At 36.8% G+C, this 144,179-nt stretch overlaps 8 protein-coding genes, 2 long non-coding RNA genes and 1 pseudogene across 26 annotated transcripts in view; 6 read left to right on the forward strand and 5 right to left on the reverse strand.

Annotated features, from left to right (window-relative positions):
* The first annotated feature begins 15,790 nt into the window (after nt 1-15,790).
* LOC142529788 (histidine--tRNA ligase, chloroplastic/mitochondrial-like) lies at nt 15,791-18,462 on the forward strand (annotated as a pseudogene).
* Nucleotides 18,463-19,836: 1,374 nt separating this feature from the next.
* LOC142529796 (uncharacterized) lies at nt 19,837-20,369 on the forward strand. Its single transcript, XR_012815965.1, has 2 exons — nt 19,837-19,909; nt 20,027-20,369. It is a non-coding gene; the product is annotated as an uncharacterized LOC142529796 (long non-coding RNA).
* Nucleotides 20,370-58,257: 37,888 nt separating this feature from the next.
* On the reverse strand, nt 58,258-62,712 carry LOC142537473 (uncharacterized). The gene is made up of 10 exons (XM_075642985.1): nt 61,953-62,712; nt 61,651-61,901; nt 61,400-61,503; nt 61,044-61,339; nt 60,561-60,875; nt 60,267-60,360; nt 59,759-60,075; nt 59,469-59,564; nt 59,114-59,327; nt 58,258-58,843 (listed from the first exon to the last, which is right to left on the reverse strand). The coding sequence occupies exons 1-10, from the start codon at nt 62,710-62,712 to the stop codon at nt 58,258-58,260; spliced, it is 3,033 nt and encodes a 1,010-aa protein (XP_075499100.1).
* Nucleotides 62,713-67,544: 4,832 nt separating this feature from the next.
* LOC142529804 (transcription factor HBP-1b(c38)-like) lies at nt 67,545-72,489 on the forward strand. 6 transcript variants are annotated; one of them, XM_075635487.1, is made up of 12 exons: nt 67,545-67,688; nt 67,787-68,205; nt 68,897-69,127; nt 69,215-69,318; nt 69,853-69,923; nt 70,023-70,214; nt 70,333-70,410; nt 70,484-70,543; nt 70,649-70,778; nt 70,928-71,199; nt 71,358-71,606; nt 72,002-72,489. In XM_075635487.1, exons 3-12 carry the CDS (start codon nt 69,105-69,107, stop codon nt 72,149-72,151), a joined length of 1,329 nt encoding a protein of 442 aa, XP_075491602.1. In that variant the 5' UTR covers nt 67,545-67,688; nt 67,787-68,205; nt 68,897-69,104; the 3' UTR covers nt 72,152-72,489. The 6 variants fall into 6 exon arrangements, with proteins under 6 accessions (XP_075491602.1, XP_075491580.1, XP_075491563.1 ...); XM_075635465.1 differs by lacking the exon at nt 68,897-69,127 and having other exon boundaries at nt 67,787-67,925; nt 68,041-68,205; XM_075635471.1 differs by lacking the exon at nt 68,897-69,127 and having other exon boundaries at nt 67,554-67,688; nt 67,787-67,824; nt 68,041-68,205.
* A 3,420-nt stretch (nt 72,490-75,909) lies between these two features.
* LOC142529847 (microtubule-associated protein 70-1-like) lies at nt 75,910-83,975 on the forward strand. The gene is made up of 11 exons (XM_075635520.1): nt 75,910-76,293; nt 80,697-80,782; nt 81,122-81,187; nt 81,315-81,485; nt 81,607-81,777; nt 81,873-82,028; nt 82,144-82,290; nt 82,706-82,777; nt 82,872-83,405; nt 83,555-83,697; nt 83,829-83,975. The coding sequence occupies exons 1-11, from the start codon at nt 76,095-76,097 to the stop codon at nt 83,839-83,841; spliced, it is 1,758 nt and encodes a 585-aa protein (XP_075491635.1). The 5' UTR covers nt 75,910-76,094; the 3' UTR covers nt 83,842-83,975.
* Nucleotides 83,976-84,039: 64 nt separating this feature from the next.
* LOC142529838 (pentatricopeptide repeat-containing protein At1g80270, mitochondrial-like) lies at nt 84,040-87,496 on the reverse strand. Of its 2 annotated transcripts, none has more exons than XM_075635498.1 (3): nt 87,343-87,496; nt 85,883-86,465; nt 84,040-85,386 (listed from the first exon to the last, which is right to left on the reverse strand). In XM_075635498.1, the coding sequence occupies exons 1-3, from the start codon at nt 87,375-87,377 to the stop codon at nt 84,136-84,138; spliced, it is 1,869 nt and encodes a 622-aa protein (XP_075491613.1). In that variant the 5' UTR covers nt 87,378-87,496; the 3' UTR covers nt 84,040-84,135. The 2 variants fall into 2 exon arrangements, with proteins under 2 accessions (XP_075491613.1, XP_075491621.1); XM_075635506.1 differs by having other exon boundaries at nt 85,883-86,296; nt 87,343-87,439.
* A 2,014-nt stretch (nt 87,497-89,510) lies between these two features.
* On the forward strand, nt 89,511-93,794 carry LOC142529856 (uncharacterized). 6 transcript variants are annotated; one of them, XR_012815977.1, is made up of 8 exons: nt 89,511-89,708; nt 89,828-89,967; nt 90,993-91,844; nt 92,068-92,145; nt 92,307-92,392; nt 92,538-92,629; nt 93,146-93,214; nt 93,367-93,516. XR_012815977.1 is itself a non-coding variant. In XM_075635531.1 (7 exons), exons 2-7 carry the CDS (start codon nt 89,844-89,846, stop codon nt 93,645-93,647), a joined length of 1,533 nt encoding a protein of 510 aa, XP_075491646.1. In that variant the 5' UTR covers nt 89,511-89,708; nt 89,828-89,843; the 3' UTR covers nt 93,648-93,794. The 6 variants fall into 6 exon arrangements, 5 of the variants coding, with proteins under 5 accessions (XP_075491646.1, XP_075491664.1, XP_075491681.1 ...); XM_075635531.1 differs by lacking the exon at nt 92,307-92,392 and having other exon boundaries at nt 93,330-93,794; XM_075635549.1 differs by lacking the exon at nt 92,307-92,392 and having other exon boundaries at nt 89,511-89,630; nt 93,330-93,794.
* LOC142529886 (uncharacterized) lies at nt 93,552-93,849 on the reverse strand. The gene is made up of 2 exons (XR_012815981.1): nt 93,719-93,849; nt 93,552-93,679 (listed from the first exon to the last, which is right to left on the reverse strand). It is a non-coding gene; the product is annotated as an uncharacterized LOC142529886 (long non-coding RNA).
* An 11,085-nt stretch (nt 93,850-104,934) lies between these two features.
* LOC142529912 (F-box protein At2g26850-like) lies at nt 104,935-107,976 on the forward strand. 4 transcript variants are annotated; one of them, XM_075635636.1, is made up of 6 exons: nt 104,935-105,495; nt 105,577-105,693; nt 105,870-105,949; nt 106,150-106,322; nt 107,043-107,123; nt 107,777-107,976. In XM_075635636.1, the coding sequence occupies exons 1-6, from the start codon at nt 105,070-105,072 to the stop codon at nt 107,962-107,964; spliced, it is 1,065 nt and encodes a 354-aa protein (XP_075491751.1). In that variant the 5' UTR covers nt 104,935-105,069; the 3' UTR covers nt 107,965-107,976. The 4 variants fall into 4 exon arrangements, with proteins under 4 accessions (XP_075491751.1, XP_075491746.1, XP_075491731.1 ...); XM_075635631.1 differs by having other exon boundaries at nt 104,938-105,495; nt 105,864-105,949; XM_075635616.1 differs by having other exon boundaries at nt 104,939-105,693; nt 105,864-105,949.
* Nucleotides 107,977-108,285: 309 nt separating this feature from the next.
* LOC142529894 (uncharacterized) lies at nt 108,286-111,843 on the reverse strand. Of its 3 annotated transcripts, none has more exons than XM_075635588.1 (6): nt 111,457-111,843; nt 110,262-110,354; nt 109,755-109,988; nt 109,406-109,508; nt 108,810-109,039; nt 108,286-108,524 (listed from the first exon to the last, which is right to left on the reverse strand). In XM_075635588.1, the coding sequence occupies exons 1-6, from the start codon at nt 111,777-111,779 to the stop codon at nt 108,302-108,304; spliced, it is 1,206 nt and encodes a 401-aa protein (XP_075491703.1). In that variant the 5' UTR covers nt 111,780-111,843; the 3' UTR covers nt 108,286-108,301. The 3 variants fall into 3 exon arrangements, with proteins under 3 accessions (XP_075491703.1, XP_075491711.1, XP_075491720.1); XM_075635596.1 differs by having other exon boundaries at nt 110,262-110,392; nt 111,457-111,595; XM_075635605.1 differs by lacking the exon at nt 111,457-111,843 and adding an exon at nt 111,296-111,433.
* Nucleotides 111,844-143,558: 31,715 nt separating this feature from the next.
* LOC142529931 (putative auxin efflux carrier component 1b) overlaps nt 143,559-144,179 on the reverse strand; it is a 3,129-nt gene continuing 2,508 nt past the window's right edge. Inside the window, exons 4-5 of the mRNA XM_075635651.1 lie at nt 143,871-144,105; nt 143,559-143,784 (exon numbers count right to left, since the gene is read on the reverse strand). Of these exons, the coding sequence (XP_075491766.1) occupies nt 143,718-143,784; nt 143,871-144,105 (302 nt within the window). The 3' untranslated portion in view covers nt 143,559-143,717. The remainder of the gene's footprint in view (nt 143,785-143,870; nt 144,106-144,179) is intronic.

Raw genomic sequence — 144,179 nt, forward strand, 5'->3', positions numbered from 1 at the left:
TGCCCGGTTATCTATCAGATTGACCCAAAACTTCTCATAAACTGATCCATGACCCGGGATCATCTGATACCCATGACCCGACAATTTTTAAGATTATCCGACCATCCTTTTATCTTTAGATCAACGATTGAGATCACTTTCCTTCGCTTATATAAAACGATGAACCCTCATCACTTGTCACTATTTCGCTATTGTATTCTTTCCGCTTTCTTCTCATATTTCCGGCGTACTGTGCGCTTCGGCTCCAGCGATTTCCAATCTTCAACTAATCAACCTTCACACGACTCGTAAGTTTTTCCGCCTCCCTTCTTTATTTCGAAAATGTCCCATTCCACCTCCTCTACCTCAGGAGCAAATGCGCGAGGCTCGTCTGGTTATGAGTCTACCGTGATGCACTCTGATTCCCCTTCTGCTTCTTCTTCCCACAAAAAAATGCTATTCCACCCACCTTTTCACCAAACCTAAAAAACTAATAATCAAACCCTCTGCTTCCAGCCCCTCCTGAGCTCTGAAAAAGGGCAAGGGTAAGGCTCGGGATTCTAGCCCTTCTCACTCTGAGATTGCTGGAGTTATTTGTTTCTCTTCCATGAGTAGCACTCTACGCTTGGGAGTCGACGAAGAACTCCGGGCTCTTGGTTCTATCCATTCTTCTTTTCTTATTTTGATTCCAGGCCCCTCTGATAGGGGCCGATCACCCTCCCCTTGGTTTCACTAATTTCTTTCGGGACTAGGTTAGAAATGGTGTTCGATTCCCTATTCCCTCTTTTTACATCGAGGTAGCCAAATTCTTTGGTATCCCTGTGAACCAATTACATCCGAATTACTTCATGATTATGGCGACTTATGTACTCTTTAGGATGCACAATCTTCTCATCACCTCTCTCATTTTACATTATTTCTTTGTTTACCAGATGGAGATAATGCATTCTCATTATCTGCCCGGTTAAAAGCTTGCTTTCTTGATGATATCCCTTCTTCCCAGAAGGGATGGAAAGGACACTTCTTCTATATTCGCCTCACAGCTCCTCTCTCTTGTTTGACCGATTTCCTCCCTAATCTTCCTTCACAACCCCCTCTTCTCCGATCTTACAAATTTGAGGAGCCTTACACCCGAAACCAAGAGTTGGTGGAGGGAAAAAAGTTTTCTTCTTCTTCTCTCCTCTCGGAGGAAAATTTGTTAGCTTACAGGTTGAGTACCCGGGTTGAGGACCCTATTGACCAGGTGATTGAAGAAGTAGCTGGCTCGGGGTGCTCAACATAGTAATTTATTATCTCCGTTCTCTTCCTTTATTTTTTCTTATTTTTCACCTTGTACTTGGTTCTTAATAGCTTCGCTTTTCTCTTTACCCTGTTTTTTGACAGATAAATCGGAAATGCAAGATGCTTTTGCGAGTAGGTGTGCGGCTAAGAAAGCGGCAAAAGAGAAAAAACTAGCGGCCCGGAAAGCTGCTGCTGAGAAGAAGAAAATGGTCCATCCAACCCTTCCCGTAAATCAATCGTCTGCCGCGGCCGAGGAGGAGGCGGCCAGGCGAGACAACTCCACCCGGGCCGAAAATACAAAGGAGGGGGATACGGTTCGGGCTGATTCTCCAGAGGATTCAGCGGATCACGTTCCTCTTATCCAGAGGAAAAGAAAGGCGGTGGCAGGCCCGGAGCTGATCTTCTTCGAGGGAAATAAAGGCGAAGATCAAGGCACATCCCGAGCAACTCAATCCACTTCTTCTCCTCCGACTCAACCTCTCATCGAGCCTCTTCATTCCACCTCGCAAGAGCCCGAGGCAACCTTTTCTCGGAGGAAGCCTCCCCACCAGGGTTAGGTTCCTCAAGCAGATGCTTCTTCCTACTGAGGAGGCCCATGAAGGATCTAAGCAGGTCCTTTCTGTAAGTTATAATTTTGCTCTCTATCTTCTTTATTTTAGTGCTAACTCCTGCTGAACAGGTGTTCAAATGCTGATCTCGGCCTTCAAAGAAGTAGCCGCAGTGGCCACAAAGGAAGGCGGTCGAGCCCGGGCCGCCAAAGAGCTTTACGAGGAACTTCATGGGGAACTGTCCCGGGTTCGATCAGCTCATGAAGAAATGGTCACCGTCCTTTGCGCTGATTTGGACACGGCCAATCAGCAACTATCAGTGGCCCAGGTAGATCTGGTTAAAACCAGAGAGGACGTGGATACCAGCTTCGCCCGAGAGGAGACTTTACAGGGGCGTATCTCTGTCTTGGAATCAGATAATTGTTCTTTATCCGAGGAGATAGAAAACCAAAAATCCCGGGCAGCTGCTGCTGAGAGTGCCCTAGCGGCATCTACGTACTCTCAGGAGAAGTGGCGAACTTCTTTCCTCCAGTCTCCTGAGTTCAAGGCGACAGTTGAGGATCGGTCTTACTCTTTCTTCCGATCCGGCTTTGACAAATGCCAAGAGCAATTTGAAGAGGCCGGGCTTCTCCCGTAGGATAGGGAAGACTTTCTCAATTTTGATCGAGCCATATTGTCTCTTCCCAAGGAGGTTGAAGAAGAGAACCAGGAGGCTGGAGGACAGCCAGGCCCGATAGATTTAGAATAACTTTGTAATTTTTCTTTTCATTTTTTTTCGTTTTTTTCCATGTAATTTTGGCCTTAGACCTTTCATTTAATGAAATATTCTTTCGCCTGTCTTTTTTTTTTTGTAGATATACTCCATAATGAAAAAATATTTTGAACTTAAAAAAGAATTCAAAAATACTTCAAGTCCTGAATAATAACCTGGTTTTTTTTCCACCGACTGTTAAATCCTCAGAAATTTTTCTATGTGTTAGATAATAACCGGGATTGAATAGAATATCGGGCCTCATGCCTCTCGGGTTTAAAAATTTACCGGGGCCTCATGACTCCCGGGTAAAATACAAATCCCTGGTCTTATCGGATAACCGGGGTATTGAGCCCTGGGCCAGGGTACAGAGCCCTGGACTTATCGGATGACCAGGGTACGGATCCCTGGATTTAGTGTATAACCAAGCTATGTAACCCTGGGCCAGGGTTCGGGTTCGAGGGCTTACTGTATAACCAAGGTACGGAGCCCTGGGCTGGGGTACGGGTCCTTGGACTTATGCCAAGTCTTTCTGAATCATTCTTTAATTCTATTGAATTGTAGATACCAGTACAATACTCTATCAAACATAATACTTCTTTAAATGAAAAACATTCCACGGTCTCTTAAGAGAGCGTCCCTGATCATCTTCTAAGTAGAATGCTCCCGAGCTAACTTTTAAAAATTTTGAATGGACCCTCCCAGCGAGCTTCTAACTTCCCCACATCACTGGCTGGATTTACTTTCTTCATAACTAAATCCACAATTTGAAAATCTCGTACTTGGACGCGCCTATTATACGAATTCATGACCCGGCTCCGGTAAGCCTCTATCCAGATCACTTCTCATTCTCTCTTTTCTTCCACAAAATCTAACTTCATTGCCCTGGTTTGATCATTATTGTCCGGGTAAGACTCTACCCGGGCAGAACATTGCCCAATCTCCACAAGTAATACTGCCTCAGAACCATAAACAAGATTGATGGGCCACCAGAATTCAGCCAACATTGCTTTTCGAGCCAACGTAGTTCCCCCGAGATGCTCCCCACAACATCCTTCATGTATTTCCCGGAAGACATACTCTACTTCTTCCTTGACTAAACATTTTAAAAAGGGCCCTTGGTACGTTCTCCTATACAGAATATTATTCTAAATAACAAACCTAGGAGCTTGTTTTTTATCTTCCGAGCTTGGGCTCGGTCTTCAAGTAATTTGTCATGAGTTGTGAATTTATCAAAGGTGTCATCCATGAACTTTCCCGGGTTGGTGGCACATCTTCATCGATAGAAAGAACCAGCCGGGTGAAATGTAATACCTCCCGGGTATTGACATCTGACAAGGAATCAACCATTTTTGCCAGGGCATCTACCTCACCATTCTCGTCTCGAGGTATCTGTTCAATGCTCCAATCAACTAGGGATGTTGCCTGGGTTGTAATGAATTTCAAATATATGAGCATCTTTTCATCATTTGTTTCATAGATTCCTTTTATTTGTTGAGTGACCAATTGTGAGTTAGAGTAAAGAATGACTCGGTAGGCTAGCGATCTCCCGGGTAGCTCATATGCCAGCGAGGATAGCCTCGTATTCAACTTCGTTGTTGGTGACCCGTGAATCGATTCTTTGGGCCAACATGATATTTTCTCCTGAGGGTGCTATCAACACCATCCTGACTCCTCATCCAGCCAGACTTGCTGCTCCATCCACGAAAATTTTCCATACTTCTTCTTCGCCCCTCTGAATCATTTTTGAAAGAAAATCCGACAGGGCTTGTGCTTTAATGGCAATCCGGGGATTATATTCAATATCACACTCCCCTAGCTCCAGTGTCCACTTTACCATCCTGCCATAGACCTCAGGGTGAGTCATGATCCTTCCCAGAGGGCTGTTGGTAAGAACAATGATTGGATGAGAGAGAAAATAGAGCTTCAACTTTCGAACAGTCATTATCAAAGCTAGAGCTATCTTCTCCGCCTCACTATAATTGAGCTCAGCTCCTCTGAGAGCGTGGCTGACATAATATACAGGCTTCTGGTCGGAAACCTGATCTCGGATAAGCACATAACTCACAAGATACTCCGTGGTGGATAAATAAACAAATAATTTCTCCCCGGGCTCGAACTTAACCGAAATTGGAAGCTCTGCTAGATGATTCTTTAGATCCCGGAATGCTTTTTTGCACTTTTCATCCCAGCCAAATTTTTGAGCCTTCCGCAAGAGCTAAAGAAAGGATAACTCCTGTGCGCAGACCGGGAGATGAATCGGGAAAGAGCAGCAATTATCCCAGTTAATTTTTTACATCTCGGATAGATCGATGAGAGGGCATATCGAGTACCGACTTGATTTTTTCATGGTTCACCTCAATTCCTCGATCTGTAACTAGAAACCCAAAAACTTGCCACTTTTTACCCCAAAGATGCACTTGGCCGGGTTGAGCTTAATCCCATAGGGCACAAGCATAGCAAATGTCTTCTCCAAGTCGGGGATGAAACAAGAAATCTACCGGGACTTGGCCAGGATATCATCCACATATACTTCAACATTCTTTCCCAACTGCTTCATGAAGCCCCGGTTCATTAAGCGCTGATATGTGGCTCCGGAATTCTTCAATCCAAAAAACATTACCACATAGCAAAATATGCCTCCAGACGTAACAAAACTGGCCTTTTCTTGATCGGCCTTGGCCAGGGGGATTTGGAGGTACCCCTGATAGTCGTCCATAAAACTGAGCAATTCAAAACCAGAAGTGGAATCCACCAACTTATCAATCTGGAGGAGAGGATAAAAATCATCGGCAAAAGCTTTATTGAGATCCCTGAAATCCACGCACTTCTCCATTTCCCCGTAGCTTTTGGAACCAATACCACATTTGAGAGCCATGTAGGGAACTGTACATCTCGAATGTGCCCGGCTTGCAAAACTTCCCGGACTTGTGCATCAATCACCTTGTCTTTCTCCGGACCAAAGTGTCTCCTTTTCTGCTTCACAGGTCGGGCTCCCGAGATGATGTTCAATCTATGTTCTGCCACCAAGGCTGAAATCCCGACCAATTTCTATTGTGACCCTGAAAAAACATTAATTTTAGCCTTTAAATATTTTAATAGACTAACCCGAGTGGATAAGTCAAGGTCTCGGGCCACCCGAATTTCCTTTCCTGGCATGATCTCCACAGTTTCCTGTTGTTCTTCTGCCACAAAATGCACTTCTCCCTTCTCCAACTCCTCCCCCTCCTCCCGAGCCTTACTCTTCCCTTTCTCTTCCCTTCTCGCCTTCTTCTGATCCACCCTGACCATCTTCACATAGCATTTTCGGGAAGATGTTGATCTCCCCTTACTTATCCAACCCGATTCCAGATTGGGAATTGATCTTTTGATGGTAGGTGGAAGCTACGAATTTCAATTCATTCATAGCTGGCCGACCCAAGATAATATTGTATGATGACGGGGAATCCACAACAGTGAAAGTAGTCATGACAGTTTTTCGTATTTCCCCGGTGCCCAAGGTTAATGGCAAAATTATCTCTCCTTCCGGGTACACGACATGACCAGCGAAACCAAAAAGGGCTGTTTCTACTGACTCCAACTGGCACCCTTGTAAATCCATCTGTACCAGGGCTTCATTGAATATGACGTTAACAGAGCTGATTCTCATTACGTCATAGATAGCAACATGGGACTGGATCATCAGAGCATCATTATGGGGAAGGCTGACTCCTCAGAGATCATCGGGGCCAAAGCTGATGGTCAACTCATTCCTCTTTTCTCCTTCCACTTCCAAACAATCTCTCCTGTCTCATTCCTTCTGGGCCCAATTAGAATCACCATCCGTGGAACCATCGGAAATCATTTTTATTACACCTAAGGTAGGAGATGAGGCATTCTTCTGTTCTGGCTCCTGGTTTCTTCTTCCACTTGAGGCACCCCACGAACCAACATGTGAGCTAGGCCCTGGACGTTGAGTTGACCAGGGTGGCAATCTTACTCTTCTGTTTGATGGGTTATGCTCTGGTTTGGAGGGGCGATTGTATTCCTTCTTCAAAATTCGACACTCACTTGTGTCATGAGAACATGCCTTGTGAAGGGTGCATAATCTCTTCTTCTCGGACCTAGCAAATTGTGAACTCGTGTTTAGATCCCGTGATTTATCCGAGCTGCACTCCTGTACATCCCTGTCCCGCGCAATCTTCAAATGCACATGATGGGAAAAATGCCCTACATTCAGCCTCTTCTGACCACCCGGTCACCTCTCTCTCATTTCAAAGCATCTCGCTTCTGCTTCTGAGCTTCTTCCATGTTAATATACTTTTCTGCCGGGGCCAAAAGATCCTGAAAGTCCCGGGGGGAGTTTCTTGGTTAATGAGTGAAAAAACTCCCCCTCCCGTAGTCCCTGTGTGAATGTGGTGGTTTTCGTCTCTGGGGCGCAGGAAGGGACATCCAAAGCGACTTGATTGAATCTCCTGATATATGCCCTTAGAGTTTCTTCAGGGATCTGGTTTACCTCGAATAGGCTAAAAGTGGTTTTCTTGTATTTCTTGCTACTGCTAAAATGGTGTAAGAATAATTTCTAGAAATCTTCGAAAGACTGAATTCTCCGAGGGGACAGTCCTTCAAACCATCTTTGGCCGAGTCAACTAGAGTAGTCAAGAACACTTTGCACTTGATCCTGTATTCATAACAGTGCAACATAGCCATATTTTCGAACCGGGCGAGGTGCTCTTCCGGGTAAGAACTCCCGTCATAGTCTTTTATCTTTGCAGATTTGAAATGCCCTAGCAGAGACTCCCGGATGATGACATCAGAAAAAGGACATCCCTTATCCATCGCCCGAGTACTGTCCCGAGCCCCAAATTGCCTCTCCAAGACCTTCACTTTCCTCCTTAACTATTCCAGTTCTTCCGCTACAGTAGGGGATTTAGAACCAACACTCGACTCCTTTCCCTCCGTCCCTCCATCCTCTCCTCTGCCTCCTTTCTCCCTCTCCTGCTCACGTTCTGGCTGAGTAGAATGATGGGAGGAGGCCCTCTTTACCATGGCCGTCCCTCCATCCTCTCCTCTGCCTCCTTTCTCCCTCTCCTGCTCACGCTCTGGCTGAGTAGAATGATGGGAGGAGGCCCTCTTTACCATGGCTTTCTCGACGGCGTCGGATACAATCCAGACCAATTCTTCGGGTGATAAGGTAATTGTAGGCTGAGGGCCAGTGAGTGGCGGGCCACCTTGACCAGAGAGAGGTGGGTTGCCTCCAGGAACCTGAGAGCTTTCTTGGTTTCTTCTTCTGGTAGGAGCCATATCCATGTCTTGAACTCAAATTCCCACAGATGGCGCCAATGATGATGTGATCAGGTGAAAATGGGTGTGAGATGCGTGGGCAATTTCACCGGGTCGGGTTGTGAAAATGATAAGGAATAAGAGCCTAGTGAGATGTGTCCAAACCAGAGGTTTCTTCTTCCCAGAAAAACCAGTATTGACCTGTAAACACGGAGATAACCACATGAATGGCGTCGGAGGGATGTCCGACGTGACCACTCTAATGTTAAAGTCAGCAGGTGGGTGAGAAAAAGTTATGTAGCAAAGAGAAAAATGATGTAGGAATGGTGTGGGCAAGATATATATGTGAATGAATGCTTTAAATTTGAGCAAACCTGATATTTATAGCAAGAAAGTCAATGATGACATTGTTTTCAGTGCCCACTTACTAATTATGACAAGATGATTGTCTATGCCTTATTTTCTGACAACTTTTCTGACACGCCAAATCCCTACGATTCTAACAGTAATGATTACCAAAATAAGGTATCTAATACTTGCGCACTCGAGTGCGGTGCTAGTAACGAGGTAACCCGGATAGAAAGCCATTATCCGGGAACTTTTCTGGAAACTCGGGCTTCTGGTAGCTTGAGGTATATGCCCGGCTGCTAATAGCCCGGGGAGATGATGTCTCGGGCATATATTTGCCCGGTTACCTGTCAGATTGTTCCAAAACTTCTCATTACATGATCCATGACCAGAGATCATCTGATACCCATGACCCGGGCCTCCCCAAGGGTATCACCACCCCTTAGAGGCCAAGCCCGATATGATGGCTTGCTTGGCTTCATAAAAGATCCAGCTCTTCCCATATATTGGAAAATTTCAACCTTATCTTGGGATCGAAGCAACCCATGCGAAGTGGCTAGACCAGTGCTTAGCTTGCGCTTGAGTTTGAGCTAGTTTGAGTGGTCTTGAAATGCTCAAGATTGGGCAAAACACATTTTGTTTTTAATTTATTCACGATATGATTTAAATTTACTTTAAATTTTCTAATCAAATCTCATATTTTTGCAACAACTACTTTTATAAAAATGAATGTTCTCAATCGAGTGACAGATTCTTGAAAAATGGAGTTGAACTTGAAAATGTTTCCTCGAACGATCTCAGGCTCGAACACTACTGTTTTTCGACATGTCCGAATAAGATCAAGCTGAACTCGACTCTATTGCTCCCACAAGCTTAGTGGGAATAGGGTGCTTGTTAGGGTTCTATTCAATTCTCTTGATCGTTCTTTAGCTTCCTAGATGACCATGCATGCACCACAAGCTACTCTCACTACATGCAATCTACGTAAATGCAAGAGTATTTACGTGGTTCGGCGGAAATCACCTACATCCACGGGAGGGCAACAAATCTTTATTGATCAAGATGAATTACAAGTACAGAGCCTTTGAAACCAAAAAGAATTCAAAGAGAATAAGCTCCAAAACAATTATCTAAGAAAGCTGCAGTTCCTTCCTCTATGATCTCTCCTTTTTCGAGTCCCTCTGTTCCTTCTTATATATCTGAAGTCACTTTTGTGTTCTCTCTTCTGCCTTTTATTTAACCGTCTTGACTTCCATTGGTTGATTCCCAAGTTTGTTCTCCTTGGTAGTTAGGCTCCAACCAACCAATCAATTACCCGGTAGTTGTGCTGGGCCCTTTTCCATGTGCCAACTTGAGAGACACACCTTCACAATTCTCCACCTTGTCTCCAAGATTGGCTACTCTCCTTTTTCACCATTTATTATTCCTGTGGTACTGCATTGATCAGGTTCGAGCAATGTCTGAACTTGACCAAAGGCAGTGGTTTTGTTAGCATGTCTGCAGGGTTGTCTTCCGTTGCAATCTTTTTAAGTTTTATCTCTCCCTTAGAGATGATATCCCTTACATAATGCAACTTGACATCAATATGCTTTGAACGTTCATGGAATACCTGGTGCTTAGATAAGTGTATGGCACTTCGGTTATCACAGTTTACCACTACCTGTCCTTGATGAACTCCCAACTCTGCTATCAGGCCTTTTAACCAGATTGCCTCCTTAACAACCTATGTGACAGCTATGAACTCTGCCTCACTTGTTGATAGGGCTACCACCTATTGAAGCGACGCTTTCCAGCTGATGGCAGTGCCATATAATGTAAAAATATATCCTGTTATGGATTTTTTGGTATCTAAGTTTCCGGAAAAGTCTGAGTCCACATATCCTTCAAGTGGTTGTGATGAGATATCTTTTTGTCCTTGGAACATCAATCCAAGCTTAGAGGTTCCTCTCAAGTGCCTCAATGTCCACTTTAATGCCTCCCAATGATTTTCTCCAGGATCAGCCATAAACCTGGAAATTTGGTTTATTGAGTGTGCCAGGTCTGGTCGACTGCACACCATTCCATACATGATACTTCCCACCCCGTTTGCATACGGGATATGCATCATTCTTTCCTTTTCCTCTGTACCTGATGGTGACTGTGCCATAGAGAGTTTAAAGTGTTGTCCTAGAGGTGTGCTTAGTGTTTTAGCCTCATGCCTTGCATCGTTTTAGCACTTTCTTTATGTATGATTCTTGGCACAAGAACAGGCTTTTACATTCCCTTTTCCTTGTAATCTCCATTCCTAGGATTCTTTTTGCCTTCCCCAAATCCTTCATTTCGAATTCTGAGCCAAGCTGGTGTTTTAATGCTTGTATCTCCGACTTGCTCACGCTTGCTATGAGCATATCATCAACATACAGCAGAAGGTAGGTCATCACACCATTTTCTTTCCTTTTAAAGTAGACATAGCTGTCATAGCTGCTACTTTTAAAGTTTATTCTAATCATGAATTCATCGAATCGTTTATACCATTGCCTTGGGCTTTGTTTTAGTCCATAGAGTCATTTTTTCAGTAGACACACTTTCTGTTCAGGCCCTTCTCCTTCTAATCTCTTCGGTTTATCCATATAGATGGTCTCTTCAAGCTCTCCATGTAGAAACACTGTCTTTACATCAAGTTTCTCAAGTTCCATATCCACTTGAGTTATTAGAGCAAGTATAATCCTTATGGAACAATGCTTGACCACTCGGGAAAAGATCTCATTGAAGTCTAGTCCTTCCATTTGAGTGTATCCCTTTGCAACTAGCCTGGCTTTGTACTTGAATTTTTCTTTCCCTTGCAAGCCTTCCTTTAGTTTGTATATCCATTTACACCCAAGCACTCTTTGCCCTTTTGGTCTATCCACTAGCTGCCATGTTTTATTCTTCATGAGTGAATTTAGTTCCTCATCCATAGTAGCTTGCCAACTTCCCCTTTCTTTGCATGTGACAGATTCCTCATAGCTTGATGGTTCAATAAACTCCACCTCTTCAGCTACAGTGAGAGCATACCATGTTAGGTCTGCATGTGCATACCTTTGTGGGGGTCTCACTTCTCTTCTTGCTCTGTCTTTGGCTAGAGTGTATGTTTGAAGATCATGATTGGGTGGATCATGTTCTACAATCTCCTCTTGGGTTTCAGTGTGTCCGTCAATGTGCGATCCATTCTTTCTGCTACCCCGTTCTGTTGTGGATTTCCTGCAGCTGTTCTATGTCTTGTAATCCCCTTCACCCTACAAGTTTCCTTGAATGATTCTGAGAAGAATTCCAGCCCATTATCTGTGCGAAGGTGCTTGAGTTTTAGGTCCATTTTGTTTTCAGTGGCTTGCAACCATTCCTTAAATCTCACAGCAACTTCATCCTTTGACTTTAGTACATACACCCAAAGCCTCTTTGAGTAATCATCTACTATGGACATGAAATACTTGCATCCTCCATGTGTTGCTGTTTTTGATGGCCCCCACAGGTCTGAATGGACATATTCTAGGGGCTTGGTTGTCGTATGTTTTCCTTGGCCGAACTGTACTTTCTTAGCCTTCCCTAATATGCAATTCTCACAAAATTCCAGACCTTGAATTTTGTCTCCACACAACAAGTTTTCCTTGGACAATTTCATCAGCCCCTTTTCACTCACATGACCTAGCCTTTGGTGCCAAAGGCTTGCTTGGTTTTCTTCCTGTTGTGCCATAGCAGTCCCTCCAACTACTGTATTTCCTTGGAGTACATACAGGGAGTTCTTCTTGATGGCTTTCATGACAGCTTGTGATCCCTTCATTACTCTCATGGTCCCATTCTCGGATTTGAACATGAAACCATCACTGTTAAGTGTTCCTAGAGATATTAAATTTCTCTTTAATTCGGGAACATACCTTACTTGAGTGAGAAGTCTATCTTGTCCATCGTACATTCTTAATCTGATGGAACCTGAGCCTTTTATTCTGCATGGTTTGTTGTTTCCCAGTATCACTAGCCCTTCATCAGCCTCAATCAAATTTTCGAACCATGATTTAGTTGGACACATATGGAAAGTGCATCCCGAGTCAAGAATCCAGTCAGTATTAGGATCTTGATCCGAGATCATGAGGGCTTCAGCTGATTCATAACCATCTAATGCTATCGCTGCTTCACCACTGGTGTTTGATCTGTCTTGAGGCTTCCTTTGCTTTCCAGGGCAATTTCTTTTAAAGTGTCCTTCTCGATGGCAATTGAAGCACTTGTATTTGACCTGATTCTTGGATCTTGATATGTTCCTTGGACCCTTTTGCGTTCTTTTTTCTATCCTTCCTCGAACATGAAGCATTTCACCTTGGGGTTCTGTAGATATTTGATGTTTCTTTTGAAGTTCCTTAGCTTGGATTGCCGATAAGAGTTCATCCAGTGAGATTGATCTCTATCTACCATATAACATTGCTTCCACTTTCATATGTTTGAGGGAGGGCATTCAACAAAAATAGAGCTTTGTCCTCTTCTTCAAGTTTGATATCAAGATTGTCCAAGTCATCCAAGATCTTGTTGAATTCATCAATCTGGTCTAAGATGTTTTTCTCCACTCTGATTTTGAAAGAGTACAACCGCTGCTTCATGTATAGACGATTGGCTAAAGATTTTGTCATATACAACTTTTCTAACTTGTTCCATATTGCTTCTGCCGACTTCTCCTTCGAGACTTCTCGAAGAACTTTATCCCCAAGGCTGGGAATTATCGTGCTGTGAGCCTTCTCCAATATTGATGCCTTTTCTGTATCCTTTAGGATTGCTGACATATTCGCTTCACCTCCCAACGCTTCAATCAATCTTTGTTGCACCAAGATTGCACGCATCTTGATCCCCCGCAAGCCAAAGTCGTTTTTCCCAAAGAATTTCTCAATGTCAAATTTCATCGAACCCATTCTTCCCGACGTTTTCCACGGACGGCGCCACTTGTTAAGGTTCTATTCAATTCTCTTGATCGTTCTTTAGCTTCCTAGATGACCATGCATGCACTACAAGCTACTCACACCACACGCAATCTATGTAAATGCAAGAGTATTTACGTGGTTCGGCGGAAATCGCCTACATCCACGGGAGGGTAACAAATCTTTATTGATCAAGATGGATTACAAGTACATAGCCTTTAAAACCAAAAAGAATTCAAAGAGAATAAGCTCCAAAACAATTAGCTAAGAAATCTGCAGTTCATTCCTCTATTATCTCTCCTTTTTCGAGTCCCTCTGTTCCTTCTTAATTGTATATTTGAAGTCAATTTTGTGTTCTCTCTTCTGCCTTTAATTTAACCTGTCTTGACTTCCATTGATTGATTCCCAAGTTTGTTCTCCTTGATAGTTAGACTTCAATCAACCCATCAATTGCCCGTAGCTGTGCCGGGCATTTTTCTTGTGCCAACTTGAGAGACCCACCTTCACAGTGCTAAATGTTGATTTGTTTCATTTATGAAATTAGGAGAGGCATAAAACCAAAAGGTAATGAGAAAATAGCCACCACCACCCCGCCGCCGTCCTCCGTTCCCTCCGCCACCGATTCCTTTCCTCGATACTTTTCCTTAACTCCTATAGTCAGAGACCAGTTCACTTCGGAATCATCAGCAGAATTGGATATTGCTGGAACCGGCCACTCCGCTTCAGTCGCTTCCCCTCCTTCGAACTTGGGTACTTCGCAGAAAATTGATCTCAACCCACCAAAAGGGACCCGGGAGTTGCCCCCGGAAGAAATGCGGCTCCGCGATTGGCTTTTTCAAAACTTCAGAGAGGTAAAGATTGAGACTTTAAAAAACAAATTATTCTGTAACCTGTGTAATAGTTCAGTGGAGAGAGTATCAAGATCGCTTCTTCATAGTCTTGCGGGGTGGGGTTGATTCCCTTTTTATTGAATGATTCAACTTATATTTAGATTTCGTAAAAGTGTAAGTTTGGCTCCCAAAATACATTAGGACGCGTGCTAGATTTGACCAAACTAATTTACTTGGTTTGCCTTCAGGTTAGTGTAACTTGTGCTTTGATTGTGCATTTTTAGTTTCCTGAGAAAAATAATTTTAGCTGGTTTTGGCAGTCGATATCTAAGTTATTGATACTTTCTGGATTGAAAGGTATTACATTGGTTGAGTAGTGATTGAGGGAAGCTTTGATCGTGAATTATGGCATGAGGCCAATGAATAAGTTCTCGGGCATTGTACACGGTTGGATTTTTTGATTTCGTGGTCCAATGGTTGTACCTAACTGTTAGTGCTCATTGCAAGAGTTTCCAGCGTAAAGCCAACAGTGCTAGTTAGTAATTAGAAATAAAAAGCTTTGGCATGGCTGGCAATAGGGAATTATTCATTGTAATCCATATGAACTGTAAGATTGTAACACAATTGGGGAACGGAAATATGATAATTTCCCCTATATAATCTTTACTCTCTCTTTCTCCTGCACAATTATCTAAAATACCAGAATTTCACAAGGTTGAATTAGTTTGATATAAATTGAGTTCATAGCATATGGTGATAGGTGTTCTGGCTCTATAAATTTTGCCTAATGTTTTGGAAGCTTGTCTGTGTTCAGTTCAATGGTGGAAATGTGATTTGTGGTTATTTGGTACTTTAAACAGCTACTTAACTGGAGAAAGGAAGTAGTGATCGGTCTAGTACATAGGTTAAGGTACACGAAACTAAGCCAAAATATATTTAGAACTTTTGGGATAATGTATTGCACTTTAGAGCCTGTTGTATTGTCCACTGTTTTTCTTGCATTGGCTTTTGCCCTTGAATTTCCGTAGAAGCACAGAATATCTTTGCATACAAAAGAATTTCAGTTAACGTAGCATGCATAAAACCATAAAAACAAATTATGTTCTTCTAGGTGGTTGAAGCATGCATTAGCAGGGAATAGATAGCTTATTTTTTCTTGTTTGTCTATCAGCGATAACTCTATAATGCATGGATATGGATGAATGGACATGGATATGACAAATATGAATTTGGGGAGGAGGCAATATTTTTTTTGTGTATATATATATATATTTGTGTATGTGTGTATGAATAATGAAAAAACATCATGAAAAGAAACAATTAAAATGAAACAAAATGTTGTGAATGCATATAAATTAAAGTATATTACGATTTATGAATATTAATCCAATATTCACAAATAATTTTTTTGCATCATATATTATATGAAGTGCAATATTCCTTTTTTAATTGTATAAGAAACCCTTAAGTTATTTGAAAATTTAGAAAATGGCCCACGTTTTTGCCTTATAAAATTACAAAATGGTCCCTGCCCTATCTGATAGAGCCAGATAAGCCTGTATATTAATTCTTGCAGAAAAAAAATGATACTTTGCTCACAATATCTATCCCTTGTACACACCATATCCGTATCCATATCTAATGAGTACTAGACACGACACATGGCCATCTTCATACTATCATAAACGTAGCAATAACAAGGAGAAACGTAGTTTGAAAAACAGCCTTATAGAACATTTTATCACTTCAGCAGTTTCCTTTGTATGCAATCTTTGGTACATGCTCGTTTATGGTTTGTAAAAAAGATAAGAAACTTTGTTTCTAATTGTAATTGTTGCCTCAAAGTGGTAATGGATTGTTGGATGTTTTCAGTTTCACGATCATTTGGTTTCGAAGAGATTCATTTTCCAGTTCTAGAATCAGTAGCAGTGTTCATAAGGAAAGCTGGGGAGGAGATCAGAGACCAGGTATAGTTTTTGTTTGTGCATTTATTGTGCACCATTCATTTTATAGAAAGATGTGGATATGAAATGGAGCAATTATGACCAAATGCAAGTAAAACTGGAAGGTGACACTCAAGTATCTTACTTTTCTTATTGTATGATTAAGCTTTACTGCTTTGAAGATCGGGGAAACCGCAGAGTTGCATTAAGGTCTGAACTTACTCCTTCTTTGGCAAGGCTTGTGTTACAGAAAGGTAAGTTATAATACAACTATATTTAGCAAATCTAAGTTTTTGGTACCGCGACTAATTTTTAACTTGTATGTAAACTGTCCGAAGAATATTTGTGTATATTCTGATTTTTTTTATCCAGGTACAGATTCCAGATTTTGATCTCCATCTTTTTTTATGTTCAGAAAATCTGTTTCCCTTTGGCTAAAATGGTTTACTATTGGACAGTGCTGGTGGTATGAACGAATGACCAAAGGTCACCGTCGCGATTATTATCAATGGAACATGGATATTATCGGTGTTCCAGATGTCACAGTGTATGTCTATTGAATTTATTGTGTTTTCTATGGTTTTCCTTTTCATTGAAATTCACATACTCACATCGTCAAATCCTTACCTTCAGAGCCTTGAAGAAAATTTGGACTTACAATTTTTTGTGTCGTACTTTATTCGGTTGGCTGCTCAAAATAACTCTGATTCTGTTAACTTGTCAATCTCTTTCAAGAAGTTTCCAAGCACCTATTGTCATTTCTACAAGCTTTTTTTCATCATGTTGTAAAGTAAATCTAGCATCATTGCTTGATAAGTCTGTCGACTGTCAATGTGGTTAGTTTTGAAGTGCATGTGGATAGGTTGAGCCTCACTACAGCTAACAGTTTTGGCTGAATTAAGCCTAATTTCTGAAATATGATTGAGCTAACTTTGAGCTGTACTCGATTTCTAACTTGCAAAATGTGGGAGTATATAAGGAGGATTACTCTTTTTTATTCCGACGTGATATGCTTTTTATTATGAAAGTACCACAATATATTCTTTTGAACAATTTAGCTTAAAACTATCCTATGTTTTAAGAACAGTTTCTTCTGTTCCGACTTCGTGTTACAATCACAAATTTCATTCACACTTCTTATCATTTTGAGATAGAGATGAAGGTATCGCCATACCTTTTTACTACTTCATAATTGCTTTTACCTACAGTTTTTATCTGTATGAAACCTGTGAAATGGTGACCATGTGGCATGTACATATACATGTTGGCAGTTCTACACCTTAATTTTCATGTTATTGAATTGGATAAGTTTGTAATTATGCGAGTGCTGTTTTAGGCTGAAGCTGAGCTGATTTCTTCTATAGTCACCTTTTTCAAGCGCATTGGCATCATAGCATCAGATGGGCTTAAAGTTTCTAGTCGAAAGGTGTGAAATACTTTATAATTTGTATGCTTGTTTTATCATACTAGCAGTTCATGATATTGAAATCAAGGGAAGTTGCTAATATAATGTTACAACTTTAGTTAGTACATGGGGGAGCATTGATGTATGTTCTCTATTTTGTCATTTGTTTGGCTATCTATAGGTTTTGCAAGAAGTACTGAGACGCTATTCCATACCAGAAAGTTCGTTTGGTAGGGTTTGTGTTATTATAGATAAGGTTAACTCGACAATGTGTCATTTAATCATCATTTGTAGCAATTTACCATTTATAATAATCTGTACCAATGCTTCATTCTTCCTCCTGTCTTGATCTGTCCACTTGATCTCTCTCATTTGACGTTTATGCTAAATTATGTTCCTTTGTTTTCTCTGGTTTATGTTTCTTCTTATTGGTTTAATATTTTTTGGTTATATCAGATTGAAAAGATTTCAATTGATGATATCGAGAGGGAGTGGAGATCTACTGAGTTCTCAGACGAGGTTTTTGAGGAACTATTGGAAATCCTCTCAGAAATCTTTTCCAAATTTGGAAGGTTATCATTGCTTATGAACTCTATCGCTATAGCGACTTTTGATAATTTGTGGTTGGGAAAGTTTGTTGCCAATAAATCAGAGTAGGAAAGAGGAAGAAAATCTCTAATTTATATATTTTCTGGCTATGTTATACTAACGATGACCACATCATCAGACTTGAAATGGATTTTTTTATAATTTTGAAAAGAGAGAATCTTTTCAATGAAATGTTCTGAGAATCCTATACTTTATATAAGAATGTGATGCTAGTCTCCTTATTTAGGTGCTATGACTATCGATGTCATGTTTTGACTGGTACAAGTTTACTTGAATTAATATATTTTCTTTGTATGTTTGTGTAGAGCATGCACACTTAATTTTCATTTTTCAGTTATTCTTCAAAGAAGAATCGTCAACAAATTATTAAATATCTTCTCATCATGGTACAACTGCTGCAGAGAAACTTGGGGATTCAGTGGAAGCAATTGCTGAACTGAAGAAACTATTTTCACTTGCTGAGAACTATGTTTTCTCTGAGTGGATTCAATTTGATGCGTCCTGTTGCTTGTTTTTTTGAATGCTCGCAAGCGCATGATGTCAAGTTATAGTAAAATGTAATTTTGAGCACAAGTGTCGATCCCACGAGGAGTGTGTATAAAAATGTATATCAGTTCTTGTAATTAAAATAGTCTCAATTTTATTTAGAATAATCAATTAAAAGGTTGATTTGCTTAATCGAATTAATTGAAAACAAAAGATTAATCTAATCACCGAATTGAGAAATAACAATGAGAGAAAATATCTAGAGAAATGATTTTATTAAGCTTCTACGAAAATTCTTCTGGGTGTATTTAACTTCATGAATTCCTCTTATTTAATGGCTAAGAACATTTACGTGTTTTATTCCCCCTTTCCTAAGTGACGAATAAAATGTATCAATCAAACTTCGATTCAATTATTCCTAATAAAAATCTAAGTTTAACTGATAAATGCAACCAATGTTCTTACCTAAGCCTCGCTAAAGTTATACGCCTTCCGAACGATATAAACATTCAACGATGTGTCTCTAACGATCTATAATCCTAGTCCCTCTCTCGAGTTGTAGAATTAATCAGACAACGCACAATTTATGGCCAGTAAATTGCAGTGAAATAAGTATAGAGAACACAATTAAACAAAAACGGAATTCAATCATCAAAATATCAACGTCAAATCATCTTATAGACAAAGCTACGTCAACCTCTAGAATGGAAATTTAGTTCATCACGGAATCCAAGCGAAAATAAGACATGTTCACAGTTCTAGATATCACTACACAATAAAGTAAAGAAGCGAAGGAAAAGATAGCAAATCCAAAGTGTCGTATCTGTCCCCAGATCCGTCGTTCTTCGTATTTCGTGATCTCTCTTCGTCCGTCTTTCCAGTTGTGCGTGTGTTCTGTTCTCCCACGGCGGCTGATTTTTCTCGTGTGTTTCTTTCCCAAGGCGGCTCCCCTCGTTCTGACCTAACTCGCGCATTTTATAAGTTTTCTAAACGCCGCGCGCGCGGTTGCGCGAGAAATGGCGCGGCTGCTTCTGCTCGCTGGCCCGTGCATGTGTGCGCGCGGTCGCGCATGAAGTCGCGCGGCCGCGCGTAAGTGTCTGGTCATTCGTCTGTATTGGTGCGCACGCGCCTGCGCGTGATGTGGCGCGGCCGCGCGCAAGTCTCTGGCCGATTCTTTCATGTATGTGCGCGCGGCTGCGCGTTAAGTGGCGCGGCCGCGCGAGAACTTCTGTCGATCCTCTTGCGTATCATTGCGCGCGGCTGCGCGTGATCTCGCGCAGCTGCGCGCGAGGTTCTATCCGATAGTGTGTTGGTTGTGCACTTGTTTTCTTGGCTCACTTGGCTTCGTGTCCGCTTTTTCTCCATTCCTGAAATGACAACAAAAACCAACCAAAAACGCATAATTCTGTTCGAAACAAGCATAATTCAAACTGGATTCTAATATAAGTTAAGTGCAAATCTTGCATTTATCACGTCCATTGTACGTGTCTTGGCCTACTATACTGGAATTTGTTTGAGGTAAAATTCCACAGATTCCACATATGTTCATAGGTAAACGCAGGGCTGTAGATATTCCATCGTAAATATTTGTTTAACTTTCTGTATCTGGTTTATGTTAGTACAACACTTAGTTATAGAGATTTTCTTGTTCCCTTGATAATTTTGCAGTGTGTTCAAACGGGCAGCAAGAATAAATGCTCGAAGGCTTGTACTGGTAGGGAACGATGAGTGGCAAAAGGGAATGGTTAAAGTAAAGATTCTGGGGAACAGTTCGAGGTTAAAGTCAATGAACTTGAGTGACATAGGTTGGTTTCACTTAAATGATCAGTTATTAACCAAACAAGAGGATCCCCTCATGGATTGTGGACATGTTTTCAACGTTTTGTCTGTTAAGCACATGTAGTGAACATACAAGTTTTATGAGGAACATGGAACTGACATTGTAATGGAGGATTTGATATCCTTTGATTCACGAATCTTTCTTGTGTGCATCAATTAGTATTGCCTTCAAGACATGGCTGCACGCTCCAGCAAAAGGCGTGAGGGGTGGGCTGCCTTGGCCCACACCACATGGCACTTTATATATATTTTTATTTAGTTTTAATTTTTTTAAAAAATAATTCAAATATTTTAGTTTATATTTTTAAAAAAAATAAAAAAAAATTGTTTGAACGAATATTTAACAACTAATTGACGTTTATTTTACTAAAAAAATCAGTTATTAATCTATAATATTCACACATTCCACAATAAATAAATGAAACTCATGTTTATTTATATGTTTTATTCTTTCATTTCAAATTTATAATAAAATTTTAGTTTTAAATAAATGACATTCATAAAATAAGATAAAATAATTTTACGTAATAAATATATATAAAAATAATATCATTATTCCTATTAAATAATAATAATTTAAATTGTGCAAATAAATTTGAAATTATATTTATTTAATGTAAAATAAAAATAAAAATGAATGAATGAACAAAGAGACCCACAAATAATGAATGTTAATGTTAAAATGAACGTGAGACAATAGATGGTTAATATAATGTGTATGTGACATGTGGACTTCATGATTTTTGATGAAATTGTAAATATTATAACTTGAACTAATGCGAATATCTTTGTACTATTAAAGTCAAAACTTCTTAGACTAACTATCTTGTGATATATGGTGAAAATTTTTTATCTTATATATTTTACCTGTCTCTAACTTCATATTCCACAATTTTGCTCATCACATTTTCTCACCAACATTTTAATTCAAAAAATTTATTACTTTTATTTTAATTTTTTTAAAATAACTATTTTCTTCTCTATTTTTTTGGGGACCTTACACATCTTGTATGCCACAATCGGCTATTTTATATCAAAATTAAACCTCTTAATTGTATGTTGGTGAAAGATTCAATTTTTATTATCTATAATATTCTCTCTTCAACCATAATTTTCTAACTTTCCAATTTACCAACCAAATAATAAAAGTTATTTAATGGTTATATAGTTATAAATAAAAAGACAAAAACTTGTGTGAGACGGTCTCACGGGTCGTATTTTGCGAGACGAGTCTCTTATTTGGGTCATCCATGAAAAAATATTACTTTTTATGCTAAGAGTATTACTTTTTATTGTGAATATCGGTAGGATTGACCCGTCTCACAGATAAAGATTCGTGAGACCGTCTCACAAGAGAGCTACTCTAGAAAAAATCCCTTTTGTCCTTTTTTAGTCTTCGGTATTGGAAAATATTTGGAGCTTTAAATGAGTTTGTTTGGCACAAAATCATGTTTGGACAAACAAAATGCATAAAACATGAAAAATAGTCACCAAAATATGTGCCTCCTCTTATTTTAGAACTCAAACTATTTTTGGTGAGTGTGAGCTGAATCATCTAAATTGGGTAACAAAGGGTGAATAAATTCTTAAATGATTTTCAAAACTTTGAATTATTTATTACAGTTTTTTAGGTTATTAAGAAATATGATTGAACGACTAGTTTTGCTAGATCACTGAAAATTAATTAAATCCGGAAATGGTTCGACTTGAGTAGTGATAAAATATATATAAAACAATTAACAAAAAACGGCTTGAAACTAATATGCAAGAATATAAAATGCGTGATGAAATGAGACAAATACTTTATGAATGTGTTAGATCTAAATTTATTGTGGCGATGAAAATCAAAAACAGTAGATAGCTCGTTAAAACAGCAGATAACAAAAAAACAGAATCAGTAGCGGAGAAAAGCAGAAGAAATACCTAAACGGATATAGAATCAGAAGCAGAAGAAAGGACTTTATTAGACTCGACATCTTAACGTTATCAGCTTTAAATGTTACCGTTACCTTTTTCTAGTACAAGTATTAATTGCAGCCTTAATCACTGTACGAAGACATTTAATTCACTTTGCCGATTTTAGTATAAAACAGGACTGATTGTTTTATAGCTTTTCTGCAGGAACCTATTTCGGTAATAAAGCTGATTATATCAGAAGTCAGAAGACAGTTTCTGATTAAAGACGTTGAACTCAGTCACCTATATATATGGAACAAACCCATATAGAAGATAGTGCGAAACATCTCTCAAAATCAATCTGTATTTCACGAAACGAGAATCCTTAATATCTTCGAGTTCAACATAAAGAAAAGTAGCACACGCTTCATAGCAGATATCTGATCTATTGAGATCATTCTGTGCTACTGTTTCTTACACTCTTCACAATTATTCAATGCCCTCATATTTTATCAAGAAGAGTTTGTAATCTGAAAAGAGTCTTTTTAGAACTTTGTTGTATCGTATTTTCACTGTGTTGAGGAACTAAGAGTTTCATTAGGCAAAGGGTAAGCCCTGCTGAAGTGGGTGTGTACACGAGTTGTACTGTAAAATCCAAAGTCTTTTAGTGATATCTTCTGGAAACAGAAGAAGGGGAGACGTAGAAGATTTTAACTTCGAACTTCCATAAACAACTACTGTCTACTGATATTACTATTTCCATTCACTCAATCAGATTATTTCCACACTTAATATTGTAATTTGTTGGAAGTATTCACGACAAGATAAGCTACTATCTCTAACAGGATTTTAGCATATTCTTTATCCAAGAAAGAAAGAAGAAATTGGAGAAGAGTTCATTCACCCCCCCTCTAAACTCTTCCTCGATCCCCAACAATTGGTATCAGAGCAGGTTATTCTTGTCCCGAAAATACATACAGATGGCACACTTCAGCAAGGTTCTCATGTTCTCGAAAGAAGATTTTGATGATTGGAAGATCCGTATGCAAGCTCACCTTGCAGCACAGGATGATGACATGTGGTATGTCATCACAAACGGACCATTAAAGATCTTAAAGCCAAATACAGCTATTGCTGTTACTGAAGGTGCACCTCAAATGGTTGAAAAACCACGAAAAGAATGAACTGGCGAAGATAAGAAGAAAGCCAATCTTGATAATGTCGCTAAGGACATTCTTTACAAAACTCTTGATAAGAACACATTCAGCAAAATCAAGATGTGTTCTACTGCTAAAGAGATCTGGGAAAAGCTCATTCAGATATGTGAAGGAAATGAGCAAACAAAAGAAAATAAACTGTCTGTAGCAATGCAGAAGTTTGAAAATTTAAAGATGAAGGCTGGTGAAACTCTAAATGATTTTGATGAACGTTTTAGTAGCCTAGTCAATGAGCTAGCAGCTCTGGACAAAGAGCACGGCAATCGAGAAATAGCGCTCAAAGTAATGAGAGCATTACCCAGAGAATGGGACGTAAAAGCAATGGCTATGAGAGTCTCCAAAGATCTAAACAAGTTGGAATTATATGACTTGTTTGCCGACTTAAAAGCCTACGAGTTCGAACTAGAAGTAAGAGGTGGAGAAGAGTCCTCAACAAATCTGCCAACCAAGGCCCTTGCTGCTACTACTGCTATTACTTCTACTGATGCTGCTGCAGTCATTCCACAAGCAGTACCTGTTACCCTTACTGAAAGTATTTCTGAAAAGACTGCTGAAAAAATCAGCAATGAAGCTATGTCCTTATTTGTGAAAAAGTTCTCTAGATTCATGAGAAAGAATCACCGAGCCTACCAAAACCCTAATCGTAACTTCAAGAAAGATTCACCATCTGGTGATATGACATGCTTCAACTGTGGAAAGATTGGTCATTTTATTGCTGACTGTCCAAAGCCCAAGAAAGATGACCAGAAGAAGAAAGGTACAAAAGGAATGACAAAAAGTTCAGAAAAGACCGCAAAGCAATGATTGCTGAAGAAAAAAAAATCTAAATGGGCGGATTCCAGCTCTGAGTCATCTGATTCAGAAAGTCATTCTAGTGAAAGTGATGCAGAAGAGATTAAATGTCTTATGGCAGATGTTGAATCAAACTCAACATCTGAAGAGGTATTCGACTTCGACTCTGACGAATTTACACAAACTGATTTAATTAAGGCATTACATGACATGGTAAGTGAGTACTCAAGACTTTCTCAATCATTCGAGGAAGTTAAGATTGAAAATCTAAGCTTAAGAAATCAAGTCAGTAAGTTCACTTGCTTGCAAGAGAATAGCTGCGATGATTTGAAAGTGGAGATGAGTAAGTTGAAAACCGAGAATGAGAAAGTAAAAGCAGATTACTAGACAATGTAATCTGAAAATCAGAAGTTGTCTGTTCTGGTAAATGCTTGGAATAAGTCTTCCATTTCATTGGAAAAGATGCAAGAATTGCAGAAGCAATCCGGATATAGAAGTGGTCTCGGATTCAGCAATAATGAAAGCGCTTCTGAAATCAGTACTCAGCCAGAACTGGATATCAGCAAAACAAAATACATTCGATTTGTTAAATCCAGTGTGGCATATGAACCGGAAGTACCGACTGTTCAAGTTGAAAGAAATGTAAATCAGATGAACAGAAGAAAGAATTATGGTCTTGGTTATATTGAACCTAAGGGAAGAGTTGACCAAAATTCTGGATCCTGTAGAGGATTCAACTCAGGAAGACAACCCCCTATGAAGGTTAAAAACTATCAGTACTATAATTCTAGACCTATTCAGAAGAGATACATGCTAGACAACAGGAACAGAAGGGAAGAACAACATTCTGAGATACATAGAAATAATAGACCCTCTGCTGCACACACCTCTATGGATACCCGAAGTACAAAATCACCAAATATTGTACAAATGTGGGTTCCTAAGGGACTAATAAGGTTGGACCCAAGTAGATTGGGTACCAAATACTAAAATTTGTGTTTGCAGAAACAGGTAAAGAAAGCTAAAGTAAGCAGCTCCACATGGTATCTGGACAGTGGATGTTCCAGACACATGACTGGACAGAAGAATCTACTTTCAGAAGTAATGAGTTGTACTGGACCAAAAATAACGTTTGGGGATAACTCAAAAGGTAAAACCGTGGGTAAGGGTAAGATTATCCATGGTAACATAACTATCAATGACGTACTACTGGTTGAGAATCTCTGTTATAATTTAATCAGCATTAGTCAACTGTGTGATAATGGTTACTCTGTAATTTTTCAGAAGCACACATGCATAGTTAAAGATTCTGTTGAGTCTACTGTGTTAACTGGAAAGAGAGAAGGCAACACTTACAAAGTTTCTTGGAACTTAGATCATTTTAATGCTCCTACATGTTTAGTTGCCTCTCTTACTGATAAACATTGGCTCTGGCACAAGAGATTGAATCATATGAATTTCAAATCAATCAATAATCTCAAAAAGCAGAATTTAGTTGATGGTTTGCCTTATATTAAATTTGTTAAGAATCATGTTTGTTCTGCATGTCAGCTTGGGAAACAGGTCAGATTCAGCTTTAAGAACAAAGGAAGCAAATCAACTTCAAGATGTTTGGAATTACTGCATATGGACTTATTTGGTCTAATCTCTATCATGAGCTTAGGGGGAATGAAATATACCCTTGTTGTTATTGATGATTTTTCTAGATTCACTTGGGTAATATTTCTTGCTGGAAAAGATCAAACCAGTAGCCTCCTGATCAAGCTTCTGAAAAAGATTCAAAATGAAAAATCCTCTTCTATAATTAAAATCAGAAGTGATCGGGGTACTGAGTTCACTAACAGAATTCTTGAGCTGTACTTAGATGAACAGGGGATTCATCATGAATATTCAGCTGCAAGAACGCCTCAACAAAACGGAGTAGCTGAGAGGAGAAACAGAACCCTCAAAGAAGCTGCTAGAACAATGCTAGCAGATGCAGACATCTCTCAGCGCTTCTGGGCAGAAGCAATCAACACTGCATGTTATATGCAAAACAGAACAATGATCAACAAAAGGCATAACCAGAATCCTTATGAGATATGGAAAGGGAGTTAGACAAAATTCACTTGGAACTGGATAGTGAAGATGATACAGAAGCCAGTATAAAAGATGTTCAAAATCCAGAACCAGACATAGCAGAACCAGAAGTAAAAATATTAGACATACCAGTACCAGCAGCTGATAATCCAGAACCTGCTACTGGTTCAGATGAGATCAATCCAAATATATCAAACCAGGAAGAAATTCCTTTAAACCCTTTTATTTGGAGAAAATCTCATCCTCCCTCTTTGGTTATTGGAAATCCAGTAGCACCTTTGAGAACCAGAAGACAAATGATTAATGAATATATGCACGCTGCTTTCATTTCTCAGGATGAACCAAAGAAAATTGAAGAAGCCCTTCTGGATCCTAGTTGGATTGAAGCTATGCAAGAAGAGCTGAATCAATTCAAAAGAAACGAAGTTTGGTTTCTAGTACCTAGACCATCTCACCAAGCTGTCATTGGAACCCGGTGGGTATTCAGAAACAAACTAAATGAAGAAGGCACAATGATCAGAAATAAAGCAAGACTGGTGGCTCAAGGCTTTAGACAAGAAGAAGGAATAGACTATGATGAAACCTACGCACCAGTAGCAAGGCTTGAAGCTATTAGAATATTTTTGGCCTTTGCTGCTTTAAAAAATTTCAAAGTCTATCAAATGGACGTGAAGAGTGCTTTTCTAAATGGTCTACTACAAGAAGAGGTCTACGTCGAACAACCTCCAGGTTTTATTGATCATTTCTTACCTCATCATGTATTCAAATTACACAAAGCCTTGTATGGTCTAAAACAGGCGCCTAGAGCATGGTATGATACTCTATCACAATTTCTTGTCAATCATGATTTTACAATTGGGACAATAGACAAAACTCTGTTCACTCTAATCAAAAATAAACATATCCTATTAGTGCAGATTTACGTTGACGATATTATTTTTGGGTCAACTAACCCCAAACTATGTGCAAAGTTTGCTACGTTGATGCAGGATCAATTCGAAATGAGCATGATGGGAGAATTAACATTCTTCCTAGGATTACAGATCAAACAACTTGGTACTGAAATTTTCATAAATCAAGCCAAGTATACTAAGGAGCTTCTAAAAAAGTTTGGTATGGAAGCATGCTCTGCTGCTTCCACTCCAATGAGCTCATCTATCAAACTTGATAAAGATGAAAGTGGAATTCCAGTAGAGGTAACTCAGTATCGTGGTCTTATTGGCTCATTGTTATATCTTACTGCCAGTAGACCAGATATTATGTTTGTTGTTTGTGTTAGTGCGAGATTTCAATCAAACCCTAAACAATCTCATTATATTGCTGCTAAACATATTTTGAAATACTTGAAAGGAACTCAAAATGTCGGTTTATGGTATCCTAATGATTCATCGTTCAATCTTATTGGATATTCAGATGCTGATTATGCAGGTTGCAAATTAGACAGGAAAAGCACAAGTGGTTTCTGTCAATTCCTTGGTGATAGGCTAATCTCCTGGTTTAGTAAAAAGCAGACTTCTATAGCTACATCTACTGCAGAAGCAGAATATCTGGCTGCTGGAAGCTGCTGTTCTCAAATACTATGGATGCAACAACAATTAAAAGACTACGGAATTCAGGCCTCCGAATCACCTATCTTCTGTGACAATACCAGTGCTATTGCAATTACACAAAATCCAGTACTTCATTCCAGAACGAAGCACATAGATATCAAACATCATTTCATCAGAGATCACGTGCAGAAGAAGGACATTCGTCTGGAATATGTCCCTACTGATCAACAAACAGCAGATATCTTTACGAAACCTTTGCCTGAGAATAAGTTTTCTTATTTTTGAAATACACTTGGATTGATAGACTTAAATTAATTGTCTGTTATCTTCATTCCATTGATATATTGTGACTTAATCTTCTCTTGTGATTGTTCAGTTTTAGTTTGCAGAAAATAAAAGCTGAGCGAAAGAGACAATCAGTAAACAAAATATAAAAACTTCATTAATAATAGAAGCGGGGGCGTACATTCTTTATTTCATTTTTAACGTACTCTCTCCAGATTGCCAACCAGGTGGTCAGCTCTCCGGTGGAGGTACGCAGAAACTCCTCTGAAAAAGCAATCTGCAATCTTTTTCAGAGTCCTCTGCTCCTTTAAGAGCATGAGGAGGTAGACGCCATCTTCAGAGAAAAAATCTGCGCTGTCAGCACTATGGAGATGTCAATATTACTTCTTCATTGCTATCAAATCCCTGGTAGAAGACACCAGCCCACCTTCAAAGGAGGACTGAAGCTCCTGGACCTTAGTCCAAGTAGCAAGTGCCTTCTCCAGCACCTTGCCCTCTATTGCCTCCTTCCTTGCAGCTATCACTTCCTTCATGAACTCCTCGGCCAAATCAGAACCATTCTTTCCTGTCATATTCTTTTTGTTTGAAAGTGACTATATGGCTAACCTCTATGCCTGTATTTATAGATGACAAACCAGGTACCAAAGATCGAGGTAATTATGACTGCTTTAAAGAATGTGAAGCGTTCTGTGTCAAGCTATCGACGGCTCAATTACCAAGAATTATTATTTAATTATTGCATTAATTTAAGGGGAACTTTACTCTGACTATACTTGATTTCATGTCAGATACAGAAGGCGATTTGTCTTTTTGATAAAACAAGGCACTCTTTATCTTCCAGTAGAAGCTATCACAAGACGACAAACTCCCTTCTGGATTTATTTTATCATTTATCAGTTATTCAGTTGACATTGAGTTATTTGTAGAAAAATAAAGAGACATCATGTACTTCAACTGAAATTTTATTAAGGAACCATTTCAGTACATTAAACGATGAAGAAGTGAAAAGTCTCAAGTCAACCGAAACGTCTTCTGATTTACCAGACTAAGCTTTTCTTACTCAAACTATTTTATTATTCAATGAAATCAGTAGATAAGCAATGTCAAAATTTTCTTTAACCAGAAGCTTTACATTGAGTTTATCTACTACATTTGTTGATATCAGCAGCTTGAAGAACTATTCTTGTTGCAAAGTACTTCAGCAAGAAAAGGATGGTCTTCTTCAAAAAGATTCCAGCAAGCTTGGGTCTTGTAAGACTCTGGCAAGCTTGGGTCTTGTCAGCACTAATGTATTGGAAAAAGATGTCTTCAAACATCTGCTTACTAGAGACTGAAAATTGTCTTTGGAATTCCTCTGCTGATTCTGACTCTGGAGAAGACTCCGAGATATCATTTGCACCTATCATGTGTATTGGTTTGATAAAAGAACTCTTGAATGAATTAGTCTCTAAACTTGCAGGCACTTATATAGAGTCTCAGAAAGATGAAGAGACGGCAATTTGGTTACACGAATACCAAGATTCATCCCTCTTGTCCTCAGATATCACATCTCAGCATTTATTGGTTGCATTTATCGAGGGGGAACAGTCTTTTAGTCAGACTAAGATTTTCATATCTTTTTCCGAAAACAGATAGAATGTCTGTCCTTTTTGATAAAACAACAAGTCTACTGGTTTTATCAAAGTGCTCAATTATTTCAGTACTTTAAAACTTCCAGTAGACGTTATCATAAAACGACAACTTATCTTCTGATTATTTCAAAAGTAACCGCTTGGATAGCCCGTTCTTATCACTAAATTTCAAAATTTAAAATCATTAGTCTATCTGACACGCTCTAAATTTTTTTTAAAAAAAATAATAATAACTCAACCATAAACATATTGACACGTGTCCTTGTGTTTACAATGACGGGTGTAAATTTTCTTTTAATATTAACTTCCTTTGTCTCTTATATTCATTTTTACGTTTCCAGAACCTTATTCTCTAACTACTGCTTTCTTTTGAAATCGTGATTACTCAATCTCTTTGAAGTTACTTTCTTTAAAGGAAACAAATGGCCGGAGCTTACACCCTGAATGCTTACCAGGTTAACTTTTCCTCTGTTCTTATCATCAAGAATGAGAATCTTCCGCAGATGTTTCGAGCCCTAGAAAAATCAGGACTCCGAAAATTCTTGGAAGCACCTGCTACGATATACAAAACTGCTCTTCTGGATTTCTATGCTAGGGCAACTATTCAAGAAGGAAAGATCATTCACTCTCAAGGAGACGCATCCATCTCCATTGATGCAGCACTATTGGGATCAACCTTCTTCCTCCCATGCTCAAGTACTTCTGAACTCTCCGATATTTCTAAGCAAGAGATGCATACTGCTCTCAGCACCTTCTCAGCTTCTGAAGAAGAATTATCTCCATCTTGCTTCAAGAAGTTTCTCAAAATAGAGTATCAAGTGCTTGCTGACAATGTGGCAAAGGCCTTATTGGTCAAAGCTGGCACATTTGATAAGCTGACTAAGGAGAAAAACCAAGTGATGGTTGCCATCACTTCAGAAATTAAAATGGATTGGAGTCATTTCTTGTTTCGAATGATGAAAGACATGATTTCAAGGAAAAGCACTGGATTTGTTGTTCAGATCAGCACAATGCTAAAAGATGCTGGTTTTGCCCTCACTTCTGAATCGGACGCATCATATGTCACTATGATAGACACTACCAACGTGCTTGCTCTTCGACCTAAGCCAACTATGGCTGAGTTTATTTCTATGAAAAAGGAAGAAGGCGATGATCAAACTAAGGCTGTGGCACTTCAGAAGAAAGATAAAATAAAGAGAGTGGTCATCTCTACTGATTCTGGCAAAACAGTATCAGAGGAGTCTGCTGCTCCTACCATACCCTCTCAGCCACCCACCCCCCTCAAAAAGAAGGCTCGAACTGTTCTTCGGATCAAGAAGACAGCAGCAATCTCTGAATTGGAAACTGTTCCTTTGAGGCAAGTGTTCCCAAAAGCTGTTTCCTCTACTTGACCAACTGTCTCTGCCTCTACACCAACCACTACTGTTGTTATTCCAACAACATCTACTGGGTCAACTTTTAGACCCGTGTCTGGAATTGTCTTTCGAGAATCTACTGCAGGGTCTTCTGCGTTTCGACCGGTGCCGACTGTATCTGTTTCAGAAAAGAGAAACTTGTGGAACAACCAAATTTTCAGACTACCCAATCATTTGTCTCGACTGGTGTTGATCTTCATCTCGAAGAAATCGAAAATTTTGCAAATGAGGAAATGGAGTTCTTTGATGAATGGCAAAAGGTCAGGGCATTTCATCCCCTCACCTTTTTCTAAACTAAGGGTTCATTTGGACGACTAGTACGGCATGAGTTAAAATCTTTGATCTTGCAAATACAGAGAATGTGATTGAAGCGATGCGCCGTCGGAGCTTCATTGTTGAGCAGATTAAACGAAACAAACTTGACTCAATCTTAAAGACTCTTCAGTCGAATTTTGATGCATTAATCCCAACTGCTGCTCAAGATCAAGAAGTGATCCTTGTACTGACAGAACGTCTGAGAATGATGGATGAGCAACTCAGTGCTCAAGAACAAAAGTTTGGAGAGACTGAACCGTATTCAATAGGCCTTATTCCGGATCTTGCTCAGATTCAGTCAGTTGAGGAACAATCTATAGCTATTCCAGAAGCTATAGTTTCTAGTACTCCTGCATTTTCCAAGGTGCCTATTCCGTCCTCTTCACTTGTATATGTTCGTGAATTGGCTTCAGTAGAGGAAGTCATTCAATCTATCACTCGGGACTCCCCTGCGGTATCGGATACCGTTCCAGCTGATGATTCCGGCAACCCAACTGTCCAAACAGCAGAACCAACTCAGGAAGAATCGCATGCTGACCAGTCTTCTTCCTTGCCGAATTTGGCGATTTTCTCTACTGAACATCAAGAGGAGATGGTCCTGATTTTGAATTATTCAATTCAACCTGATCAACAATCGAACGCCATGGCAGTAGCTCAACCAGCAGAAAGCACACTTCCTACACCTTCTACTGTTTTTGAACCTGCTGCTGTTGAACCCGTGGCTACTGAACAATCTGCTGGTCAGGAAGGCCTCACTACTGCATTATCTACTACTCTCGTTCCTATTTCTTCTGCTCAAGCAGAAGCCCAACCCTCTACTGCATTGGCATTATCCACAATTGCCCGAACTGCTCGTGATGATCAAATTGAAGAAATGAAGCGTCATATGCGTGAAAGAACTCCGTCACCAGAACCATTCGATATCGAACATGAGATAAATATTTTACAGAATAATCTCAACAATCTCTCCGATATAGTTCGGAAGCTATCTCATGAACATGCTGCAGAAGTCAGTGGTTCTAAGTTCTTTCAAGACCGCATTACAAGGGAAATCTTCAACACGGCAGAATCTGTGAACAGGATGCATGTTGAAACCATTTCCTTCAGACAAACAATTTCCAAAGGATACGGTACCTTAGTGCTTGGTCAGAATGATATTTTGCAACGTCTCACTGATCATGATGCACTTATCCGCTCATTCTCTAACACCATGGAATCTTTGGATGCCAAGATTGATTCCCAATCTCAATCTCTCACTACTCTTCATGACCGAGTTTCTACTCAGGCCCCTTATCTGGAAATGGTTACGAATGGGATTCAAAACTTGTCTGGACGCATGGATGACTTACTTGCTCGGGTCATTGCCCATGATGCCAAAAAGGGGGAAGAAGAAGAACAAAGAGAAAGAGTTCTAACAGTAGAAGAACAAAGGAGAAACAGAGATAACGCAGAATCCTCAGTCAGACAAAGAGACCAAGATGACCAGAATGAAGAAATCATTTACAGGGATATTGAAACCAATAATTAAAATTCGTGCTAAAACTCTTACTGCTTTCTTATATTTATGTTTTGCATTTATCTTATATTTATTATCGTTCTAACATTATCTAGGTTTTGGCATCACCACAAAAGGGAAAATTGTTAGATCTAAATTTATTGTGGCGATGAAAATCAAAACCAGTAGATCACTCGTTAAAACAGCAGATAACTAAAAAGCAGAATCAGTAGTGGAGAAAAGCGGAAGAAGTACCTAAACGGATATAGAATCAGAAGCAGAAGAAAGGACTTTATTAGACTCGACATCTTAACGTTATCAGCTTTAAATGTTACCATTACCTTTTTCTAGTACAAGTATTAATTGCAGCATTAATCACTGTACGAAGACATTTAATTCACTTTGCCGATTTTAGTATAAAACAGGACTGATTGTTTTATAGCTTTTCTGCAGGAACCTATTTCGGTACTAAAGCTGATTATATCAGAAGTCAGAAGACAGTTTCTGATTAATGACGTTGAACTCAGTCACCTATATATATGGAACAAACTCATATAGAAGATAGTGCGAAACATCTCTCAAAATCAATCTGTATTTCACGAAACGAGAATCCTTAATATCTTCGAGTTCAACATAAAGAAAAGTAGCACACGCTTCATAGCAGATATCTGATCTATTGAGATCATTCTGTGCTACTGTTTCTTACACTCTTCACAATTATTCACTGCACTTATATTTTATCAAGAAGAGTTTGTAATCTGAAAAGAGTCTTTTTAGAACTTTGTTGTATCGTATTTTCACTGTGTTGAGTAACTAAGAGTTTCAGTAGGCAAAGGGTAAGCCCTACTGAAGTGGGTGTGTACAAGAGTTGTACTGTAAAATCCAAAGTCTTTTAGTGATATCTTCTGGAAACAGAAGAAGGAGAGACGTAGAAGACTTTATCTTCGAACTTCCATAAACAACTACTGTCTACTGATATTACTATTTCCATTCACTCCAGCAGATTGTTTCCGCACTTAATATTGTAATCTGTTGGAAGTATTCACGACAAGATAAGCTACTATCTCTAACAGGATTTTAGCATCTTCTTTATCCAAGAAAGAAAAGAAGAAATTGGAGAAGAGCTCATTCACCCCCCTCTAAACTCTTCCTCGATCCCCAACAGAATGTTTAGAGATAATACTAATATGTCACTCTTTCTTCCATTTATGAAAATTTCTCCTAAAAAACTTTAATTTTACAATGTCTCGTAATAACTAACTTTAGCTATGACATATCAATGCCTAAATCGAAACTCTTAGTGACTACTCTCTTAGTGATCACTTTACAAATCCAGGATGTTTAAGAACATTCAGTTCACAAGAAAACAATACAAATAACCCAACGGCCAGTTTCACAACTTGAGTTGGTAATATGCATCATGTACAAATTGATCATTGATGATATGATATATTCTGAGATGCGTGTGCTATGTAAGCAGGTTGAAATATGAATTCTTAAATGTGCTCGAAGATCTTAGAAGTATGGAGGTTTATTAGTTCTATAGTTTTATTCTCTTTAAAGTTTGTATATTTTGAAAAACTGTAACGGTAGGATTTGTTTTTCAACGATCATTTGTACTTATTCCTGACAAAATGTTCTTTTTACTATCATTACCGTACATTGCAATAAATTTCATTTAATGTCCCTTTGTTTTTCGGTCTTTAGCTCCTGCAGCCTTTGAAAAGTTGGTTGACTTATTAAATATTTGGAAACATTTGTCATAATACTTTATCAGAAATGACTTGATTTGCTTACTTTGAATTTAGTCAAATCTCACCGTTTGCATTTCAGTTGGAGTTGGTTTGAACACGTGTACTGCATATAGAACTTTGATGCGGTTAGATTGACAAATGATCTCTTACAACTAGAGCTCAAAAAGTAATGTGGCTTGATTTCCTTGCATTAACGGCTTGAACTCTTGATGTTTTGTCTAAAGACTTGAAAAGATCCAGCTATCCGAAAACCTAAATTTACACTTAAAGTACTGTAAGAAGCGGTCTATGGAACTCAACATTCTACACTTGCAAATACTCTGCAAAATTTCAGTTTTCATCTTCAAATTTTTTTCATCTTTTTACTCTATTTTCAAGTATTTTATTATGTTTTGTCAATTCTTTGTGATTTGTAAATACATAACCATGTCATAAGTTTAATTCTTCAAATTTCAAACTATTTTCATTTGTTTTTAGCATAATACTTTCTTATGAGAACCAACAATCAAATTTAGAACCCGTTGTAGTTTGATTGATAGAAGTTATACTTTATTTTTATTAGTAACATTGGTGGTTTTTCACTACAACACATGACACACTCGTATCATAAATACAAATTTTGTGCAAACGAAATTATATGAAAAACATGCTATTAAAAAAAATTATAGTCATCTTGTGAAATGTCATATAAAATTATGAAGAATGTTCTTCAGAAAGAGAAAAAAAATAACAGCATTAAATTAATGTGTTAAAAGTTATAATTTAAGTAAAAATGTGATTATGTTTATTTCTACAATGAAAGCGCAAAGATGCACAAATAGTTGTAGGTGGACAACATCGGTTGTCAATAAGTTAGGCAATAGAATAATCGATATACCATACCTCACTTACTCTCAACAAATAAAAAAGAAAGAATGACACGTTCTTTGATATTTTTTTATTCATTATTTTTTCTTATTTTAGATTTTGGTCCACTAATTTTTCAAAATTCAGTTTTGATATACTAATTTTATATATTTTTTTGGATTTCATTCTTATTTTACCGTAGCGTTGACCGTAGCGTTAGTTTGTCATCATAAAATGTTTATGTGACACCAAAAAATGCTGACATGATATTGAAAATTACTGATTTGTTTAACGTCACGTCAACAAAAAATAATTAATTGTATAATATTTTTTTATAAAAATAAAATATTTTTCTTACTCCAAAATAAATTATAGTTGTTAGCGAAGATGTGATCATTATCTTTCTTTCTACCATGGAACTGGAAAAGGCAAACCTGGTGATAGGTGGGCAAGAGACTGGTATTTCGTACGCACATCGGTGTCAATAAGCTACGCTTGATATACCATAAATATTTCATCATACAATCACGTGAATAATGGCATGATCGTAGAAAAATGGAGAAAGAAGTATTTCAAATAATTAAAATGAAAATAATTATTTTTTGAAATTGAAATGACGAGATAAAAACATGATGCAAAGTGAAATGTGAAATATGGATGATTGAACCGAATATTATAAATCATAAAAAAAATTCACTAACATACCAAAATTTAATTATTCTGAAGAGTTTTGTCTATGATACATCGGAGTATTACTCATAGATCATCGTTTTATATGAGATGCTCGTACAAACATTTGAATTTTTTTTTTAAAAAAAATTGTATTGATAGACCCATATATTTTGTTTGAATTCAGATGTTTGCACAAACATCTTGTATAAAAATGATCTCAATATAGTATAGAATGAGTCACTCGAATATGTTTAGCAGTAATAAATAGTATAAATATGAGATCGGGGCGTAGGTATATTAGGGGCTTGAATGGGCTCAATCGCAGCCAAGGCCCCAAGTTTTTTTTTAAAAAATATATACAGGTATATTTTAAAATGTAATTAGTTATATTTTATAAATATATTTAAAATTAACACTTATTTTCATCTTCCAAAAAAAAAAAACGTAGATGATTTAGAAATAAAAATAAGTTCTATTGCAAATTTGAAAAATGGTTATGTTAAATCTTAAGTATTAAAGTTAAAATTTTAAAAATTAATTTTTCTCAAATCTTCTTTTGTTATACTTTTTTTTATTTATTCCGTTAGATTCCTTAGTTTTAGTGATAAGAAACAATAATTTATTATATTAGATCAATCTTCATTTGCATGTGATTACAGGTACTCGACCGCTCTACTGAAGATTCAAAAGAAATCATTCAACCAGTCTCAAGATGCAAAGTCATTCAACCAGTCTCAAGATGCAAAGTTATCCAACCGTTTCAGTCTTAACAGATTATCTGATCTACTCGACTCTTTAGATGTTTTCTCCGGCACTAGCTTTTCATTGAGAATGTGACCGAAGATTAGGTTCCACCGGGGGAATAACATCTTGCTAATAGTAAATGAAAGGCCTTTCTTTAAGCTAAAGATAAAAAAAGGGGTAATAGTAACGGTAAGCTCACATAAGGTATGAGCTCATATGTCGTACTTATTGGCATCGATTCATTCGATTATGTTTTTACAAAGATCTCACCTAATTTATCAGAAAATTTAACTATCTGATCTTGCATTAAAAAAATAGAAATCAGAAGATCATAAAGTTTTCTGAAAAAGTCAGAGCACATAGCTGATTACTTTTTGCTGTTAGCAACCGTTTCTTTCCGTATTTGGAAAAATGTCAAATTTCTCATTAATTGAAATATAATGTCATTCAAGAAAGACGGCGAGATCAGTGATTTTTTTTATTAATGCCCATTTATTGAGTTACAGTAAAATATTGAACGAGCAAAAATGCCAAAGAACACCGTAAGATATGAAGTTACAGAAATTACAAGAACATGCATTTAAAGCAATTTTTCAAGCTTGCATTCTCCCAAAGATTTCTCGGCACTCTTCATTGTGATACTCACTATGTTCAATTGTCCTCGCTTCAAAGATCATATATTACATCATTAAGGATTATCAAGTGCAATCTGAGCATTCATTAATTTATTTCATTTATGTTGTATTGGTTGTTTGACTGTGTGTCAAAAGAGTTAACTAGGAGTTTATCTTAGGCAATAGATAAGTCCTAAAGTTGAAGCGAATTGTTACAAAGAATTGTAAAATCAAAGTTTTCATGAAACGTCTACTACTTAAAATACTACTAGAAATTTTTTGTGTAAACTTATTTTCGAAAATATACATCTTTATGCATGCATGCGATAAAAGCTGAAAATTTCATATTTTAAAAATAAAAGTATTTAACTATCAGTAAAAACATTGCAATAAAAAATATGACGAACGTCAGACTCTAGACTGTCGAGCAAAATAATTCAAAAGCGAAGCATACAAAAATCTTAAAAACCATCAACATATAAAACAAAAGCGTATAAAAATATCCAATTCACTCTTATCTCATAACCATGATATGCGCAAAATACGGTTATCGGGTTCGCATGCGCACAACCAACTCTGCCTACTCAATCTTCTGCACCTCCAATCTCCTGATCAATAGACTCACCCACATCATTCACACCTAGTGAGTCTAAAGACTCAATACACCTGTAGCGTTATAGCAATTACATATACATAGCTGGCAATAGTGAAAAGTACCGTAATAAAAATAAATTTAATGATCTTTAAAGCGTAAACGTAAACATACTAAAGCATACGTGTCAAAGCATGTCTCAACATATCATCATATACGTGTTCATTTTCTTTAATTGAATTCTGTTAATTAGTTGTGGCTTTCGTATCAGCTCTATTCGATGGATCCATCTACGTATAATTGTTGTACCCGGCGGCGGTGACATCAGCGACAGTATTACCCATCCATTGAGCATTTGCCTTACACCTCATCGTATACATGTATTAGTCACAACCAAATCTTTTCCTTCAAAACATGTCATCATTTTCATCACTCAGGAAAATCATGAATATACGTAAATTTTTCTTTAAATCAAGCATGCAACGTATTTTTCATAATTTCATAAAAAGTTATATACATGATAACATAAACATTTAAAACATGTCAAAATCGTGTTTAGGGCGCTGCCATTACTAAAACTCGACCCGCGTGCAAAATAACCATTTTGCCCCTTGAAATCCTAATTGACCATTTTACCCCTGGACCTCAAAATTTCGACCGAAGCCTACCAAACTCCTTAAAACTAGGGCTGGCAAAAATCAGAAAATTCCCGATCCTTCCCGACTTCCGACCCGGGCCCGACCCGAGTGTCCCGACCCGCTCAGAATCGGGAAAGGGATCGGGAATATAGGATATACCCGACGGGATTCCCGACCCGAATATATTAATAATTTTTTTATTAGATTTAAATAAAATAAGAAATCCCCACTTTCAGTACAAGGAAATCCCCACTTTTCATTTCGTTTCAGGCTTTCAGACAAATACATATGCGTACGCACCATTCTTTCTAAAAGCCCTAAACCCAACCCACCGCCCCTCTTCCTTCTCCCAAATCCGACCGCCGCGTCGTCGTGAATCGGTGCTCGACCGCTGTGGGTTACAGGTGAGGTCCAGACGTCTCCTGTAGTGGCCTGAATCGAGAGAACCTTGCTCCATTTGAGCAGCCCCGAGCCGATTACACGAGCCCTGTTTTTTGCGTGAGTCTTGGCTATCTTCCTCGTGAATTCTTGCTTGTTTTTTTGTTAGTTTTTCTTTGATTTTTTGCGTGAGTCTTGGCTGTCTTCCTCATGATTTACAGTTACTGTAATGGAAGTGATTTCGTCTCAAATTCAGTAGCTTCTGATTTTAAAGATGCAGTTGATTGGTAGTAAAGGAGTTTTGAGTTACGTAAATTTTACTTTCTCCGTTTTTATTACTGTTCCAACGTTGGCGATTATGTTTGCATAGCCAATGGACTCAACCCTCTTGAAGCTTCTCATCCCTATTGCTGTATGCCATGCCCTCGGCCTTGTAACAAGCAACGTGTCGTTTGCTGCAGTTGCGACAGGATAGCCTTTGTTAAATGGTTATTCAATGCAGCTAGTCTTGATTGTGATGTAATAACCTCTTTTGTCCATTCTCATAATACCGAACACTTTGAGTGCTGCACGTGGCTTGTGTCCTGAAAGTTACATGTTAATAGTTCTTGCTTTGCATTCCCAATTATTTTTATAAACTATAAAGTGGATTAAGTTTTTGGAATGTACGTTGTGAGCTCATTCTCGCCAGCAGATGTACACCAGGGCCACTAACACCTCGTTGTCATAATTGGACAGATTTTTAATTAGTTCCTCGATTCAGATTTATGTTTCTTCTAGCTTAGATTTTATTTTTCAAGAATGTTGTGTTGTATTTTACTAGAACGTTGTTTCTGTGTAAGCTTCTGAAATTGTTATATTTCGGTTTATTTATAATTTATTAGAAATATGATTTAATTTATAATACTTATGTACATACTACACACTATGTCATGATGTTCAATGAATTTTTTAAAAAATATTTATCGGGATTTTGTCTCCTTTCCCGTTCGGGATCCCGAACATTCGGGTCCCGATATTTGTCGGGTACGGGATCGGGAATCTTTTTTTATTCTCAATTCTTATCGGGACGGGGATCGGGTTAGGGGGTTACGGGACGGGTCCCTACCCGATCCCAGCCCTACTTAAAACATCTCAAAACATAATAATAAGCATCATAAATTCGAGCCCATGCAAGAACTTCTATAATTCGTTTTAAAACTTGGAAACATAGCTTAATACCATAAAATCGTACTTAAAAATCCTCTAATTCGAGCCACCTAAGGTCATCAATACCTTGCTGCAGCTTATGGAATTTTCCAACACATGCCCTCAGAAACCCTAGCTACCAACTCGCTGCCCTAGCTCAATCACCAGTCCTGACCAGACCAGAACCAGCCCACATAGGACTAAGACCAGACCCTACTGGACTCAACTAACCACGACTTGCAGCCCCACGCATGCAGCCGTGTGACCCACACCCTAAAAACGCGAACCCGATGAATTCTAGGCTAGCGACCTGTCCAAGGACCACTACCAACTATGCACCGACCACCTAAGACCACGACTCAGACCTTCCTTGGTCTGAACCACGACCTAGAGTAGGCCTGCACACAGCCATGAACCCATACACACCGTTCGAACCCTAATGTGCCCAAGAACCGTAACACTCGATCGGCTCTTTCACCATCCCGTCCAGACTTGTTTCTAACACTTCAAATCACTCCCAACCTGCTGTAAAACATGCTGGAACCCTCAAGTCCGGCAGCCCTTTGAACCGAGAACAAAAAGTGGGTTAAAATAGGATAAAAAAATTCGGTTATTTCATGTACATGCATTCAAACCCGTGTAAAACATCAAACCAGCAACATGTCATGCATAAACAATCAAAAATGTGTAATATGGTATGAAAGATGAGAAAAGAAAAGAATCGGGTGTGACTTAGCATTTATGTGCTCAAAAACTTGAAGATCCTTGCGTAGAACGCGAATCGGAGAATCGAGGAAGAAGATTTCTTGAAAATCTATGGAGAACTCGAAGGAGGCTGCTGGTTTTTCTTTTCAAAAGCTGCCGAATGAGAGGGAGGGGGCGGCCGTGGGGTAGGTTTAGGGTTAGGGTTTGATGGGGTGGAGTTTAAGTAGAAAATTAACACACTAATGAGCCTTTAATTAAAATTTAAAAGGATTAAAAGAGTTTTAGACCCATTAAGCACTAAAATAAACCCATCAAGCCCAATAACACTCACGAAAAATAATTCTTTTAGGTATGTTTTTGAAAATATTGCCCGAACCCTCAAAAAGTCTTTTGAATCGTTAAAATTTGCATACCGATAAAAAATATGACCCGGCGAGTAGAAATACCCAATCACGGCCCATTTTCAGAAATCACACTTAAATACATCATATATTAAATAATTAAAAATAATTATTTAATAAAAATATTTTTCCTGATTATTCTCGGTCTCCGTTACTCGTTCGAGCGCGAAACGCAACTTAAAATCCTAATGCATGAAACTTTAAAATAGCCTTGAAATAAACACCTAGACATGCCATATTCATGCATTAAATGCATAAAAATCATTAAACACATATTTTAAATAAAAATCCTAGATTACATGCAGTCAGGTTACGTAGTTCGAATTTCCTATACCTTACATTTCAAGTAAAAATCATTCCTAAGTGGAAGAAAAGGTGACGTTGGAGTTTGAGTCCGAACATCCATAAAATATTTGTGTTGGGTTAAGCGTGTATGAGTGAGAGTAGTACTGGGATGTGTGACCTCCTGAGAAATTCTCATACGTCAAGCTGCTGAGTTGCCTGCTGGATCTGGTTGGCTAAGCGGGTCGTAAAAGAGTGAAAACAAATCTTAACGGGTAATACTATTTTTGCTGGGGACAAGGCCGATGGTAGGTAAAGGGTAAGACTGATCTCTTAGAGATATGAGACAACACCATCAGATAGACGTGCACCTCCCCGAACTCATGGACCTAACAGCCGACCCATTAGCACTCAAATAGGTGCACTCTACGCTGCCATAAGTATAAGGAAATAATTGCGTCTTGGCTAACAGCTATAGCTTTTGGCCTAATGGTAAGTGCTTGATCCTAACACTCTGTGTTATTTCTTTACTGCACATATTTACTTTGTTGACTTGCTATATTTGAGTATGACTGTTTCATAAAAAACCATCAAACTTTTTTCCGCACTATTTGTGGTCATACCTTTTTTAAGAGTTGAGAAAATTAGGTCTTGTTAACTAACCCTATCAAGACCGGTCTCATTATTTGATAGTATTTTAGTGAAATTTTTAAATAGTTTATTTACCCCCTCTAAATTCTAACTTGGTCCTAACAAGTGGTATTAGAGCTTTTCTCGACCTCTGATATACATATACTCAAATGGCATATTTGAACAAGATTCAAATGTTCTCTAAAAAAGATTATGTCAATTGTAAAATTTGTATGCAGGCACATTTATCTGCAAAGGATGATAACATATGGTATGTCATCACTGATGGTCCAATGAAGATCGTAAATGCAAACACAGTTGTTGCAGTATCTGAAGGTGCTCCACAGATGGTGGAGAAGCACCGTCCGAGTGGACACTGAGGACAAAAAGAAGGTCAACCTGGACAATGTGGCCAAGAATATTCTTTATAAAACTTTAGATAAAATATGTTTATTAACGTTTCTGCTTCTCCGGTTGAATTTGGGATTTGAATTGAAGAAGAGTCATCTGCATCCCAACCAACCAAAGCTCTAGTTGCAACATTTCTGCTATTCCAGTCAAAGAGATTTCAAGCAAGAAGTTTGTTGAGCAATTGAGAAATGAGTCCATGTCGCTGTTCGTTAAAAAGTATGGTAAATTTATTAGTAAAAATTAATCTAAAATTTACTAAATATTATCATAAAAAGAACAAGAAATAAGATGATCAAACTTGTTTTAATTGTGGCAAGAAATAATACTCTAGTGTAGATTGTAACATGCCCAAAAAAGATAACAAGAAACTGTTCTAGAGGAGACGGTCAAAGGATGATAAAATATCTTTCAAGAAGAAGAAATTTTGGAAGATACTTGTTGTTGAGGGGAACAAGAGCAAGTGGGCAGACTTGGAGAGTGAATATTTTGAATCAGACACAAGTTCAAGTGAAAGTGATGATGAGCCGATCTAGTTCCTGATGAAAGATTCTGAACCAGAAGAATATGACGACGAGATACTTGATTTCGGATCTAGTGAATTTAGACGAGAAAAAACTTGTTACTGCACTTCATGATATGTCTAAAGAGTAAAGGATTTTGTCTCAATCATTTGAGTAAGTGAAGGCAGAAAAAATAAGCCTAAGAGATAAGTCGAATAAATTTAGCTACTTGCAGCGAAAGGTACTCGACGGTCTCAAGGTAAAACTAGGTCTACTAGCCAATGAAAATGATAATATGCAGAGAATATTCAAAACCAATGTGAATGAAAATCAAAAGTTGATAAAAGTAATCAACAATTTGAAGCAATCATTAGTTTCCTTAAGTAAGACACATGCAAAGCAAAAGCTAGCCGGTGATAGAACTTGCCTAGGATTTGGAAATGATGATTGCAATCTTACTGAAACAAGTACTTAGTCGCATCTGAACAAAGAAAAGTCTAACATAATAAAATTTGTTCATCCTAGTGCGATATATGAGCACGATAAGCCTAAAATCCAAGTAGATTAGAAAGTACTCTATGAGAACAAGGCAAAGCACAAAGGACTGTGATATGTTGAACTTCAGGTCTCTGAGTCTAGAAAGACCTAGCTAATGCCAAGATCAAATGAGACTGGACAGGGTAATTGGCCGAGTTACAACGGTCTTGGAAGAAGCAATTTTAATCTAGACAGAGTGTTCCAAAGGGGAAACCAAGACAATATTTTAATTGCAGTCCAGTTCAAAAGATGTACAATCTAGATAGAAAATATAAATGGCCTAAACAACATCTTGTTAAATTTAAAACACTGCATAACACAATACACAACTTTACTCGACCGCTTGAGTTTTTGGACACACACACGAGTAAGCCCGTAAGGGTAATTCAAGTGTGGGTCATGATCAGATTAGTCTGATCTGGACCCAATTGGACGTGGGTACCAAACTTGTTTTATGTTGTTGACAGGTACATAAAGCAAAAACAGTCGAAGAATCAACCTAGTACATTGATAGTGGATGCTCAAGGCATATGAACGGAAACAAAAAGCTTCTGTCAGAAGTGATAGAATGCACATGACCAAGAATCACATTTGGTGATAATTCAAAAAGCATAACCGTGGGTAAGTACAAGATCATTCATGGTAAAGTTATTATTAAATATGTCATGTTAGTTGAAAATATGTGCTATAACTTGATTAACATTAGCCAGTTGTGTGATAATGATTATTCTGTTGAACTTCACTAACACACTTGTACTATGAAATCTAGCATCGGTGATATAATTATAACTGGACTAAGAGAACAAAACACCTATAGCATAAATTTCCCCTACCTGTTTTGTCACGTAGAATAGTGAAAGAATTGGTTGTAGCACAAGCAGCTGAATCACTTAAATTTCAAATCAAATTACAATATGAGTTGTAACATTCAAAAAAAATATCAACCTACGTAAACCGTATTCATGCAAACGATTTAAATTGCATATTTATTTTAAATACTTAATGGATATATTTCACATGCTTAAATGTTTAAAGTACATGATTTCATGAAATTGAAGGATTTTACCAGAATATTCGATAATAGGCTGGAGAAAGGAGATCGGGGATGACCAAGACAAAATAAATACTTTTCAATAAATATTTTCAAGGCTTATTAATATGCTTAAAAATGATTATTTTTTTCTAAAAATGATAGAGTTCAAATTATTTTATGAGACGAGCTCGATTTTATTCGGGAAGTCAGTTTTGGGCAAACGAGAGACTTTTAAAATATCAAATGCATTATTTTTGAAAACTAATTTTTATAAACTTTTATTTTTCAATTAAATAAGTGGGCCTAATTTACCTAGGATAAGTAGGCCTAATTGCTCATAAACTTGAAAGCCCAAAACTCAAGCTCATTATCATGCAAATTAAAATCTGTAAAATAGAAAACCTAGGTCTTTTACACTCTAATCAGCCGAACTCAACACACACAACACACATTGAAATTTTAGAGACTCTGAGGGAAGGAAACAAGGAGTCTTCGTCGCCCGTTCATTCTTCCTCGCACCCGACACCGACGATCGTATTTTCGAGCATTCTAAAACGCAAAAGAACGCTTCTAAGCTCCCTTGACGCATCGTTCAATCCATAATATCCATGTTTTGTTTATTCTGCATGAAAAATATCGGTGTTTAAATTGCGTAACATTTTGACGATTATTTTTGAAGTTTTGAATGTTTTTACGTATATATGAACGTGACATGATTTCCAACGAGTAAGTTGTCAACCTAGGATGTTTTATGTATAGAACGAGGATGATTTAAGGAGGAAACGAGAGGCTATAATCGATTTGGCTAAGGATGGGAAAGAACCTAGTGTTCCTACGTGTGCTAGGTGATCATGGGCTTTGGCTAGGAGGGACAGCCGCTTGTGGCTCGGTCAGAGCTCTAGTAGGGACCGTGTTGGACGTGTTCAGGTGTTAGGAAGAGTCCTGGCAATGTACCGTGGCTAGGGAAGAGTCCACGCGAGGTAGAACTCTTCCCATGCACTCCCGCGGTCGGCTGCTGCGTGGGGGAGTCACAGCTCGGTTGGGGGCTGGCTAGGGTTGGTCTAGGCTGGTCTAGTAGAGTCCTAGTTAGGGTCCTAGGCTGCTGGTTCACGGTGGCTTGAAGAAACAAAAAAAAAGGACGAAAGGCCGCGATTAGGGCCGCGCATGGTGCGTGCGGCTTGGCTGAGGGCTGGGGGGCTCGGTGATGGTCCAGGAGGGTTCATTAGGGTTCATAAGAGGTCTGGTCAAGGGATGGCTCGAGGTGGCTCAGCCATGGTTCAAGAAAAACGAAATGTGGTTTGATGGGTGTATCTTAGGGTTCGGTTTTGTTTAAAAAGAAAACGGGGCTCGAACCCGGGGTCCATGGGGGTGGCTCATGGCTCACGGGGTTATTTTAGATATAAAAAGGCTATGTTTAAAATTTGAGAATAAAATATTAAAGTTTGATTTAATTCGGAAATTAAACGCTCTTCGAATTAGTAAATAAGAAATTAAATCGAAAGCCATGAATTTAAGTTAAATTAAAATATTAAAAATTAAAATTAAGCTTAAATAATTAATTGAGATGGTCTACTGTCGATTAAATAAAGAAAAAGTCAAAACGATAAATTTTACTTCTAGGGGCAAAAACGATCATTTTGCACCTGGGTAGTACGAAAAGATTTGGCAGCGTCCCGAAGGATCATAACACATGTTAAAAGATATATATTGATGATTTTGAAGAAAATAAGATATTTTATTATTTATGGTAAATTTATACAATTTTTACTATAAAATTCTATTTTTGGAAAGTCGTGATATTTATGAAATAAAAAGGAAAGGAAAAATGTTTTGAAGGATCTGAATTGATTGTGACAAAGAGGATATATGATTTTTGAAAATATCGTGAGGGAAAAGGCCCCAGAGGAGGCCCGTTTACTGAAAAAGGCCCAGAGGGAGCCCAACGATCGTATTTCCATTATTTTTATGTCGGTGCCTAATGCCCGTCCCCATGCGCAATGGTGAGCTAAGACTGATCAGTCGATCAGAGGATAAAAGGCTAGTCACTTTTAAGGATCAAATTTCACCCAAAATAATAAATGACTGACATCTTTACGATTTTACGATTTATGATCTATTTATGATAAAAATGTTATTTTAAGTAAAAGTATTATTTTAATGCATGTGCTTATATATGTATTATTTGTTACTCTTGTTTAGAACGTGCTGAGTCATTAGATTCACTAAGGTTGAATGCTGCAGGTGATGATATTGAGAGAGGCGCCGACGCTTGAGTGGATCGAGGCAGACAGTACACTTCCGATGGACATTTATTTCTGCATTAGCTTGATAGTTAAAGGATTTTAAAGATTTTTGTTAATGATTTATTAGAAATATTCTTTTATGCTTTATTATGATGTTAGTTGATCTTGTTAAAGGTCGACGTAAGATTTTTGGCTAATTGACGATTTAGGGATTGACATGCATTTGAGATTTTTAAATGTTAAATTATTTTGATTTATGGAAATGTTTAATTATTTAAAGTGTGGATTTTCAAAATCAAGCTTATAAAAAAAATTTAGTAGAATTTTAAAGTAAAAAGTGAGGGTCATTTTATGACTAAACAAAATTTGGTGACCGATCTGCCCAAAAAAAATTTCATCAAAAATAAGATTTGCACTACATGCCTGTTAGGCAAACAAGTGAGATTTACTTTTAAAAGTAAAGAGTGTAACTCTTTCACTAAGCGCTTGGATTTACTGCATGTGGACCTTTTTGGTCCTATACCAAAAAATAGCATATGGAAATGAGATATACACTAGTGATAGAGGATTATTACTCTAGATATACTTGATAATCTTCCTACCATCCAAAGGTATAAAACTAATTTAGATTTGATCGAAGTTTTAAAACGATTGCAAAATGAAAAATCTATTGTGACATATTATGATAAGGAATGACAAGGGTACTGAGTTTACCAAAAAAAAAACCCTTGGATTCTATCTAAATGATCGGGGAATCAAACATTAGTTCTTAGCTGCCCGGTCTCCTCAAATAAAAGGTGTTTCTGAGAGAAGGAACTGGACTTTAAAAGAAGCGGCTAGAAAAATTATTGCTAATTCAAATGTTTCTCAAAAAATTTAGGCAGAATCAATCAATACAGTATGTTACACTCAAAACAAATCGATGATTAACAAAAGACATAATAAAACTCCTTATGAGATCTGTAATAGCATGAAACCGGATATTTCTTATTTCAAAATCTTTGGCCGTAAGTGTTTCATTCACAAAAATGGAAAATCTCACTTATCTACCTTCGATGCTAAATCTGATAGATGATTATTGATCTGTTATTCATCGGTCAGTAACACTTAGAAAGTCTTTAACAATAGGTCTCTAATCGTTGAAGAAATAATTCATATTATCTTTGATAAATCTATTGTTTGTGCAGATTAAGAACATGTGAATAAAAATGAGCTAAGTAAAACATTGGAAAATAAAAATATCATCTATGAAATGACAGTGAGATTGAGCTCAGGAGATACAATGAAGAGACTCCTGAAACTGTTCTAGTAATAAAAGAAAACAATCTTACCGGACCAGATCAAGAGCTCGTGGAGCCGGCCATGGAAAATAGTCCAGGAATAGGAGAAGAATAAGTTATCATTGAAGAAGAAGATCAACCCCAACAAGATCCTTATCTTCTGGTATCAAACTACTGTTGTAGTAGAAATCATCTACCCAATTTGGTTATCGGTAACCCTTCTGCACCTCTTAAAACTAGGAAGCAAATGATTGATCAGTTTTTGCATGCAACTTTTATCTCTCATATTAAGCCAAAGAAGGTTGATGAAGCATTAGCAGATGCTAGATGGATAAAAACCATGCAAGAGGAACTCAACTAGTTTGATTGCAACAAAGTTTGGTATATAGTTCCCCGACCGGACAAGAAAAATGTCATCGTGACTAGATGGGTTTTTAGGAAAAAAAGCTAGATGATAATGGAATGGTTTAAGTAACAAGGCTCGTCTGATAGCCCAAGAGTACAGAGAAGAAGAATGTATTAACTTTATGAGTCATTTGCATCAGTTGCATGACTTGAGTCCATCCAAATCTTCCTTGCATATAATGTTTTGTAAGGACTTCAATGTTTATCAAATGATTGTAAAGTTAACATTCTTAAATGGTCTATAGGTACAAGAATTTTATGTTGAACAACCTCCAGTTTTTATCAATCCTGCTTGTTCTAACTATGTTTTTAAATTAGATAAAGATTTGTACAGACTTAAACAGACGCTTAAAGCTTGGTATCTGCAGCGTCCTTATCCGAGCCAATACTAAGTAGACTAATAAACATACATAATTAAACTTGATGACAACAATTAAATAGTTGAAATCAAATAAATTAATTATCTTACAACCCAAATGAAAATAGAACAATAATCTTAGTCTTAAACATTAATACAACCAATATCGAAATCATAATACTGCACGAGAATACGATAAACCAAATAAAACATCCACTGGATCACCACCAAAAAACCAACTGCTCTACGCATTGTCTTAGTCGTACGGACCATCCAACCTAAGACATGCCCGTGGAATGAGGTGTCCAAGATGAAAACAAAGACATGATGGACAATCATCCAATATAAAAATGTACTAGTATACAAATTGATATGATGCATATGAAATTCAATATGCTCAGATATCAAGGATCAAGTCAAGAATCTCATGTTAAGTTTAGAGGCACATGAGTGTGTAATCTTTGATATGTCATATGCATATTTTGGCTCCCGCACTCATCATCAAGATGTGTACTACAATACTCAGGGCCATCAGAGCTCTCGGGTCCAGTCGAACAATGTCGCTCTCGATACCCCACCGTCCACAATACAGAACAGGGCTGAGCAGCCTCAACAAATGAGATATATCTCAAAAGATTCAGACACAACGTGATATGTTATGCATAATATTTCAAAGCAGTTGAACAGGTATTATGCAATAGATAAATATGCATCAAATAAATGTGTATATTACGCTTGGATATCTCAGTCAGTACATCATGTACCTCACTAAAACATCTGATAGAAAGTCTGCTCGTCTAAACCTAGACAATACCAACATGCTGAAATCAATATCAAGTAAGATCCAGAATCACTAAACATGGTTCAAAGTTCTTCTTAATGATCTTTAAATCATTATTTAAGGCCTTAAGATTATACCTACATCCGTCGTCAGTTCGATGATGATGTCTCGATCTGTGTGTCCTGTTTCATCGACCCCTCCTCGAGTCGACACTAGCTCCGAAGCTTTCCGACACTAAACCACCCTAGAAAATAGCTAAAAACATATGGTATATGGCTATAAATCAAGGGAGAGAAACAGAGGGAAAGCGATGCAGAAAACAAATGAAATCAACTTCTGTTTATAGGTTGTATCTGCACTAAATCAGAATCTCTGAACTCAATCTTATATGTGACATGTCATAATCTCATTCGTATAGTTGAATTTATCTGGATAATTTAATATGAAGCAGATTGGGTGGTCCATTTTAAATTTGGAAGATCCCAAAATATTGATCTTCAATTAATCAATTCCTTAATAATGCCTAATTAATAATTATTTAATCATGTCTTAATTAATACTTCTTTCAAATAAGGATTTCGGTCATTACAGTATGATTAACTCCTCGGGTTCTTACTTGATCACGATTTTGTGATAAGAAAGGTCGATAAGACCTTGTTAAATTCACCAAGTATGATCATATTTTGCTAGTATAAATATATGTTGATGATATCATATTTGGTTCTACTAACCTCAAATTATGCGAAAAATTCTCTAAGCTTGTACATGAGAAGTTTGAGATGAATATGATGGGCGAGCATACTTTTTTCATTGGATTGCAAGTGAAACAACTTGAAAAATTAATTTTCATCAATCAATCCAAGTAGACCAAAGAGGTCATCAAGAAATTTGAAATTACAAGTGCTTTATTGCTTCAACCCCCACGAGCGCATCAATCAAGTTAGATAAAGATGAAGGGGGATTACGGTCGAGGTAACAATGTATTGCGGTCTCATAGGATCATTGTTATATCTAACAACTAGTCGACCAAATATCATGTTTACAGTATATCTTTGTGCTATATTCCAAGACGCTCCCAAGCAATCCCATTACACTGCAACTGAGTGTATTCTTAAATACCTTAAAGACACTATGAATGTGGGTTTTTGGTATCCCAAAGACTCAAGATTTAACCTTATTGGATATTCTGATGCAAATCACGCTTGTTGCAAGATAGACAGGAAAAACACTAGTGAATCATGTCAATTTCTTAGAGATATATTGATCTCTTGGTTCAGCAAGAAGCATACATAAATAGCCACTTCAACCACTGGAACAAATATCTCGTAGTCGGAAGTTGTTGTGGACAAATCCTATAGATTCAATAACAACTCAGAGACTATGGGATCTGATCGAGTGGAGCTCCCATCTTCTGTGACGACACTAGTGCTATTGCCATAACATGCAATCCTGTTATGCATTCCAAATCAAAGAATTTTGACATATGACATCACTTCATATGAGATCATGTCATGAAAAAGGAGATTTGACTGTAATATATATCAAATTATCAACAGACAACAAATATTATTATCAAACCGCTATCAGGAGTTAAGTTTTCTTACTTTTTAAATATTCTTCGTTTTGTAGATTTATTTTAGTGCATAGTTTTAGAGGGAATACTCCTTGACATTTAATTACATTATAATAGACTAAAAATGTGTCAAGCTTGATAAAATAATTATCCAGCTGGTACATAATTTTTCAATCAAAATGATTGAATAGCTTTTGGAAGATGTTACTTTATCCAACCGCTGACACAATGTCTTCATTATTATGTTTAAATTGATTTGAGATAAACACTTGATATAAATTTTCATTTTTATATTTTACCAACAATCATTTTTATGTATTAATCACGTGATAAAGACCCTTAAACACGTGATTATGTGCAATTGTTTCAGGTGTCGTTTCATATGCTTTTCTAAATTTGAAAACCACAATTGTGCTAACATGTGTTCCTTTGTGGTTGTCCTATCAAAACATATATATATATATATATATATATTCAACTCTTCAAACACTTTACACTCACAAATTTCCAGAGATCTATGCACTTATATTCTCTCAAAAACATTCGTGCTTTCATTTGTTATTAGAAATTTCTTCACAGTTCGAAGATGTCAATCCAGAAGGCTTGTATCATCATCAATTTTGAAGCCATTCTCTCATTGAAGAACAAGTCTATTTTTTCTATCCTAGAGATGCTTGAGGCTTTTGGTCTGAGGAAGTTTCTCACATGCAGTTCTGCTCTCAATCTCTCTGTAGTCAAACAGTTCTTCGCCTTTGGTAGGATGGAGCATGACAAAATCATATGCACCATAGGTGGGTCAAACTACATCATCTCCCAACAATTCTTCGGAGATGCACTTGAACTGCCTACAACCGGACCGACAAAAGTTTCAGATCTTCCAGGAGGGAACGCTGATATGTGGAGTGTTGGGTTCTCTCTGGCCAGTAGTACTATTTATATTCTGGTAGAGAAACATGTAGAATTTCAATTTCTAGCCACCAGCATAGCCAAAGCCCTAATGGCCAAAGCATGGGTTTACGACAAAATCACACAAGAGAAGTTTCAGTATATGGCAGTGATTGCTTCAAATATTGGTTTCAACTGGTCTAACATTCTGTTTGGGACCCTCTATGAGTTGATCAAGGTAAAAGGTCAATCTGAAGGGTTTGGACTGTAGATTTGCTATTTTCTTATATTTATGAAGGTGAATTTTGACATTTTTGAGCCGATGCATCCAAAGAAATAGTTCAACGTTGTGACCGTTTATGAGTCTATTAAAATGAACAATACCATTGTTGAAGAATCACTGCACGTCAAGATAGGTTCTGAGCAAGATGCTCAAAAGCAGAAGAAAGCACCGACTAGGACACCGGTAAAGAGAAATATCGTCTATTCTAAACCGATAAAGTCACCCTTAAACAAGTTTTCGCTAAGTCTTCGACTGCTGCATCTAAACGGCCGGATACTGCTGATCCAAAGCGGTCAAAGGGAGAAAGCAGCCCAAGAAGAAGAAGATCAAGTTGACATCCAAGGTGACTGAATCGAGATGGTTCCAGAAGTCCAGCCTACTCGACAGACGGCTAACATTTTCATTTCTGATGGTTATATCCCTTTTACCACTACTTTCCCACCGTCGAAGCCCAAGGACAAAGGCAAGGGGAACATGCACCGCAAATCAAGCCTTCAGCAATTTCTACTGCGGTCCAGACAAATGTCAATTTGAGATTGTCTAAAGTATTGAAGGTCCTGACCAGGAAAATGAAGTTGTACGACAAATGATTTGAAAACTTCACCTTTTTCACGTTTAAAACATCATTCTGAGGGACTTCTACGTCTTATAATTATTAAAAAGCAGAACAATTTTGATCCCACAAGCCTCACAACTCCCGAAGATGATGCGGTCATCTCACAGTTGGAGTTCGATGTTCTGACCATCGCCTTCAAGATTCGGAATGATTGGAAGGTGTTTTAGATGTCCAAGCAACTGCTTGCCAAGACAATCAAAGTTTACGCCAGTGAAGCACTTGCCATGCTCAATGAGATGGGTATGCAAGAAGAAGAAGCGACTGAGGAAGAAGGGAAAGCCAAAGGGGTGAAACAATTGTCCAAGATCATACTCCTTTCAACCAGTTGCATACTGACGGTTGACCTTCCATTGCTGATTTGGTGGAAAAATCCACTGTCTCTGAGACTGAACAAGCGTCACTTAAAAAACCCTCTTCAACCACTACAGACCATGCAACCACTAATCTTACTTCAACCATTGGGGAAACCCAACCGTATACATCTCTCTCGTCCCTTTATTTGAATAACCCTGAAATAGGTCATTCCTCTATCGATGATATGGATACATCACTAATTGAGCTCCCTCTGACCTCAGTGGATGACATGATGAAGTCAATGATAGATTTAGATATCTTTTGTGGCCAGTCCACTCACATTGACAATGATCAAGACACTGGTCCCAATAGTGCATCTCCTGAACAATCTTTGAAGAAAAGGTTCCGAAGTCACATATACTTAGACAATCGCTGATCAAGAAAATTTTCTTTTTTTTCTTCTTCATTGGTCGAGTATGATATTCAAAAATATGTCTCTCCCATTCTTCCCAACCACGAGAGCACCTGTGGAGCCGATAATATGGAGCGTGTGGATATGGGTTGTAAGGATTATTTTGTCCGACAGATACGTAAATTAATGAGAATATCAGTATAGGATGTAAAACAGAAAATTTGTGTTTTGTCAGAATTAGATGTTGTGCCAGATGTTACAACATCTCGGACAACGTCTACATGCAGCGGAAAATTAACTTTTATAACACAAATTGACTTGAAATAAATAGATGGACGCGATTAAATATGCACAATTATAAATATTTGTACGGTGCCTTATGGCAAAAATTAATCACTAGAAAACTCAATCGTTTACAAAAAAAACTTAACACTAGTGATTGTACCAAAATCAATTTCCTCAACAATTTGAGAAAATAAAGTTTTCTAAAATAAATAACCAAAACAAAATAAACGTAATCAAGAAAGCAAAACTTGATCCCGGAAACCACTATCAACTAGATGCAATCTTTAGTCAACACCGTTACGGATGTTGTCTGTAGATGTTGGCAACATTCAGCTTAACACGAGAATCACCACTCCAAACAGCAACGGCTTTGTGAATAATTTTTCTCTGCAAATCTCTGCAACGTGTGTGTTTGTATGGTCGATATCGAAGCCACCTTCATCAGTGAGCTTTACCTCTTATTTATAGGTGAAGAATCATATTTCCTCAAGGAAACCTAAAATACAAGGAAAGTGAGAGTTTTATTTGGAATAAACTCTTTTTAAACACTAATACCATATCTCTTGAATTAAGATCTCATTATCTAAGGAAGACAAAATCATATTAAATTTTTGCTTAAACAAATCAAGAAGGAAAACTCTATTAGGGAAATAAATAAAATATACCATTTAAAATCGAAATCTTATTTCCCTTCAATCTCCCCCTTTTTGTCTTTCTTGGACAAAATGATATCAAACCCATTTATCCTTGTTAAGATCAAATCAACTCCCCCTGAGTTTTAGATTTTCTCTCCCTGAATAAAATACTGTTAGTACGGGGTGTTGTTAGAATTGTTGGCAACACTTAACACAACACCTGCAACAGTTCCATTAACAGTTAGAGATATTAGCCAAGACAATAATACAAACAGAAATATTAATAGACAATTAAGAGCAGAAATAGAAACATTTAAGCCAACAAAATCTAAACATCATCATCTTCATCCTCCTCATCCTCAGTTTCTTCATCCTCACTGTCCTCTTCCTCTTCATCATCCTTGGTCCCTGACGGACCAGCACCAGTTTGATCATCTCCCCCTTTTTGTCCATGAACGGCCATTTCTAACATGACACTGATAGCAGCAGCCAAACTCTCATAGTAGGCCAAGTCGGCCTTAGCCTGGGCAATTTTCTTAAGAGCATGATCGAGATGGGTCTGGGCACCCGCTACGGTAATCTTCACATAACCAGGTTTAGGTGGTCTAGAGGTAGACGCAGTAGTTGGTCCAGTAGCAGAAGGTGCTTTGGATGAGTCTTTCCATGGAAGGTCAACTCTGCGGTTTCCTTTGAACAGGGCCTTGGCAATTTTGATTGATTCGCGGGAATCAGACAGACCCTCATCAACATTTCGAACAAACCCCTGGGACACCAGTATCCCATAGATCAGACTGGGAAACGGGAGCTTGGTTGACTTTAATCCCCCATCAGCATACTGCATCACAGTGGAAAATACCATACGCCCAAAATTAAGAGTGCCATTGCCAATGGAAAACAGAGTCAGTGCTTGAGATTTGGTAACCACTGTGGTGTTTGTGGACGGCGTCCAATTCCGGGTGGCAACCTTGTGCAGGACAGAGTATAGGGTCGTGAGTTTTGCAGCTGAGACCTTGTGTGGATGGGCAGGGAATTTTCCAATCAATCCACCAGTTAGTACAGAGACTACCTCATCAAGATCTGGTGGAGGGCCTTCAGGAACAGATGGGGTGCTGTAGTAATCATTAATGATTTGCGGGTCAAAGTTATATATCTTGTTCCGTACAAAAACCTTGCCAAATTTGACCGATCTTGGATCACTGACCCCCGATAAGAGGTTGCCATAGAATTCAGCCACAGCTTTATGGCAATAGATGAGATGGTAGAGAGCAGACCATGAGTATTAAGAAACTCGATCAAATTGTTTCTGGAGAAGGCTGCCATATCAGCGTTGCGTTCTTCAATAAATTCCCTGTTGGTATAGAGATCCCAGTTGGAGAATGACTTCTCAGTATAAAACTTGGAGTTGTAGCAACCATCTAGGTCATACTCGCTAAAATCAGTGTTGTCAGAGGTGTGGGCAACATCGTTGACAGCATTCTCGTCCACTGCCTCGTTTGTTTCAGGGGCTTCATTGACTGCAGCAGGAGTATCAGCAGAACTGCTAGAACCAGTGGACTTTTCAGTTTCGGGGGAAGCAACAGGAGCGTCAGAGGCTTCACTCTTCTGATTTTTCAGGGTGGCCATAAATTGGGCCAACGTGATTTCTTCTTCAGTCGAGGGAGAGGGCTCTTGTGGAGGAACAGGGGTTGTTTTCTCAGAAGAGTCACTGGCGTTGCTGGAGGTAGACTTGCCTTCCTTAGGCGGAGGATTACTCTTCTTGCGGGCCACAAACTCGTAATTGGCATCATCAGAATCATCACTCGAGGTTTCTGCCGGATCAATCAGTGATGGGCGAGTGGATGGCTGACCCTTATATCGGAAACGTTTGCTCGGCGTGAGATCTGGATTATACCCAGCCTGTCGTTTGGAGCGTCGAACTTGCTGGCGCGGAGGATTGAACACTGGAATTATTGGGGGGTTATCAAGATCATGTGGATTTCCGGGCTCACCTGGTTCAATAATCTCCAGGGGCACTGGTTCTTCAACAGCAGGTACCAACGGTAGGGGCGGCTCAACAGTGGGTGTTGCAGCAGATGTTGTCTTGTTGAGAGCAACATCGTCTGCGTGTCTCATTTCACTTCGAATATCGTGGGGATCAAAGCCCTTTCCTGCCATTGTTTGTAAATCTAATATAAGTGATAACAACAGGAGAAAATTGCAGAGAGTAATTCAAATTTTCAGGAAAATGATGCGAGGGTTTGCAAAATAGTGAAAATGCATATGGTCGAAGGCAGGCGGTGTAAAAATAGGAGGATAATCATGAAATTACAGTGCAACGGTAACATCCCAAATTAGTAACCGATCAATGCTAACGGTAAAAAAATAACGGGTAAAAAAAATAGTCGTTACTCCCTTCAGAGTTTATCGCAATAATTTTGTGCAATATCATTTCAAAAGTAATTCCAAACATAAAACCCACATCGGATTATAGCTCCACTTACCATCAAGGTGCACATTAATTCAATTTCCTGTAAAGATTGGATTTGTCACAAAACGTCTTTGTTGTAATACAAATAACCTCATGACCCAATTCACACTGTTATGTTTATGCATGACTTATGGATGCCTAAAAACAGAATGGAACATAGATAAAAACATGATAGCAAATATGAGATATGTTTACAGATGAAGTGTTGTCACAAATGTTAGCAACATCTCCAGTCAACACCCACAGTTCCTGAAAACAAAATTTGATAATCTTCACACTCAATATTTTTAACCTAGAAGTGGTAGCTCCCACACTAGAAGAACAGTGTTCATTGGACTCCTCTAGGTAGTTTTTTCCATTTTCTTCTATTTCTGTGTTAATTTTAGAAGGGGTAGCTCCCACACTAAAAGCACAGCCTTCATTGGGCTCTTTTAGGTAGCTTTTTTCATCTTTCCTTCTAATCACAGACCCATCACTTGATTTTTCAATTTTACTTCGTTTACTTGTCACATTGGTTAGAGTCAAGTGACCACACTTCAAATCTTTCTGTGACTAAGTTCACATGTAAAGGTGTGAAGTTTGAAAAGATAACAAGGAATTGTAGGTGCAACAGAGAATTATGCTGCACATGTTCAACACATCATATCACTGTATGAATGCAATGCAGAATGTCTAAGCCATAGAAATGTATATGCAAATGAGATGTTGTCCGAGATGTTGTAACATCTGAGACAACATCCAAGAATGATTAGGCAGAACACATGCTGAGAGATTTCCGAAGGTTGGAAAATCTCTCAAAATCCAATGCTTTGGTGAATATATCGGCCAGTTGGTTATTTGTATCAACAAACTCCATTTGGATAAATCCTTTCTCTACAAGATCTCGAATAAAATGATGTCTTATGTCAATGTGCTTTGTTCGAGAGTGTTGTACTGGATTTTTTTAAATGTTAATTGCACTAGAATTATCACAATACACGACTAAGGATTCACTTTTAAGCCCATAATCTTCTATCATTTGATTCATCCATAAAAGTTGGGTGCACGCATTTCCAACTGCCACATATTCTAATTCAGCAGTGGAGAGTGAAACACAATTCTGTTTTCGACTATGCCAAGAAATCAGATTATTGCCAAGATAGAAACACCCCCCAGAAGTGCTTTTTCTATCATCTAAATCCCCAGCCCAATCAGCATCAGAAAATCCTACCAGGTTTGAGTTGGTTTCGTGTGTATACCATAATCCTAATTCAATTGTTCCTGCTATGTAACGTAAAATACGTTTAACAGCTTTCAAATGAGAAATTTTAGGATTGGATTGATATCTAGCATATAAGCAAACACTAAACATGATGTCAGGGCGACTGGCAGTCAAATACAGGAGGCTACCTATGATGCTACGATATAAGGTGTTGTCAACATTTTCGGCAACATCTTCTTTGCACAATTTGTCACTCGATCCGATAGGAGTTTTCATGTGTTTTGGGTTTTCATTTGCAAATTTCTTAATCAAATTCTTAGCATACTTGCTTTGACACAAAAAGATGTCATCATGCATTTGTTTAATTTGCAAACCAAGAAAGAAATTTAGCTCACCAACCATGCTCATTTCAAATATAGATGACATGCACTCAACGAAATCATCAGCATGCTTTTGAGAGGAAGAACCAAAGATTATATCATCAACATATACTTGACAAATAAGAATCTCACCTTTGGACTTTTGAATAAAAAGAGTTTTGTCTACCTCACCTCGTTTGAAGCCAATTTCGAGTAGGTATTCAGTCAATCTCCCATACCATGCACGTGGTGCTTGCTTCAAGCCATAAAGTGTCTTCTTCGACTTGTATACATGATCCAAATTGTGTGGATCCTCAAAACCCTTAGGATGTCTAACATACACTTCCTCACTCAAAATACCATTTAAAAATGTACTTTTGACATCCATTTGAAAAGGTTTGATTTTCATGTAGCATGCAACGGCTAGTAGTAGTCTGACTGACTCAATACGGGCTACAGGAGCAAAGGTCTCATCAAAATCAACCACCTCAACCTGTGTGTACCCTTGAGCAACCAATCTTGCTTTGTTTTTAATGATGTTTCCAGACTCATCGGTTTTATTTTTGAAAATCCATTTTGTACCAATTATGTTACCATGGTCAGGAGGTGGAACCAAGTCCCACACATCATTTCGAACAAATTGCTCAAGCTCATCATGCATAGCATTAATCCAAAACTCATCTTTCAAAGCTTCATCAACATTTTTAGGCTCAATATTGGATATAAAACATGAAAATCTAACATGTGAGTATGTAGAACTCATGCAAATCAGTCCAGCCATTTTTCGGTAATCAATCTTTTATTTCTTCCGATTTGAACATCTCCACGCATGTTTCCAATTATTTGAGATGATGGATGATTTTTCTGAATTTTGCTTGGAATACACGATCCATCATCTACTGTATCATCATTGCAATGCGGTTCTTCAGATTCAGTGTCTTCAGCGTCACATGTTGTGCCAGATGTTGCAACATCTGGGGCAACATCTGCATTTTCCAGTGAGATTGGATTTTCCAGAAGATCTTCAACGTCATCTTCAGCAGTTTTCCTCTTGAGATCTGCACAATCATCAAACACCACATTAATGGATTCCATAATAGTCCTAGTTCTTAGATTAAACATGCGATAAGCTCGACTATTTGTGGCATAGCCCAAAAACAAACACTTGTCGCTCTTTGAATCAAACTTTGCAAGTTGATCCCTGTCATTCAAAGTGTAGCAAACACAACCAAACACATGAAAATATTTAAGGTTAGGCTTCTATCCCATAATGATTTCATAAGAAGTCATGGATGAACCACTTCTTAAATAGACTCTATTCGATATATGGCATGCTGTATTAAGGGCTTCAGCCCAAAAACGCTTTGAAATATTCTTTGAGGCTAGCATCACCCTTGCCATTTCTTGCAGAGTCCTGTTCTTGCGTTCGGCAATGCCATTTTGCTGTGGGGTTTTTGGTGCTGAAAATTCGTGTGAAATGCCTTTCCTGTCACAGAAGGATGAGAAGGATATGTTTTCAAATTCTTTACCGTGATCAGTTCTGACCCTTCTCACTTTTAAATTGTGGAAGTTTGAGATTCTTGTGAGCAATTGTTTAAACACATCATAAGTGTCCGATTTCTCCCTAATGAAGCTCACCCATGAAAACCGTGAGAAATTATCAACACACAAAAGAGTACTTCTTACCTCCAATGCTTTCTACTTCCACGGGACCCATAAGATCCATGTGCAGTAATTCCAGACAGCATGTTGTCCCAGATGTTGGCAACACTGGGTGCGACACGCGCGTCTGTTTTCCCTTTTGACAATCTCCGCACACATATGATATTCCAGATGAAAGATTAGGCATACCTCTAACTGCATCGTACTTACTCAAGTTCTTCAAGGTTTTGAAATTTGCATGTCCGAGTTTTTGATGCCAAAGGTCAAGTTCGGTGATTTGCACATGTTTGCACGAAAGTTCCTCACTTATTTGATAGCAATTATCCGAAGACCTTGTACCTGTCATTATGCACTTGTTAGATTCATCAAAAACTTCACAAGTATGTTTATCAAACTTAACAAGCAAATTATCATCACACAGTTGGCTTATGCTTATCAAATTTGAATTTAATTCTTCAACATGAAGCACATTGTGGAGTTTTGGTAGTCCTTCAACTTTCAAAGTACCCTTTCCAACAATTTTTCCCTTAGCTCCCCTTCCATATGTAACTTTGCCACCTTTTTGCTCAACATAATCGGTGAGACATTCTCGTGATCCAGTCATGTGACGGGAGCTTCCATTATCAAAGTACCAATGACCTGCAGTGTTAGTTTCTAACGAGGTATAAACAACTTTACAGTGAGTTTTTACCTTTGAGACCCAAATTTGTCTTACTGTAGGTCGATGGTGGAAGGTGTTGCAGAAAGTGTTGGACAACATTCGGGGCAACATCCGACTCAACTTTTGATTCTTGCGATCATCCCTGAGTTTAAAACAGTAGAGCCTGATATGACCAGGCTTAAAGCAGTGATGACATACATACCTGCGTTTTCGTTTCTTAGCGATTGGTGCAGCAGGTTGTCTTTTTGATGAAGAGCTTTTGATTGGTGAATTGGATTGTGGTTGTGGAGATGTATCAGCTTTTCCCTTTACAAAAACAGTAGACTTGGAAGATTCACCTATTTCACACACACTGTCTTTGAACCCTAAGTCTTTCTTGTCATCTCTTCCCATCAAAAGTATGGATTCAAGCTTGGATGTGCTTCAATTAAACTTGGACAAGGTTTCAGTTGCCTTTTGAAGTTCTTCTTTGGTCTTACCAAGTTCCAAATCCTTTTTGCTCAAAATTACTTCAAGTTTGGCAACTACGGCTTTTAGTTCAACGTTCTCCTTCATGAGACTTGAGTTCAACTTGTTTCTTTTGGTCCAATCTTCAAACAGCTCTTCATAAAGCTTTTGCACACTCTCAAGAGTGAGTTCTTCATAATCAGCTTCTGATTCATCATCTCCACTCAAATTTCCAGAAGTTGTGGATTTCAAACATACTGAATTTTTGCAGATGTTGCGGCCAGGTGTGGCAACACCTAGGGCAACACCTAAAGGATTCACCTGCAGCCAGCGATTTTCTGAAAATAGTGCAGTCAAGGAGGTTTGACTTTCTTCATCAGTGGATTTCTCCTCAGCATCGGATTCTTCATCGCTTAGAGACACATTGTAGCCTTTGTTTTTTCGCAATCGGTTAGCACATTCATTGGCATAGTGTCCAAATCCCTTGCACTCTCTACACTGCACCGAATCATACCTTTTTGAATTGTATTGTCCCTTGCCTTCATTCCTTGGATGAATTTGTTGCTTGGCAGGGTACTTTTGTGACTTTTCAGGTGCAGGAAGGCTAGGAAATTTAGATGGTTGTGCATCCTTCTTTTTATCTCGGATCCTTTTCAAGTAATCACCAAATTTTTTTGTGATAAAGGAGATAGAATCCTCGCAGAGATCAGAATCATTGACTTCTTGAGATATTTGAAGGAGTTCATTATAGGAGTCATTTGAAGCTTGGAGTGCGATTGTCTTCCCTTTATCCTTCTTCTTCATGTCCAAGTTCATCTCGAAAGTACGTAATGAACTGATAAGGTCTTCCAATGCCATCTTAGAAGTGTCCTTAGCCTCATCTATTGCGCAAATTTTTATGTTGAATCTTTCGGGCAGAGAACGGAGGACTTTGCTAACTAGGCGCTCATTTGAGATAGCTTCTCCAACACTGAATGCCTCATTAGCAATTTCTCGTAGGCGACGATCATACTCAAGTATGTTCTCAGATTCTTCCATCCTCATCATCTCGAATTTGGAAGTAAGCATCCTTAATCTGGTTCATCGCACACTCTCAGACCCTTCACAGTGACTTTGGAGAATATCCCATGCACTTTTAGCCGAAGTACAGTTTGTGATTAAATTGAACATGTTCATGTCAACCGATGTGAATATAGCATTCAAAGCCTTTGAGTTGTGGTTCGAATTTTGCACTTCATCAGCAGTCCAGTCAGTTTCAGGCTTTGGCCGTTTGTCACCCTCTTGATCTATCATGACTGGTGGAGTCCATCCATTGATGACACGTTGTCATGCCCGTTCATCTAGAGATTTTATATAGTATCTTATTTTGACCTTCCATAGGCTGTAATTGGTACCATCTAGAACTGGTGGTCGAAGTGCTGCGCTTGCAAATGAATTGTCCATCGGATTAGTTCTGTCAAACAAAAACAAAAACCAGAATCAGCACTTAGTATATCAAGAACTCGCTCTGATACCACTTGTAAGGATTATTTTGTCCGACAGATACGTAAATTAATGAGAATATCAGTATATGATGTAAAACAGAAAATTTGTGTTTTGTCAGAATTAGATGTTGTGTCAGATGTTACAACATCTCGGACAACATCTACATGCAGCGGAAAATTAACTTTTATAACACAAATTGACTTGAAATAAATAGATGGACGCGATTAAATATGCACAAGTATAAATACTTGTGCGGTGCCTTATGGCAAAAATTAATCACTAGAAAACTCAATCGTTTACAAAAAAAACTTAACACTAGTGATTGTACCAAAATCAATTTCCTCAACAATTTGAGAAAATAAAGCTTTCTAAAATAAATAACCAAAACAAAAATAAACGTAATCAAGAAAGCAAAACTTGATCCCGGAAACCACTATCAACTAGATGCAATCTTTAGTCAACACCGTTACGGATGTTGTCTGTAGATTTTGGCAACATTCAGCTTAACACGAGAATCACCACTCCAAACAGCAACGGCTTTGTGAATAATTTTTCTCTGCAAATTTCTGCAACGTGTGTGTTTGTATGGTCGATATCGAAGCCAACTTCATCAGTGAGCTTTACCTTTTATTTATAGGTGAATAATCATATCTCCTCAAGGAAACCTAAAATACAAGGAAAATGAGAGTTTTATTTGGAATAAACTCTTTTTAAACACTAATATCATATCTCTTGAATTAAAATCTCATTATCTAAGGAAGACAAAATCATATTAAATATTTGCTCAATCAAATCAACAAGGAAAACTCTATTAAGGAAATAAATAAAATATATCATTTAAAATCGAAATCTTATTTCCCTTCATGGGTACTGAAAGTGAAGATGAGCGGTCGGAGCCAAATGACAATGAAGCTGACCCTTCGTACACAAATGATCATATTGCGGACGATGTATACTTCATAGAGGTCATTTTCCATTTTGAGAATGTTTGTTGTCTCATGTTTGACTTTGATGCTCGTCTGATAGCCTTTGATGTTGATATTTCCCATCTTTACCAAGCTATAACACGAAATGTGTCTAAACTCAAATCAGACATCAAATTTTCATGAATGAGTTTAAGATTTCAAAGAAACACACCAACGATGTCACGATCACTTTGTCTAGATAGTTAACCCAAACTGAATAAAGACTTGGGGCTTGTATTGACGGTCTTCAGGCTAGCCTTGGCACCCAAATAGAATAAATGCTGGATCATTTTCAGAAAGGTGATGCCAAAAAAGGAGAAGAATAGCGTAGGTAACAAGAAGCAGCAAGACGGACGCGAGATGAAGCTAGAAGAAGAGCAGCTGAAGAAGATAAGAAAAATAATTATCAATCTAAGAGACACGGTGGATCAAGAGTGGCGGAAGCTCTTGGTTAGGAGGTAGTATAAGTTTTTTTTATGCGTGTAGGTGTATTAGGTTTTTCTACCTTATGTTACATTGTAACAATGAATTCAATATATCAATGAAATTCATTTCTCCTTAAAACAATTGAGTTTCTGTAGCTTAGGTTTTTTCATCACTAAAATGAGAGAAATTGTTAGATCTCTTAGTTTTCGTGATAACAAATAATAACTTATTGTATTAGATCAAGATGTATTTGCATATTTTTTAAAGAACATCGACCAAATTTCTGAACACTACTTTCTTATTCGTATGACCGTAAAATTTGAGATATATAAGTTGTATGGAGCAAAAACCGACCAAATTAAATTACAAAAAAAAAATTATGATAAATTAAACAATATTACCCTTAAACAATCTGGAATTCGATAAATCAAGAAAATAAATATTGTGTAAATCTACCATAATATATCCAACTCAGTTCAACTTCAGATTAACCCATTGTAATTGTCTTGTTGTAACCCTAACCTTTCAAATGATAACACCGATTTTATGTTATAAATATTGTAATTGAGAAAATGTTGCTGTAACCTGATATTTTTAATGATAAAAATGGTTTTATTTTATGTTATAAATATAGGGACATACAATAATAAATTTGGTAAATGTTATTTTTTTGTAGGAAAGTCAGATCACTTGCGCATTCAATGCTTGTTAATGAACATCAACAGTGCTGTTTGACCACAGAATGCTCACAATTATTGGATGAACATCAACAGTGCTGCTTGACCACAGAATGCTCACAATTATTGGTAATTTAAATTGTAATTTATATGATATAGGACCGAGTAATATCGTAGGACGTAGTGTTTGTCGTTTTACCAAAAAATATAGTTTGTGGTAATAGTGTAACTCAAATCTTTTAAAACGCATATAAGTCAAAGTGACATGGTTCAATCGCTCTACTCAGCAGGGATAATTATTGCACATCAACAATCTATCTCCCAATAATTTCACTCCTTAATGAGAATCGATCTGATGACATAGGCTCTGATACCAATTGTAAGACCAAACGCTTACTGTTTTACCAAAAATTATAGTTAGTGATGATTGTGCAACTCAAATATTTTAAACATATAACAGACTAAACGTCATAATCCGATCGCTTTACTTAAAAGAAGAATAATTATTGTACCTCAAGATATGATTTAATCAGTTCCCAATTTATATATACAAATACAAAAAAAAAATGTTCACAAGATGTTTTTTTTTTTTTAAAAATGTTTATGAGGGAATCCAAGACGGAAGTTCTTTTTTAAAAAAATTGTTTATAAGATGAGGGAATCCAAGACAGAATGGAAATTGATGTCGCGACATTGATCCGCAATAAAAAAATATTTCCTTGTGTTAATAAATACAATACTTCCAAATGATACAAGTGACAGATTTATTTATTTTTTCTATTTTCTTGAACTGATAAACTCCAGTTCATTGGTTGCGTATATGCAAGTTATCAAATACTCTTTTCAAAAAAAAAAAAATTATCAAATACTCCTACTAAAAAAATTATTATACTTTATAATAATACATAAGAAAATAATTATTCACTAAAATAACTGAAATATCATCATTATTCATTTAAAATATCCAATATATCCTAATATAACAATTATTCATAAGCAAAAACTTGTTTGAGACGATCTCACGGGTCGTATTTTGTGAGACGGATCTCTTATTTGGGTCATTCCATGAAAAAGTATTACTTCTTTATGCTAAAAATATTACTTTTTATTGTGAATATCGATAGGGTTAACCCATCTCTCATATGAAGATTCGTGACACCGTCTCACAAGAGACCTGCTCTTATTCTAATTAATAATAATTAATGAATAGGTGCAAACTACAATTAATGACCTAAATACCTATGACAAAAACTTGAGTGAGACGATCTCACGTATCGTATTTTGTGAGACGGATTTCTTATTTGAGTCATCCATATAAAAATATTACTTTTTACGCTAAGAATATTACTTTTTATTGTGAATATCAGCAGGGTTGATCTGTCTCACATATAAAGATTCGTGAGACCGTCTCACAATAGACCTACTCAATACTATATATAAAAGTTATTTTAACCAGAAACAAACTTATGAAAATAACCTCTGAAAATAACTAAATCTAATATAAAGTCACAATCATTTTTGTATTAAGTAACATTTATGTGGTTAATGTCTCACATCAACTGGATTATGTGTTGCACTGCCCTATGACCCCCGATAATGTCATGTAAACTTCACGCTTCAATTGTTCATTTTTGGGCGTGGGTATGTGTCAAATTCTTACATTGGCAGGATTAATTTATTGAGAGTTGTAAATATAGAATTTGACAATCATCTCTCATTGAACAACTTTTGAGATTGAGTTAGATTCAAGCTTCAATTTTAACGACATAAAATTATTAGTTATATGGTACCAAACAAAATTATTGGTTATATATTATATATCAGAATGCTCTTTTTGGCTTTTTTTTCCTAGAACAACCTGATGAAACCAAAAAATCTCGTACATATAAGAAATCATAATAATAAAAACAACTTTTTATCAAAATTAAAATCATAAAAAAAAATTCAAGTACATATTTATATTTAGTTTATATAATTGCTTAATATACAAAGTAATGTTGCAAAAATAAATCATGAATGTTCCCGAGTTACTATTATCTGTAATTCAATATAAGTAAGTTTCTTATAAACATATCTTCAAAAAAAAAGTTTCTTACAAACATATTAAATTATTTCACCAAATTTATAGAAAAAAATTAGACTAAAAGAAAAAGAAAAATCGGAGAATGACCCTTAAAGTAAAGAGCACAAACATGGGTTGTAAACTACTTTTTACCAGAATTATACTGCGACAAATACAATTTAAAGTAAGTACAGGGGGATTTCTGCAATCTTCCATTGTGGCTGGAAAAGGCTATTGACAAAAGGAGGATGCTTTCAAAAGTGGATAAATGCATGGACGAAAATGACGCATTGCTTGGAACAATCTGAAAGCCACGTCTCCAAATAATACGTAAATACATTTAAAAAAATAAGAATCTTAAAGGTCCCTTGAATATTGTGCTTGACAAGAAAGTCTTCTTGGTGCGGGAGAAATTTCCAGATAAAAATGGTAAATTTTTTAAATCGGATTCTATATTTAGAGCAATCCAACGAGCTTTTTATTAATTTTTTGGAAGCTGAAAAGATCAAATCTTTTTTGTCTTTTAGCTCCCAGAACACTTGATCTTTGCCTGAAAATACCAGCTGTAAGCATCAGGTCTCGGTATCCCTTCTAACTTTTTAACATGTTTTCGAGGCCTTGCGGGAAGGGTTTACACTCCACAGCGTTATGTTTATGGCGACATTGGTGCGTTTGGAAAGTTTGATTTTGCGTGTTTGATTTGTGTACTAACTGGGATTTGGTCTTTGTGACGATTTTCCTGTTGACTTTCAAATACTTGCAACTTTCTTGGCCAAAGAAGATTGGAGATTTTCATCTTGTTTCTCGGGTTTGAGAATTGGAGGAGGTGGTGATGATTTATGGCTGGTACAAAGGTAAAAATTGGTGCAGACGATAATAATAATAGAAGAAGTGCCAGTTCTGTGATGCCAAGCTTCTTTTCTCAGACGCCAGTTTCAAATCCCATGTAATATTGTTTGCACTTCGTTCTCTCTCTCTCTCTCTGATCTTTTTTCCTTTCCAGCCCACTTTTGGTGCGTGAATACTCGAACATGTGGTGATTATGTGTAATTTATTGTTGCAACAAGTTCTTGCGAATACTTTATTATAAATTATCGTTGTATAATTTGCATTAATTGTTTTTACGGTTCAGTTTCTTGTATTTTCTTTTCCGTCGGTAAGCACTGAAAACGGGAATCCGGTGAAATTTGAAACCAAAATAATTCTTAAACATGATGATGCGGCATCTCACTTTGTGTTATTAGCATAGGAAAAATTATAAGGTTTAGGGATGCGAAAATATGTTTTTTTTCCCCTTTATCAAAATCGTTTATTTGTTATAGTAAGATTGAAGAGAGACGGGACTACCTTTTTCTTCTTTTTTTGATAAATAAATCATTAATTTGAGTTCTAATGAACTGCGGATGCTATGAATCTAATATAGTTGAAAATTTTCAAGATTAGACAAATCTTTAATTTTTGTACAATAACAATTGAATTGAGTTAAAAAGTTATTGAAAACGGGAAAAGTAGTTGCAAGGATGTAGTTTTAGTTGTATATTTTCAATTATTATTGAAACATTTAATGCTGATTAGTGCTTATATTGAATTTCATGTAGCATAGTTACACCGCTAAGCTTTTGTTGTGCTTGTACCAGCATTTAGTTGTTGGAGTTGGTTCACTAAAAAAGCAGTTCGAGTTACCCAAAGGAGGCCCAAATGCATGTAAAAAGTAAAACAAAGAAGACATCTTCTTCGTGGATAGCTAATTGTGATGACCTCCTTTTTAGGCTATTAGTCCGAAAGAGGAGCCTAAATGAACTTACTAATCAGTCCCATAGTTTCTCACAGAGCTAGTGCTCGATTATGACATTTTCCATGCTGATGATGTACGAAAAATCGTTTTTGAATTCCCTATGTTTGAGTATATGTTCATTAGCTTACATCTTATGAGAAGCGTACCTTGTGGGTTGCAGGGGTACAGAAGCTAATGCAACACAATCTTCACGACTTTCAGATTATGGGGTCCTCGAGCAATACATGGGATTTCGTGTCGGAGATCCCAGTGGTATCAGCCAAAGTAAGTATAATGAATTTAGTTATCTTTGTAGTTTGTTACTTGGTTTTTGTCAAGTTTGTTCAATTTTATTTGGATCACAATCATGTTTCCGAACTTATACACTGTGCATTTGCTACCTGTAATACATTGAAGTTGGTTGATCCTTTGCTTTATTATCTTTTGATATTCTAAAAATACTTTTAGCTATGGGAAAGATGAAGGTGCCAGTATTTATAAGTTCGAACTAATCCGAAGTATAATCTGGCTTCACTCGATGCTCATAATTCATAAACTAGCGGAATGTATTCTCACAAGCATTTTCTCAATGCCATAATCTGTAAATCAGGGCTTTTTAAAAGAAGCAAACACTGCCTTATGTTTTGACGTAGCAGGGAAATTGTGCGTTTTTAAGTGGTTTTTTGAAGTAAAACCCAACCAAAAGCCACATTTTTTCAAAACCTGCAGTTTTAAAAAGATATTTTTAAAAAAAAGTCCAGATGTTTTTCTGTTGTCAGAATTTTGTCTTCATCCAAGAAAATGTTGTTTCGTTGATAGGTTCGAGATTTACTTCAGCTGCGGATGGCCGACTATCAGGCGCTGATCTCCATTCTCAAGCATTCAATATGGTAACTATCACTTATCTAATGGCTTTGTACCTTAATTGCTTTATTATTTATGGGATTGATTGTTGAGATTGTGATAAGTTTTAAATGTCTAATATGTAGACTCGTCCTTCAACTAGCACGCTTTTCCCGGGATCTCAAGTAATACAGTTTCATAAGTCGCTGGCACCAATGCCGAATATAGTTTCTGCATCTAATGCTCAGCATGAGAACTGGGGAGATTCCAACATGGCTGATTCCAGCTCCCGTACGGATACTTCAACAGATGCGGAACCTGGTGATAAAAATCTACAGGTGAGTTTGTCTTCATGTAATCTCCTAATTAACGTACAAGAAATTTGAGAGTGTGGCTTTAGGTTCATTCATTTCTTTTCACTGCATTTGTGATCGCACATTCATACTTGTGGTGCAGTTTGAAATGGGTCAATCTGCAGCTGTGGTGATCTCCGATTCCACTGATAAATCGAAAGAAAGAAACCAAGATCAAAAGGTGTTGCATTTTCATAAGAGTTTTTATTTTAGTAAGTGCTTATTTGATTCTTATAATATTCTGTAATGTTCAGACACTGCGAAGGCTTGCACAAAATCGTGAAGCTGCAAGAAAGAGCAGATTGAGGAAGAAAGTATGTTTATAATTTTTAGCTCGTTCTTGGTGTTTCATCACTTAAGAATCGAGGTATCGTAATGGAAATCCTAGATCAATGAAGTTATGATTGTTATGGCTCTAGGCATATGTTCAGCAGCTGGAGAATAGTCGCATGAAGTTAACCCAACTAGAGCAGGAAGTGCAGCGAGCACGTCAGCAGGGTGTGTACATTACAAGCACGGCAGATCAATCTCATACGGGGAGTGCCAATGGTACGATTCTTTGGGCTAACTTACAGGGATACCCTCTAAAGAAGATCAACACCTTGAAAGCTTCCTACGACAGAGGGGGTGTAAATGTAATATTAGCTAATTATCATCGAGTAATTAAAACCAAATCTTAACGTTGTTTTGTTCTCCAGGGGTATTGGCATTTGATGCAGAATACGCACGGTGGATGGAAGAGCAGAATCGGCTCATAAATGAGCTGCGAACTGCAGTCAGTTCACACACAAATGATGTGGAGCTTCGGAATATTGTCAGTAATGCGATAACACACTTCAACGATGTTTTCAGGCTGAAAGGTAACGGTGCCAAGGCCGATGTATTTCACATCTTATTAGGAATGTGGAAGACGCCGGCGGAAAGGTGTTTTATGTGGATTGGTGGATTCCGTCCATCAGAACTCCTCAAGGTATATTAAAATTTGATGCTAACAGAAGTATCTATTGATGCAATAAAACAAGGGTATTATTATGTGATAAAAATCGTGAGTGATGTTAATGTTCAGGTTTTTTTTTTTTTAATGTTAATGTTCAGATTCTGATACTGGCTTGTGATGTGATGTTGCAGCTTCTTGTGAACCAACTCGAGCCACTTTCAGAGCAGCAATTGACGGGTATATTCAATTTGCAGCAATCATCTCATCAAGCCGAAGATGCTCTTTCGCAAGGTATGGATGCGTTGCAGCAATCTTTAGGCGAGACGTTGGCCACTGGTTCCTCTGGATCCGAAGGTTCGTCTGGAAACGTTGCTAATTATATGGGGCAGATGGCAATGGCCATGGGGAAGTTGGGAACTCTGGAAGGTTTTATTCGACAGGTAATATATCTTCCCCATAAATATGTGTACATTCTTGGGATATCGGACCGTATGTTGTATAAAATAATATAACGGATTATGAGGATGTAATACCAAATGCCAAAGTTCATTCGTCCCCTGATCAACAAAAACTCATGTGAACCGAATGCGCAATGATGCTCCAACACAAACTGTTGTATTGTATTCTTATGTCTACCATCGTGCCGAAAATAATAGGTGGGGTAATTTTGTCACTCAATTTTTTTGAACCAAGTAGGACCCGAAGCTGTACAATTCGATCATGGTGTCACACAGGCAGCCACGTAGGACTGTGATAGACAATGGTCGTTGCTACACAATGTATCCTTGTACAACATTTTATTTCTACTGACGATGCATCTTCTTTTTCTCACTAGGCTGACAACCTGCGGCAGCAAACTCTACAACAAATGCATCGTATACTAACAACCAAACAATCAGCCCGGGCACTTCTCTTGATAAATGACTATTTTTCAAGGCTTCGTGCCCTCAGCTCTCTTTGGCTCGCTAGGCCACAAGAATCATAATCGAGGTAGGCTTCAGTCATGCCCATAATGTCGTTAGCACGTGAAAGAAGGTGATCGAAAGGCAAAACACTCTTCTAGTATTACGATGCCATGGTGATTGCAAGGGAAGTCGATTGGCAGATGCTTTATTGCTTTGTAAAATATGATGTAAGATCGTTCCAATGCCTAGCCTCGATCATATCATGTCAAATTACTGGTTAGGTGTTGTATTCAGATTCTAGTGTTGGTAGAACAAGAAGCAATGTTTAGTAGAGGCATTTAGCAGGAAGATTAGGTGACATATGTTACAAAGAAAATTAAATAATTCAAATTCAAAATAACGTTCTGGTTTCGCAATATGTTTGGCTTTATATTTCCGCTCCACCAAATGTCACTTGTATGGATCCACTTATCCTAACGTTTGATGGTCACTCCTGTTAAAAGTTTTTGGATTGAAACGAGAAGTTGGTACCTTGTCTTTGTCCGATTGCGTGGCATGTTGAATTTTATTCGTCTTTTTTTATGACGTTATATTTTCATCCAAATTATATTTATTCTGTACAAACAATTCTTAAGTTTTTATCGGACAACACCGAAGAATACAAACTAGCTTATGCGTACTTCCAAAAACATTTCAGAAGGAAAAAGTTTCAATGGATCTTTTCCTATTATCTTTGTGATGAAAGTTGTTCCTGTTTTCTGGTATCAGTCACACTATGGTATATGTGGTTGAAGAACTGCAGCAAATTACTGTTGGTTGAAGAGTGAACATTTAGTTGATAGACTGTAAATATTCAACTCTGAATTGTAATTGTATACTTCTGATTCATTTTCCATAGCGGAATAATACTTGCTGGTGTTGGCTGCTATTGAAACACAGCCACGTGAATACTCGTGTCAATTTCTTATGTTTTCAATCTTTCAATTCTCGTGCACTTTGATTTCTGGAAATCTATTCACAATTCAAGCTTAAACTTTAATGTGTTCTTAAGTAATTGAATTTGGGAGTGGTAGGATATTATTATAAGTTGGGTACAACCAGGATTTCATTCTTGAATCATCTAACCACAAGTGGTATCAAGAGCCAAGGCTGACCACGGAATGACGGCCACAAAGTTCGATATTGACAAGTTCTCACGGACCAACGATTTTAGCCTGTGGAGGATCAAGATGAAGGCCTTGTTCGTACACCATGGATTAGCAGATGTGATCAACAAAGAGGCTTTGGCCTCCAGTACATATACCAAGAAAATGACGGGAATTGATTCAAAGGCCAACAGTGCGATATTGCTATGTTTGGCAGATGAAGTATGAATTGTCATGTAAGTCTGGAACAAACTTGAGATATTGTACTTCAAGAAATATTTATACTCAATAGTCAATCCATATGGTGGAAGGAAAGAACCTAAGGAAAGAATCTAAGAAAACATATGGATGATTTCAACAAGATTACTCTTGATCTCAAGAATATCGAAATGAAGAAGACCAAGGAATCTTGCTGCTGAGTTCATTGTCGAAGGAATTATGTGCATTTTATGGACACCATGCTATATGGGAAATAAGCTCTAACCATGGCAGAACTAAAGTCATCCCTTATGTCTAAAAAATTAGAAGAAACACGAGTCAAAGGAAGAGGTGAATGGCGATGGACTCATGGCAAGAGGAAGAACAGTAAAGAGGGATTAAAAAAAGAGAGTCGAAAATCGAAGTAAATCTCGATCAAAGACCATCTGTCACAAAGAAATGGTTATTAATTGTTGCATCAGATTGACCAAGATTTCATTCTTGAATCATCTAACCACAACACATTGCAATAAAAATCGTGGTGCAGTGGAAATTTTTATTTCTGCCTAACAATTTAATGTGTCGTTATTTCATCAAATATCACGTCGTGAGATTAATTGCATGATTTTCTACCTAACAATTTAATATGTCGTTATTTCGTTAAATATCACGTCGTGAGATTAATTGCATATCATGCAATACTTCATCTCATGTGGATAGGAATTGGATGTTTAAATGATTTTATAATGAAATATAATATATTCATATAACAATTTGGATTAATATTTCATTTTCGTAAAAATTATGACATTTACTTATAATTGTTATAGATGCTCATTGTATAAGTATATACTTAAGTCGGACTATGACAAAATGATAATAGATACGGTTATCTATAAAAACATTATGACATAAGTCCAATGCTAGGCAAAGTGCTACGTGTAAGAGTTGATCGATTGTGATTATCCATCCACATGAATAAAAGTTGGATGTTTAAATGAGTTTAATAATGATGTACAATAAATTTCTTTAGCAACTTAAAATAATCATTTTCATTAAAGAGATAACAGAGACGAAGTAGTTATAATAAGAGCTTATCATATTTTCTTAATGTAATTATACTCTAAATCACCTCAAATCACTCCCTCAAATTGTATGTAACTATCAACCATGTGTATACACACACATACAAAAAAAAGACGTACTAGAAAGAAAAAAAATTTCGAGTGGTATTGCTTTTGGGGAATAAATGGATGAGTATCTTTGGTATTTGGGATTCACGCTTTGTTGTTCTAAAGGAATCGCATGTGCAATATGCGTTATCTGATGTCCCACATCACATTTCTTACTTTCTTTAGCCGCATCTCCTCTTTGTGAAATTCCTATGCCTAACTATAATGAAATGATTAGGACGAACATAATATGTATTCACTTTCTTCAAATAATTTGTTCGGTGTGTGTATGCTGTTAATGTAAATAGATATTTATTTTGAGTTGTGAGATATTTATTTTGAGTTGCATAACTTTATTGGGGAGATTGTTTCTTTATGTTGTCGAACCCTGCTTATATGGGTAGCGTCCCAAACTATTGAGATGTTGACATGCGTCGATTCCATGCAATGAAGAGTTTACATGTATCAAAAATTGGCACATGTCAACTACTCAATGATTTTAGTACATTACCCATATGGATAAGGTCGAACAAATCCGATTTGTCCATATTCTGATTTGGAAACTACTATTTTTGCACTGTAAAAAGCAAAAAATAGTGGTTGTTATGAACTTAACTTTCTCAAATGTGGATGTGATTGGATTTCATGTCTTTTTGGACTACTACAAAAGTGCTTACAACCTCTTAAAAATATTATTGAATTTTCATTTGAAAATGCTTAGCTCGTTAATGGAACTGGTGATATGAAGTGAGAAAAATGTTTAATTTTTTGAAAGAAAATTAAAAAGATAACGTTTATATCCGTGTGTACATATATATTGGAAGATACATAATTCAACTATTTTAATTTGTGTGAATTTTATCTTTGAGATGCATCACGTTTTTTGTATGAGTGGTGAGCCTAAATTAATTTTATGTTAAAATATCTGATTTTTTTGGACAACAAAAACAAAATTTACACTGCTAAATCCCCAAGACATTACTAACATTTACTCAAAAAAAAAAAGAGACATATTAATATAATATAAATTTATAGATTAATATATTCAAGTGTTATTGTTTCACCAAATAATTTTGTGTGATAAATTTTTTATCCGATTCAATTTATAAAAAAAATCATATTTTATATTAAAATATTATTTTTCATGATATATATATATATATATATATATGAATAAGTTAACCTGCTTTTTTTAAATATATATATACCATTAAAATATTGGTTTCAAAGTAAAATTTATTTTTATGTGTGGGTATAAAATCCTTAATTTACCGTTTATTAAAGCCCCGCCTAAACGGCTAGTCCCCTCTCCCTGTATAAATCCCAGCCACCAGTTTCTCTCTCTACTGCGAATCCAATCCCACTGACCTTTCAATTCTCTCTCTATCTATACATACATAAATTTCCCGTTATATAAGCGTTCTTCTGCGTGCATTCCGACCAGAAGAAGGGGAATTGGTGTGAACTCTCTTCTATATACTGTTTTAGGTGTTCAGATTGGTGATTTCATGGGGACTTATTATCAGAATTGCGGTGATGGAGAACAGGGGATACAGAACCTGACGTCACCGGTTTCTTTCAAGGCTAAGAAGAAGCCGGTCGTGGCTCACTTCCGAGCTGCTCCCGAGGTGGATGACATTGTTACGATGCTTCATGGCTCTGATCCAGTGCGCGTGGAGCTCACTCGCCTTGAGAACGAATGCCGAGGTATGTTATTTTGCCATGTGCGTCAGATTGTGCTTACTCCTGGGAACTTGTCGGGTTTTTTTTTGGAAGAAAGATGTTTTGTTTGCTCGGAAATGGGAAATTTTAAAATTTTTCTCCAAAATTTCGGTAAAGTTTGCTTCACGGCTAATATGTAGGCCTCCGGCTGAAATCGGAGGCCCAGCTAGAACTTTTAGTGCAAGTTATAATTTTTAATGGAGCTTCAATTTTAAATTGGGTAGCTCCTTTACTATATTAATTTGCTACCTACTGTTCTATTATTTTACTTTTTTATGAGGAAAAAACCGCAATAACTATCTTCAGGTTGCATCCGGCGAACCGTAAACCCGCTAACGCTGTAGCCGGCAAACCAAAAAAAGAAAAGCTACTATTCTAGCTATTAGTATCAGTGGTGAATTATTTTATAATAATTATAGACTGTGGTTCGTGATTTGTCCTTTTCGAAATTCAAATTTGAAGGGGTCTATATAATATATGGACGTTTGTTTATGAAGGTCTTCCGTGTTTTGTGTTCTTGTCGTTTATAGAAAGACATAAGATCAATCATGCTATTTTGAAATCCAAAAGCTAAAAATGTGGTCCATGCCTCCATGCTAGCTTTCAATTTTCACAAGCAGAACTTTGTGAATGGTGGAATAATTCAATGGGATTTCGGAATAATTTTTGTATTGAAACTCTGAAAATTTAAAGAAGATGGAATAATGTTCACATTCTTGTGGAAAGAATCGTTGATGAGTGAAGGTAAAGTTAATTTTGAAGGCTCCACGTCGTTTTGCCGTTGTATCTTCCTTTATACATTATTTGCAGCTCTTATATTGATTATTTCCCCTGTGTAGTTTATATTCCTAATCGTGGGAGATTATCTCTGATTCAGTGAAAAGTGAAAATTTCTGATTGTGAAAAATTAGTTTTCCCATGCTTTTACAGAGGAATACAAGTTTAATAATATGGAAACAAATAATATAAAAATAATCATTCTTAAGTGCATAAGACTAGCAAATGCGAATTAATGTTTACAATGATTCATATTGATTTAAACAATTTATCTATATTATTCTATTAAATTTTTGATATTTAGAGTAACTAATTTTGGTGTCATGTTAAAACTTTAATGTAAGTTATATGTAATATAGCGGATAGAGTTATTGTTTCTTAGAAATAAGTTATATGTTCAAGTCTTATTGAGGTCATTTTTTTATTCTTTTATTTTCTATTTAATTTTTAATTTATATATCAAAATTACAGTGTAGTCTCTCACTATTTCTTATAATTATATTTTGATTCTCATTTAAATATAAACCACATGAATTATAAAAAATTATACTTTGATTCTCATTTAAATATAAACCAAATGAATTATAAAAAATATTATACAACCACGCAACATGTGCGTCGGTGCACTAGTCTTGATAATATCTTAGTTACTCCTGTGAGCATTAATATAGCAACGCATAAAAAAAGTGTTTCTTCAGTAACTTAACAGTAAATTAGTGGACTCCGACAGACACATTAAATAAGTTCACGGGGTCCAAGAGAATCGGTTTTCCTGCCTTGATCAGGCATAATAAAGTTTAATTTTTTGAACAAATAAATAATAAATTCATCCTTTCCTTAATCATCACAAACAATCAAAACTATTTCAGAAGACTGAGAAAAAGATAAATCAAATTAACCAAATTATTGCAGAAACACGGAATATCAAAATTCAAAGGTGAGGATAAAACATTAGTGTATTGTATAGAACAGTACTTCCGTAGTTTTTACATGATAAACTGCTGAATATACATTTCCTGAAGTACATGTTTTGGTTTGATAACATTTTCTGATAAATTTTCGAAGCATAAACCTGCTCAGTTTCACTCTTATTCAACGGCATTAAAGTTTCTGCAATTGGATTCTGGACAAAGAGGATCATTCCTTGTCACTGCTCGAGCGATATGCTCGAGGATATTAAGAGAACCACTACGAAACAGACTAATAAGTATGCAAAATTTAAACTCGATAACAAAAATTAAACAGCGGAAATCAAATAACTTAATCATCTTACAATCCAAATGAAAACAGAACTATAATCTTAGTCTAAAACGTTAATACAATCATATCGAAAACATAATCTTGAACGAGAATACGAGAAACCAAATAAAAACTCCACTGGATTACCACCGAAAACACAACTGCTCTAGCTACTGCCCTGGCCGTTCCAACCATCCAACCTAAGACATATCCCGCGGAATGGGGTGCCCAAGATTAAAATAAGTACGTAAGCGACAATCGCCTAATACGAGAATGTACAAGTGTACAAACCGATAAGATGCATGTGAAATGCAATATGCTCGGATATCAAGGATCAAGTCAAGAATCTCATGCTCAGTCTAGATGCGCCTGAGTGCGTGGTCTCTGATTTACCCTAGGCATGTTTTGACTCTCACACTCACCATCAAGACGTGGACCTACAATGTCCAGGGTCATCAGAGCCCAAGAGTCCTGTCGGACACTGTAGCTCTCAATGCCCAACCGTCCACGATACAGAACCAGGCTGAGCGACCCCAACAAACAAGATATATCTCAAAAGATATCAGGTCCAACGTGATATGTCATGCATAATATGCCAGAGTAGTGAAACATGTATCATGCAACAGATAAATGCAGCATATAAGTGTGTATATTACGCTTGGATATCTCAATCGGTACGTCACATACCACACTAAAATAATCCGACAGAAAGCTTATTCGTCTGAACATTGACAATACTAACATAATGAAATCACCATCAATCCAGATCCTGAATTGCCAAACATGCTTCAAAATTCTTTATAATGATCCTTAAATCATTATTTAAGGCTTTAGGTTTTTATATATATGTCTGTTGTCAGCCCGTTGATGATGTCTCGATCTACATCCCGGTTCACCGACCCCTCCGCTCTGAAGCTCCCGACACTAAACTACCCTAGAAACTGGTTAGAAAACTTAAGCTATATGTCTAGAACTCGAGAGAGATTAGCTGAAAGAGGAAGCGGTGCAGGAAAAAAATCGGCTTCTATTTGATAGGCTACATCCGAACTAGTTCAAAAGATCTGAAATCAATCTTATCAGTCACGTGCTATAATCTTATTCGTCTAGTTGGATTTCTCAGGATAATGTAATATGAAGTAGATTGGGTGATCCATTTTAAATTCGGTGGATCTAAACAGGTTGATCCCGAATTATCTATTCCTTAATAATGCTTAATTAACAAATCATATTTCATTCAAAATAAGGATTTGGATCATTACACAGAAACACATTCTAATGAAAGCATCAAGATTGTTAGATTCAATGAAGAATTATTGATTTGAAATCACTAATGTTTACATTGAAAACAATATATGAAACAAAAATTGCATCTATCTTCTTCCAAAAGTGTTTAAGAAATTTCCTACGAATTTGTGAAACATGAAGAATTAAATATAAGAGGATGAAATAATTAATGTTGTTGTAACTATACAAAACGACCCTCTAAAAATTGAATCTTGAATGTGAGAAGGGGTTGAGACTTGAGATGTATGGATACATATTAGCCCGTCTAATTAGCACGAGTAATTCTTATTGATGTAGAAAACCGTTATTTATTCTGACTTTTCATTCTCTCATGAATTGATTCATGCAACGTGCAATGTCCTTCCCATACCTTCTGTTCGTTAGTATATGTTGAATGGCCTGTTTTATGTGACCCTCATGCATCTTTCACCATTTGAGGGCTATTTACTGGGTGTTTTTGTCACGCAATGGAAGAACAAATAGGACTGCGAGCCTTTTATATGTATATACATATATTTGTATTTTTTTTATGTAAATTTATATGTATTTTAAGAATTGAATGGAGAATAACTGAATCAATATGCAGATTGCAATGAATTTAATGTTATAAGGTTGACGATGTTGCTCAAAGTTCTAGTACATATTATGTGCTGCTCATTCTTACCTAATACAGTGGCTGTGAATTAGCATATGGTTTAAAGATTAAATATTATCTATTCTTGATTATTGGCTAAGACCTTGTTGAAGAATTCCCTTCTTCGGAGATTCTTTTTCTTTGGAAAGATAGGAACTCAATTAGAATGAAGCTGAAGTTCGTTAAGTTGTATTGAGCTTTGTATTATACCATTACAAGTTGCAAAAAGTACCCACTTCCTGAGATGATAACTATACTTTCAGTGAACCAAAATAAAATGTATCATCATTCAAACGTAAAGGTATTTTAGATATTCAAAGAAATTTCATGAAGCCAATGTAAGTGTAAACTGCTAATAATCTAATTTTATCTTGAATTTGGTTTACTCTGGAATTCAAGTAACATAGATTGAAGTTTTTCAGAATTCATATGAAAGAATGTAGCAAATGTGCAGAAAAAGATAGAGAACTGGGAGAGAGGCACACAGAAATCAAAGCATTGAAGAGTTCCGAACGCCTTAAAGAGAAGGCTGTTGAAGAGGTAAGCTTATCCATAAGTTATATACTTATATATATTTTGATGTCTATGAATATGTTGTAAAATTATGTGGGCAGTTTTGTAAGCGATAAACAGAAACTATCACTTGTTGGTCACTTCATTAGACTATTCTCGAATGGTCACTTAGTTAGACACTGATCTGAACATTTGTAAGTTATATTCTGAACAATTATTATTTAGTAATTGCAGACTAAATGAATTTCTTGTTTCTGGCTATTTTTTATGGTTTGGGTATTTGGATTTTGGTGAGCTGGTTGTTTTGATAAGCACGGGGAAAAGTTCCTCGCTAAAGGTTGCTCATTGATATGTTGTCTTTTTTAGCTTACTGAGGAGCTCAAGAAAGTAGATGATAAGTTAAAAACAATGGAAGCTCAACTTGAAAGCAAGGTACAATACGGTTACTTGAGTTCTGGTATTGGCTCTTGTTTACTTGTCTCTGTCTCCTAGATTTGCTTATATATTGAAGCTTAAAGAAGACTGAAAAAAATAATTCTGCATTCACTTGTTCATTCAGAACCTAGAAATTAAGAAAACTAATGAAGAGAAAAAAGAAGCTCTGGCTGCACAATTTGCTGCAGAAGCCACTCTTCGAAGAGTACATGCTAAGCAGAGAGACGATGAGATGCCTCCCATAGAGGCAATAATTGCTCCTCTGGAGGCTGAGTTAAAGCTTGCAAGATCGGAGGTACTTACCAAGCACCAATTTCATTTTCTACTTCTGAATATCCTAAACAAGAATAATTTTGCCGCTCTTTATTAAGAATGTTAAATTTGTGATTGGAAAAGTGTGGACTTTGGTTCTTTAGGTGGCAAAGCTACAAGAAGACAACAAATCTCTTGATCGACTCACTAAAACCAAAGAGGCTGCTCTCTTGGAAGCAGAACACACAGTTCAGATTGCTCTAGCAAAAGCATCATTGGTTGATGATCTAGAGAACAAAAATCAAGAGCTGGCGAAACAGATCGAGATATGCCAGGTGTGACTATTTTAGAGCAGTTGATGCGTAGAAAAACGTAAATTGATTTCAGGTGTTGCTGTAGATTTCTGATAAAACACTTCTTGATTTTGTAGGAGGAGAATAAAATATTGGATAAAATGCATAGGCAAAAGGTTGCTGAGGTTGAGAAGCTAACACAGACGGTTCGTGAGCTTGAGGAGGCTGTTTTGGCTGGGGGTTCAGCAGCCAATGCCGTACGGGATTACCAGCGAAAAGTGCAAGAAATAAATGTAAAGGCTAACTGCTCTTTAATTTTCTTTTTTGTGAATAACTTGTGTTTAAAGCCTCAAGCATTTTGCCATCGTGTGCATCTTTTGGTCGTTGCTAATTGCAAAGCTTGAGCAGGACGAAAAAAGGATCCTGGATCGTGAACTGGCTCGTGCTAAGGTTTCAGCAAATCGTGTTGCTGTTGTTGTTGCAAATGATTGGAAAGATGCATCTGACAAAGTAATGCCAGTAAAACAATGGCTGGAAGAAAGAAAATTCTACCAGGTGCGTAATCTAACTTTGAGTGGAAACGTTTGCTAAAAATTGATATCATATTAGTGGTAGTGGTACAGTTCAGTGATTGCAAAACAGACGAACCAAATCTAAGTTGAGGAACTCTAAATAATGCTGATCCAATTTCCTGTCATTGGCAACCCGATTCAGTAGAAATCGGTGAAACAAATGAATGAGACTCAAATGGACATAATTCAAGCGTTTGGAGTGTGGATTATGAATAAAGAAAATGTTTTGGCGAACAATTCTTTTAAATGTTTAGGACTGACGTGACTTAAACCGAGGACCTTGGTTTGAAGATGCTAATGATTAAATTTAATTATTATGTTTTTTCATGGAGGGAATATCTTAACCATTGTATGTAGTTACTCAGATGCAAGCAGTCTGATGATTTAGAATTTTTCAGGGAGAAATGCAACAGCTGAAAGATAAACTTGCAATTGCGGATCGTGCTGTCAAGGCAGAAGCTCAGTTGAAGGTAGGAAAATAGGTAATTTTTGTACATCCCACCATTATTTACTTGGTCGAGATGACAGTGGAACACTCAATCCTCATTATTAACAATTGATTAGGAAAAATATTACTCGCGCTTTAAGTTTTTGGAGGAGAGACTTAAACCTCGTTCCAACAGTACAACCCGTGCTTCTTTACAAGGAAAAAGTTTGACTAGTGGGACTTCACGAAGGATGTCACTTGGAGGAGCAGAAAACTTGGCCATACCATCCTCGAACGTCTTCCAATCTAAAAAACTAAATTTATCTAAGTCATCCCGTACAATCATCAGTTCAAATTCATTGTTGAGGCAGGTAAACATTATGCCAAGTGCATTTGAAGGTGACAGCAGGTTAACACGAGGTGATAGGGTTGTTGCAGAAATGGGCGAGAAAGATAATCGACTCGCCCCTGGCAAAGATGGCCAAAACAATATAATAGCTACTCCATGTGAGAATGGGGATGGCTATACATTGACTGAGAAGTTGGAAAGGGAAAACCATGACTACGTCTCTGGAATGCTATATGATATGCTGCAAAAAGAGGTCACAATGCTGCGAAAATCTAGCCATGAAAAAGACCAACGCATGAAGGACAAAGATGACGCTATCGAGGTTTGTTTCCTGACAGCTATTTAAAGAAAGACACTCGACTATAGAAAAATTTGAGAACAGGAGAGCCAATTGCGACATTTGTTTCCTGACAACTCCCACGCCTCTCTGTACCTCTGAGCATTGAACTTTCTGTCATTGGAATTTCACAGATGCTAACAAAGAAAGTTGAAACATTAAACAAATCAATGGAAGTCGAGGCCAAGAAAATGCGCAGAGAAGTTGCTGCCATGGAAAAGGAAGTTGCGACTATACGTAACGTTAAAGAACATGATCCGAGGAACCGGCATATTAGGTACACTTGTCATGCCATGATATTTGGTTCATTTTTTGTTGTGTTCCCCCCAATTCACATTAAAGGACTCAAATTCACGAGGTTCGTTTGTTGTCATTGGATACCGATGACATTATTGCTATATTTTTCAGGACTGGACGGTAACCTTACCCACCCACCCCCGGTTATAAGTTGCTATTGTTATGCCACGATAAAGAGATCTTGTTTATCTAAACTACAGTAAGTTTGTTAGCAGTGACCTAAGTTACTTCCCTCTTGAACGTCCCCCATCCGGGACTTCTATTGGCTCATTTCAAGTTTTGTAAAGAATTTAATTCTTCCGATTCATGATATTTTCTACTCCTCTGTACTGCCATAATTAATATATTAATAATATATCACACATAATCTAACACCTTATTCAGTTCGAATCAAACTTGGGACAAAGAGCATTCATTTTCATAATTCCAGCAAATCAGCCACATTTGGCTTTCTAAATGCATCGACCTTAGCCACCTGCATGGTAAATGATTTACTCGGGGAAAGACCATCGCCCTTCATCCTCTCAATGAACCCATAAACAGGAGCCTTGGCATTTTTATAGGCCAGAAGTAGTGTGTTATATTGCCGAAGTCGTGCAGTGTAGCCAGCCTTTCTCATCCTCAGGAATAACCTCTCAGCATTATGTGTATCCCCTCTTTTTGCATACTGATCCATGATTGCTGTGTAAGAATTAAACAGTGGCCTTCCCCTTCTTTGTTGAGCAGCTTTCTCAAGAATATTGTCAGCTTTTTCGACTTCTCCAGTTCCGATATAAAGCGTAACAAGTGCATCCCAAGTCAGTGAATCAGGGGAACAACCGCTTGCCTCCATTTGCTTCACAAGATTCTTCGCTTTTGCAAACATCTCGTTATTTGCGTAGACCTTAAGAAGAGCAGTAAAATGCTTTACAGATTTTTTCTTCAGTTTTTTTACCATTATGTCGAAAGCTGCCTCAGCATTTTCAATTTTTCTGAGCTGTCCCCAAGCTTCAATAGCAGCCATACAGTCTTCCCACCCTGGACGAGATTCACAAGCTTTCCAGATTCTCCCAACTTCATCTTCCCTACCAAGTGAAGCATAAATTGGGAGTAGAACCCGACAGATTCCCAGATTTTCATTTATATCATCTCCTTCGACCTCCTTTAGCATGGTGTCGGCTTTATCTTTTAGCCCGACAGCAGTATAGTACCGAGCCAAGGACACCAACATGTGATTGTTAGGTTTCACTCCTTCAGCCTTCATTGTCTCAAGAATTTGCTCCATCCCAGATATATCATTGGATTTCCCCTTTATATCGATTAAAATCTGGTAGGTGAATACAGATGGTTTGATGTTCTCTTTCTGCATGAAGAGCAGAACATCAGCAATTTTCTCATTACCGCTTCTCTTGTATAGAAGTAGCATCTGATTGCAAGAAAAAAGTGAAACAGGTAATCCTAGATTCTTGATTTTAGCAAACACTTCCTCGGATTTCTTCGCATCGGTAGCAGCAACACAATTTGCTAACAGAGTTCGATAGACTAATTCACCTCTAAAAGATTCAGGAATCTGCTTGACATATCTTTCTGCCTGTAAGAGACCACGCACTTTGGCTAGTAAATCGACACGAGAAGCATAATTATTCTCAAGAAAATAAAGACGCTTTGACTTCTCCGACCATTCAGACAGCTGCAAGATTGGAAGGGAAACAACGTAAGTGCCACTCCGAATCTCCTAAAATTAAAAGATATAGCATGCATTGACTCATCAATATGAGTCCATTAATTAAACTACAAAACGAGGTCCACTGGAGGGATCTAAGGCGTGTATATAAAGTCTCAAGTTTGGGTGGTAAATGGAGAATTTTTCTTAACTTTTATCACGATCGATGGTTCAGGGAGACCCATGAAGAAGCTTCTGAGAATGATTTAGTCCGTGCTTGCAAATGATTAAAAAAAAGTGGTGATGAATTTTTTCTTTTATAAAGTTGCCCAACTATGTAAAAGAAAAGTTCATAATCACTTTTTCTAAAGCATTTGCAAACAAAACCTTAATATGCCCTTAAAAGACACCAAAGACAATACACTAAACAAAAAATTGCCGCTATTTGTTGGCAAGATGTAGAGAAGCAAAGATGAAGGGTAAACAAAATAAACATCATACAATAAACTATAAGAATAACCACCTGCAATGCTTTGAGAAACATCCGTCGTTTCCGAAGTTCAAGCATGGTTAATGATACCTCTGTCTGAGTAATTTCATTTCCTTCTTCAACCCATTTCTCACAAACTTCCTTCATCGATACGGCAAGAGCAGCTAGGATAGTATTAGTTAACGTTGAAGTAGGTTTAGTTTCGGGAGATCTTTTCTTTCCAGCATCAGCTTCAGTAATCGATGCCTCCAACTCATTTTCCTCGTCATCTGTAAAACCATCCCCTTCAAATAACATATCACTATTCTCATCTCCAGAAGTAGATTCTTGAACTAAACCACATGGCGTTTCGAGATCAGAAAAACCATCCTCCAACTTGTCATCATCATCTTCTACATGGCTGTTGGGACCGGCTTGAGAAGAAAAAGGATGAACTTCTGTACAAGACTTCAAAGAAACAGAAGATGTGTAGTAAAATCTCGTGGTGGATAGCACTTTGTCAAATAAATTTTCTTGAGGTCCAATCAATCCAGCATGATAATTTTCCAAACAACAAGTTAAGATTTTTGACTGCACACAGCTTATTCGAGTGCTCCCTGAGCTTAAACCTGGATGCCTACGGCACGAATAAGGTATATATTATTAAAGCATTCATTTTGGACAAGGCTTCCCATTTTACCACAAATAAGATGATACAATCACAAACTGGTCTTCTTTGCTGTGACAGACACTACCAGTTTCTAAAAAGCCAGAGTTCACTGCCATTGAGCCTGAAAGTTGAGTAAAGCTACCGTTTCAAAACCAGGGTAAAATTAACTACCACTTTGATAAGATGATCAAAAGGAAACATCTAACTCACTTTCTTCCAGTTTAACCAACAGTCTTGCAAATTGACAGGAGTGTCAACAGCAGATCAGTCAAAACCCCTCAACTATAGACTTAAACTTACATATTTGAAAATAATATACAAAGATGAAGACAACAAAGGTGAACATTTTCTTTGTCCAACACCACATACTTCACCCGGCAAAATTCCCCGAAGAACACGAAATTTATTATTAAACAAAAAATCATTTCCCCGCATCATCTGATCATAAATAAACGCCGCCATATGTGACACGTTGCCAACAAAAAGATACTAACGAAACTTAAAACGCGAGTAAAATACACTCCCCAGCAGAGAACAAAAATGATTCTTTTTCTTCCTCGATGTATCTACCAAAAGTCAGCAACTTCACCAGAACAAACCTTTCAGAAAATTACACAGAAGACGAATGGCGCCCCATACATACGCAGTTAATCACAATTCCTCAAAAATCTATGGAAGATTTAAATTAATCATGATCATCTTACACCCCATAAATGTACATTCCAAAAGATACATATTGTGGCTAAAGCATGTAGCTTTGGCATTGCATCACATTTCTCCAAGGGCCCATGAAAAAGGAACACATAAAACAGCACTCTCGCAACAAAGAAGAAGACATAGATACCTGAGATAAACAGAAGCTCTGCGTAGTGCCCACATGCTGACGGTCGATTTCCTAAATCAATTTTGCCTGAAACCTAGTAAACCCATATAGTACAGAACTGGGGGTTGTTTCAGACAATTAATTTTGGGGAAAAAGTGATTTTTTTTTTAATGTAGAATTTCATACATCTATTCCAAAAAATATAATATGAGACAAAATGGAAATTATTTCAAGGGTCAAGACCTCTAGCCTTTAACTCATTTATCCTATTATTAGTGTCACGCACAATACTTCATAAAAGTGATTATAGAATAATGAGTATTATTTGAAGTTATTTATAAGTTCAAATTTTTCGGGAAACTCATATTTTATAAAAAAATAAATGTGTCATGAAGTGTAAGGTCCCGTTTGGTTTGATTGATTTTTTAAACTTACATAATCACCCGTTTGGTACGTTTTTTTATTTAACCAAGTCAATCTCTCCTATGAATGATTAGGTTATATTAGGTGTTCCTCGTCCCCTAGGATTATTTATCTCACTCTTAATCCATCTTATTTTTCCAATTTTACGCTTCTCCTAAATCCAAACTCACCACATTTCCCTACACCGACCGCCGACCGACAGACGCCGACGCCGACCGCCGCCGTCGACCGCAGCAGCCGTCGCCTCCCACCCCCGCCGACCGTCGGCCGATTGCCGGACCACCGCCACCGCCTCCGGCCAGTCACCGTCGCCGTCGGCACAAAACTTGAAGGACAATTTTGTCAATTCATCAAAAGATTATTATTTATCTCATTCTTAAAAATCATACAAAATATAATATTATTTTATCCTTATTTACTTCAATCATTTTTTTTATCATTTCTCTCTTAATCATTTCATTATTTAATCATCCCAACCAAAGACAGCCTAAATGTAAATACATCAACATTATAAGAAATTGCATGACTAAGATTTATTTTTTTCCCCGAAAATTTTGACTAAAACAAAGGTGTACATAAAAAAACTGAAATATTGTATGAAAGCAAAAAAAGTCTAAGAAAATTTTTTTTTTTAAAAAAAAGAACGAATGTTGTTATCTGTAATGGAGAAGAACTGAATAAACCTGGGTGCATCGTTGTAGGAAAGGAAAAAATTGTAGATAAAATAATGGACATTTTCTTCTTTGCGTAAGATGGAGGACTCGAACGGCAAGTTTCTTGCATACATTTTATTCCTCATATATCAAATAACATATACAAATTGACAAATCATTCTTACATTTTCACGAAGTATAACTTAATATAAACTTACTTATGTTAAGATCTTTTTACTCGTTTTTCATTCCATATTTATCATCCACGTAAAAAAACTCATGAAATATCTAATTTTCATGCCCAATAGGCCAAAGTTTACAGAGTCCAACAGTATCATTCTTTAGTTCGTTTTTCACTCTGTACATTTGAGACAATTTAATGAAGAACTTTTCTTGTTCAATTCATTTCACTTGCTAATAATAGAGAAGGTTGTGCTCAATAACTAGATAGAAATTGAGAGACGGATTTTTTATTTGGGTCACCCGTGAAAAGATATAAATTTTTATGTCAAAAGTATTACTTATTATTGTAAATATGGACGGAGTTGACACGCCATGAGACTGTCTCACAAAAGACTTACTAAAATTCAAAAGTCTTATCCTTTTATTGGATCGATAACAAATATTTAACACTTTGAAACAACCATCGTACATTTTTCTTCAAGGAATAAAGTCTATGCAACAAGTTTCAAATTTAGATTATGATTAGGTTGATGGTCTAAATTAAATGTTTTTTAAAAAAATTATTTGTTTTTATTAGTGTTTTTTTTTATCTAAATATCTAATTATTTTAATTTATTTATATATTTATTCAATAATTTCTTTATATCAGATTTAAAATCATTAAAAAAACAAAAAAATCATATATATTAAATTAAGCTGCCAATTTTTTAAATAGCGCCCAGGGACATTATCTTTTTTAAAATTGAGATGATGGGTGACCGCACAACACCTAAACGACGCTTTTTTTAACACTGTTTTATAATAAATAATTAATTAAAACTTTGTATGTAAAAGAATAATGTGGAAAATTAATATCAAACCCCTGTGTTGGCCCAAGATATGAGGCCCACAAATTGGACCCAGAGCCCAAAAATATCTTGCTTGGCTTCTTTTCGAAGCAGAGAATCAATTCGAATGTAAAAGCGAACCCTGCTATCGAAGCACCAAGCTAGAAGAATCGTCTTTTCGAATTGGAACCGGAAAGAGAACGAAAAGGCTTTGGATTTCGTGGTTCTTCCTCTAATTCCTCCATCGATTTTTGCGTGCGTCACGTGGATCTTCATATTTTCTCGTCTACATGTTTATTTGGTAGACATATTCACAGTTGTGCATTTGTGTTGTGTTCGTATGCGAAGTGTTTTGTTGAACGTGTTTTTTTTAATTATTATTTCTGTTTTGTGGTGGAATTATTCCTTTTTGCCCTTCAGGTGTTAATTTGGTGGAATGGATTCGAAGGTCATAGAAAGCGTGGACTCGAAGGCGGAATTTCGGAAGCCTTTAAATGACTCGGCTGGCAGGAAGTATCGGCGCCGATCTTCTCTGAGCGGGTCATCCTATTCATCGGATGGTTAGTCGTTTGAAATTGTTTCATTGTTTTTTTTTCCCTAAAATATTTGGGGAAAGAAAATTTATAATATGTTGCTTGTGGGAATGAATCTTCTAAAACCTATGTGTGAATGTTGGTTTCAGATTTACTTGTTCAACTTGCAAGTTCGAGACATAAATGTTTGTAAACCTGGGTTTTGCTGTGATTGATATTCACTAATTGAAAAATATTGAAGTTTTTTGAACCATGAACGGGGCAATTATATTTTTGTATTTGGTATTGATTTTAAAGAGTTATTAAAGGAGCTTGATTTTTTTCTTGAAAGCTGCATGGAGTAAGTGTTCTCTTGTTGATGCGGCCTTTCTCTAACAGTGTCTTTCATGTAAATGACATTGAGATTCTGAAATCCTATCACCTATTCTACATAGAAACTTAGGAATGTTTTCGAAATTCAATGTTCTTTCAGGAAAAGGGTGAAGTTAGTATGCAGAAATCTCTTCTAATTGAGTTTCAGCTTCTTATTTGGTTTCTATTGACATCTTCTGTTTGTCTTGCTACTCTAATTCCCAGGCTTACATCAAGGTATTTATAGTATTTCTTTTAATTGATTTTAGTATAGTTGTTATATGAGCCTCTAAGTGGAAATGATCTGACAAAAGCATGGGGATTTTTCCCTTGGACTGTTAAATGTTTTCAACTTCACGTGGTGTTCACATGATAGTTGAAAGCTGAAAATGACGATTTTTCTTTGGAATAGTGCAATTGGCTTGTTAGCTGTGGGTATTGGAATTCTTAATGTATTAATTATGGCATCTACTGAATATTTGTTTTTTCATGCATTATACATGAGCGTTTCATTACCTGAACATTGGGGAATTGTTATTCTTTACTGTGTTTTTGAAAGGAACTGAGAAATTAATGTTTCTCCAATTATCTGATTGTGTCAGTTTCTCTTTAGATTGCTTTTTCAGCTGCTATAATTAATTTTATCCGTCGATCATACTTAACCGTCCTTTTACTCACGTAACTTCATTTAACGTGTTCAGGGAGCCAGCGTGACCGCAGCTCCAGTCCAGTCCCATCAAAGAAAGATACTGCAAAAGTTGCTGAAGATAAACGAAAAAGGGATGATGGTAGGGGTTCAGATAGGGATTATGGTAGGAGTCAGTCCTGCCGAAGTAGTGAATTGTATAAACATTCCGATCAAAAGTCATCTCGGAGCTATCACAGGCACGATGAGCACCACAGACGGGATAAGCATGTAGATGACTATGACCGAGGTCATTCTAAGTCATCTTATCGTTCTGTGCGTGACTTGCAGGACCACCACACTTTGCATTCCTCGAGGAGGGAGAGAGATCACCATGGATCTAGAGACTATCCAAATGACGTGGACATATACTCTCGGAAAAAATCTGATGGTTCAGGGCACAGAAGCAGGGACGATGACTCATCTGATAGAGCTGGATCTGGAAGGAGACATGCTAATAGTGAAGACCGGAACAGGTATAAAGACAGAGATAGGCAGGGAGATGGTAGAGATTATGAAGTTGGGAAAACAGATTGTCGAAGGAGTTCCGGGGATCACAAAAGTAATCACTCATTCATTTATGATGAGCCAAAGGGCCAGCAAAATGATTCATCCTCCCGAAGAGAGAATTCCGGACATCACTGGAAAGAAGCAGCTCAAAGAGATGTTAAGGGCCTGGATAGTGAGACGACCAGTGAAGAAAAGAGGGGACATGATCATCGGGATAACTTTAAGGAGCAATGTTATGGAAAACTAGTGGAACATACTATTTCTGATGGTACAAAGGCATTTTCGAGTAATGATCAAGATTCTCTTACGAAGAAGCCAAAGTTATTTAGCCATGATGTCTCAGTTTCTGGAGCAGATGGTATACTTTGTCAATTTCCATAGCAACTTTATATCCTATTTGTCTGATTTTGATATGTTGTGTTGTGACACCTCTCCCAAATGATAACCCCTGTCAACTGGCCATTGGTAGTCGGAGTCATAAGTATATCTCCTTTTTGTTTGTTATTCATTCTTATCACTCGGTCTCTAATCCTAAGTATAGCGGATGAAAATTAGTTTAACTTACTGGACTACTGAAATAGGTACTTCAGAGCAGTCGTATGTGACAGATTCTGATATTGATGCTGCGAAAATCGCTGCTATGAGAGCAGCTGAATTGGGTAGGTCAATTACTTTATCCGAGCTACTTTTTATTGAAAGCTAATTGTCTTAATCTATTGTGTTATCCCCATTTCCGCAAGTACACTCATTTCTGTGTTACTAAGCAAAGTGATACGATGGCTGGTAAAACCGTTGTCCTTGCTTAGTTTGTGGTGTGCAGTTTTTGGTTGTATTTGTCTCCCAAGTACACCAACATACAAGGTCAATGCGTATCTGATTTGTTTGCAGAAGCAAACATATTGTAAGGTGTCTGCTAGGACCTAAATTTTCTGTAGTATCTGTCATTATTACCATTATGTTTTCGCGGACCTATTTAATCACTATCTTTTGACTCTTTATATCCGATGTAGCTGATTGAATTTTTTGGTTGTTTTTTTCCTTGAAACTGCAGTTAATAAGAATTTAGTTGGTACCGGATGCATGTCGGCTGACCAAAAGAAGAAGCTTTTGTGGGGAAGCAAGAAGACCACCAAGATTGAGGAGGTATGATCATTGCTTTTAACCTTGCTACAGATATGAGAGATAATAAAGGGTGAAAATTTTTGTAGTGTTCGATTTTTATCTTGAAGTTGTGGATTTGTATTCTACCTCCTAACTTATAAGGGTCATTCGAAAACTAAATTTCCATTGAATAAATATGGAGCATTATTTGTGCACATCCTGATAAGAAATATGAGGTAAAAGTTTGAGATAAAGGGACCACTTTTATAACGAATCTTTTATAATATTCCAAATTTTGAATAGTGGTCACCAATTGTTGGAGCATTAGAGAGTGTTCAATTTATAGCTCCAACAGAATATACAAAATATTGAAAATATAGTGATCAACAAAGTATTAACTGATATTGTTCCATGACATTCTGTGTTCATAAGCAGAACCAGCATCATATTTAAAAGTATCCAGGCCCTTTAGTTTTTGGATTAATTTTACTTCAGATGTTTTTGTATTGTTCATCATCGTGTCTAATTTCTCTATGTTCAATACAATGCTCCACATAGTCTGGTCATCGTTGGGATACTGCAAATTTTGGTGATCGTGAACGCCAGGAAAAATTCAACAAACTCATGGTAATTTCTAACCTCTCATTGCTTTCAATACATCACACTCTAACTATGTGCTACTTTTGATTGATTATTTCTAGTCCCCATTAGAATTTTATTTCACTTACTGACACATTTTTAGAGTCTGAGGTTGCATTGGTGCCTATGGCCAATTGTAGGGCGTGAAAGGCGATGCGACAGTGGGAAACCAGCCAGACAACCCCAATGTGGAGAAGCAGCAGGAACAACTACAGCTGGAATTGGAGAGGCAATACACTGCGGGGCTGCGTCGGAGGGATGGTCGTACTGTTGGGCTTGGTCTTTGAAAGCTTTCTTTAGCTACTTGAGTACATGTATTAAAGTATTTTTCCTTATTGTCTTGTATTATGTTGATGAGTTCTTTTGTAAGACAAACTTCTATCGTATGGTAATTTATTGGCCCGTGACGACGACTAATTAAGATCGTTAGATATAGTTCTTTTGTAGGACAAACTTCTATCGCATGGTGATTTGTTGTACTTTGATCACGACTATAGAGATTGCTAGAAATGTGATTCGTTGGAGGTCGACTAGACTTGATATGGTTGAGAATGCAGTCTCTTTTAAATTTTCTTGTGTGTTTTGGTGGTTTATATGCTGTTGCGGTTGCCAGCATTTGGATTGAGTCAATGGATTTCAAATATTCTTTCGTTGGTTATCTAACTTAAACAGAATAATTCAAATCCAACTTTTTATTTATTTACATTATAATTGTATTAATCATAATAGATTTTAAATATTTAGAAAAATTTATTGAGATTGGTATAATTATAATATAAATAAATAATATATGGATTTGAATAATAAAAATAAATTTAAAATAATTTATTTCAAGCAACTCAATTCCATTGTAACCTTACATTTGGTTTAGAATCTCGGAATCCCAGATAAGTGTAGATGTTGGACTTGGAGAGTCGTTTTTTTTTTCTTGGGCCGGTAGTACATGCTGATTTATGATAAGTTATTTAGCAATGAGTGTATATTTTGTGCCCTTGGATTATTACGGCCACGGGGGACAAAAAAGAGAGAAAAATTGCTTAGTTTGTTTGACTATTATTATTCGGATGTCGTCCATAATACGGCCGGTGGTCATACCAGTTTGGAGGTTATCTATAACTTGCCTACGGGTCAAATTAGTATGAATTCTCAATAATGTAAAGGATTACTAATTAAAACTTATCTTTATCTCAATTGGTTCCTGAACTTGATTGATGTAAAATCATAGAAAATTTATTTATTTTTAACTTTGGGAACACGATGAAGCTATCTTTTGATGAGCAAATCAAAAGGTCAATGCAGTTATCTGTAAATCATGTTTAGTAGATAAATTATATTGGACAAATTCTATGTGACAAACTCAAACTGAGAAGACAGAGACATAACGTCCACCTACTATATCATCATAGCTAGCTTTTTACCTGTAAACTTAATTTGAACACGCTTATATTTTGGTTTAGTTAATGGGGTCATTTGCTAGAATTTAAATTATAAGGTTATCCGAACAAGCAATCCTTTGTTATTGCTTGTTGTAACCTACAAGCAAGCGCCCCTTAATAATTGGCACCGCCGCATTCTCGTCTAATTACTGCATGTTCCCATATATTTTTCAAGCAATTGGATTTTAATTTATATTTTAAGCTAAAATAAAATACTATCATATTTATTTAGTGCAACAATAAAATATGGTATCATAATTTTATTTCAAAATTATACAAATTTTTAACTAGAGATTTAAAAAAAAAAAAAATCCCCTCTGGTGTTGTTTGGCCATTAATCGGTGATCTGTGACACCAACTTTTAAAACTCCTCATTTCCAAAGTAAAATTATTGTTATTGTGATCCAAGATTATACAACTTTAATCATGAAAATAAGTATAGTTAAATAGAGAAAAGCCATTTTTGCAAGCATTGACGACGATCGTTTTCCAAAATATTTTGGTCTAAGACCCACTTTTATATTTTAATCTTTTGATAGTATAATTTCGTTTATTATTTATTACGGTAAAACAAGGAGGAAAAAGATATGCTAATGCATTTTTAATGATTCTAATTTGGTCTTTTAATGTACATCATGATATCCCACTTTGTTATTTTGAATGACAATTTTCTCTATGGGGTCTTAATGACAATTTTTCCCAAGAGTTCAAGGCCTCTCGTGTAAAACTCGAAATGGAGATGAAGATTCACGATTTTTTTGGTTCCGAGTTTAGAAAATTTTTTAAATTCCCGAAATAGTTCGGATTGAGTATGAAGATATTATCTTCATCTTCGAACTCGTCCCGAAAATAATAATAATATTAATAATTGATATTAATATTATCATTAATAAGAATAATATAATAATAAATTCAGGTCTGGTGATTCTCCGAGCCCTCATTAACATTTTTTGTAAGGCTCGAGATTATTAGTCTTCATTGATGTGATATTCGAAGATATGAGAATGCATGATATGTCATGAGAAGCACTAAGTGAGATGGGAGTAGGAAAGACATGGAAAAAGATGAGAAAATATTCAGAATAGTTGTGAAGGACAGAACTGATGGCGCATATGCGCGAAGAAATGCGCGCATATGCGCGACACGTCCAGAGACATTGGCGCACATGCGCGAGATAAGGCGCGCATCTGCACGACACCTCCAGAATCTTTGGCGCACATGCGCGAGATGAAGCGCGCATATGCGCGAGGTGTTGAATTTGCCTTGGCCGAGACTAGTAGGTCTCGCGCATATGCGCGGGTAATGTCGCGCATATGCGCGAGACGTGTACTCCAAAGGATGAGCCATGTGTTCTTAGCCATGCAATATATATATTGATTTGCTTCATTCTTCCTCAATTCATCAGCAAGAACTGAACGACTCCAGAGAAAAAGCTTCACTTTTCTTATGCTCTTAAATTGTGATTTTGAAAGATTCATACATCCAAACTTTAATCCGATTTCGGTTTTGAGCTCCTCTCTTCAAGGGCTAAAAGAGGATGTAAGTATCTTTAAATTTCAACATGTTCTGAAATGTAAAAGTTGAGGAAAGATTGATATGATTGAAATTATATGTTCTTTAGATTATTGACATCGTAGAAACGCAACCGGATCGAAGAACGGACGTTGTATGCTATTGTAACTATTTTTCAGCATGTTAAGAGTTAAGTTATGCAGATTTTGAGTACTATCATATGCTTATGATGATGATTATGAGTTGAGACTTATGAATTGTTGATATATGTGAGAGTTGGATTGACCGGTATTGAGAAATTACGTCGTTATGCCGTCAAATGGTACCGAGGTCAAGTATTGAATTGGATATGTGTTGATTGAGATTAGAGATTGATAGAATATGTATCAACATTTTCATTTCAGATTTGATATTGTCAGTTTCGAGACTTCGACTACGACAGAAATTGTGTGACGAAAGGTATAATTCATGTTTTGTTTGGGGAAGACACAACTCAAATGAGATTCAATTTGAGTTTCCCAACCAAATCACATACTAGAATTGTTGTTTATCTTTTGATATGAACTTGATTTGTTTATAGATTTATATTCAAATCTCTTGATATGATGATGTCTTGTTTATAGATTTATATTCAAGCCTTTGAGATAGGAGAGTCATTGGCAGACTTGCCAAACTAGACGTTCGGTGGTATCGACGCTTCGGATCAGATTCACTCCGATTGTAGACATTCGATACAGACAGGGCCGAAGTCTAGGAATAAGACGTACAGTTACCCCGATTGGGAGGGTATGTAACAGACAGTGACGTCTTATTCACACCGGGATCCCTAGGGTAGAGTCGAGTTGAGTCAAGACATGATTTGATTTGAATTGCATGTTGATATAGATTGGTTTCATAGACTATGGAGCACATTGTTATTGCTTTCACGCATGATTTATGATTATGTATTAGCATGCATACATGTTTTATACTGGGATGTATTCTCACCGGAGTTTCCGGCTGTTGTTATGTCTGTATGTGTGCATAACAACAGGTGGGGCAGGATCTGGGCCACGACAGAGATGAGATCGAGATAGCGTGGTGACTACGGGCGCAGAAGATCACTAGTAGTTTGTACATTTGATATGTAATGTATTTAATTACTGGTTTGTAGAATATGGATAAAACAAGACATGTATATTATGCTTGTGTAATAAAATAAATACAGACCTTGTGCTTGTTTATAGACATTCGAATTAATGTTAAAAAGCAAAATTTTGACCCAAATTTTTTAATAAAGATCCGATTAATCCCGAAAAGAATTGAGTTAGAGCCCGGGTCCCCACAACAGGTGGTATCAGAGCCGTAGGTTCTGTAGACTGAGATAGAATAGAATGAGCGGGGTAGATCAGGTCTTATTCCTTGCTATTGATGTGTTAGCATGATTTATTGCTTTCCCTATTACATGTTGTATTGTTATCTGAATTGATTTACAACATGTACTTGTAAAGACTGAATCAGAGATATATGATCAGAGGAGGGCTGAGACAGATTGTATATAGATTGTGTACTAATCTGTTTGATAATCAGATATGCCGCCTAGAAGAATACCACAACCAGTTGCAGGTCAAGTGCCGGAACAGGGTAGTACGTCAGGTACTCAGATGGACGTTACTGCGACACCGATGGAGACTTTGTTGAAGAGGTTTCAATCATTCCATCCACCTACCTTGAAGGGCACGGAGAATGCAGTGGATTGTGAGAGCTGGCTAGACGATATAGAGATGTTGTTTGAATCTCTTGCTTATACCGACGAATGGAGAGTGAAGTTGATTGGGCATCAATTACAAGAAGTGGCAAAAAGTTGGTGGCTTACAACGAAACGAGCCCTGGAGCATAGAGATATCGATATTACTTGGAAAGTATTTAAAGATGAGTTTTATCAACGTTTCTTTCCAGTGTCGTATCGAAAAGACAAAGGGGCCGAATTTGCCAACTTGAGACATTGGCAGTGGAACATAGAAGAGTATGTTGCCAAGTTTTCTTCTTTGCTCCGATTTACGCCACACGTGGCAGGAAATGACGAAGCGGTCGCGGACCAGTTCATCAATGGTTTAAACCCTGATATTTTTACATTGGTGAACACGGGACGACCCAATACCTTTTCTGATGCACTGAACAGAGCAAAAGGAGCAGAGGCTGGCTTGATCAGGCAGCGAGGAGCTTCCTATAGTGCTCAGAGTCAGAGACCGCCACAGCCCGCCGTCCAGTTTCCACCACCTCCTCCTCGATTTGATAGAGGAAGCAGTAGTAGTGGCAAGAAGGATTTTTTGAAAGCTAAGGGTAAGCAGTTCAAGAGAGCAGAGAGCAGTTCGTCGAGCTCCAGCGGGCCACGACAGAGAGGTCCTGGCCAGAGTACAGATGTGACAGGCGGGTATTGCACTACTTGTGGAGGCCGACATGCCACAAAGCAGTGTCAGGGAGTGATGGGCAGATGTAACATATGTAAGCAACAGGGACATTTCTCCAGAGTCTGTCCTCAGAGAGGTGCACAGAGATTTCAGAGTGCAGGGTCATCAGCATCAGTGACTCAGCCCGAGAGGCAAGCTTCGTCTGTCCATTCTTTCCAGCCCACGCCTACACAGTCCCAACCTAGAGCCAGAGGTGGCCAGACAGTGAGCCAACCTCCCAGACAACAGGCTCAGGTGTTTGCATTGACGGAGGAGCAAGCCCAAGATGCACTAGACGATGTGATTGCAGGTAACTGTTTTTTTTTGCGGGTATCCTGCATATGTATTGATAGATACAGGTGCATCACATACATTCATATCAGAACATTTTGCATTGAAACATGCATTGCCTGTCGAGTCATTATCTACTGTAGTGTCTATTTCTTCTCCGTTGGGGAGTGGTTTGATATCTGTGACTTCAGTTAGACATTGTATACTGCAGTTTGAAGGGCATGAGATCGATTTAGACTGTGTTGTACTTGGCTTATCTGATTTTGATTGTATTGTCGGGATTGACATGTTAACTAAGTACAGAGCCACCGTAGACTGTTTTCACAAGATTGTCAGATTCAGACCTGAAATGACAGAAGAGTGGAAATTCTACTGTAAGGGTTCCAGATCTCGGATTCCCTTAGTATCTGCTTTGACTATGAGTAGATTGTTGCAAAAAGGAGCAGAGGGGTTCCTTATTTATTCTGTAGATCTACAGAAATCGAGCCCGGCATTGGCAGATTTGCCAGTAGTACGGGAGTTTGCAGATGTATTTCCTGACGAGATTCCAGGATTACCTCCAGCTCGAGAGGTAGATTTTAGCATTGATCTCATTCCAGGTACCGTTCCTATTTCGAAAGCTCCGTATAGGATGGCGCCGATAGAATTGAAATAATTGAAAGCACAGTTAGAAGATCTTCTAGCCAAGGGATATATCAGACACAGTGTATCTCCTTGGGGCGCTCCAGTGCTATTCGTGCGCAAGAAAGACGGTTCGATGAGATTGTGTATAGATTACCGGCAATTGAATAAAGCAACGGTAAAGAATAAATATCCATTGCCGCGTATCGACGATTTATTTGATCAGTTACAGGGATCATCTGTCTATTCCAAGATTGATTTGCGATCGGGATATCATCAACTCAGAGTTCGAGATGTTGATATACCGAAGACAGCATTCCGAACCAGGTATGGACACTACGAATTTATTGTCATGCCTTTTGGTTTAACGAATGCTCCGACGGTGTTTATGGGACTAATGAACCGTGTCTTTCAGAGGTACTTGGATGAGTTTGTGATTGTTTTTATTGATGATATTCTGGTGTATTCTAAGAATTTGACTGAGCATGCCAATCATTTGAGAATTGTGTTGCAAACATTGAGAAATGAAAGATTATATGCTAAACTGTCAAAGTGTGAGTTTTGGCTGAGACAAGTTGTCTTCTTGGGTCATATCATATCTGGAGACGGTATTTTTGTAGATCCGAGTAAAGTTGAAGCTGTGATCGGTTGGCCAAGATCGACTTCTGTGCCATAGATACGCAGTTTCATGGGTTTAGCAGGGTACCATCGACGATTCATTAAAGATTTCTCCAGTATTGCGAAGCCGATTACCCAGTTGACACAGAACAATGCGCCATTTGTGTGGTCTGAGGATTGTGAGTCTAGCTTCCTAGAGTTGAAGAAGAGGCTGACCAGTGCACCTGTCTTGATGATTCCTTCAGATACTGACGATTTCGTTGTATATTGCGATGCATCCCACAGAGGGCTAGGATGTGTTCTTATGCAGCGAGTTCATGTGATTGCTTATGCATCTAGACAGCTGAAGCCACACGAGATTCGATACCCCATTCATGATCTTGAATTAGCGGCTATCGTATTTGCATTGAAGATTTGACGTCACTATCTCTATGGCGAGAAATTTGAGATCTACTCTGATCATAAAAGCCTAAAATATTTGTTTTCTCAGTCAGAATTGAACATGAGACAGCGCAGATGGCTCGATTTGTTGAAAGACTTTGATTGCGAGATCAAATACTATCCAAGGAAGTCAAATGCAGCAGCGGATGCCTTGAGTCGAAGGGTTTGTGCTCTATCCTTGTCGACGATAGGTGTTACGAATATGATTGAAGACTGTTGTTTGTCTGGATTAGCATTTGATACAGGTAGTAGACCATTGCTACTTGCTTCAATTCAAATTGAGCCAGATTTGATTATGAAAATCAAGGAAGCCCAAAGAACCGATTCGAATATTCAGAAATCGATTGATATGGTCAGATCAGGACATCAGTCTGAATATCGGGTACATGATTATGTTCTGTATGTGAATAACCGTCTGGAAGTGCCAGATGTTGTAGAGTTGAAGCAACAGATTTTGTCAGAAGCGCACTGTAGTCGGTTTAGCATTCATCCTGGTGGCAGGAAAATGTACAACGATTTGAAGACACAATTCTGGTGGAAACAGATGAAGTCAGATATTGCAGAGTTTGTGTCTAAGTGCTTGAATTGCCAATAGGTAAAGGCCGAGAGAAAGAAGCCCGGAGGTCTACTTCAGAGTTTATCTATTCCTGAGTGGAAATGGGATCACATTTCCATGGATTTCGTGACGAAATTACCTCGATCATCCCGGGACTGTGATGCGATTTGGGTCATTATTGACAGATTAACCAAATCAGCGTGTTTTATTCCATACAGAATGGCATATCGACATGATCAGATGGCCGAGATATATGTCCGAGAAGTAGTCAGATTGCATGGTGTGCCAAAGTCTATCGTATCAGATCGTGATCCCCGATTCACTTCACACTTTTGGCACAGTTTGCAGCAGGCTTTAGGTACGACATTGCATCTGAGTACTGCCTATCATCCCCAGACAGATGGACAGTCAGAGCGGACTATCCAGACTTTAGAGGACATGTTGAGAGCTGTAGTGCTAGACTTTGGCAGGATTCACTACCGTTGTGTGAATTCTCGTACAACAACAGCTATCAAACGAGCATCGAGATGGCTCCGTTTGAAGTATTATATGGCAAGAAGTGCAGATCTCCTCTATATTGGGATGATATATCTGAGGTACCAGAACTTGGGCTTGATATGATCCGTGAGATGACAGAGAAAGTAAAGATAATTCAGAAGAGGATGAAGACGGCACAAGATAGGCAAGCCAAGTATGCCAATATCAGACGTAGACCACTAGTATTTGAACAGGGAGACAGAGTATTCTTAAAGATTTCTCCTTTCAGAGACATTGTCAGATTTGGCAAGCGTGAAAAATTGTCTCCTAGATACATCGGTCCTTACGAGATTCTCGAAAAGATTGGCGATCGAGCATATCGATTGGCTCTTCCTCCTTCTCTATCTGGGATACATGACGTTTTTCATGTATCGATGTTGCGGAAATATATGCCTGATGATTCTCATGTCATTCAGCCTGACGAAGCTGAGCTTGATCAGACTTTGAGTTATCTTGAACAACCGATACAGATTCTTGATCGGAAAGAGAAGCAGCTCAGGACGAAGACTATTCCGCTAGTGAAAGTCCAGTGGAGTCGTCATGGCATCGAGGAAGCGACTTGGGAGACAGAAGCAGATATGAGACAGAAACATCCCGAGTTATTTCGATAATGTAAGTATTTATTCAGTTTTGATTATATTGCCTCTTATACTTGCATTGATAGAATTACCCTCGATTTCGAGGACGAAATCATTTCTTAGAAGGGGAGAAATGTAAGGCTCGAGATTATTAGTCTTCATTGATGTGATATTCGAAGATATGAGAATGCATGATATGTCATGAGAAGCACTAAGTGAGATGGGAGTAGGAAAGACATGGAAAAAGATGAGAAAATATTCAGAATAGTTGTGAAGGACAGAACTGATGGCGCATATGCGCGAAGAAATGCGCGCATATGCGCGACACGTCCAGAGACATTGGCGCACATGCGCGAGATAAGGCGCGCATCTGCACGACACCTCCAGAATCTTTGGCGCACATGCGCGAGATGAAGCGCGCATATGCGCGAGGTGTTGAATTTGCCTTGGCCGAGACTAGTAGGTCTCGCGCATATGCGCGGGTAATGTCGCGCATATGCGCGAGACGTGTACTCCAAAGGATGAGCCATGTGTTCTTAGCCATGCAATATATATATTGATTTGCTTCATTCTTCCTCAATTCATCAGCAAGAACTGAACGAATCCAGAGAAAAAGCTTCACTTTTCTTATGCTCTTAAATTGTGATTTTGAAAGATTCATACATCCAAACTTTAATCCGATTTCGGTTTTGAGCTCCTCTCTTCAAGGGCTAAAAGAGGATGTAAGTATCTTTAAATTTCAACATGTTCTGAAATGTAAAAGTTGAGGAAAGATTGATATGATTGAAATTATATGTTCTTGAGATTATTGACATCGTAGAAACGCAACCGGATCGAAGAACGGACGTTGTATGCTATTGTAACTATTTTCCAGCATGTTAAGAGTTAAGTTATGCAGATTTTGAGTACTATCATATGCTTATAATGATGATTATGAGTTGAGACTTATGAATTGTTGATATATGTGAGAGTTGGATTGACCGGTATTGAGAAATTACGTCGTTATGCCGTCAAATGGTACCGAGGTCAAGTATTGAATTGGATATGTGTTGATTGAGATTAGAGATTGATAGAATATGTATCAACATTTCCATTTCAGATTTGATATTGACAGATTCGTCTTCGAGACTTCGACTACGACAGAAATTGTGTGACGAAAGGTATAATTCATGTTTTGTTTGGAGAAGACACAACTCAAATGAGATTCAATTTGAGTTTCCCAACCAAATCACATACTAGAATTGTTGTTTATCTTTTGATATGAACTTGATTTGTTTATAGATTTATATTCAAATCTCTTGATATGATGATGTCTTGTTTATAGATTTATATTCAAGCCTTTGAGATAGGAGAGTCATTGGCAGACTTGCCAAACTAGACGTTCGGTGGTATCGACGCTTCGGATCAGATTCACTCCGATTGTAGACATTCGATACAGACAGGGCCGAAGTCTAGGAATAAGACGTACAGTTACCCCGATTGGGAGGGTATGTAACAGACAGTGACGTCTTATTCACACCGGGATCCCTAGGGTAGAGTCGAGTTGAGTCAAGACATGATTTGATTTGAATTGCATGTTGATATAGATTGGTTTCATAGACTATGGAGCACATTGTTATTGCTTTCACGCATGATTTATGATTATGTATTAGCATGCATACATGTTTTATACTGGGATGTATTCTCACCGGAGTTTCCGGCTGTTGTTATGTCTGTATGTGTGCATAACAACAGGTGGGGCAGGATCTGGGTCACGACAGAGATGAGATCGAGATAGCGTGGTGACTACGGGCGCAGAAGATCACTAGTAGTTTGTACATTTGATATGTAATGTATTTAATTACTGGTTTGTAGAATATGGATAAAACAAGACATGTATATTATGTTTGTGTAATAAAATAAATACAGACCTTGTGCTTGTTTATAGACATTCGAATTAATGTTAAAAAGCAAAATTTTGACCCACATTTTTTAATAAAGATCCGATTAATCCCGAAAAGAATTAAGTTAAAGCCCGGGTCCTCAAATTTTTGAAATGTAAATGAAGATTTGATCTTCGTAGATCCCGAACCCGAAAAAGCAAGGATATGGTTGGAGCATAAGAGCGGAGATAGAATTTGGAAGCCAAAATAAAAATGACAAACTCGTACATTCCCGGTTGCCATACCTACTTGTTATCGCCAAGAGTTTTGATAGATTTGGCCTAGATTTTTTTAACATTTTTAATCATACCTAAGTAAACTAGCTTTAAGTATTAAATTTTTAATTTTATTTAAAAAAAATTAAGAAACATTAGTTAATTAAATATTTTTATTTCATTTAATTTTTAACTCAGATTTAAAAAAAAAATTAAAATATAAATAATTATATTACCATTCAAATGGTGTAAATGAAATTAGAGGTGACAAGGAAAAAGTAAAATGACGAGATTTACATTATTACTAAGAATTATAATGTAGATTCCAATGGTTGTGGCAATTCAATGAGTTTAGGTGCCGAATCATTTAAGGAGGAGCAAATGAACAATGGTTTCTTGTTCAGGGCGTTGTAACCCCCAACAATCAAAACTTGTAGTTTTGGTTGTCCGTACGTCCCTTTCTCCGTTAAAATACATAAATAAATAGATTTACAAGTTTGTATCCCACTCGATGACTCCGTCAATTTATCCAAATAAATCTAGAAATAAACAATAATCGAAAGTAATAGTATCGTCCTCTGTTTCTACATTTTTCATGCAGATTCCCATATGCTAAATGAGCTTTTCTTGATCTCTGCAGCTGTTTCGACATGTGAACTGGCATCCTTTTGGCTAAACTGACTTAAAATGCTGCTTTTCTTGATTTCTTGCTTCTCTTTTCTTCTCCTTTCAAAGGTTGGATCGAGATTATGGGCATTTCCCTCGTTTTTATTCTGCATTTTTGTGCCATTATTTACCAAAGGAATGTTTTTTACCCCTTCTTTTGAAATCCCTAGAATGTTTCCATACACCCACAAGAATATGAGGCCAAAAAGAGAGATTCTTGAAGAGACAAGAGAGTTCTCTTTACTGGATTTGCCTGATTTGGTTTTAGACTCCATTCTTGACAAGCTTGATCCTTCTGAACTGTGTAGCATGGCAAGGGTTTGCTATTTTTTGAGAGAAAAATGCACAAGTGACCATTTTTGGGCGAAGCATTTTAAGCAGAAATGGGGTGGAGTTGTTGGGGATTCTTTCTACAGAGAATGGCAATGCTATGTTGCTTCAAGAAGGGTACCTAGATTCTTGAATTCTAGAGTCCAGAAAGGAGGTTTTTTGCAGTTCTTTTATGGCATTTTCTTGAAAAAACTGCAGATGAAGGAAAGGGATTGTGTTTCAAGATGCTTTTTACCAGTAAATTCAGTTATGTCTTGTTATCTTGCTCTTGAAACTGGAAGGTTTTGGTTCCCAGCGCAGGTCTTTAATCGAGAGGTAATTTTTTGTGTGTTTGAGTAAGTTGTGTGCATTCTCGATACTGTGGAAATTGTTATAGCAAAACGTGATTGGTTTTTTTGTAGTTTGCGATAGGAGAGGTGATTATGTGGATGGTCCAAAGTTATATTTTTCTACATTTAATTTATGATTTCTTGATTTTTTTGAAGGTGCAGAATGGGCATATTGGATTTGTGCTTTCATGCTATGATGCAAAGCTAAGCTATGACTCCACAAGTGACAATTTTGTTGCCAGGTATGCCTAAAGATTGCCCTTCCAAGCAGTGTGGAAGCAACTAATGCTCTTAAGTTTCTGGGAGGGTGCCAATGTGGCAAAACCATCGAAACCTGATGTTTGGATACAATATAGTTCCAAATCTTTGAACTATGTTACCACTGTCGAATTTGAGAGCACTTGGAACTATTTTTGGATTTAGCAATAAATTGATATTGTAGGTATCCATCACATGGGAAGAGTATGATAGAGGAAGACATAGAGTGGGATAGGATAAGAGCACCAAGTGTTGATACTCCTGCGAATGCTACTCATGTCTCTACATGTTTAGATGAACTTAAACCGGATGATCATGTTGAGATTCAGTGGAGAAGAAGCAAAGAGTTCCCTTATGGTAATTCTTTTCATTCAAGTTAAATTTCCTTGGTTTTCTGTCCCATTTTTGTGTGTGGAAATTTTAAGTAATATGAAATCAATGTTGAAATTTAGTTGAGAAGGCAATTAACGAGACATTTCTTAAGATCACGTTTATTTTTATGCGAAACAGAAAATCGTTTTCACCCTCGAATCTATGAGGAAGGAATAGGAAATTCGTTTGTAAAATTTGTTTTTTAAATAATACTTTTAATCTACTCGAAAAACCAAGCAAGCCCATATATTTGAGACGAAAGGAGTATAATGGTTCTTTTATTTCATCCGTTTGATCAATTTACAACTTTATTACATGGATCATCCTCTCCTTGTGGATCATTGACCCAAATATGTCGAGTCCAAGTTCGATCCCATATGATAAATTTTTAAGACAGAAGTGTCATGGAATACACCCTGAGAGTAATACGTTCAGGCTAGTTTGAACTTAATTACTGGAATGGCCGAGTCGGTCGACCTATTTAACAAGAAGATTCAAAATTCTTGGAGGGCCAATCTTGCTGTCAACCTTTAATGGAATATAATTTCCTTATAGTACCTGTGGTTTGCAGAAAACAATAAAGGTGTGGAAATTTTAACATGGGATTTTTGAAAATGTGACATCCCTACTGTATTAATTAATGGAGCATTTGTATGTATTGTATTTTATTTTTATTTTTTATTTTTTATTTATGAACATTCACAGGTTGGTGGTATGGAGTTGTTGGCCATATTGAATCCTGCACTGCTTACAATAATGAATCTCATTGCCAATGTCACATCAATGGTAGTAACCTCACACTTCTTGCTTGTAGCTCTTTTTTTGTCTTCTTTTCATATACTTTTTTCTCTTCAAAAATGGAATAATTTATCCTCCATATTTCCATTTCTTCCTTTCATTTGTTTTTGTCCCACCCTTCTGTGTATCTATCTATTCAACGACATGGCTCTGTAAAATCTTTTCCCCAGAACTCCAATGAACCAAATGATGTGCATATATAACTAACATTTTACAGAAAATCGATGTGGTTAACTTGCAAAAATCAGCTTTTGTTCAGTTATAAATCAATGCTATAAGAGGAATATTCGGAACTGGAAGAAATTATACACAAGATAGGAAATTAATAGAAGAAAACCCATACTCGATTAGTCCTCACGTGGCGGTGATGAAGTGGTCCATTGGTCCACTTTGCTTAGCCATTGGTTGGACAAATGTGCATTCAATAATGATGGGTCCACTGTAATTTTGAGCCACAATTGATGCATAAAAATATTTTATATCTGCACTAAGAAATGATCAATTAAATGTATTTTGGATGGAACAAAAGTGTATTATGCATCAACTTTAGAAAAAATTTCATTTGAAATATGTCTTGCTAATTGTGTTGCCATGTACATACTGTATGATATGGCGATTTCATGATGATCTTGTTTCTGCAGATATCGTGATTCTAGAGTTCAAGCAATATAGTGTTGAATCGCAATGGAGGAAAGTGTCGATTTTCAGGAAAGATCATACCGAGACAGGCGATGAGGCGGTTGGGTTTTATGGTGGAATTAGGAAGGTTTACAAGAAGGAAGAGATTGAAAGTTGGAGACACCTTTGGCCGGATTGCACCTTGGAATAACGATATATTTTAGACTAGTTTAGAATGTAAAATTCGGGTACTTTAGGATAGGTGGCGGGCCACAGATTTATCGATCGCAGGGGTGATTCATGAATTTATATGAGCTTTTAAGAAATTTAATTATTAAATTTCAATTTCTTTTTCGACTGAAGAGTGTGCCATCCTAGAAGTACGCCATCTTTGCCTTCTAAGTCATGATTTACAAAGAATTGCCGTATCACTATGTTTTTTTTGATCATCTATAGCAGTAGAAACCTCCTTACAATGTGGGGTGAAACGTGGAGCCGGGCAAGAGCACACAAATCAGAGAAAATCCGTAATCAGCTAACTCAGTGAATCAGCATTCCTCTCCATCCTTTGTATAAACAGGAATTTGCCACATCTTTGTGTTCTTTTTCGGATCATCTGTGAGGCTGAGATCTGAATCGTCTTCTTTATATGTTTTAATGTTCATTTTAGCTCCCATTAGGACAAGCCTTTCCACCATGAATAATTGGTAATTGTTCTCGATCAATGGATCTAAAAGGCTGCTATAGTTTGATGAATAGGCCAATTTGTACCTGTTGATAGATGACACAAGAATCAAGATTGTAAAACAGAAGTGCTTACGTTTATACAAGTCCGAGTTTGTGTATAGAGGAGTTTAACTTGAAAAAACCACTTGATCAATTAAGTACGACATTTTTTAAAGGCTTTTTTTAAAAAAGGTCGAGTAGTTTTGCCTTAGTATGTGATGGTGGTTTTTTTTTTTTTTTTTTTTTTTCGGAGCAAGTTGAAGAACAAGTTTTAAAACCATAATTTTTGAATTCTGAGTTTCACATTTTAAAGTGTTTCAAGCAACAAACCTCACAGCCAAAGGTGAAAAAAAGCCTGCAGTCCTTACATTCGAAGCGATGAAAAGGGTTCGTCCAACAGGAACCCATTTCGCTATTCGACAAAGGATAAATTCAGGACGTGTATCTCTGTCGATGTGAGGATGTAAGGTCCTCTCAATCCCAAATCTATCCTTTCTAGTTTTCAATATGTCACCTCGGCGAACATGGATAGCTTCGTAGTCTCCAAGAAGGGACTTGATCTGCATGAACATGCATCCGAAGTTGATAGCATGAAGCATAATACATCTTAATAGTAAAATCACCAGACAAAAATGTAAATAACTGCAACATAACTAGCAGAGTCGTAACATCCTGATTGTAACTGAAAAATGGCTTTATTGACAGCATAACATAATCTCAGTCATGAAAAAGGTTTTCCAGTATCTAGCTACCAATATTACTTACATATATCTTGATTTATTTTCATCTGGGATAAGCAATTTTTCTCGCAATATCTGGCACATCTTATGATCTTTCTTCAACATTTTCCCACTTCAATAGATAATGAAAGAAATTGGCGTCCACAAAAGTTGATGGACAGCAAAAGCACTAAGACGTTTAATTACCTTTTCTGCTGCATCTCGTAGCTTTTTTGCTGCCATTGAAGGAAGAAATGAATATGGCAATAAAACAGAGCTATGATTATTCCGATCCTTGCACTCCATGAACCTGAATGAGTATCATGATTAATACCTACACGAAAGCTATCAAGATTCAAGAACTGATCTAGTAATGAAGGAAACATCGGTTGATGCCACACAAAATATTTCCAATATGGAATGAAAATTTGAGTTTTATAGCTGATCAAGCCCTTGTCAATTTAGTTAGTCAAAGGAAAAAAAATTATGAATACTCAGGGCCGAACAACAGGAAAAGAAGAATGTAGATAGATGAAACTATAAAGAGCAAACTTGCCATGATAGAGGATTTGCAGATCGATTTACAAGCAAAAGATTTGAATACAAACTTTTGTCTCTGAGATCAGTCCGGCTGACTCCTTGCACGTGTGTTATCCCTCTAGAACCCAATTTCATGCTTTTTGCAAGGACATCATGCCAAGATGTTGAATTATCCAAAATCACAGGTACTGTAACCGATATGAGATCCAAATCATACAAAGAATCCATAGCACATGTGTTAGCATCCCACCTAGCAAACAGAAACAAATCATTTAAAACAGCCAGTGGCAGCTATAAACCAATGCAAGCCCTTGTATTTTCGCTACCTCATTCAACAGATTTAGTCAATTGCTTTTCAGAGAGTGGAAAATATAAAATGCATCCAATTAAGAAATTCCTAATCAGTCCCATGAATAATATTTTGAATCCATATTACTCGAACAAAATCTGATCAAATGACCTAAGAACATTATCAGCGGACAATCTCCACTTCAAAGCTGTAGCGGAATAGGAAAAAACTCACTGGTCCTCCACAACCATATTTCTAGACTGGTGAAGTATCCCTTTCTTGTTGTGTGTTGGATTTATACACATCCTAGAAGGAATCACAAAAGTCCTGCAACCAGGAGTAGAAGCGGGCACAGATAAATAATTCTGCAAAAACATAAAGCAAGTCTCAAGCTCAAGATACTTCAAATTGAGTAACTTAAAATTGAAATATGCATGTCAGTTCGCAGCAAGTTGTATACAATCTAACTCTTACACTCGTGATGACCTAATGTCTGACACTGAGATATGTATCTTAACAAACCATGACCTTTGTCCAAGGCATTTCATTAGGTCTAAAAAACAAATGGGGGACATGAGCCAAAATTGCTAATTTTCTGGTTTCCAAAGCACAAATTCACAGCCAACTGAGGATAATGGATTAACTTGAAAATCGTAAATACAACAACATTAGAATATAACATAGATTTCTAACATCAAACCAAGTTCAATGATTTAATTACCCTTCAAAGCATCCTTCCATTCAATCCCAGATCAAAATTCAGATTTTCACGTTGCCGGATTTGCAGAAAAAATAGTCATATTTGTCGCTTTCTGTGATGCCATGTTTCATACGGAGGCTTATTTGGAACAGTGCAGAATCCGAGGAACAATTGAGTGCATAAGAATGAGTGATACCCCCAGTATGGCAGTACATGACACAATATGGTATTCTGTAACAGCGAACTTATAAGCACAAACAAATAACTCGAATAACTACACAAAATGTTCAGTTCCCCTGATATTTTCAAGCTGAATCTTCTTATCCCAAGGGATATTTGAAATCTTAACTATGAATCAGAAGAACATTTATGCTTAAAAGGAGAACCATAACATCAATTTCACAATTCTCAGAAGAAAAACAGGAGGCTGTCCATTACAAAGAAACAATGAAACTCCGGACTTAGATTCGCCCTTTGAACAAGCATAACAGATATTTAAATGCACTAACAAATAAAAATTCCAAAGAATTGGCAAATATATCCCAAGTTTCACAGCATCCCTACCGACCTACGATGAAGTTTCAAGCGCTATTACCAATTACTTAAGCAAAACAATCAGAAAAATTATAATCTGCTACAATACCCACCTTTCAAAATAACAAAAGATTCAATCTTGGCGCCAGATATACATAGAAAAATAATGAAGGGATATACAATTACATTACATACCTTTTCAGAAACAAGGCTTCTTCAATTGCACACCTCAGACTGGATTCCTGATGACCCAAACCCGCACAAGTCTCGCAGTGTTTTCCAGGGCAATCAATTCTGCTTCCCCAATACAAGTATTTATCGAGCATATTGCGACGATCCCTGGGGTCATTTACAATGTTCTGCGAGCTTCTTGAAGAGGAGAAGGAGAATCCATTAGTGGAGATTAGAGATGAAGCAAGGTACAACAACGCAATGCATGCAATTGAAGCTGTGAATATGAGTATTGGAGATCTGGGCTTTGTTGATTTTACTTTTTGATGGCTTCTTTGGATCGCCATGGGAGGAGTTGAGGGGTTTTATGAGCATTTTCAATTTGTTGCGGAAGGAAATAGATTTCCTTTGTATTTTTATTTGTATAATTATCTCACTACGCGTATAATATGATTAAAAATTAGTTAATAATTAATATGAAAAATTTTGGCTATTTTTTTTTTTTTAAATATCTTTTATACTTTTGTATGTACTTGGATGGGATTTGTCATGCTTTTAAAAAAACTAAGTTAAAAATTAGTGTTTTTTCCAAAAGTCTAAATTGTGAGCTTTTAAGATTTTAAAAAATAGGATATCTCTTACTAGATGGTCGAGTCAATCTGGTACATATTTGTAATAAAAAATAATATTATTGACATAAAAAATAATATTTTTTCATAAATTAGATAGAGTCGGAAATCAGTCTCACAAAATTGACATTTGAGATCGCACGAAGTATGTGACTCATGAGGAGAAAACTGCATAGCATGTTAATATTGTCTATCTGGATAGCCCAGTCAAGTGAATATAAAGGAAAAAAAATTTGTTGTTTTTTTAAGTATAGTGTGGAGAATTAGACATCCAATATTAGAAGATCAAAATTTAAAATTTTGTATCTAAAAACTATGATAGACATTATTTTTTTGGGCTGGGCCGTAGCTGGCTCCGCCCATGGCCTCTACTAACCTCGAGATATTAGGTTTGAAAAACGTGGCATTCTTGTATGGGCTTGCCGTATGAGGTTACTGAGCCAAATTGGGCCTTCTGATTATGGAATGACCTAATAATAATGATATTTTTAGTAAAAATATTTATTTTCGTATAATAATATCAAATGTGTGTATATAGAATACATATAGTTTAAAAATAATACATGTATCGCAAATATAAAATGAGTATATCTCTTGTGATATGATATCACGGATTTTTATTCGTAAAATCAGTCAACTCTGCTCATATTTATAATATAAAATAATATTTTTTCATGGATGATCCAAATAGAATTCTGTTTCACAAAATAGACTCTGAGACCGTCTCACAAGAGTTTTTGTGATATAAAATATGTACAAGAATGAATTTTTCAGATTAAATTACTAAAAATTTCAATGAAACCAAAGTTTTTTTTATCGACTAAAACCGATTTGTTAGACTTAATTTTATTGTGGTGATGAGAGTCAAAAACAATAGGTCGCAAGTTCTTGTATACATTAACAGAAGCAGTACTCTTCAAGTACTTAAACGGGTTAGAAAATCAGAAGCATCACTTAGTTTTAAGAGCAGGACTTAGCTTAAGCAGAAATAACTTAACTTCTTTACTTGATCGTTACAATCTTAAATGTTACCATTACTTTACCTAGTACTAGTATTTATTGCACCATTAATATTTTACAAAGACATTTAACGCTCCTTACTAGTTTTGGTATGTAACAAGACTGATTACTCTGAAAGCTTTCTGCAGTACCCTTTTTAGGTATTAAAGGTGATTTTACTCACGAGCCTCAGAAGCTGTTTTTTATTATAGAAGTTGGACTAATAGATTTCTATATATGTACATGTCAATCCTTTATAGAAAATAACGTTATTATTATTATCAATGCAACGATTATTCCAAAGTGAATTTTGAGCTATCATCTACTACTTATCTTCAAGCTCAATATACAGAAAAGCAGCACACGCTTCATTATCCATATTCGATCTTCTGAGATCACTTTGTGCTGACTGTTTCATAAATCTCTTCAAGTTAAACAATTTACTATATTTTATTGAGAAGAGTTTGTAATCTGAAAAAGAGTGTTTTCCATAACTTTGTTGTATTCATTTTACCGAGTTGTATAACTAAGAATTTCAGTACACTAAGGGCAAGTCCTACTGAAGTGGGTGTGTACAAGTATTGTACTGTAATATCCAAAGTCTTTTAGTGAGACCTTCTGGAAACAGAAGAATGGGAGATGTAGAAGATTTTATCTTCGAACTTCTAGAAACAACCACTGTTCAACTGCCTATTATTTTATTATTTCTCATCGTACTTCATTGGATCGTTTCCGCACTTATTATTGTGATCTACTGGACTTACATTCGAACAAGATCAGCTACAATCTCTAACAGGATTCTAGCACCTTTTGCAAAATCATCCAACAAAGGAAAGAGTTTATTCACCCCCCTCTAAACTCCTTATCGATCCCCAACAAGTGGTATCAGAGCAGATTTTTCTTGTTCTAAATATTTACAACAGATATGGCACATTTCAGCAAAGTACCCATGTTTTCAAAAGAAGATTTCGATGACTGGAAGATCCGGATGCAAGCTCATTTTGCAGCTCAAGACGATGACATGTGGTTTGTCATCACATATGGTCCACTGAAGATTTTAAACCCTAACACTGCTATTGCTGTCACTGAGGGAGCACCTCAGATGGTTGAGAAGCACATAAGTGAATGGACTGACGAGGACAAAAAGAAAGCCAATCTAGACAATGTTGCGAAGGACATTCTCTACAAAACGCTTGATAAGAACAACTTTAGTAAGATAAATAATTGTTCTACCGCAAAAGGGATTTGGGAAAAAATCATCCAAATATGTGAAGGAAATGAACAGATAAAGGAGAATAAGTTGTATGTAGCAATGTAGAAATTTGAAAATCTCAAAATGAAAGTTGGAGAAACTCTGAATGAGTTTGATGAACGCTTCAGCAGTTTGGTTAATGAGCTAGCAATTATAGGGAAAGAATATGGCAACAGAGAAATAGCACTCAAAGTTTTGAGAGCTTTACCCAGAGAATGGGATGTAAAAACTATGGCTATGAGATTATCTAAAGATCTGAACAAGTTAGAACTACACAACTTGTTTGCAGACTTAAAAGCCTATGAGTTTGAACTGGAAGTGAGAAGTGGAGAAGAACCCTCATCAAATCCACCTACCAATGCTCTTACTGCTACTGCTACTGCTACTGCTACTGCTACAGTTATTCCAAGTGCATCACCTGATATTGTCATTGAAAGCACATCTGAAAGGACCGCTGAACAGATCAATAACGATGCAATGTTTTTATTTGTGAAAAAATTTTCCAGATTTATGAAGAAGAATCATCGAGCTTATCAGGGTCCTAACCGAAACTCTAAGAAGGATTCACCACCTGGTGACATGGCGTGTTTCAACTGTGGAAAAGTCGGGCATTTCATCGTTGATGATCCAAAGCCAAAGAAGGATGATCTAAAAAAATAGAATACAGGAGGAATGACATGAAATCCAGAAGAGACTGCAAGGCGATGATTGCAGAAGAAAGAAAATCAAAATGGGCGGATTCTAGTTCTGAATCTTCCGACTCAGAAAGTCATTCCAGTGATAGCGATGCAGAAGATATGAAATGTCTCATGGCAGACACTGAATCAACCTCGACATCTGGAGAGGTATTTGACTTTGACTCTAATGAATTTACACGAACTAATTTGGTTAAAGCACTGCATGACATCGTAGAAGAGTACTCAAGACTTTCTCAATTATTCGAGAAAGTTAAAATTGAAAATCAAAACTTAAAGGATCAAATCAGTAAGTTCACTTTCTTGCAAGAGAACATCTGTAGTAATCTAAAAGTTGAAATAAGTAAGTTGAAGACTAAGAATGACAGAGTAAATGCAGATTACCAGACAATGAGGTCTGAGAATCAGAAGCTATCGGTTCTGATAAATGCATGGAACAAGCCTTCTGTTTCATTATAGAAGATGCAAGAATTACAGAAGCAATCTGGAGACAGGAGTGGTCTCGGATTTAGTAATAATGAAAGCATTTCCGAAACAAGTACTAAGCCAGAAGTGGATACAAGCAAAGGGAAATATATTCATTTTGTTAAATCCAGTGTGGTATATGAACCAGTAGTACCAATTGTTCGAGTTGAAAGGTTTGTAGATCAGACGAACAGAAGAAAGCATTATGGTCTGGGTTATGTTGAACCTAAGGGAAGAGTCCACCAGAGTTTTGAATCCAGCAGAAGATTCAACTCAGGAGGACAATCCTCTATGAAGGTTAGAAACAACCAATACTATAATTCTAGACCTGTTCAGAAGAGATACAGGCCAGACAACAAAAACAGAAGGGAAGAACAACATTCTAAGATGCATTCTGTTAAAGATAACAGACCTTCTGTTGCACACACTTCTGTGGATACACGAAGTACAAGGTCACCTATAATTGTACAAATGTGGATTCCTAAAGAACTGATAAGGCTCGGACCCAAATAGATTGGGTACCAGTTACTAAAACTTGTGCTTGCAGGAGCAGGAGAAGAAAACCAAGATCAGCAGCTCCACATGGTATCTGAACAGTGGATGTTCAAGATATATGACTGGACAAAAGAGTCTACTCTCAGAAATAATGAGTGTACTGGACCAAAGATAACTTTTGGGGACAACTCAAAAGGTAAAACCATGGGTAAGGGTAAGATTATCCATGGTAACATTACTATAAATGACGTGCTCTTGGTTGAAAATATTTGTTATAATTTAATCATTATTAGTAAACTGTGTGATAATGGTTATTCAATAGCTTTTCAGAAGCACACATGCACAGTTAAAGATGCTGATGAGTCTACTGTATTAAGGGAAAAAGAGAAGGCAATCCTTACAAAGTATCTTGGAACATAGATCATGTAAATGTTCCTACATGTTTAGTTGCCTCCCTAAGTGATAAACACTGGCTATGGCACAAGAAATTGAATCACCTGAACTTCAAGTCAATTAATTATCTCAAGAAGCAGAACATAGTTGATGGTTTACCTAATATTAATTTCGTTAAGAATCATGTATGTTCTGCATGTCAACTTGGCAAACAAGTGAGATCTAGCTTCAAGAATAAAGGTAGTAAATCAACTTCAAGGTGTTTAGAATTATTTCATATGAATTTATTTGGTCCAATCCCTATCATGAGCTTAGGGGAAATGAAGTATACACTTGTTGTTGTTGATGACTTTTCTAGATTTACTTGGGTGATATTTCTTGTTGGAAAAGATCAAACCAGTAGCCTCCTGATCAAGCTTCTGAAAAAGATCCAAAATGAAAAATCAGTTTCTATCATCAAAATCAGAAGTGATCGGAGTACTGAATTTACTAACAAGATTCTTGAGTTATATTTGGATGAACAGGGTATTCATCATGAATATTCAGCTGCCAGAACACCTCAACAAAATGGAGTAGCTGAGAGGAGAAACAGAACTCTTAAAGAAGCTGCTAGAACAATGCTAGCAGATGCATACATCTCTCAGCGCTTCTGGGCAGAAGCAACCGATACAGCGTGTTTCACACAAAACAGAACTATGATCAACAAGAGACACAATCTGTAGAACCCGTTAAACCAGATTACGTATAAGTCATGCATAATTACTATTATTTAAATTAAAATGATTTCTTTTATATTTAAAGCATTTTAAATTTTATTAAGTCATGAGCATTTATTTTAAATCGCAGTAGTTTAATTATTATCTTTTCAGTTAAATAAGCGAGGCCGGACCGGAGTTAGAGTATTGAGAAAAAAATTTAATGATAAGAAAATATCCCTAGAATTTATTTAAGATAGAGAATAATTTATTTTAATGAACAAGAATGTTCAGGGATTTAATTAATTAATTAGAGATAAATAGTAAATAAGTTCATTTATGTCCAATAATTTAATTGGAGGCCTAAATTAAAATATGTGACCAATTGAGATAAGTTAATCTAGGCTTATTTTATTTAATAAAGTATAACTTAACATGTTAGTAATTTACTTTAAGGAATTAGCCATGCATGCAAGATACTGTCTATCCTAAATTTAATTATTGATTCACTAAAATACATAATAAGTTTGTAAAACTTTAAAGATTTAAATTCAATAATTTAGCAATATTTCACCCCATTTATCTAGCAATTTTCGGCCACCTCATAGGAGATTTGATATTTATTTGGCAACTCATCATTTTGATTCTTTCCTTAATCTTTTCTTGGAGATAATTCCCTCACCATTTAATCTTCAATAATTAACAATTAAGCAATTTTCTCCCTTGTTTTATCTAGCAAAAATCGGCCCTCTCACTCCCTCAATCAAATGATATCAAATCATTTCCTTATCCCTCAACTCTAGGATAGAAAAGATTTGATCTTGCCATTTAATCTCTCATCTATTTTGCAACCTTCCCATTCATTTCCTAGACATTTCCCTCACCATTTCCACCGAAAATTTCAGAGCATTTTCAGAGAGAAAACTAGTAAGAATAGCAACTCCGTCTCCGCCGCGCCGCGTCGTCGTATTGATTCGTTTTCGTTTCAAACAAATCCAAGGCATGTTTATATTATCCCTTGCTCTTCAATCAAGTCATATACATATTTTTAAACCATATTATGTTCATAGTTCATTCAGCAAAACCGAAATCATGGTAGCAATTTTCGAAAATCATGTGCATATTTTTTTGGCTCTCACTTGTTCTTCACGGTTTTGGAGCGTTTTTGTGATTGCAGGGGTTGGCTTGATTCCAGGCATTCAAGGCTGCATCTAGACGTGTACTGGGATGTGTTAGGGAGGTGCTGGTCCATCGGTTTGAGTCCCCTCGCCAAAATCAAGACGAAATGGACAGCAACTCCTATAGTGCAATTTTTTGTGTTTCGATTTCCTGTTGGGTGTCTAAGGGAGAGTTCGGACCTTGGCTGCCCTAGGGGCTGTAGCCATGGTTAGAACCCCTCATTGACATGTCTAGGACGCGACCAAGATGACCTTTCATGGCTTGGTTCACGTTCCCATCGGTTTTTAAAACAAACAAGAACAGCGCCTCATCGGTTTTTTTCAATTTCTGATTTTTGCTGTGTGAGTTGTCTTTTGGTTTGTGGTGTTAGGTGGGTTGTGGTTGGCTTATAGCCCTTAGCCATGACTCATACAATACCTTAGAATGTCTAGCATGGACCATGGTTAACCTTATAACCATTGGATCCTTCATTTGACAGCAAAATAAGCTACACCCCCCCCCCCCCCCCACGGTTCAGCATGTGTTCTCGGGTGGGGCTTCGAGTTTGTCGTAGGTGTTGGCTTGGATTGTGGTTGGCCTAGGGCCCTTAGCCATGGTTAAAATCACACCTTAAGATGTTGGTAAGAGGCTCTGGTCAGTGGCTCAAACCCCAATGGCCGATAGTCTCGAAAACGAAACACGAAAGCACAAGAGCTGCTGCTGTATATTATTGGACAGCAGGTTTGGCTTCGGTTCAGAGGTGTCGTTTGAGTTCTCGGTTGGGTTTTAGCCTATGGTCTTGGACTGGACAGTACCTTATTGAGATAGGAAGGTCATGTTTTTAGCCGTTTGTGATTTGGTTAAGTTTAGAGGTCGTACGAGAATTTACAGTGCGATGTGCCAAAGTGACTCTCAAAAGAGAGTTTCATGATTTTGGCCTCCATGCACAATTTTCGTGTATTACAGCCCTTGGTATTTATTTTCCAGTATTTTAGGCATATTTTAATCATGACTAAACGATGGTTCGATGTTGGTTCGGGTTGGTACGGAGTCATGGTTAGATACTAAGTTTGTTGGGCGTAATAGTCTCGTTTTTAGTTCGATTTTGACGTGTTGGTCAAGTTAAGTTTATTTTCATGTTTCTCATGTTAGAATTAGGTCGCAGCGAGCCTGGAAACGATCAAACCCGTTTGGTAAAATAAAACAGGATTTTTAATTATATTACGTGCATAAATATAAAATGTTTATTTTTGAGATATATGCGATAAGTCTTGTGGCCACTTCATGCTTATGGGATTATTACTTCACCCGATGACCTATGATCGGTTTATGTTTATGTACGGGTACGGATATCCAGTCCAAGGGCTGTGATGATCTCTACCGCCCAGTATACTGTGGTTTAGTCTGATCAGACGTGCATGTTATGTTATGTTACGTTATGGGCCACTTGCGTAGAACATTATCTCAACATAAAATTATGATGTGCTATTTTATGACAGGGCTCTGTCGAGCAAACATTTTTACGTACTATTTTCAGTTATGCACGTATTTATAATTATTCATGACACGATCTTCACGTTACGCCTTACGATATGATGTCTTTACATGACATGAAATTTTATGATATATATTACTTGTTATTCACGATATATGCATGCTGAGTCTTTAGACTCACTAGACTTGATTGTTGTAGGTACTGATGAGGTCGGGACCGAGGGCGGGGACCAGTGAGCTAGCTTGGGTCGGCAGTAGTAGGAACCCGAGGACCTCATGTTTCAGTTTATTTATCATTTTTATGCTCAAACTCATTTTGTCTTGTTGAAATATTTTTGAGTGATTGTTTTGAGACAGTATTTACTTCCGCTGCTATTTTAACATTAAAACTTTTATCCGTTTATTTTATGAATGAGGCAAGTTATTTACTTTTAAAGAAAAATTTTAAATTATTCCGCAAATTTTCAAATACGAACGGGCCTCGACAGTTGGTACCAGAGCCTATGTTCTTGTAGAGGGTTGTACTACTACTTATCTCGAGAAGCTCACGAAATCACGTCTTCGGTCTGTAAGTTTTACGTTTACGCATTTCGTTTAAAGCATGAAATATTTTTACAGCATGTTTCCATGAAATGATTTATGTCAAGATTATGATTATGCAGTGTTTATTTAAATTTAAAGAAACAATGGGATTATGCATGTTGGTTACGTATGGGTTGTATGTATGGAACAGTATGCCTCCTAGACGCATTTCTGAGCGCGTGAGAGATGAAGAGCATCGTTATGAGGACGGTGAGGACCGCAGGCAGGAGAGAGACTTACCACCACCACCCCCTCCACCGGACATGAACGCCCAGATGCTAGCTGGCATGACGCAGTTCTTCGCACAGTTTGCGGGGAACAATACTGGGGTAGCAAGGCAGACGGGGCCCGAGGCTACCTATGAGCGGTTCATGAAGATGAGACCGAAGGAGTTCACAGGGACGGCAGATCCCATGATTGTCGAGGGCTGGATTAAGTCCCTCGAGGTTATTTTTGAGTTCATGGGGCTTGGAGACGAGGACAGAGTTCGTTGTGCGACCTATCTGTTTGGAGGAGACGCCCGCTTATGGTGGGAAGGAGCATCCGTAGCCTTGAACTTGGCTACTCTGAGCTGGACGCGCTTTACAGAGGTATTCTACTCCAAATATTTTACTGACGAGGTGCGTTCCAGGTTGACCAGGGAGTTCATGACCCTGAGGCAGGGAGATATGACTGTTACAGAATTCATCCGTAAGTTTGAGAGGGGTTTCCATTTCGTGCCCCTGATTGCGAATGATGCGGGAGCCAAGTTGAGACAGTTTATGGATGGTCTACGGCCGATCTTACGCCGTGATGTTAGGGTGGTTGGCCCTAATACCTATGACGTCGCTGTCTCCAGAGCTCTAGCTGCAGAACATGATCTGATTGATATTGAGAGAGACCGCCAGGGCAAGCGACCAGGCCAAGTGCCGCACCACCCTCCTCCGCAGCAGCATCAGAATAAGAGGCCTTTCCACGGTCCACTCAGGAACAGAGGACAGCAGCAGCAGGGACGGGCAGTCCCGAGAGCCGTTGAGTACCTAGTCTGCGCTAAGTGCGCGCGTCGTTATGCTGGAGCTTGTACGTATGGCTCAGGGAAGTGCTACAAGTGTGGGAGTCCTGACCACTTGCTGAAGAATTGCCCTCAGGGGAGTCTGCCTACTCAAGGCAGAGTTTTTGCTCTCCATGCAGCGGAGACGAACCCGGAGACCATGCTCATGATAGGTATCTTAAAGCTTTAAGTTTATATTTGAAAGTTAATGTTTCGAGGGTTTGGGTTAAGGTTTTGAAATTAGAATTGCGATAGGATTGCATGCTCTAATAAGTGTTATTTTTGGGAATTTAGTTTAGAAGAACTCTGGCCTTCGCATGTCTATAAGTTTAGTTCTTGTAACCATTGGATTCAGCTTAGTGTTCCAACCTTTCAGGGAGAATTTTTATAGCTGGTTCAGCTAAGAAAGCCTTGATAGATTTAGGGGCTACTAATTCGTTCATCTCGGAGACCTTTGCGAATTTCTTCAAGGTCAAAACCATTGGGCTAGATGTGGCGTATTCAGTAGTACTGCCTTCTGGAGAGGAGCTGACAACCACTAATGTGATCCGAGACATAGACCTCGAGCTTCATGGCAATCTTGTTTATGCGGATCTTATCTTGCTGCCGATGCCAGAGTTCGACATCATTCTGGGAATGAACTGGCTATTACGGAACAGAGTTTTGATTGACTTCCAGCGGAGATCTGTGCTAGTCCAACCGCCAGGGAGAGAGCAGTTCTTATTTGAGTCAGACAGGTACTTTCCTTTACCGCGCATTATACCTTGTGTCCAGGCTAGGAAGCTCATGCGCAGAGGGTGTCGGGCGTTTTTGGCGACTTTTGTATCTGTTCCCGAGGCACCCAGTCAGTCAGCCTCCGATGTCCCAATTTTTAGGGATTTTCTAGACGTTTTTCCTGAGGAAGTCTCTGGTATGCCACCCGAGCGAGAGGTGGAGTTTTCGATTGAGCTTATGCCAGATACGGTACCGATCTCGAAAGCACCGTGCCGATTAGCACCGACAGAGATGGCATAACTTAAGAAGCAGATTCAGGAACTTCTCGACAAGGAGTTCATTCGCCCGAGTTTTTCACCATGGGGCGCGCCAGTCTTGTTTGTGAAGAAGAAGGATGGTTCTATGAGGCTCTGTATTGATTACCGGGAGTTGAACAGGGTTACAGTGAAGAAAAAATACCCACTTCCGCGGATTGAAGATCTATTTGATCAGTTACAGGGAGCTTCAGTATTCTCTAAGATCGACCTGCGTTCTGGTTATCACCAGTTGAGGGTGAAAGACGTCGATGTTCTCAAGACTGCCTTCCGGACTCGATACGGCCACTTCGAGTTCCTCGTGATGCCGTTCGGTTTGACGAATGCGCCAGCGATCTTCATGGATCTCATGAATCGCGTATTTCAGCCGTATCTTGATCAGTTCGTGATAGTATTCATAGACAACGTTCTCGTCTACTCAAAGAATCACGAGGAGCACAGCAGACATCTGACCACAGTTTTGCAGACCCTACAGAAGCATAAACTATTCGCAAAGTTCAGTAAGTGCGAGTTCTGGTTAGAGAAGGTGGCATTCTTAGGCCACATTGTTTCTAGCAGTGTATTGAGGTGGACCCAGCGAAAGTTGCAGCAGTCATGGATTGGGTTGTGCCGCAGAATGCATCAGAGATCCGTAGTTTCCTTCAGCTAGCAGGGTATTATCGGAAGTTTATTCATGGATTCTCCTCTATCGCAGTTCCACTCACGTCGTTGACAAAGAAGAATGTTAAATTTGTGTGGAGCGATGAGTGTCAGAAGAGCTTCGATACTTTAAAGCAAGCTCTTATTTCAGCACCAGTATTGGCCATGCCGTCAGGGCCCGGAGACTTTGTATTGTATACCGATGCTTCGAAGCTCGGTTTGGGCGCAGTATTGATGCAGCATGGGAAGGTAATAGCATATCCTTCTCGTCAGTTGAAGACCCATGAGAAGAATTACCCTACCCATGATCTAGAGTTGGCCGCCGTAGTATTTGCCTTGAAGATTTGGAGGCATTATTTGTACGGAGAGAAGTGCCAAATCTTTACCGATCATAAGAGCCTCAAGTACTTCTTTACGCAAAAAAAGCTGAATATGAGTCAGAGGCGTTTGTTGGAGCTAGTGAAGGACTATGACTGTGACATTAGCTACCACCCAAGCAAAGCTAATGTAGTTGCGGACGCACTAAGCAGGAAAGTCGCAGTGATGGCTCAGTTGGTGGTTTCGAGACCTCTTCAGTTTGAGATGCAGAGGTTTAATTTAGAGACATATCCTCGAGGTAGAGTTCCTCGCCTATCTACTTTGACGATTCAGTCTTCTCTTCTAGACCGTATTCGCAGTGGACAGTTAGCATATGAGCAGTTGGCAAAGTGGAAGCAGAGAGATGAGGCCAAGGGCAGTATTTTGTATACAGTTAGCGACGGTATTGTCAGATATCGAGACAGAATGTAGGTTCCTAGCAGTGATTCCATTCGAGCTGATATTTTATCCGAGGCCCACATGTCGCCGTACTCTATTCATCCTGGGAGTACGAAGGTGTACAAAGATCTGCAGTTGTTGTATTGGTGGCCCGGAATGAAGAAGGATATCAGACGTTTTGTATCCGAGTGTCTGACGTGCCAGCTAGTGAAAGCGGAGCATCAGAGACCAGCAGGCTTGCTCAAGCCTCTTCCTATTCCCGAGTGAAAGTGGGAGAATATCACCATGGACTTCGTGGTAGGTTTGCCGAAGTCAGTCAGAGGATCAAATGCTATCTGGGTGATTGTTGATCGTCTTACCAAGTCAGCGCACTTCTTGCTTATCAAGACGACTTTCACCATGATTCAGTATGTAGAGTTGTAAATCCGAGAGATAGTCCGACTTCATGGTATTCTCGTTTCTATAATGTCTGACCGAGATCCTAGATTCACTTCCTCATTTTGGAAGATTTTGCATTCGGCTATGTGTACGAAGTTGTTGTTTAGCACAGCTTTCCACCCACAGACAGATGGGCAGTCAGAGAGAGTTATCCAGATTTTGGAGGATCTTCTCCGTGCTTGTGTTATCGATTTCTCAGGGAGTTGGGAGTTGAAGTTGTCATTGGTAGAGTTCACCTATAACAACAGTTTTTAGTCGTCTATAGGTATGGCTCCGTATGAAGTACTGTATGGTCGTAAGTGCAGATCACCTATTCATTAGGATGAAGTAGGGGAAAGATCAGAATTGGGTCCGGAGTTTATTCAACAGACTGCCGATGTATTAGTCAAGATCCGTGATAGGATGAGGACTGCTCAGAGTCGACAGAAGAGTTATACGGATCAGAGGAGGAGAGATCTAGAGTTTGCCGTTGGCGACCATGTTTTTGTGAAGGTAGCACCTATGAAAAGTGTCATGCGGTTCGGGAAGAAAGGAAAGCTCACTCCGAGATTCATTGGACCATTTGAGATCCTCGACAGGGTTGGGACGTTAGCTTATCGTGTTGCTCTTCCGCCGAATCTGGCTGGAGTACACAATGTGTTCCACGTCTCTATGCTGAGGAAGTATATGAGAAATCCTTCGCATGTCCTGAATTTTGAACCGTTGCAGCCCAATCCGAACCTATCTTATGAAGAAAGACGAGTGCAGATCTTAGACAAACAGTAGAAGAAGCTTCGGAACAAACTAGTGAAGCTAGTGAAGGTCAAATGGCTTAATCATTCGGAGAAGGAAGCTACGTGGGAGTCTGAGCCAAAGATGAGGAGTCGTTACCCCGGGTTATTCGGTGAGTTTTAATTTCGATGACGAAATTTCTTTTAAGGGGGGGAGAGTTGTAGAACCCGTTAAACCAGACTACGTATAAGCCATGCATAATTACTATTATTTAAATTAAAATGATTTCTTTTATATTTGAAGCATTTTAAATTTTATTAAGTCATGAGCATTTATTTTAAATCGCAGTAGTTTAATTATTATCTTTTCAGTTAAATAAGCGAGGCCGGACCAGAGTTAGAGTATTGAGAAAAAAATTTAATGATAAGAAAATATCCCTAGAATTTAATTAAGATAGAGAATAATTTATTTTAATGAACAAAAATGTTTAGGGATTTAATTAATTAATTAGAGATAAGTAGTAAATAAGTTCCTTTATGTCCAATAATTTAATTGGATGCCTAAATTAAAATATGTGACCAATTGAGATAAGTTAATCTAGGCTTATTTTATTTAATAAATTATAACTTAACATGTTAGTAATTTTCTTTAAGGAATTAGTCATGCATGCAAGATAATGTTTATCCTAAATTTAATTATTGATTCACTAAAATACATAATAAGTGTGTAAAACTTTAAAGATTTAAAATTCAATAATTTAGCAATATTTCACCCCATTTATCTAGCAATTTTCGGCCACCTCATAGGAGATTTGATATTTATTTGGCAACTCAACATTTTGATTCTTTCCTTAATCTTTTCTTGGAGATAATTTTCTCACCATTTAATCTTCAATAATTAACAATTAAGCAATTTTCTCCCTTGTTTTATCTAGCAAAAATCGGCCCTCTCACTCCCTCAATCAAATGATATCAAATCATTTTCTTATCCCTCAACTCTAGGATAGAAAAGATTTGATCTTGTTATTTAATCTCCCATCTATTTTGCAACCTTCCCATTCATTTCCTAGACATTTCCCTCACCATTTCCACCGAAAATTTCAGAGCATTTTCAGAGAGAAAACTAGTAAGAAAAGTAACTCCGTCTCCGTCGCGCCGCGTCGTCGTATTGATTCGTTTTCATTTCAAACAAATCCAAGGCATGTTTATATTATCCATTGCTCTTCAATCAAGTCATATACATATTTTTAAACCATATTATGTTCATAGTTCATTCAGCAAAACCGAAATCATAGTAGCAATTTTCGAAAATCATGTGCAGATTTTTTTGGCTCTCACTTGTTCTGCACGGTTTTGGAGCGTTTTTGTGATTGCAGGGGTTGGCTTAATTCCAGGCATTCAAGGCTGCATCTAGGCATGTACTAAGATGTGTTAGGGAGGTGCTGGTCCATTGGTTTGAGTCCCCTCGCCAAAAGCAAGACGAAATGGACAGCAACTTCCATAGTGCAACTTTTTGTGTTTCGATTTCCTGTTGGGTGTCTAAGGGAGAGTTCGGACCTTGGCTGCCATAGGGGCTGTAGCCATGGTTAGAACCCCTCCTTGACATGTCTAGGACGCGACCAAGATGACCTTTCATGGCTTGGTTCATGTTCCCATCAGTTTTTAAAACAAACAAGAACAGCGCCCCATCGGTTTTTTTCAATTTCTGATTTTTGCTGTGTGAGTTGTCTTTCGGTTTGTGGTGTTAGGTGGGTTGTGGTTGGCTTCTAGCCCTTAGCCGTGACTCATACAATACTTTAGCATGTCTAGCATGGACCATGGTTAATCTCATATCATTGGATCCTTCATTTGACAGCAAAATAAGCTACACCCCCCCCCCCCACGGTTCAGCATGTGTTCTCGGGTGGGGCTTCGGGTTTGTCGTAGGTGTTGGCTTGGATTGTGGTTGGCCTAGGGCCTTTAGCCATGGTTCAAATCACACCTTAAGATGTTGGTAAGAGGCTCTGGTCGGTTGTTCAAACCCCAATGGCCGATAGTCTCGAAAATGAAACACGAAAGCACAAGAGCTGCTGCTGTATATTATTGGACAGCAGGTTTGGCTTCGGTTCAGAGGTGTCGTTTGAGTTCTCGGTTGGGTTTTAGCCTATGGCCTTGGACTGGACAGTACCTTATTGAGTTATAAAGGTCAAGTTTTTATCCGTTTGTGATTTGGTTAAGTTTAGAGGTCGTACGAGAATTTACGGTGCGATATGCCAAAGTGACTCTCGAAAGAGCGTTTCATGATTTTGGCCTCCATGCACAATTTTCGTGTATTACAACCCTTGGTAGTTATTTTCCAGTATTTTAGGCGTATTTTAATCATGACTAAACGATGGTTCGATGTTGGTTCGGGTGTGTACGGAGTCATGGTTAGATACTAAGTTTGTTGGGCGTAATAGTCTCGTTTTTAGTTCGATTTTTACGTGTTGGTCAAGTTAAGTTTATTTTCATGTTTCTCATGTTAGAATTAGGTCGCAGCGAGCCTGGGAACGATCCAAAATGTTTGGTAAAATAAAACAGGATTTTTAATTATATTACGTGCATAAATATAAAATGTTTATTTTTGAGATATATGCAATATGTCTTGTGGCCACTTCACGCTTATGGGATTGCAGCTTATGAGATTATTACTTCACCCAGTGACCTACGACCGGTTTATGTTTATGTACGTGTACGGATATCCAGTCCAAGGGTTGTGATGATCTCTACCGCCCAGTATACTGTGGTTTAGTCTGATCAGACGTGCATGTTATGTTATGTTACGTTATGGGCCACTTGCGTAGAACATTATCTCAACAGAAAATTATGATATGCTATTTTATGACAGGGCTCTGTCGAGCAAACATTTTTACGTACGATTTTCAGTTATGCACGTATTTATAATTATTCATGACACGATCTTCACGTTACGCCTTACGATATGATATATTTACATGGCATGAAATTTTATGATATATATTACTTGTTATTCACGATATATGCATCCTGAGTCTTTAGACTCACTAGACTTGATTGTTGTAGGTACTGATGAGGCCGGGACCGAGGGCGGGGACCAGTGAGCTAGCTTGGGTCGGCAATAGTAGGAACCCGAGTACCTCATGTTTCAGTTTATTTATCATTTTTATGCTCAAACTCATTTTGTCTTGTTGAAATATTTTTGAGTGATTGTTTTGAGACAGTATTTACTTCCGCTGCTATTTTAACATTAAAACTTTTATCCGTTTATTTTATGAATGAGGCAAGTTATTTACTTTTAAAGAAAAATTTTAAATTATTTCGTAAATTTTCAAATACGAAATACGGGCCTCGGCACAATCAGACCCCATATGAGATATGAAAAAGGAGTAAGCCTAAGGTATCATATTTTCATGTGTTTGGTTGTAAATGCTTTGTGCATAATAATGGTAAAATCATTTGTCTGCATTTGATTCAAAATCTGATGCTGGATTATTTCTTGGATATTCAGCAGTGAGCAAAGCATTCAGAATTTTCAATAATAGAACTCTTAATGTTGAAGAATCTATTGATGTTGTTTTTGATGAAGATAGCAGTGCTCCTGGAATTTCTAACGTATCAAATCTAAGTAACAGATTAGACATGATTCATCTGGAACTAGATAGTTAAGATGATGCAGAACCAAGTGTCAAAGATGCTCAAAATCCAGAACCAGACATTCCTCTGGTAGAACCAGTTGTTCAGACACAGGACATACCAGAACCATAAGTTAACATTTCAGAACCGGCTACTGCTTTAGCTAAGCATGATCCGAATCCATCAAACTAGGAAGAAATTTTTTTAAATCCTTTGTCTGGAGAAAATCTCACCCTCCATCTTTGGTTATTGGTAATCCCGCAGCTCCTTAAGAAACAGAAGATAAATGATTAATGAATATATGCATGCTGTTTTTATCTCTCAGGATGAACCAAAGAAAATTGAAGAAGCTCTTCTGGATCTTAGTTGGATTGAAGCTATGCAAGAAGAGCTGAATCAATTTAAAAGAAATGAAGTTTGGTTTCTTGTACCTAGACCATCTCATCAAGCTGTTATTGGAACCCGGTGGGTATTTAGAAACAAGCTAAATGAAGAAGGTACTATTGTCAGAAATAAAGCAAGACTGGTGGCTCAATGTTTCAGACAAGAAGAAGGAATAGACTATGATGAGACCTATGCACCAGTAGCAAGGCTTGAAGCTATCAGAATATTTTTAGTCTTTGCTGCTTTCAAAAACTTCAAAGTATATCAGATGAATGTGAAAAGCGTCTTCCTAAATGGTCTACTGCAAGGAGAGGTCTATGTTGAACAACCTCCATGTTTTATTGATCATTTATTACCATATCATGTATTTAAATTACACAGCCCTATATGGTTTAAAACAGGCACCTCGAACTTGGTATGACACACTCTCACAATTTCTTGTCAATCATGATTTTACAATCGGCACAGTAGACAAGACTTTGTTCACTTTAGTTAAGAATAAGCACATTTTGTTATTACAGATTTATGTTGATGACATTATCTTTGGGTCAACTAATCCCAAATTGTGTACAAAGTTCTCTAAATTAATGCAGGAACAATTTGAAATAAGCATGATGGGAGAATTGACATTCTTCCTAGGACTGCAGATCAAACAACTTGATACTGGAATCTTCATAAATCAGGCTAAGTACACTAAGAAACTACTAAAAAAGTTTGGCATGGAAACATGCTCTGCTGCTTACACTCCACTGAGCTCATCTACTAAACTTGATAAGGATGAAAATGGAATTTCAGTAGAGGTAACTCAGTATCGTGGTCTAATTGGTTCTTTGTTATACCTTACTGCCAGTAGACCTGATATTATGTTTGTTGTTTGTATTTGTGCGAGATTTCAATCTAACCCTAAGCAATCACATTATATTGATTCTAAATGTATTCTGAAATACTTAAAGGGTACTCAAAATGTCGGCCTATGGTATCCCAATGATTCTTCTTTCATTCTTATTGGATATTCAGATGCTGACTATGCAGGTTGCAAATTGGATAGAAAAAGCACAAGTGGTTTTTGTCAATTTCTTGGTGATAGGTTGATCTCCTGGTTCAGTAAAAAGCAGACTTCCATAGCTACGTCTACTGCAGAAGCAGAATACCTTGCTGCTGGAAGCTGCTGCTCTCAAATACTGTGGATGCAACAACAACTCAAGGACTATGGAGTTCAAGCTTCTGAATCACCTATATTCTGTGACAATATCAGTGCTATAGCAATTACGCACAATCCAGTACTTCATTATAGAACGAAGCACATTGACATCAGAAATCATTTTATTAGAGATCATGTGCAGAAGAAGGACATTCGTCTTACATATGTTTCTACTGATCAACAAGCAGCAGATATCTTTACTAAACCTCTGTCTGAGAATAAGTTTTCTTATTTTCGTAATATACTTGGTTTATTTGACTTAACATGATTATATCATTTTTTTCATTGTCATCTTATTAATTATCATTTCAGTCAGTTGTTATCAGTTAAGTGATTCTCTATTAACATCAGTTTGTTTGCAGAAAAGTAAAGGAACAACAATAAATCAAAAATGAAACTTTATTGATGATAGAATCGAAGGGCATTTAAACGATCCATAGGTTCTGCAGTGGCATCTTGCCCCACACTCAACCAATTATTCAGATCATGACTTCTAATATTCCTGAAGGTTTCGGTATTAGAAATACTTTCTAGCAAGTGCCACTCCTTCCACGGCATCGTATGGAGCAGCACATCATCCTCCACAAGCTCGGATATATGATCGACTTCAGCAAGTCTCTTAAAATTCCTTGCAAGTGATCTCTGCTTAGAAGAAGCAGGAAACTCACCAGTATTGATCGATTGGAGATCATGAGATGTAGTCCAAATGGACATAACCTCTGAAAAGACGTATTCTTCAAAAGCTCTTTTAAATCTTTGAATGCGATGAGGCGTCTATGAAGGATAGGGGATGTGCGTACTACTTTCACAATCCATATACATCGAAGTTCAAAGTATTATGCTCAAATAACAACAGTCTCATTTATAGACAGCTATTGAAAAGACAGAAGAAAGAGGAAGAGTCATCAGTTATCTAATAGCCTTAACTGATCCAGACTAAGTTTCTCTTTCCCTTACTTTTATTTTCTTGCATTTATTCATGGGGAATAATTTTATTGTGTCAGGTATTTCCGTGCCATGTCATAAGCAGAAGAATATTTGTCTTTTCGATAAAACATTGTCTCTACTGGCCTTTATAAAAGTGCTGGATATATTTCAGAACTTTATGACTTCCAGTAGATATTATCATAAGACGAAAAATCCCCTTCTGATTTTCTTTAATAACCGTTTGGACAGCCCTCCTCTTTTATTTTATTTTTTTAAAAAAAAATTTGGCGTACCTGACACTCAACTTTTAACTTTTCAAAACTCAACCGCAAATATACTGACACGTGTCCTTATGTTTTCACTGACGGCTATACATTTTGAATATTAACTGCCTCTTTCTTCTCATTTCATCTTTTACGATCTCAGACTATTGCATACTAACTACTACTTTCTCTTGCATTCATCTCTACTACAGAATCTACTTCGAATTCATTTTATTTGCAGAAATGGCTGGAGCTTATACACTAAATGCTTACCAAATCAACTTTGCATCAGTTCTGAAAATCAAGGATGACAATCTTGTCAAAATGTTCAAGGCCATAAAATCTGGTCTTAGAAGATTTCTGGAGGCACCTGCTATTATATACAAGACTACCCTTCTGGACTTCTTTGCTAAAGCAACCGTCGAGGATGGGAAAATCATCTATTCCCAGGGAGGTGCATCCATCTCCATCGATGCTACACTATTGGGATCGACTTTCTTTCTCCCACTCTCAGGTACCTCTGACTTTTCTGATATTTCTAAGGAGGAGATGTCTACTGCCCTTACCTCCTTCTCAGCTTCTGGAGAAGAACTATCTCCTTCTTGCTTCAAAAAGCTTCTCAAGATGGAATATCAAGTGCTTGCCGACATCGTGGCAAAGGCACTTTTGGTCAAAGCTGGTACTTTTGATAAACTGACCACAGAAAATTTTCAATTGATGGTAGCTATCACTTCTAATATTAAAGTGGACTGGAGTCGATTTTTGTTCAGAATCATGAAGGACATGATTGTGAGGAAGGGTACTGGTTTTGCTGTTCAGATCAACATGATGTTGAAGGATGCTGGTTTTCCTCTTACTTCTGAACATGATGGTTCATATGTTACTATGGCCGATGCTGATAATGTACTTGCTCTAAGGCCAAAGCCAAATGTGGCTGAATTTGTTTCCCTGAAAAAGAATATTGACGACACTCAAACTGAGGCTCTAGGATGTCAAAAGAAAATCAAGAGGAAAAGAGTGGTTTTTTATACTGATTCAGATAAAACAGTATCTGAGGAATCTGCTGCTCCAATCAAAGCCTCACTCCCAGCCACCCCAAGCAAGAAGAAAGCCCGCACAACCCTCCGCCTCAAGAAAACAGCAGCTGTTGCTGATTTAAACAATGTCCCTCTGAGACAAGTGTTTCCAGAAGCTACATCATCCAAACCAAAATCTCTCCCCGTTTCCAAACCAGCAGCCATCTCTACTGTAACCACCTCAACTTCTGTTCCGACTTTCAGACCCACGTCTGGAGTCATTATTAAAAAATCTACTGCAGGTTCTTCTGCTTTTAAACCCGTTCTGTCTGCCTCTCCTTCAGATAAAAAAAAAGGAAAACTTGTTGCAGAACCGCAAGATCTTGGCGCCAAATCATCAGTTATCACTGCTTTTGATCTTCATTTGGAGGAGATTGAAAAATCTGCCAGTAAAGACATGACTTTCTTTGATGATTGGCTGAAAGTCATAATTCTCCACCCAATCACTCGTTTGAAAACACCAGGTGTTTATGCGAAAATGGTGAAAAATGAGAAGAAGGTTTTTGACTCTGCCAAGACCGAAAATGTGATTGAGGCAATAAACAGAAGAAGCTACATTCTTGAGCAGCTGAAATGCCAGAAGCTGGAATCTGTTTTAAAGACTCTTAAGTCTAATTTTGACTCTGTGATTCCCACTGCTGCTCAGGATCAGAATGTGGTCCAACTTTTGACTGATCAACTGACATTGATGAATGAGCAACTTCTTGCTCAAGAACAGGCCTTTGGAGAGCCTGTGCAGTACCAAGTAGGCTTCATTCCAGACTTCATTCAGAATAAGCCAGTTGAGGAAAGGACCGCAGCTCCATCAGAAGCTAAGGTCTCCAGTACTCCTGCATCCCTGACGATGCCTACTCAATCCTCATCTTTGATTTTCGTTTGTGAATTGGCTTCCGTTGATGAAGTCATTCAATCTATTGTTCTTGCTGCTTCTACTACACCAGAAACAGCTCAGGTTGATGATGTGGTCCAACCAGAAGCTCAACTAGCAGACCAACCAATGGCAGAACCAGATGCTGCTCCATCTCAATCACTACCAAATCTGAAGATATTCTCTACTGAACATCAAGCGAAAATGGAAGCTATTTTGAATATTCCATCTGAATCCATTCCACCCGCTGAGCAACTGGAAACCATTGAAGCTGTTCAACCAGAAGAGATTGCAGCTCCAGAACAATCTACTGGTGTTGGAGGAACTTCTGCAGAACAGACTACTGCTCTTTCTATTGCTCCACCAGAAGATGTCTCTTCTACTGCTTTGATTATCCCTCCTTCAAGATCACCTGCTCATATTGTTCAACTTGAAGAGATCAGAGAGCGTATGCTTGAAAGAACACCGTCCCCAGCAGAAGCAACGTTTGATCTTGAATTCGAGATAGATATTCTGAGGAGAAATCTTGATAGTCTGTCAGAGATTGTTAAGCAGTTGTCTTTTGAACATGTTGGTGAAGTTAGTGCCACCAGATTCTTCCGTGACCGCATCTCAAAAGAAGTCTCTTGCACGACAGAATCATTGGCCAAACTGCATGTAGAAACCAGTCTTTTCAGAAAAAATGATGTCTCAAGTCATACCGACATCTTCCTTGGACAAGCTGACATCATTAAAACTGTCTCTGATCATGATTCAACTATTCAATCAGTGTCCACCAAATTAGAAGCTATGGACTCGAAACTTGAAACTATTGATGCCAAGATTGAGTCTCAATCTCAATCTATTCATGATCTAAATGAACGAGTTTCGAATCAAGCACCATTTCTGGAGATGTTGAATAATGGCATTCTTACTCTTACTGGTCGAGTGGATGACTTACTCACTCGAGTTCAAGCCAATGATGCCAAAAAGGGGGAAGCAGAAGCCAGGTTAGAAGAAGGCAGATCTGGAGGTCATCATGCATAATCTTCCAATAGGAATCAAGATTCTCAGAATGAGGAAACGATGTTCAGAGACATCGGCACTGATGATTAAACAAGCAGAAGCCAGGTTAGAAGAAGGCAGATCTGGAGGTCATCATGCAGAATCTTCCAATAGGAATCAAGATCCTCAGAATGAGGAAACAATGTTCAGAGACATCGGCAATGATGATTAAACTCATTAAACTCTTTTGAACTATGTTTTACTGCTTATTTTCTTATTGATTATTTTGCTATAAATTGCTATCTACTTATTGTTACAATTTTTGTTTACTAACTTCTAGGTTTTGGCATCACCACAAAGAGGAAAATTGTTAGACTTAGTTTTATTGTGGTGATGAGAGTCAGAACCAGTAGGTCACAAGCTCTCGTATCGCATTAACAGAAGCAGTACTCTTTAAGTACTTAAATGGCTTAGAAAATCAGAAGCATCACTTAGCTTTAAGAGCAAAACTTAGCTTAAGCAGAAGTAACTTAACGTCTTTACTTGATCGTTACAATCATAAATGTTACCGTTACTTTGCCTAGTACTAGCATTTATTGCACCATTAATGTTGTACAAAGACATTTAATGCTCCTTACTAGTTTTGGTATGTAACAAGAATGATTACTCTGAAAGCTTTCTGCAGGACCTTTTTTAGGTATTAAAGCTGATTTTACTCAGGAGCCTCAGAAGCTGTTTTTGATTATATACGTTGGACTCAAAGTTTTCTATATATATAGGTCAATTAGAAAATAACGTTATTATTATTATCAACGCAGTGATTATTCCAACACGAATTTTGAGCTATCATCAACTACTTATCTTCAAGCTCAATATACAGAAAAGCAACACACGCTTCATTATCCATATTCGATCTTCTGAGATTGCTTTGTGCTGACTGTTTCGTAAATCTCTTCAAGCTAAACACTTTACTATATTTTAGTGAGAAGAGTTTGTAATCTAGAAAAGAGTCTTTTCCAGAACTTTGTTGTATTTGTTTTACCGAGTTGTATAACTAAGAGTTTCTGTAGGCTAAGGGTAAGTCCTACTAAAGTGGGTGTGTACAAGTGTTGTACTGTAATATCCAAAGTTTTTTAGTGATACCTTCCAGAAACAACCACTGTTCAACTGTCTACTGTTTTATTATTTCTCATCGTACTCCATTGGATCGTTTCCGCACTTATTATTGTGATCTACTGGACTTACATTTGAACAAAATCAGCTACAATCTCTAACAAGATTCTAGCACCCTTTGCAAAATCATCCAACAAAGGAAAGAGTTTATTCTTCTCCCTCTAAACTCCTTATCGATCTCCAACACGATAGTTGGTTTTCCCCCCAGAAAAGATCGAATAAGAAAGACCGAAAGACTTTATGTTTTATAAATTATATAAATATTTAAGAAATCATCATCAATATGTAAATAATTTCAAAACTAATCAATCGTTCACCGACCTTCCCCACCTTAATCTGCAACCTAAAAGAGCATGTTTTTTTGGTCTGCCTTCAAGCGAGTTACTATTTTAGTAACTCAACACGTCTATTTTTATGGAGGTGTTGGGTGACTCGACTCATCTGACCTTATTTGATGATTTTGTTATTCAAATACATATCAGTAGTTATTAGAGATGACATGGGTTGGGTTTGGGTATGATTTCATATCATCCTTCATCATCTTAATTTATTATATTCATCAGCATCCATACCGGGTATTCAATTTCATCATCATTCTCATACATGTCGGATGATTGAATGTATATATTATATCTAAATATCTTATTACCATCTATAATTAAAATTTTCTAAAATTTCAATTATTTCGAGTGAGCTATGGATATTTACTAAATTAGTGAGAACAACGAGAAAAAAAATTGATATAAAAATTAGTAAATTAAACATTATAGAATTGATATAAACAATTTATCTTAAAATGTTTATACAACAAAAATAACATCAATTCTATAATACTATGTTGGGTGTAATAATTGTCCATGTTTAATAGAGCGATCGAACCGTGGTGCTTGAGCTGCTATGCAGTTTAAAAGATTTGAGTTGCACATTCAACTAATATAATTCAACAAAAATATATTATAAATATAATCATATCCAGAAAACCATATATATATATATATATATATATATATATATATATAAAATCCACCTGAGTACCTAACAGAATCACAATTCCAATTTAAATTGAACCAATTCATGAATTTTTTTCTGATTTATATAAAAAAAATTCCTTAACCCACGGCACTATATGAACATATATACAATATATTCTTTTTTTTTTCCCACTTCAAATCATCACTTTCCTACGATATTTTTGTCTTTTAAGTAAAATAACACGATAGATTATTTTTTATCAATACAAAACACCAAATTAAAATTTATAATGATTTTTGGAATTTATCAATAATAAACACCAAGTTTATTTTCTTATTACCACTCCCCTATAATATCCTCATTTATAATAAATAAAGTTATTCACATAAAATTAGATAGGAAAAATATGAGTGGCTAGAATAATTATTTTTTATATTATGGTGTAATTTTTTATATAACAAAAATAATTCTCTCAAATTACAAAAATATTTCGTCTTCATTTAATAAAAATATCATAAAAGTAATTTTTAGTAAATTTGTACCTCATATGTAACTATTACATTCATATGATTTTTTTATTATATATGATTTAAAATTTTAAATAATTCGTATCCTTAATAACATAAAATAATTCTACAAACAATTTTTAAAGTTTTACTTCTAATATAATTTTTATATTTTTAAAAAATTTATTTAGCAAAAAACAAAAAAAAGGTTTAATATGTACATCCGCGCATATAAGACAACATCGGCGCGAAGCACGACCCGACAATTGACTTAACGCGTGTCGGCTACTTCCTGTCCCTCCCGCCCGCCTATGCCTATGTACGCTACTTTGTCCCCTCTTTAATTCTGGAGATTTCAGGATCTAAAGAAGCGACTCTCGGTCTCCATATATATCGAATAAGTTTTTCATGAGACGATCTCACGAATTTTGATTTATGAGATGGATCAATCTAATCGATATTCACAATAAAAAGTAATACTCTTAGCATAAAAACTAATACTTTTTCATTGATCCAAATAAGAATTTCTTCTCACAAAATACGACATGTGAGACCGTCTCACACAAGTTTTTGCCATATATATTATAAAATTTATATTTTTATTTTTAAAATTTCTTAAATAACTTATTTACGATTTTGAGTATTTTTATTGAACGTGAAACATATTATTGATTATGTGCTTTTTTAACCAATTACGTGATCAGTTATTAAATCTTGATAATTTCTTCAGGTTACCACTAAATTTAAGGAAAGTTTACTGTAACTTCTCATTTAAAAAAATATATAAATTCATAGATCATGAAAAAGAAAAAAAATCAAAAGTATATAATGTTTGAAAAAAATGAAAAGCCGAAAATCATAAGTGAAAAGTTTTGGATAAATAATTGATTTTAATAGTAACTTGCTGCTATGATCACTTTTATACTAGTAGAATCGGAATCTTATCACCTTAAATTAAACAAAAATTAACGTATAATCAGAATTTAAGAAACAACAAAACTGTTTGTTTCAAGTTAAAACAAAAAAAAAAAATAGTTATAGAAAACACTATCTTGGTATCTAGTCATAAATTATTTAAATTTTTATATAGTTCTTTAATGGTAACTTGGATGAAAATGTTTGATTGATTGGAAATCTATTTATTTTTTTATATATTGTCAAATTAAGTGGGTTAAGTTGACAATTTTTCAATCAGTCAAAATGACAGGTATTGAATTTATGTAATATTTTAAATAGCCAATTCTGTGGATGATTTTAATTAAGAGTATGTCTTTTGTGAGACGGTCTCATGAATCTTTATATGTGAGATATGTCAATCCTACCGATATTCACAATAAAAAGTAATACTCTTAGCATAAAAAGTAATATTTTTCATGGATGACCGAAATAAGATATCTGTCTCCCAAAATACGACCCGTGAGACCGTCTCACATAAGTTTTTGCCTTTAATTAATTAATCATGAAAACTCTTATGAGGTTATCTTATATGTCAATTTTATGAGACATGTATCATATCTAAATCAACTCATGAAAAATAAAGATATGACTAACTAGTGGAGACCATCTCAAAATTGATTTATTCTTAATTAAATATTTATTTAATGTGTGCGAGTTTTGATATGCGGCAATAATCATATGATTAGCCAACATATCACATCGAATTTCGATTATGTTATGTGAGTACTACGTTTGATCCACGAAAAACATGAACATAATTAAAGTAAAGCACTTGGATTAATGTGCAATTAAAGGCACAAACCATTTGTCTTCTTTGATTAAGATAGTTGTAATTAATTTGATTCCCACTACACATCTCCTTTAATTTTCAAAAGATTCTAGTTTAATTTTTGGAGATTATTATTACAAGAAAAGTTAATTTTTTTAATGAGTTACTTATATCCGTAGTGAATAACAATGTTCAAATGCTAAAAAAATATAGAAACAAATTTAAAACAAAAAATAAACTATTAGCAAACATTTTAGAATACTTAATAATCTGAAGTTTATTTATTTATTTTTTAAATTAATGAACAATTGATTCTTTCTTCTGTATATTTATGACCCTATGATTTTGGTTCTCTATATAACTAATATTGAGTTTTAGTACTTTATTTGTAATTTTTTTTAGCAATTTCGATCTTTTTTCATGGCATAACTTATATATACGTAGTGCTAAACACGTCGGTGTTACATCAATGTTACATGAAAAAAGACAAAATTTGTCAAAAAAAAAAAAATACATAGATAGAAGATTAAGATTACATATATGAACTAAAGGGTGTTTATAAGAGTTTATAAGCTTTAAAAACAGCTTATAAACTCTCATAATTTGTGGTAAAAAAGTTACAAAACTTATAAGTTGTCAAACATTTAAAATTGAGATACCTCACTTTTTTCAATAATATCTTATTTTTATATTTCATTTATCTAAAATATCATTATATATCTTCTTAAATCCTCATTTTATCCGCACTCCTTAAATATCAACTTTATCATTTTTTTATATCAAAGTTAAAATTCTGTTTTTTTCTATCTTTTCATTGAGATATAAAAAACAAATATATTAATATACAATTTTTTTAATAAAAATTTTATTTTCACATATAAAAAATAATATTAAATATTTTTTTTTTAAAGAACATAAATTTTTCTAAATATAATATAAAATAGATTTATTTTTTTAATATTAAAATTATAAAACTATTTTCATATATATAACTCATATTTATAACTCATAATATTATATTATTTTTGATAGTTCACACGATAAAAAGTTCTTATAATATCAAACACATTACTGTTTAAAATTATTTAAAATAAATTTATCTACACACTTTACAGATTATTTTTAAAATAAAGATCTTACAACTTATAAGCTCTTATAACAATTCGAAAGATTAATAAGTTTAATCAAATACTATCAGAAATATATAAACATAAAAAAATCAAAACCTTGAAATAATTGATAATCTAATAAAGACACCCGAACAAAACTTTACGTAAGAACAGATTATGGAATTTGGTGAGCTGAAATCGTGGAAAATATTGTCTCGTGTCTCCATTATCTAGTTTGTTAATTAATATAATAATATCTATAAAATCTAATTATATTGGCATCGGTTCCTTTAAAGTTTCAATATGTTTTGACTTTTGTACTTTATTAAAATTTCTTTACGTACTATTAATTTATGTTTTCATCAAAAGAGTTTGGGGTTAAGTGGATTTGCAATAGAGTTATGCTAAACTTTTTTAAAAAAAAATAGTCATAAAAAGAAAAGAAAAAATATATTCCATTACAAAAAAGATTACTAAAAAAATGCATTATGGTTAGGAAATTCTAAAACAAAAACACAAATTCTTGTGAGACGGTCTCACGGATCAATTTCGTGAGACGAATATCTTATTTGGGTTATCCATGAAAAATATTACTTTTTATGCTAAGAGTATTACTTTTTATTGTGAATATCGGTAAGGTTGACCCGTCTCACAAATAATGATTCGTGAGACCGTCTCACAAGATACATACTCAAAAAAATCAAAATTCCCTTTGTCAGATTTTCTTTATATATATATATATATATATATATATATATATATATATATATAATCAATAATGTCACAAAATAAACTAAATGAGCTAGCTATGTTGTTGATTAACAAAAAAATGATCCGAAAACTAGATTATACATGATGTATATTTTTTCCTCTAAAATAGCTAGATGATTACTATTTATGTAATTATTTCAAATATTTTTGACTTGTTTTTTTATGTAATATATTGTTTCTTATGTATTTATGTAGTATTTATTATTTTCTAACCGATTTTAGCATTATTTATACCAACAAGAGAACCTATTTTTAAATTTTCGCTTCAGATCTCATCGAAGATAAGTGTTTATTAACTTTAACTTCGATAAGCTTTTTTCTGCTTATGCAACTGTTACGAGGATATTTAACAAAATCTTATAGGCAATATAAGTATTTGAGAATAATTTATTCAATTTTGCCAGACACCGTAGCATCTTAAAAGATTGTTGAAGTGCTATATAATACTTCATCAAGCTAGTTAAGGGCTAACTCGTTAACTTCTTCGAAGTCAACAAATGCCCCAAAGTCTATTGATATTGTTTAAATTGTTCAAATTGAAATTGAAGAAAATATCGAGTTTGATTAATTATAAATAAAAAATTTAAATTATTCTTCTTTTTATTTAATATTGGGCCAAAAAAACTTATTTCAGTAGGTCATCAACTTAAAATATATATGTTGGACTCCCTCAAAAACTGGACCCTGAGGCGGTGGCCTTATTGGCTTCATAAAAGGTCCAGCCTTATCTCCAATGCACCACCAAAATACAAATGGGCTTCCATGGGAAGTTTATTTTGCTTGTAATAGCTAGAAATATTTCATGCATTTCAGGATTTTCAATCACGCTCGAATCCATGTGTAAAATTTTATTCTCTTCTTGAAGGACATCTAATGTCCTTTGTTGTTGTCGAGTTTCAATTTTATTTTGCGAATTTTCTAATCTTAATTTATCATTTTGAAGTGTTATGATAATTTTGCTGAAGTTCAGTGGATCTTTTTTCTAAAATATTCATAAGTTCACGATGTTCTTATTTCATCGTGTGTATCAATTCTGAAATATTGCCCTCTTTTTTCTTTAATTTTTATTTTTTTAATTCTAAGAGATCGTTCGAATGAAATATCACCTATATTTTAATCAATACTTAAATTAATTGAAAATAAATGTAGTCCAAACAAACCTGATATTGGAGTCTCTGGTTGTGACGAATCCAAGTTTGTGATATGGATTTGAGCTATGTGTTCGATGGATTGATGTCATCAGAGAATTTTTAATATTAGGCCATACATGATCAAATTTGAATCATTTATTATATTTAGGATCTTGAATGCAGAGATGCACGCGATCTCAATGCAGTCGTTCAAAATGCGAGATAAAACCAGCTACGTATAAATATTTGTCGATAAGTATATCAAATATCAAGAATTTTTTGGTCGATATATAAAAAAACAAAAAACAGAGATGCTCACTTCATATTATGAAATGTTTTAATCTATCATTTATGGTACAAATATATAATAGTTCGAATGTTTGAATTTGTATTTAATTAAATTTCATATATTCAATTTATTAATCAATTCTAATAATTTCGTGCATTACTTCGCATATTATAAATAACATTATTATAATTATATTGTTGATTTATAAAAAAAATATTAAATAAAAAATAAGAATTAATATATGCAAAATAAAAGAAATATTCCGAGAATAATTTGTTGTTAGTAAGATTTGAAGTAAATAGATTGGAGTTGACAACACACAGCAGAATAATAAAATACACAAATAATTAACTTAATTAAAATAACTTAGAGATAATTATGCATAAATATAAATACTTGTGTAATGACTCAGGACAAAATAATCAATAGAAAAACAATTTGAGTTTACAAAATCAATATTATTGATTCTATGAAAAAATATATCATCTAACTCGTTAAGGAAACAAAGTGCAGTATAAAAACAACAATAGAATAAATAAAGAATGCCAAAATTATGTGTCAAAAATTGGAGGAACAGAACCAAAAAAAATTCTTCAATTAACAATTTCACATAGTTGTATATAACAATAATCTTCAAAATTGCTGCGCTCTTTGGCTTAATTCTTGTCTCTGTGAATATTTTTCTCTCTGTCTCTCGCTTGTGCACAACGTATGATCATTATATTTACAGACATGATTTTCCTTAAAATTGTTTCCTTGATCAGATACCTACAAATCATGGTAAGATAAAATTTATAAGAAAATAAACATTTTTAAGTATATCGAATCACATCTAAAGTCAAATTATATAAAACTCTAGAAAAACAAAACTCTAATCAAATATTTAAAAAAATATTATTGAAAAGATAATTTAAAGAATAAATTATGTGTTGGAACCCAATAAATATTTTTTCTTTCATAGATAAATCTATAAAATCATATAGAAAAAATGATAAATATATATATTGAATTACATATTTGAAACAAATGAAAAGAAATGTGAGATTTATAGGACAATAGGATTCGTCCGCTGTCACACATTTCCATATTTAACAATTTCCTCTCCATCCCAATATTTATTATTCTACACAATCGTCTGCTCCAACTAAATATTTAATGTCAAACCAAAACCAACACGCCAGGCTAACGCCGCAATTTTTGTAATAATGAAATTTTGATGGATTCAAAAGATTAAATGTCACTGAATTTTCTTTATTTTTTGCAAGGAGAGAACTCACTGTCATTCTATTTTAAGATACATACAAATAGATCTTCATACTAAATACAATAATTTACAAATCACACGTCAATAGATAAAAACATATTACATAAATCTTATATAATATATATCAAATACATTTTTTACGAGGTAGCACGATTGTTAGGTAAAATGTTTGACTCCACCCTTCGAGAAAAAAGGAACAAATATATACAGTGGGACCTTAACACAAGAAACATGCTTCACCGTTTTTCGTGAAAAAAGGCCACAAAAGTAAATAAAGGGCACAAGGAAGGAGTGAAAAAGGAGGCAGGATTGCAGGAACACAAAATATAATGACAATAAACAACAAAATTCTACTGCAACGACTATTATGTTACAAGAGCACTAGCCGTTTGTTCTTTTTCTTTTTCTTTTTTTCGTGTTTATGACTGCTGCATGGCCCCTTTAGATTTACTTTTATGTGAGATTGCTGATACTTTTGAGTTAGAATCCCGAAAAAATAGCATTGAGCAGAAGGGTTAGCTCTCTCATGATTTAGATTGTTGTTAGCAACCACTTTAGAGTCCTAGCAAGACGTAGTAAACCAGAGTGATTGGGAGGGCGATTAACATCCCGAATATGACCCTGTAAACATTTGCATCTCATCAGTTGTTGAGAAATGGATGTGCGGTGGTTTTGTGAACAAGTATGTTTAATTTGTTAGTACCTACCCTGTGCTCAGTATGTCTGGATGAACATTGTATTCCTTGGCGAAAACGAAGGGAACAATTCCCTGAGGAAGAGCTGCCTGAACAATCGCAATGTGCAGTAAAACACCTCGGAGGCCAACAGCAATTGATGCGGCAGCCATAACTGCCGGCCCTGTCAGGAACCGAATTGCCATCGAGAAGGCAGCAACCGATTTTCCGCAGGCAATCATTCTTGGTTGCAATGCCATAAACAATCCTAGAAATCCCATTTTACTTGAGTAGTTAGTCTTTATCGTTAGCACTCTAGTTGAAAGAAAAAGCAATGCGTAC

This window comes from Primulina tabacum, chromosome 2 (assembly GCF_025594145.1).
Source record: "Primulina tabacum isolate GXHZ01 chromosome 2, ASM2559414v2, whole genome shotgun sequence".
NCBI lineage: Eukaryota > Viridiplantae > Streptophyta > Magnoliopsida > Lamiales > Gesneriaceae > Primulina > Primulina tabacum.

Excerpts from the sequence above, each read along its gene's own strand:
- LOC142537473 (XM_075642985.1), bottom strand. The coding sequence starts at position 62,712 with ATGCTTACTTCCAAATTCGAGATGATGAGGATGGAAGAATCTGAGAAC. Across the intron at positions 61,902-61,952 it reads GCTGCAGGTGAATCCTTTAG|TATGTTTGAAATCCACAACT; the intron begins GTGTTGCCCTAG and ends GCAAAAATTCAG. Across the intron at positions 60,361-60,560 it reads GGAAGTAGAAAGCATTGGAG|GAAAGGCATTTCACACGAAT; the intron begins GTAAGAAGTACT and ends CTTCTGTGACAG.
- LOC142529804 (XM_075635448.1), top strand. The coding sequence starts at position 68,099 with ATGGCTGGTACAAAGGTAAAAATTGGTGCAGACGATAATAATAATAGA. Across the intron at positions 70,544-70,648 it reads AGAGCAGATTGAGGAAGAAA|GCATATGTTCAGCAGCTGGA; the intron begins GTATGTTTATAA and ends TTATGGCTCTAG. Across the intron at positions 71,200-71,357 it reads GTCCATCAGAACTCCTCAAG|CTTCTTGTGAACCAACTCGA; the intron begins GTATATTAAAAT and ends GTGATGTTGCAG.
- LOC142529847 (XM_075635520.1), top strand. The coding sequence starts at position 76,095 with ATGGGGACTTATTATCAGAATTGCGGTGATGGAGAACAGGGGATACAG. Across the intron at positions 76,294-80,696 it reads CCTTGAGAACGAATGCCGAG|AAAAAGATAGAGAACTGGGA; the intron begins GTATGTTATTTT and ends GCAAATGTGCAG. Across the intron at positions 81,778-81,872 it reads AACAGATCGAGATATGCCAG|GAGGAGAATAAAATATTGGA; the intron begins GTGTGACTATTT and ends TTGATTTTGTAG.
- LOC142529838 (XM_075635498.1), bottom strand. The coding sequence starts at position 87,377 with ATGTGGGCACTACGCAGAGCTTCTGTTTATCTCAG. Across the intron at positions 86,466-87,342 it reads AGAGCTTCTGTTTATCTCAG|GCATCCAGGTTTAAGCTCAG; the intron begins GTATCTATGTCT and ends TTCGTGCCGTAG. Across the intron at positions 85,387-85,882 it reads TGTTTCTCAAAGCATTGCAG|CTGTCTGAATGGTCGGAGAA; the intron begins GTGGTTATTCTT and ends CCAATCTTGCAG.
- LOC142529856 (XM_075635531.1), top strand. The coding sequence starts at position 89,844 with ATGGATTCGAAGGTCATAGAAAGCGTGGACTCGAAGGCGGAATTTCGG. Across the intron at positions 91,845-92,067 it reads CTCAGTTTCTGGAGCAGATG|GTACTTCAGAGCAGTCGTAT; the intron begins GTATACTTTGTC and ends CTACTGAAATAG. Across the intron at positions 92,630-93,145 it reads AGACCACCAAGATTGAGGAG|TCTGGTCATCGTTGGGATAC; the intron begins GTATGATCATTG and ends TGCTCCACATAG.
- LOC142529912 (XM_075635616.1), top strand. The coding sequence starts at position 105,070 with ATGCTGCTTTTCTTGATTTCTTGCTTCTCTTTTCTTCTCCTTTCAAAG. Across the intron at positions 105,950-106,149 it reads AGTGACAATTTTGTTGCCAG|GTATCCATCACATGGGAAGA; the intron begins GTATGCCTAAAG and ends TTGATATTGTAG. Across the intron at positions 106,323-107,042 it reads AAGCAAAGAGTTCCCTTATG|GTTGGTGGTATGGAGTTGTT; the intron begins GTAATTCTTTTC and ends GAACATTCACAG.
- LOC142529894 (XM_075635588.1), bottom strand. The coding sequence starts at position 111,779 with ATGGCGATCCAAAGAAGCCATCAAAAAGTAAAATCAACAAAGCCCAGA. Across the intron at positions 109,509-109,754 it reads TCTGCAAATCCTCTATCATG|GTTCATGGAGTGCAAGGATC; the intron begins GCAAGTTTGCTC and ends ATACTCATTCAG. Across the intron at positions 109,040-109,405 it reads TACGAGATGCAGCAGAAAAG|ATCAAGTCCCTTCTTGGAGA; the intron begins GTAATTAAACGT and ends ATGTTCATGCAG.